This window comes from Coloeus monedula (assembly GCF_965178545.1).
Source record: "Coloeus monedula genome assembly, chromosome: 1".
Taxonomy (NCBI): Eukaryota; Metazoa; Chordata; class Aves; order Passeriformes; family Corvidae; genus Coloeus; species Coloeus monedula.
This window is the reverse complement of record NC_138781.1, coordinates 56,096,824-56,234,006: the sequence shown is the minus strand read 5'-3', so window position 1 is coordinate 56,234,006 and position 137,183 is coordinate 56,096,824.

The window sequence follows — 137,183 nt, the reverse complement described above, 5'->3', positions numbered from 1 at the left end:
CCGCGCTCTCTGGGCGAGAAGCAGACGACTGTTCGTCTCCAGCAAAACGAAAGCGCGACCTGCTACGAAGGGCATAAGAACGAAGGCAGAGCAGCGGCTGGGCTGCTGTGCGAATGGCCCAGGCTGCAAGAGGAAGCGTGCCTGCCACTCGCTTGTTTGCGGATTCACTTGAGCAGTGGGAAGCAGAAAGTTCAACTTGCGGCTACTTGTGCTGCTCCCTATTTCTCTTCCACTGTTCCCTGGAAGCAATTCTGCTAGCTTCATGCTTGGAGATGCAGAGACGCCCGTGGTAGATGCGGTGGAGAAGGGAAAAACCGAGTGCAGAGGACAGTTTCTGGGGCTTGACGTGAGGCAAGGGGAAGGTTCAGCCCAGCAGTGGCTCTTAGCCCTGGAGCCTTTTTCTTTGCTAGCAGCTGCTGCAAGTGGGCAAGGGAGCTGCGAGAGTGCATCGTGTGAGGAGGGCACGTCTCTCGGAGAAAGAAGCTGCCTAGGCGCAGTGTGCTGTGCTCAGCTTCAAGGCTGCTTAGAGAAGGGGGACTTGAAGAACGCCTTCTTTCTGGACGCCTCCTTCTGCGTGCGCTCAAGCCGCGTGGACTCTGCAACAGTGCGGCTGTAAGAAACTGTTTCTGGCCAGCTTGTGTGATGGAGTGCAAGGGCTGCGCCGGACTCTCGGAAGCAGCCGGAGCATTCTCAGCTGACTGTGCTTGTGAAGCAGCTTTGTGCTGAGCTCATGCAATTCGGTGCACTGAGTGCATGAGCCCGGTGCCCGGCTGCTTCGTTCTTCGCCTTCTGTGCTCTGGACACAAGTGAAGCCCAGCCATGGCTCGGAGCTGTCGCGCTCTTCAGAGGGTATAGCGCACGCATGCACAGGGTTCTGTGCAGGGATTTTCCTCAGCTCGAGGTACAATCATTTTTCTTGCTGCTTTACAGTGTCCAAACCGCGTGTGTAGCTCTCACTGAGCCAAATGCTTCAGGAGAGAAGCACCTGCTGCATTAGCCTTTGGCTGGCCAAGACTTTCAACACAGCACCACAATGCGGGCGACGAGGAGCAGAAAGGACGAACATCTTTTCGTCCTGGCACCTTCTTCTGAGCGAGACGTCTATCCGCATCTTTGCTCTCTGCACGGCTGCAAGGTGCGTGCTGGTACTTGGAAGCGAGAAGGCGGCGGCAGAGAGCACGGCGATCTGACGGCGCTGGGCAGGCTGTAAAGGAAGGAAGAGTAGCCCTGGAATGTGCTGCAAATCCAAGTTTCCACGCCTCGGGGGCAAGCTCTGGGGAAGCTCGTTGACCTCAACCTGTGCTCTGTGCCAGACGTAGCCGAGAAGCTTTCCGTTAAGATTCAGGCTACAAGGCAGAGCGAATGTGCCGCTACCTAGCGCCGCCAGAGAAAGTGCATAGGCCAGGCGTGTTTGGGCAGAAGCAGCAGCCTGGAGGCTTTCGCTGCCGGCACCGCGCTCTCTGGGCGAGAAGCAGACGACTGTTCGTCTCCAGCAAAACGAAAGCGCGACCTGCTACGAAGGGCATAAGAACGAAGGCAGAGCAGCGGCTGGGCTGCTGTGCGAATGGCCCAGGCTGCAAGAGGAAGCGTGCCTGCCACTCGCTTGTTTGCGGATTCACTTGAGCAGTGGGAAGCAGAAAGTTCAACTTGCGGCTACTTGTGCTGCTCCCTATTTCTCTTCCCCTGTTCCCTGGAAGCAATTCTGCTAGCTTCATGCTTGGAGATGCAGAGACGCCCGTGGTAGATGCGGTGGAGAAGGGAAAAACCGAGTGCAGAGGACAGTTTCTGGGGCTTGACGTGAGGCAAGGGGAAGGTTCAGCCCAGCAGTGGCTCTTAGCCCTGGAGCCTTTTTCTTTGCTAGCAGCTGCTGCAAGTGGGCAAGGGAGCTGCGAGAGTGCATCGTGTGAGGAGGGCACGTCTCTCGGAGAAAGAAGCTGCCTAGGCGCAGTGTGCTGTGCTCAGCTTCAAGGCTGCTTAGAGAAGGGGGACTTGAAGAACGCCTTCTTTCTGGACGCCTCCTTCTGCGTGCGCTCAAGCCGCGTGGACTCTGCAACAGTGCGGCTGTAAGAAACTGTTTCTGGCCAGCGTGTGTGATGGAGTGCAAGGGCTGCGCCGGACTCTCGGAAGCAGCCGGAGCATTCTCAGCTGACTGTGCTTGTGAAGCAGCTTTGTGCCGAGCTCATGCAATTCGGTGCACTGAGTGCATGAGCCCGGTGCCCGGCTGCTTCGTTCTTCGCCTTCTGTGCTCTGGACAGAAGTGAAGCCCAGCCATGGCTCGGAGCTGTCGCGCTCTTCAGAGGGTATAGCGCACGCATGCACAGGGTTCTGTGCAGGGATTTTCCTCAGCTCGAGGTACAATCATTTTTCTTGCTGCTTTACAGTGTCCAAACCGCGTGTGTAGCTCTCACTGAGCCAAATGCTTCAGGAGAGAAGCACTTGCTGTAAGATTAGCCTTTGGCTGGCCAAGACTTTCAACACAGCACCACAATGCGGGCGACGAGGAGCAGAAAGGACGAACATCTTTTCGTCCTGGCACCTTCTTCTGAGAGAGACGTCTATCCGCATCTTTGCTCTCTGCACGGCTGCAAGGTGCGTGCTGGTACTTGGAAGCGAGAAGGCGGCGGCAGAGAGCACGGCGATCTGACGGCGCTGGGCAGGCTGTAAAGGAAGGAAGAGGAGCCCTGGAATGTGCTGCAAATCCAAGTTTCCACGCCTCGGGGGCAAGCTCTGGGGAAGCTCGTTGACCTCAACCTGTGCTCTGTGCCAGACGTAGCCGAGAAGCTTTCCGTTAAGATTCAGGCTACAAGGCAGAGCGAATGTGCCGCTACCTAGCGCCGCCAGAGAAAGTGCATAGGCCAGGCGTGTTTGGGCAGAAGCAGCAGCCTGGAGGCTTTCGCTGCCGGCACCGCGCTCTCTGGGCGAGAAGCAGACGACTGTTCGTCTCCAGCAAAACGAAAGCGCGACCTGCTACGAAGGGCATAAGAACGAAGGCAGAGCAGCGGCTGGGCTGCTGTGCGAATGGCCCAGGCTGCAAGAGGAAGCGTGCCTGCCACTCGCTTGTTTGCGGATTCACTTGAGCAGTGGGAAGCAGAAAGTTCAACTTGCGGCTACTTGTGCTGCTCCCTATTTCTCTTCCACTGTTCCCTGGAAGCAATTCTGCTAGCTTCATGCTTGGAGATGCAGAGACGCCCGTGGTAGATGCGGTGGAGAAGGGAAAAACCGAGTGCAGAGGACAGTTTCTGGGGCTTGACGTGAGGCAAGGGGGAGGTTGAGCCCAGCAGTGGCTCTTAGCCCTGGAGCCTTTTTCTTTGCTAGCAGCTGCTGCAAGTGGGCAAGGGAGCTGCGAGAGTGCATCGTGTGAGGAGGGCACGTCTCTCGGAGAAAGAAGCTGCCTAGGCGCAGTGTGCTGTGCTCAGCTTCAAGGCTGCTTAGAGAAGGGGGACTTGAAGAACGCCTTCTTTCTGGACGCCTCCTTCTGCGTGCGCTCAAGCCGCGTGGACTCTGCAACAGTGCGGCTGTAAGAAACTGTTTCTGGCCAGCTTGTGTGATGGAGTGCAAGGGCTGCGCCGGACTCTCGGAAGCAGCCGGAGCATTCTCAGCTGACTGTGCTTGTGAAGCAGCTTTGTGCTGAGCTCATGCAATTCGGTGCACTGAGTGCATGAGCCCGGTGCCCGGCTGCTTCGTTCTTCGCCTTCTGTGCTCTGGACACAAGTGAAGCCCAGCCATGGCTCGGAGCTGTCGCGCTCTTCAGAGGGTATAGCGCACGCATGCACAGGGTTCTGTGCAGGGATTTTCCTCAGCTCGAGGTACAATCATTTTTCTTGCTGCTTTACAGTGTCCAAACCGCGTGTGTAGCTCTCACTGAGCCAAATGCTTCAGGAGAGAAGCACCTGCTGCATTAGCCTTTGGCTGGCCAAGACTTTCAACACAGCACCACAATGCGGGCGACGAGGAGCAGAAAGGACGAACATCTTTTCGTCCTGGCACCTTCTTCTGAGCGAGACGTCTATCCGCATCTTTGCTCTCTGCACGGCTGCAAGGTGCGTGCTGGTACTTGGAAGCGAGAAGGCGGCGGCAGAGAGCACGGCGATCTGACGGCGCTGGGCAGGCTGTAAAGGAAGGAAGAGTAGCCCTGGAATGTGCTGCAAATCCAAGTTTCCACGCCTCGGGGGCAAGCTCTGGGGAAGCTCGTTGACCTCAACCTGTGCTCTGTGCCAGACGTAGCCGAGAAGCTTTCCGTTAAGATTCAGGCTACAAGGCAGAGCGAATGTGCCGCTACCTAGCGCCGCCAGAGAAAGTGCATAGGCCAGGCGTGTTTGGGCAGAAGCAGCAGCCTGGAGGCTTTCGCTGCCGGCACCGCGCTCTCTGGGCGAGAAGCAGACGACTGTTCGTCTCCAGCAAAACGAAAGCGCGACCTGCTACGAAGGGCATAAGAACGAAGGCAGAGCAGCGGCTGGGCTGCTGTGCGAATGGCCCAGGCTGCAAGAGGAAGCGTGCCTGCCACTCGCTTGTTTGCGGATTCACTTGAGCAGTGGGAAGCAGAAAGTTCAACTTGCGGCTACTTGTGCTGCTCCCTATTTCTCTTCCACTGTTCCCTGGAAGCAATTCTGCTAGCTTCATGCTTGGAGATGCAGAGACGCCCGTGGTAGATGCGGTGGAGAAGGGAAAAACCGAGTGCAGAGGACAGTTTCTGGGGCTTGACGTGAGGCAAGGGGAAGGTTCAGCCCAGCAGTGGCTCTTAGCCCTGGAGCCTTTTTCTTTGCTAGCAGCTGCTGCAAGTGGGCAAGGGAGCTGCGAGAGTGCATCGTGTGAGGAGGGCACGTCTCTCGGAGAAAGAAGCTGCCTAGGCGCAGTGTGCTGTGCTCAGCTTCAAGGCTGCTTAGAGAAGGGGGACTTGAAGAACGCCTTCTTTCTGGACGCCTCCTTCTGCGTGCGCTCAAGCCGCGTGGACTCTGCAACAGTGCGGCTGTAAGAAACTGTTTCTGGCCAGCGTGTGTGATGGAGTGCAAGGGCTGCGCCGGACTCTCGGAAGCAGCCGGAGCATTCTCAGCTGACTGTGCTTGTGAAGCAGCTTTGTGCCGAGCTCATGCAATTCGGTGCACTGAGTGCATGAGCCCGGTGCCCGGCTGCTTCGTTCTTCGCCTTCTGTGCTCTGGACAGAAGTGAAGCCCAGCCATGGCTCGGAGCTGTCGCGCTCTTCAGAGGGTATAGCGCACGCATGCACAGGGTTCTGTGCAGGGATTTTCCTCAGCTCGAGGTACAATCATTTTTCTTGCTGCTTTACAGTGTCCAAACCGCGTGTGTAGCTCTCACTGAGCCAAATGCTTCAGGAGAGAAGCACTTGCTGTAAGATTAGCCTTTGGCTGGCCAAGACTTTCAACACAGCACCACAATGCGGGCGACGAGGAGCAGAAAGGACGAACATCTTTTCGTCCTGGCACCTTCTTCTGAGCGAGACGTCTATCCGCATCTTTGCACGGCTGCAAGGTGCGTGCTGGTACTTGGAAGCGAGAAGGCGGCGGCAGAGAGCACGGCGATCTGACGGCGCTGGGCAGGCTGTAAAGGAAGGAAGAGGAGCCCTGGAATGTGCTGCAAATCCAAGTTTCCACGCCTCGGGGGCAAGCTCTGGGGAAGCTCGTTGACCTCAACCTGTGCTCTGTGCCAGACGTAGCCGAGAAGCTTTCCGTTAAGATTCAGGCTACAAGGCAGAGCGAATGTGCCGCTACCTAGCGCCGCCAGAGAAAGTGCATAGGCCAGGCGTGTTTGGGCAGAAGCAGCAGCCTGGAGGCTTTCGCTACCGGCACCGCGCTCTCTGGGCGAGAAGCAGACGACTGTTCGTCTCCAGCAAAACGAAAGCGCGACCTGCTACGAAGGGCATAAGAACGAAGGCAGAGCAGCGGCTGGGCTGCTGTGCGAATGGCCCAGGCTGCAAGAGGAAGCGTGCCTGCCACTCGCTTGTTTGCGGATTCACTTGAGCAGTGGGAAGCAGAAAGTTCAACTTGCGGCTACTTGTGCTGCTCCCTATTTCTCTTCCCCTGTTCCCTGGAAGCAATTCTGCTAGCTTCATGCTTGGAGATGCAGAGACGCCCGTGGTAGATGCGGTGGAGAAGGGAAAAACCGAGTGCAGAGGACAGTTTCTGGGGCTTGACGTGAGGCAAGGGGAAGGTTCAGCCCAGCAGTGGCTCTTAGCCCTGGAGCCTTTTTCTTTGCTAGCAGCTGCTGCAAGTGGGCAAGGGAGCTGCGAGAGTGCATCGTGTGAGGAGGGCACGTCTCTCGGAGAAAGAAGCTGCCTAGGCGCAGTGTGCTGTGCTCAGCTTCAAGGCTGCTTAGAGAAGGGGGACTTGAAGAACGCCTTCTTTCTGGACGCCTCCTTCTGCGTGCGCTCAAGCCGCGTGGACTCTGCAACAGTGCGGCTGTAAGAAACTGTTTCTGGCCAGCTTGTGTGATGGCGTGCAAGGGCTGCGCCGGACTCTCGGAAGCAGCCGGAGCATTCTCAGCTGACTGTGCTTGTGAAGCAGCTTTGTGCTGAGCTCATGCAATTCGGTGCACTGAGTGCATGAGCCCGGTGCCCGGCTGCTTCGTTCTTCGCCTTCTGTGCTCTGGACAGAAGTGAAGCCCAGCCATGGCTCGGAGCTGTCGCGCTCTTCAGAGGGTATAGCGCACGCATGCACAGGGTTCTGTGCAGGGATTTTCCTCAGCTCGAGGTACAATCATTTTTCTTGCTGCTTTACAGTGTCCAAACCGCGTGTGTAGCTCTCACTGAGCCAAATGCTTCAGGAGAGAAGCACTTGCTGTAAGATTAGCCTTTGGCTGGCCAAGACTTTCAACACAGCACCACAATGCGGGCGACGAGGAGCAGAAAGGACGAACATCTTTTCGTCCTGGCACCTTCTTCTGAGCGAGACGTCTATCCGCATCTTTGCTCTCTGCACGGCTGCAAGGTGCGTGCTGGTACTTGGAAGCGAGAAGGCGGCGGCAGAGAGCACGGCGATCTGACGGCGCTGGGCAGGCTGTAAAGGAAGGAAGAGTAGCCCTGGAATGTGCTGCAAATCCAAGTTTCCACGCCTCGGGGGCAAGCTCTGGGGAAGCTCGTTGACCTCAACCTGTGCTCTGTGCCAGACGTAGCCGAGAAGCTTTCCGTTAAGATTCAGGCTACAAGGCAGAGCGAATGTGCCGCTACCTAGCGCCGCCAGAGAAAGTGCATAGGCCAGGCGTGTTTGGGCAGAAGCAGCAGCCTGGAGGCTTTCGCTGCCGGCACCGCGCTCTCTGGGCGAGAAGCAGACGACTGTTCGTCTCCAGCAAAACGAAAGCGCGACCTGCTACGAAGGGCATAAGAACGAAGGCAGAGCAGCGGCTGGGCTGCTGTGCGAATGGCCCAGGCTGCAAGAGGAAGCGTGCCTGCCACTCGCTTGTTTGCGGATTCACTTGAGCAGTGGGAAGCAGAAAGTTCAACTTGCGGCTACTTGTGCTGCTCCCTATTTCTCTTCCACTGTTCCCTGGAAGCAATTCTGCTAGCTTCATGCTTGGAGATGCAGAGACGCCCGTGGTAGATGCGGTGGAGAAGGGAAAAACCGAGTGCAGAGGACAGTTTCTGGGGCTTGACGTGAGGCAAGGGGAAGGTTGAGCCCAGCAGTGGCTCTTAGCCCTGGAGCCTTTTTCTTTGCTAGCAGCTGCTGCAAGTGGGCAAGGGAGCTGCGAGAGTGCATCGTGTGAGGAGGGCACGTCTCTCGGAGAAAGAAGCTGCCTAGGCGCAGTGTGCTGTGCTCAGCTTCAAGGCTGCTTAGAGAAGGGGGACTTGAAGAACGCCTTCTTTCTGGACGCCTCCTTCTGCGTGCGCTCAAGCCGCGTGGACTCTGCAACAGTGCGGCTGTAAGAAACTGTTTCTGGCCAGCGTGTGTGATGGAGTGCAAGGGCTGCGCCGGACTCTCGGAAGCAGCCGGAGCATTCTCAGCTGACTGTGCTTGTGAAGCAGCTTTGTGCCGAGCTCATGCAATTCGGTGCACTGAGTGCATGAGCCCGGTGCCCGGCTGCTTCGTTCTTCGCCTTCTGTGCTCTGGACACAAGTGAAGCCCAGCCATGGCTCGGAGCTGTCGCGCTCTTCAGAGGGTATAGCGCACGCATGCACAGGGTTCTGTGCAGGGATTTTCCTCAGCTCGAGGTACAATCATTTTTCTTGCTGCTTTACAGTGTCCAAACCGCGTGTGTAGCTCTCACTGAGCCAAATGCTTCAGGAGAGAAGCACTTGCTGTAAGATTAGCCTTTGGCTGGCCAAGACTTTCAACACAGCACCACAATGCGGGCGACGAGGAGCAGAAAGGACGAACATCTTTTCGTCCTGGCACCTTCTTCTGAGCGAGACGTCTATCCGCATCTTTGCACGGCTGCAAGGTGCGTGCTGGTACTTGGAAGCGAGAAGGCGGCGGCAGAGAGCACGGCGATCTGACGGCGCTGGGCAGGCTGTAAAGGAAGGAAGAGGAGCCCTGGAATGTGCTGCAAATCCAAGTTTCCACGCCTCGGGGGCAAGCTCTGGGGAAGCTCGTTGACCTCAACCTGTGCTCTGTGCCAGACGTAGCCGAGAAGCTTTCCGTTAAGATTCAGGCTACAAGGCAGAGCGAATGTGCCGCTACCTAGCGCCGCCAGAGAAAGTGCATAGGCCAGGCGTGTTTGGGCAGAAGCAGCAGCCTGGAGGCTTTCGCTACCGGCACCGCGCTCTCTGGGCGAGAAGCAGACGACTGTTCGTCTCCAGCAAAACGAAAGCGCGACCTGCTACGAAGGGCATAAGAACGAAGGCAGAGCAGCGGCTGGGCTGCTGTGCGAATGGCCCAGGCTGCAAGAGGAAGCGTGCCTGCCACTCGCTTGTTTGCGGATTCACTTGAGCAGTGGGAAGCAGAAAGTTCAACTTGCGGCTACTTGTGCTGCTCCCTATTTCTCTTCCCCTGTTCCCTGGAAGCAATTCTGCTAGCTTCATGCTTGGAGATGCAGAGACGCCCGTGGTAGATGCGGTGGAGAAGGGAAAAACCGAGTGCAGAGGACAGTTTCTGGGGCTTGACGTGAGGCAAGGGGAAGGTTCAGCCCAGCAGTGGCTCTTAGCCCTGGAGCCTTTTTCTTTGCTAGCAGCTGCTGCAAGTGGGCAAGGGAGCTGCGAGAGTGCATCGTGTGAGGAGGGCACGTCTCTCGGAGAAAGAAGCTGCCTAGGCGCAGTGTGCTGTGCTCAGCTTCAAGGCTGCTTAGAGAAGGGGGACTTGAAGAACGCCTTCTTTCTGGACGCCTCCTTCTGCGTGCGCTCAAGCCGCGTGGACTCTGCAACAGTGCGGCTGTAAGAAACTGTTTCTGGCCAGCGTGTGTGATGGAGTGCAAGGGCTGCGCCGGACTCTCGGAAGCAGCCGGAGCATTCTCAGCTGACTGTGCTTGTGAAGCAGCTTTGTGCCGAGCTCATGCAATTCGGTGCACTGAGTGCATGAGCCCGGTGCCCGGCTGCTTCGTTCTTCGCCTTCTGTGCTCTGGACACAAGTGAAGCCCAGCCATGGCTCGGAGCTGTCGCGCTCTTCAGAGGGTATAGCGCACGCATGCACAGGGTTCTGTGCAGGGATTTTCCTCAGCTCGAGGTACAATCATTTTTCTTGCTGCTTTACAGTGTCCAAACCGCGTGTGTAGCTCTCACTGAGCCAAATGCTTCAGGAGAGAAGCACTTGCTGTAAGATTAGCCTTTGGCTGGCCAAGACTTTCAACACAGCACCACAATGCGGGCGACGAGGAGCAGAAAGGACGAACATCTTTTCGTCCTGGCACCTTCTTCTGAGCGAGACGTCTATCCGCATCTTTGCTCTCTGCACGGCTGCAAGGTGCGTGCTGGTACTTGGAAGCGAGAAGGCGGCGGCAGAGAGCACGGCGATCTGACGGCGCTGGGCAGGCTGTAAAGGAAGGAAGAGTAGCCCTGGAATGTGCTGCAAATCCAAGTTTCCACGCCTCGGGGGCAAGCTCTGGGGAAGCTCGTTGACCTCAACCTGTGCTCTGTGCCAGACTTAGCCGAGAAGCTTTCCGTTAAGATTCAGGCTACAAGGCAGAGCGAATGTGCCGCTACCTAGCGCCGCCAGAGAAAGTGCATAGGCCAGGCGTGTTTGGGCAGAAGCAGCAGCCTGGAGGCTTTCGCTGCCGGCACCGCGCTCTCTGGGCGAGAAGCAGACGACTGTTCGTCTCCAGCAAAACGAAAGCGCGACCTGCTACGAAGGGCATAAGAACGAAGGCAGAGCAGCGGCTGGGCTGCTGTGCGAATGGCCCAGGCTGCAAGAGGAAGCGTGCCTGCCACTCGCTTGTTTGCGGATTCACTTGAGCAGTGGGAAGCAGAAAGTTCAACTTGCGGCTACTTGTGCTGCTCCCTATTTCTCTTCCACTGTTCCCTGGAAGCAATTCTGCTAGCTTCATGCTTGGAGATGCAGAGACGCCCGTGGTAGATGCGGTGGAGAAGGGAAAAACCGAGTGCAGAGGACAGTTTCTGGGGCTTGACGTGAGGCAAGGGGAAGGTTCAGCCCAGCAGTGGCTCTTAGCCCTGGAGCCTTTTTCTTTGCTAGCAGCTGCTGCAAGTGGGCAAGGGAGCTGCGAGAGTGCATCGTGTGAGGAGGGCACGTCTCTCGGAGAAAGAAGCTGCCTAGGCGCAGTGTGCTGTGCTCAGCTTCAAGGCTGCTTAGAGAAGGGGGACTTGAAGAACGCCTTCTTTCTGGACGCCTCCTTCTGCGTGCGCTCAAGCCGCGTGGACTCTGCAACAGTGCGGCTGTAAGAAACTGTTTCTGGCCAGCTTGTGTGATGGCGTGCAAGGGCTGCGCCGGACTCTCGGAAGCAGCCGGAGCATTCTCAGCTGACTGTGCTTGTGAAGCAGCTTTGTGCTGAGCTCATGCAATTCGGTGCACTGAGTGCATGAGCCCGGTGCCCGGCTGCTTCGTTCTTCGCCTTCTGTGCTCTGGACAGAAGTGAAGCCCAGCCATGGCTCGGAGCTGTCGCGCTCTTCAGAGGGTATAGCGCACGCATGCACAGGGTTCTGTGCAGGGATTTTCCTCAGCTCGAGGTACAATCATTTTTCTTGCTGCTTTACAGTGTCCAAACCGCGTGTGTAGCTCTCACTGAGCCAAATGCTTCAGGAGAGAAGCACTTGCTGTAAGATTAGCCTTTGGCTGGCCAAGACTTTCAACACAGCACCACAATGCGGGCGACGAGGAGCAGAAAGGACGAACATCTTTTCGTCCTGGCACCTTCTTCTGAGCGAGACGTCTATCCGCATCTTTGCTCTCTGCACGGCTGCAAGGTGCGTGCTGGTACTTGGAAGCGAGAAGGCGGCGGCAGAGAGCACGGCGATCTGACGGCGCTGGGCAGGCTGTAAAGGAAGGAAGAGGAGCCCTGGAATGTGCTGCAAATCCAAGTTTCCACGCCTCGGGGGCAAGCTCTGGGGAAGCTCGTTGACCTCAACCTGTGCTCTGTGCCAGACGTAGCCGAGAAGCTTTCCGTTAAGATTCAGGCTACAAGGCAGAGCGAATGTGCCGCTACCTAGCGCCGCCAGAGAAAGTGCATAGGCCAGGCGTGTTTGGGCAGAAGCAGCAGCCTGGAGGCTTTCGCTGCCGGCACCGCGCTCTCTGGGCGAGAAGCAGACGACTGTTCGTCTCCAGCAAAACGAAAGCGCGACCTGCTACGAAGGGCATAAGAACGAAGGCAGAGCAGCGGCTGGGCTGCTGTGCGAATGGCCCAGGCTGCAAGAGGAAGCGTGCCTGCCACTCGCTTGTTTGCGGATTCACTTGAGCAGTGGGAAGCAGAAAGTTCAACTTGCGGCTACTTGTGCTGCTCCCTATTTCTCTTCCCCTGTTCCCTGGAAGCAATTCTGCTAGCTTCATGCTTGGAGATGCAGAGACGCCCGTGGTAGATGCGGTGGAGAAGGGAAAAACCGAGTGCAGAGGACAGTTTCTGGGGCTTGACGTGAGGCAAGGGGAAGGTTCAGCCCAGCAGTGGCTCTTAGCCCTGGAGCCTTTTTCTTTGCTAGCAGCTGCTGCAAGTGGGCAAGGGAGCTGCGAGAGTGCATCGTGTGAGGAGGGCACGTCTCTCGGAGAAAGAAGCTGCCTAGGCGCAGTGTGCTGTGCTCAGCTTCAAGGCTGCTTAGAGAAGGGGGACTTGAAGAACGCCTTCTTTCTGGACGCCTCCTTCTGCGTGCGCTCAAGCCGCGTGGACTCTGCAACAGTGCGGCTGTAAGAAACTGTTTCTGGCCAGCTTGTGTGATGGCGTGCAAGGGCTGCGCCGGACTCTCGGAAGCAGCCGGAGCATTCTCAGCTGACTGTGCTTGTGAAGCAGCTTTGTGCTGAGCTCATGCAATTCGGTGCACTGAGTGCATGAGCCCGGTGCCCGGCTGCTTCGTTCTTCGCCTTCTGTGCTCTGGACAGAAGTGAAGCCCAGCCATGGCTCGGAGCTGTCGCGCTCTTCAGAGGGTATAGCGCACGCATGCACAGGGTTCTGTGCAGGGATTTTCCTCAGCTCGAGGTACAATCATTTTTCTTGCTGCTTTACAGTGTCCAAACCGCGTGTGTAGCTCTCACTGAGCCAAATGCTTCAGGAGAGAAGCACTTGCTGTAAGATTAGCCTTTGGCTGGCCAAGACTTTCAACACAGCACCACAATGCGGGCGACGAGGAGCAGAAAGGACGAACATCTTTTCGTCCTGGCACCTTCTTCTGAGCGAGACGTCTATCCGCATCTTTGCTCTCTGCACGGCTGCAAGGTGCGTGCTGGTACTTGGAAGCGAGAAGGCGGCGGCAGAGAGCACGGCGATCTGACGGCGCTGGGCAGGCTGTAAAGGAAGGAAGAGGAGCCCTGGAATGTGCTGCAAATCCAAGTTTCCACGCCTCGGGGGCAAGCTCTGGGGAAGCTCGTTGACCTCAACCTGTGCTCTGTGCCAGACGTAGCCGAGAAGCTTTCCGTTAAGATTCAGGCTACAAGGCAGAGCGAATGTGCCGCTACCTAGCGCCGCCAGAGAAAGTGCATAGGCCAGGCGTGTTTGGGCAGAAGCAGCAGCCTGGAGGCTTTCGCTGCCGGCACCGCGCTCTCTGGGCGAGAAGCAGACGACTGTTCGTCTCCAGCAAAACGAAAGCGCGACCTGCTACGAAGGGCATAAGAACGAAGGCAGAGCAGCGGCTGGGCTGCTGTGCGAATGGCCCAGGCTGCAAGAGGAAGCGTGCCTGCCACTCGCTTGTTTGCGGATTCACTTGAGCAGTGGGAAGCAGAAAGTTCAACTTGCGGCTACTTGTGCTGCTCCCTATTTCTCTTCCACTGTTCCCTGGAAGCAATTCTGCTAGCTTCATGCTTGGAGATGCAGAGACGCCCGTGGTAGATGCGGTGGAGAAGGGAAAAACCGAGTGCAGAGGACAGTTTCTGGGGCTTGACGTGAGGGAAGGGGAAGGTTCAGCCCAGCAGTGGCTCTTAGCCCTGGAGCCTTTTTCTTTGCTAGCAGCTGCTGCAAGTGGGCAAGGGAGCTGCGAGAGTGCATCGTGTGAGGAGGGCACGTCTCTCGGAGAAAGAAGCTGCCTAGGCGCAGTGTGCTGTGCTCAGCTTCAAGGCTGCTTAGAGAAGGGGGACTTGAAGAACGCCTTCTTTCTGGACGCCTCCTTCTGCGTGCGCTCAAGCCGCGTGGACTCTGCAACAGTGCGGCTGTAAGAAACTGTTTCTGGCCAGCTTGTGTGATGGAGTGCAAGGGCTGCGCCGGACTCTCGGAAGCAGCCGGAGCATTCTCAGCTGACTGTGCTTGTGAAGCAGCTTTGTGCTGAGCTCATGCAATTCGGTGCACTGAGTGCATGAGCCCGGTGCCCGGCTGCTTCGTTCTTCGCCTTCTGTGCTCTGGACAGAAGTGAAGCCCAGCCATGGCTCGGAGCTGTCGCGCTCTTCAGAGGGTATAGCGCACGCATGCACAGGGTTCTGTGCAGGGATTTTCCTCAGCTCGAGGTACAATCATTTTTCTTGCTGCTTTACAGTGTCCAAACCGCGTGTGTAGCTCTCACTGAGCCAAATGCTTCAGGAGAGAAGCACCTGCTGCATTAGCCTTTGGCTGGCCAAGACTTTCAACACAGCACCACAATGCGGGCGACGAGGAGCAGAAAGGACGAACATCTTTTCGTCCTGGCACCTTCTTCTGAGCGAGACGTCTATCCGCATCTTTGCTCTCTGCACGGCTGCAAGGTGCGTGCTGGTACTTGGAAGCGAGAAGGCGGCGGCAGAGAGCACGGCGATCTGACGGCGCTGGGCAGGCTGTAAAGGAAGGAAGAGTAGCCCTGGAATGTGCTGCAAATCCAAGTTTCCACGCCTCGGGGGCAAGCTCTGGGGAAGCTCGTTGACCTCAACCTGTGCTCTGTGCCAGACGTAGCCGAGAAGCTTTCCGTTAAGATTCAGGCTACAAGGCAGAGCGAATGTGCCGCTACCTAGCGCCGCCAGAGAAAGTGCATAGGCCAGGCGTGTTTGGGCAGAAGCAGCAGCCTGGAGGCTTTCGCTGCCGGCACCGCGCTCTCTGGGCGAGAAGCAGACGACTGTTCGTCTCCAGCAAAACGAAAGCGCGACCTGCTACGAAGGGCATAAGAACGAAGGCAGAGCAGCGGCTGGGCTGCTGTGCGAATGGCCCAGGCTGCAAGAGGAAGCGTGCCTGCCACTCGCTTGTTTGCGGATTCACTTGAGCAGTGGGAAGCAGAAAGTTCAACTTGCGGCTACTTGTGCTGCTCCCTATTTCTCTTCCCCTGTTCCCTGGAAGCAATTCTGCTAGCTTCATGCTTGGAGATGCAGAGACGCCCGTGGTAGATGCGGTGGAGAAGGGAAAAACCGAGTGCAGAGGACAGTTTCTGGGGCTTGACGTGAGGCAAGGGGAAGGTTCAGCCCAGCAGTGGCTCTTAGCCCTGGAGCCTTTTTCTTTGCTAGCAGCTGCTGCAAGTGGGCAAGGGAGCTGCGAGAGTGCATCGTGTGAGGAGGGCACGTCTCTCGGAGAAAGAAGCTGCCTAGGCGCAGTGTGCTGTGCTCAGCTTCAAGGCTGCTTAGAGAAGGGGGACTTGAAGAACGCCTTCTTTCTGGACGCCTCCTTCTGCGTGCGCTCAAGCCGCGTGGACTCTGCAACAGTGCGGCTGTAAGAAACTGTTTCTGGCCAGCGTGTGTGATGGAGTGCAAGGGCTGCGCCGGACTCTCGGAAGCAGCCGGAGCATTCTCAGCTGACTGTGCTTGTGAAGCAGCTTTGTGCCGAGCTCATGCAATTCGGTGCACTGAGTGCATGAGCCCGGTGCCCGGCTGCTTCGTTCTTCGCCTTCTGTGCTCTGGACAGAAGTGAAGCCCAGCCATGGCTCGGAGCTGTCGCGCTCTTCAGAGGGTATAGCGCACGCATGCACAGGGTTCTGTGCAGGGATTTTCCTCAGCTCGAGGTACAATCATTTTTCTTGCTGCTTTACAGTGTCCAAACCGCGTGTGTAGCTCTCACTGAGCCAAATGCTTCAGGAGAGAAGCACTTGCTGTAAGATTAGCCTTTGGCTGGCCAAGACTTTCAACACAGCACCACAATGCGGGCGACGAGGAGCAGAAAGGACGAACATCTTTTCGTCCTGGCACCTTCTTCTGAGCGAGACGTCTATCCGCATCTTTGCACGGCTGCAAGGTGCGTGCTGGTACTTGGAAGCGAGAAGGCGGCGGCAGAGAGCACGGCGATCTGACGGCGCTGGGCAGGCTGTAAAGGAAGGAAGAGGAGCCCTGGAATGTGCTGCAAATCCAAGTTTCCACGCCTCGGGGGCAAGCTCTGGGGAAGCTCGTTGACCTCAACCTGTGCTCTGTGCCAGACGTAGCCGAGAAGCTTTCCGTTAAGATTCAGGCTACAAGGCAGAGCGAATGTGCCGCTACCTAGCGCCGCCAGAGAAAGTGCATAGGCCAGGCGTGTTTGGGCAGAAGCAGCAGCCTGGAGGCTTTCGCTACCGGCACCGCGCTCTCTGGGCGAGAAGCAGACGACTGTTCGTCTCCAGCAAAACGAAAGCGCGACCTGCTACGAAGGGCATAAGAACGAAGGCAGAGCAGCGGCTGGGCTGCTGTGCGAATGGCCCAGGCTGCAAGAGGAAGCGTGCCTGCCACTCGCTTGTTTGCGGATTCACTTGAGCAGTGGGAAGCAGAAAGTTCAACTTGCGGCTACTTGTGCTGCTCCCTATTTCTCTTCCCCTGTTCCCTGGAAGCAATTCTGCTAGCTTCATGCTTGGAGATGCAGAGACGCCCGTGGTAGATGCGGTGGAGAAGGGAAAAACCGAGTGCAGAGGACAGTTTCTGGGGCTTGACGTGAGGCAAGGGGAAGGTTCAGCCCAGCAGTGGCTCTTAGCCCTGGAGCCTTTTTCTTTGCTAGCAGCTGCTGCAAGTGGGCAAGGGAGCTGCGAGAGTGCATCGTGTGAGGAGGGCACGTCTCTCGGAGAAAGAAGCTGCCTAGGCGCAGTGTGCTGTGCTCAGCTTCAAGGCTGCTTAGAGAAGGGGGACTTGAAGAACGCCTTCTTTCTGGACGCCTCCTTCTGCGTGCGCTCAAGCCGCGTGGACTCTGCAACAGTGCGGCTGTAAGAAACTGTTTCTGGCCAGCTTGTGTGATGGCGTGCAAGGGCTGCGCCGGACTCTCGGAAGCAGCCGGAGCATTCTCAGCTGACTGTGCTTGTGAAGCAGCTTTGTGCTGAGCTCATGCAATTCGGTGCACTGAGTGCATGAGCCCGGTGCCCGGCTGCTTCGTTCTTCGCCTTCTGTGCTCTGGACAGAAGTGAAGCCCAGCCATGGCTCGGAGCTGTCGCGCTCTTCAGAGGGTATAGCGCACGCATGCACAGGGTTCTGTGCAGGGATTTTCCTCAGCTCGAGGTACAATCATTTTTCTTGCTGCTTTACAGTGTCCAAACCGCGTGTGTAGCTCTCACTGAGCCAAATGCTTCAGGAGAGAAGCACTTGCTGTAAGATTAGCCTTTGGCTGGCCAAGACTTTCAACACAGCACCACAATGCGGGCGACGAGGAGCAGAAAGGACGAACATCTTTTCGTCCTGGCACCTTCTTCTGAGCGAGACGTCTATCCGCATCTTTGCACGGCTGCAAGGTGCGTGCTGGTACTTGGAAGCGAGAAGGCGGCGGCAGAGAGCACGGCGATCTGACGGCGCTGGGCAGGCTGTAAAGGAAGGAAGAGTAGCCCTGGAATGTGCTGCAAATCCAAGTTTCCACGCCTCGGGGGCAAGCTCTGGGGAAGCTCGTTGACCTCAACCTGTGCTCTGTGCCAGACTTAGCCGAGAAGCTTTCCGTTAAGATTCAGGCTACAAGGCAGAGCGAATGTGCCGCTACCTAGCGCCGCCAGAGAAAGTGCATAGGCCAGGCGTGTTTGGGCAGAAGCAGCAGCCTGGAGGCTTTCGCTACCGGCACCGCGCTCTCTGGGCGAGAAGCAGACGACTGTTCGTCTCCAGCAAAACGAAAGCGCGACCTGCTACGAAGGGCATAAGAACGAAGGCAGAGCAGCGGCTGGGCTGCTGTGCGAATGGCCCAGGCTGCAAGAGGAAGCGTGCCTGCCACTCGCTTGTTTGCGGATTCACTTGAGCAGTGGGAAGCAGAAAGTTCAACTTGCGGCTACTTGTGCTGCTCCCTATTTCTCTTCCCCTGTTCCCTGGAAGCAATTCTGCTAGCTTCATGCTTGGAGATGCAGAGACGCCCGTGGTAGATGCGGTGGAGAAGGGAAAAACCGAGTGCAGAGGACAGTTTCTGGGGCTTGACGTGAGGCAAGGGGAAGGTTCAGCCCAGCAGTGGCTCTTAGCCCTGGAGCCTTTTTCTTTGCTAGCAGCTGCTGCAAGTGGGCAAGGGAGCTGCGAGAGTGCATCGTGTGAGGAGGGCACGTCTCTCGGAGAAAGAAGCTGCCTAGGCGCAGTGTGCTGTGCTCAGCTTCAAGGCTGCTTAGAGAAGGGGGACTTGAAGAACGCCTTCTTTCTGGACGCCTCCTTCTGCGTGCGCTCAAGCCGCGTGGACTCTGCAACAGTGCGGCTGTAAGAAACTGTTTCTGGCCAGCGTGTGTGATGGAGTGCAAGGGCTGCGCCGGACTCTCGGAAGCAGCCGGAGCATTCTCAGCTGACTGTGCTTGTGAAGCAGCTTTGTGCCGAGCTCATGCAATTCGGTGCACTGAGTGCATGAGCCCGGTGCCCGGCTGCTTCGTTCTTCGCCTTCTGTGCTCTGGACACAAGTGAAGCCCAGCCATGGCTCGGAGCTGTCGCGCTCTTCAGAGGGTATAGCGCACGCATGCACAGGGTTCTGTGCAGGGATTTTCCTCAGCTCGAGGTACAATCATTTTTCTTGCTGCTTTACAGTGTCCAAACCGCGTGTGTAGCTCTCACTGAGCCAAATGCTTCAGGAGAGAAGCACTTGCTGTAAGATTAGCCTTTGGCTGGCCAAGACTTTCAACACAGCACCACAATGCGGGCGACGAGGAGCAGAAAGGACGAACATCTTTTCGTCCTGGCACCTTCTTCTGAGCGAGACGTCTATCCGCATCTTTGCTCTCTGCACGGCTGCAAGGTGCGTGCTGGTACTTGGAAGCGAGAAGGCGGCGGCAGAGAGCACGGCGATCTGACGGCGCTGGGCAGGCTGTAAAGGAAGGAAGAGTAGCCCTGGAATGTGCTGCAAATCCAAGTTTCCACGCCTCGGGGGCAAGCTCTGGGGAAGCTCGTTGACCTCAACCTGTGCTCTGTGCCAGACGTAGCCGAGAAGCTTTCCGTTAAGATTCAGGCTACAAGGCAGAGCGAATGTGCCGCTACCTAGCGCCGCCAGAGAAAGTGCATAGGCCAGGCGTGTTTGGGCAGAAGCAGCAGCCTGGAGGCTTTCGCTGCCGGCACCGCGCTCTCTGGGCGAGAAGCAGACGGCTGTTCGTCTCCAGCAAAACGAAAGCGCGACCTGCTACGAAGGGCATAAGAACGAAGGCAGAGCAGCGGCTGGGCTGCTGTGCGAATGGCCCAGGCTGCAAGAGGAAGCGTGCCTGCCACTCGCTTGTTTGCGGATTCACTTGAGCAGTGGGAAGCAGAAAGTTCAACTTGCGGCTACTTGTGCTGCTCCCTATTTCTCTTCCCCTGTTCCCTGGAAGCAATTCTGCTAGCTTCATGCTTGGAGATGCAGAGACGCCCGTGGTAGATGCGGTGGAGAAGGGAAAAACCGAGTGCAGAGGACAGTTTCTGGGGCTTGACGTGAGGCAAGGGAAAGGTTCAGCCCAGCAGTGGCTCTTAGCCCTGGAGCCTTTTTCTTTGCTAGCAGCTGCTGCAAGTGGGCAAGGGAGCTGCGAGAGTGCATCGTGTGAGGAGGGCACGTCTCTCGGAGAAAGAAGCTGCCTAGGCGCAGTGTGCTGTGCTCAGCTTCAAGGCTGCTTAGAGAAGGGGGACTTGAAGAACGCCTTCTTTCTGGACGCCTCCTTCTGCGTGCGCTCAAGCCGCGTGGACTCTGCAACAGTGCGGCTGTAAGAAACTGTTTCTGGCCAGCTTGTGTGATGGAGTGCAAGGGCTGCGCCGGACTCTCGGAAGCAGCCGGAGCATTCTCAGCTGACTGTGCTTGTGAAGCAGCTTTGTGCTGAGCTCATGCAATTCGGTGCACTGAGTGCATGAGCCCGGTGCCCGGCTGCTTCGTTCTTCGCCTTCTGTGCTCTGGACAGAAGTGAAGCCCAGCCATGGCTCGGAGCTGTCGCGCTCTTCAGAGGGTATAGCGCACGCATGCACAGGGTTCTGTGCAGGGATTTTCCTCAGCTCGAGGTACAATCATTTTTCTTGCTGCTTTACAGTGTCCAAACCGCGTGTGTAGCTCTCACTGAGCCAAATGCTTCAGGAGAGAAGCACCTGCTGCATTAGCCTTTGGCTGGCCAAGACTTTCAACACAGCACCACAATGCGGGCGACGAGGAGCAGAAAGGACGAACATCTTTTCGTCCTGGCACCTTCTTCTGAGCGAGACGTCTATCCGCATCTTTGCACGGCTGCAAGGTGCGTGCTGGTACTTGGAAGCGAGAAGGCGGCGGCAGAGAGCACGGCGATCTGACGGCGCTGGGCAGGCTGTAAAGGAAGGAAGAGGAGCCCTGGAATGTGCTGCAAATCCAAGTTTCCACGCCTCGGGGGCAAGCTCTGGGGAAGCTCGTTGACCTCAACCTGTGCTCTGTGCCAGACGTAGCCGAGAAGCTTTCCGTTAAGATTCAGGCTACAAGGCAGAGCGAATGTGCCGCTACCTAGCGCCGCCAGAGAAAGTGCATAGGCCAGGCGTGTTTGGGCAGAAGCAGCAGCCTGGAGGCTTTCGCTGCCGGCACCGTGCTCTCTGGGCGAGAAGCAGACGACTGTTCGTCTCCAGCAAAACGAAAGCGCGACCTGCTACGAAGGGCATAAGAACGAAGGCAGAGCAGCGGCTGGGCTGCTGTGCGAATGGCCCAGGCTGCAAGAGGAAGCGTGCCTGCCACTCGCTTGTTTGCGGATTCACTTGAGCAGTGGGAAGCAGAAAGTTCAACTTGCGGCTACTTGTGCTGCTCCCTATTTCTCTTCCCCTGTTCCCTGGAAGCAATTCTGCTAGCTTCATGCTTGGAGATGCAGAGACGCCCGTGGTAGATGCGGTGGAGAAGGGAAAAACCGAGTGCAGAGGACAGTTTCTGGGGCTTGACGTGAGGCAAGGGGAAGGTTCAGCCCAGCAGTGGCTCTTAGCCCTGGAGCCTTTTTCTTTGCTAGCAGCTGCTGCAAGTGGGCAAGGGAGCTGCGAGAGTGCATCGTGTGAGGAGGGCACGTCTCTCGGAGAAAGAAGCTGCCTAGGCGCAGTGTGCTGTGCTCAGCTTCAAGGCTGCTTAGAGAAGGGGGACTTGAAGAACGCCTTCTTTCTGGACGCCTCCTTCTGCGTGCGCTCAAGCCGCGTGGACTCTGCAACAGTGCGGCTGTAAGAAACTGTTTCTGGCCAGCTTGTGTGATGGAGTGCAAGGGCTGCGCCGGACTCTCGGAAGCAGCCGGAGCATTCTCAGCTGACTGTGCTTGTGAAGCAGCTTTGTGCTGAGCTCATGCAATTCGGTGCACTGAGTGCATGAGCCCGGTGCCCGGCTGCTTCGTTCTTCGCCTTCTGTGCTCTGGACAGAAGTGAAGCCCAGCCATGGCTCGGAGCTGTCGCGCTCTTCAGAGGGTATAGCGCACGCATGCACAGGGTTCTGTGCAGGGATTTTCCTCAGCTCGAGGTACAATCATTTTTCTTGCTGCTTTACAGTGTCCAAACCGCGTGTGTAGCTCTCACTGAGCCAAATGCTTCAGGAGAGAAGCACTTGCTGTAAGATTAGCCTTTGGCTGGCCAAGACTTTCAACACAGCACCACAATGCGGGCGACGAGGAGCAGAAAGGACGAACATCTTTTCGTCCTGGCACCTTCTTCTGAGCGAGACGTCTATCCGCATCTTTGCTCTCTGCACGGCTGCAAGGTGCGTGCTGGTACTTGGAAGCGAGAAGGCGGCGGCAGAGAGCACGGCGATCTGACGGCGCTGGGCAGGCTGTAAAGGAAGGAAGAGTAGCCCTGGAATGTGCTGCAAATCCAAGTTTCCACGCCTCGGGGGCAAGCTCTGGGGAAGCTCGTTGACCTCAACCTGTGCTCTGTGCCAGACTTAGCCGAGAAGCTTTCCGTTAAGATTCAGGCTACAAGGCAGAGCGAATGTGCCGCTACCTAGCGCCGCCAGAGAAAGTGCATAGGCCAGGCGTGTTTGGGCAGAAGCAGCAGCCTGGAGGCTTTCGCTACCGGCACCGCGCTCTCTGGGCGAGAAGCAGACGACTGTTCGTCTCCAGCAAAACGAAAGCGCGACCTGCTACGAAGGGCATAAGAACGAAGGCAGAGCAGCGGCTGGGCTGCTGTGCGAATGGCCCAGGCTGCAAGAGGAAGCGTGCCTGCCACTCGCTTGTTTGCGGATTCACTTGAGCAGTGGGAAGCAGAAAGTTCAACTTGCGGCTACTTGTGCTGCTCCCTATTTCTCTTCCCCTGTTCCCTGGAAGCAATTCTGCTAGCTTCATGCTTGGAGATGCAGAGACGCCCGTGGTAGATGCGGTGGAGAAGGGAAAAACCGAGTGCAGAGGACAGTTTCTGGGGCTTGACGTGAGGCAAGGGGAAGGTTGAGCCCAGCAGTGGCTCTTAGCCCTGGAGCCTTTTTCTTTGCTAGCAGCTGCTGCAAGTGGGCAAGGGAGCTGCGAGAGTGCATCGTGTGAGGAGGGCACGTCTCTCGGAGAAAGAAGCTGCCTAGGCGCAGTGTGCTGTGCTCAGCTTCAAGGCTGCTTAGAGAAGGGGGACTTGAAGAACGCCTTCTTTCTGGACGCCTCCTTCTGCGTGCGCTCAAGCCGCGTGGACTCTGCAACAGTGCGGCTGTAAGAAACTGTTTCTGGCCAGCTTGTGTGATGGCGTGCAAGGGCTGCGCCGGACTCTCGGAAGCAGCCGGAGCATTCTCAGCTGACTGTGCTTGTGAAGCAGCTTTGTGCTGAGCTCATGCAATTCGGTGCACTGAGTGCATGAGCCCGGTGCCCGGCTGCTTCGTTCTTCGCCTTCTGTGCTCTGGACACAAGTGAAGCCCAGCCATGGCTCGGAGCTGTCGCGCTCTTCAGAGGGTATAGCGCACGCATGCACAGGGTTCTGTGCAGGGATTTTCCTCAGCTCGAGGTACAATCATTTTTCTTGCTGCTTTACAGTGTCCAAACCGCGTGTGTAGCTCTCACTGAGCCAAATGCTTCAGGAGAGAAGCACTTGCTGTAAGATTAGCCTTTGGCTGGCCAAGACTTTCAACACAGCACCACAATGCGGGCGACGAGGAGCAGAAAGGACGAACATCTTTTCGTCCTGGCACCTTCTTCTGAGCGAGACGTCTATCCGCATCTTTGCTCTCTGCACGGCTGCAAGGTGCGTGCTGGTACTTGGAAGCGAGAAGGCGGCGGCAGAGAGCACGGCGATCTGACGGCGCTGGGCAGGCTGTAAAGGAAGGAAGAGGAGCCCTGGAATGTGCTGCAAATCCAAGTTTCCACGCCTCGGGGGCAAGCTCTGGGGAAGCTCGTTGACCTCAACCTGTGCTCTGTGCCAGACGTAGCCGAGAAGCTTTCCGTTAAGATTCAGGCTACAAGGCAGAGCGAATGTGCCGCTACCTAGCGCCGCCAGAGAAAGTGCATAGGCCAGGCGTGTTTGGGCAGAAGCAGCAGCCTGGAGGCTTTCGCTGCCGGCACCGCGCTCTCTGGGCGAGAAGCAGACGACTGTTCGTCTCCAGCAAAACGAAAGCGCGACCTGCTACGAAGGGCATAAGAACGAAGGCAGAGCAGCGGCTGGGCTGCTGTGCGAATGGCCCAGGCTGCAAGAGGAAGCGTGCCTGCCACTCGCTTGTTTGCGGATTCACTTGAGCAGTGGGAAGCAGAAAGTTCAACTTGCGGCTACTTGTGCTGCTCCCTATTTCTCTTCCACTGTTCCCTGGAAGCAATTCTGCTAGCTTCATGCTTGGAGATGCAGAGACGCCCGTGGTAGATGCGGTGGAGAAGGGAAAAACCGAGTGCAGAGGACAGTTTCTGGGGCTTGACGTGAGGCAAGGGGAAGGTTCAGCCCAGCAGTGGCTCTTAGCCCTGGAGCCTTTTTCTTTGCTAGCAGCTGCTGCAAGTGGGCAAGGGAGCTGCGAGAGTGCATCGTGTGAGGAGGGCACGTCTCTCGGAGAAAGAAGCTGCCTAGGCGCAGTGTGCTGTGCTCAGCTTCAAGGCTGCTTAGAGAAGGGGGACTTGAAGAACGCCTTCTTTCTGGACGCCTCCTTCTGCGTGCGCTCAAGCCGCGTGGACTCTGCAACAGTGCGGCTGTAAGAAACTGTTTCTGGCCAGCTTGTGTGATGGCGTGCAAGGGCTGCGCCGGACTCTCGGAAGCAGCCGGAGCATTCTCAGCTGACTGTGCTTGTGAAGCAGCTTTGTGCTGAGCTCATGCAATTCGGTGCACTGAGTGCATGAGCCCGGTGCCCGGCTGCTTCGTTCTTCGCCTTCTGTGCTCTGGACAGAAGTGAAGCCCAGCCATGGCTCGGAGCTGTCGCGCTCTTCAGAGGGTATAGCGCACGCATGCACAGGGTTCTGTGCAGGGATTTTCCTCAGCTCGAGGTACAATCATTTTTCTTGCTGCTTTACAGTGTCCAAACCGCGTGTGTAGCTCTCACTGAGCCAAATGCTTCAGGAGAGAAGCACTTGCTGTAAGATTAGCCTTTGGCTGGCCAAGACTTTCAACACAGCACCACAATGCGGGCGACGAGGAGCAGAAAGGACGAACATCTTTTCGTCCTGGCACCTTCTTCTGAGCGAGACGTCTATCCGCATCTTTGCTCTCTGCACGGCTGCAAGGTGCGTGCTGGTACTTGGAAGCGAGAAGGCGGCGGCAGAGAGCACGGCGATCTGACGGCGCTGGGCAGGCTGTAAAGGAAGGAAGAGTAGCCCTGGAATGTGCTGCAAATCCAAGTTTCCACGCCTCGGGGGCAAGCTCTGGGGAAGCTCGTTGACCTCAACCTGTGCTCTGGGCCAGACGTAGCCGAGAAGCTTTCCGTTAAGATTCAGGCTACAAGGCAGAGCGAATGTGCCGCTACCTAGCGCCGCCAGAGAAAGTGCATAGGCCAGGCGTGTTTGGGCAGAAGCAGCAGCCTGGAGGCTTTCGCTGCCGGCACCGCGCTCTCTGGGCGAGAAGCAGACGACTGTTCGTCTCCAGCAAAACGAAAGCGCGACCTGCTACGAAGGGCATAAGAACGAAGGCAGAGCAGCGGCTGGGCTGCTGTGCGAATGGCCCAGGCTGCAAGAGGAAGCGTGCCTGCCACTCGCTTGTTTGCGGATTCACTTGAGCAGTGGGAAGCAGAAAGTTCAACTTGCGGCTACTTGTGCTGCTCCCTATTTCTCTTCCACTGTTCCCTGGAAGCAATTCTGCTAGCTTCATGCTTGGAGATGCAGAGACGCCCGTGGTAGATGCGGTGGAGAAGGGAAAAACCGAGTGCAGAGGACAGTTTCTGGGGCTTGACGTGAGGCAAGGGGAAGGTTCAGCCCAGCAGTGGCTCTTAGCCCTGGAGCCTTTTTCTTTGCTAGCAGCTGCTGCAAGTGGGCAAGGGAGCTGCGAGAGTGCATCGTGTGAGGAGGGCACGTCTCTCGGAGAAAGAAGCTGCCTAGGCGCAGTGTGCTGTGCTCAGCTTCAAGGCTGCTTAGAGAAGGGGGACTTGAAGAACGCCTTCTTTCTGGACGCCTCCTTCTGCGTGCGCTCAAGCCGCGTGGACTCTGCAACAGTGCGGCTGTAAGAAACTGTTTCTGGCCAGCTTGTGTGATGGCGTGCAAGGGCTGCGCCGGACTCTCGGAAGCAGCCGGAGCATTCTCAGCTGACTGTGCTTGTGAAGCAGCTTTGTGCTGAGCTCATGCAATTCGGTGCACTGAGTGCATGAGCCCGGTGCCCGGCTGCTTCGTTCTTCGCCTTCTGTGCTCTGGACACAAGTGAAGCCCAGCCATGGCTCGGAGCTGTCGCGCTCTTCAGAGGGTATAGCGCACGCATGCACAGGGTTCTGTGCAGGGATTTTCCTCAGCTCGAGGTACAATCATTTTTCTTGCTGCTTTACAGTGTCCAAACCGCGTGTGTAGCTCTCACTGAGCCAAATGCTTCAGGAGAGAAGCACTTGCTGTAAGATTAGCCTTTGGCTGGCCAAGACTTTCAACACAGCACCACAATGCGGGCGACGAGGAGCAGAAAGGACGAACATCTTTTCGTCCTGGCACCTTCTTCTGAGCGAGACGTCTATCCGCATCTTTGCTCTCTGCACGGCTGCAAGGTGCGTGCTGGTACTTGGAAGCGAGAAGGCGGCGGCAGAGAGCACGGCGATCTGACGGCGCTGGGCAGGCTGTAAAGGAAGGAAGAGGAGCCCTGGAATGTGCTGCAAATCCAAGTTTCCACGCCTCGGGGGCAAGCTCTGGGGAAGCTCGTTGACCTCAACCTGTGCTCTGTGCCAGACGTAGCCGAGAAGCTTTCCGTTAAGATTCAGGCTACAAGGCAGAGCGAATGTGCCGCTACCTAGCGCCGCCAGAGAAAGTGCATAGGCCAGGCGTGTTTGGGCAGAAGCAGCAGCCTGGAGGCTTTCGCTACCGGCACCGCGCTCTCTGGGCGAGAAGCAGACGACTGTTCGTCTCCAGCAAAACGAAAGCGCGACCTGCTACGAAGGGCATAAGAACGAAGGCAGAGCAGCGGCTGGGCTGCTGTGCGAATGGCCCAGGCTGCAAGAGGAAGCGTGCCTGCCACTCGCTTGTTTGCGGATTCACTTGAGCAGTGGGAAGCAGAAAGTTCAACTTGCGGCTACTTGTGCTGCTCCCTATTTCTCTTCCACTGTTCCCTGGAAGCAATTCTGCTAGCTTCATGCTTGGAGATGCAGAGACGCCCGTGGTAGATGCGGTGGAGAAGGGAAAAACCGAGTGCAGAGGACAGTTTCTGGGGCTTGACGTGAGGCAAGGGGAAGGTTGAGCCCAGCAGTGGCTCTTAGCCCTGGAGCCTTTTTCTTTGCTAGCAGCTGCTGCAAGTGGGCAAGGGAGCTGCGAGAGTGCATCGTGTGAGGAGGGCACGTCTCTCGGAGAAAGAAGCTGCCTAGGCGCAGTGTGCTGTGCTCAGCTTCAAGGCTGCTTAGAGAAGGGGGACTTGAAGAACGCCTTCTTTCTGGACGCCTCCTTCTGCGTGCGCTCAAGCCGCGTGGACTCTGCAACAGTGCGGCTGTAAGAAACTGTTTCTGGCCAGCTTGTGTGATGGCGTGCAAGGGCTGCGCCGGACTCTCGGAAGCAGCCGGAGCATTCTCAGCTGACTGTGCTTGTGAAGCAGCTTTGTGCTGAGCTCATGCAATTCGGTGCACTGAGTGCATGAGCCCGGTGCCCGGCTGCTTCGTTCTTCGCCTTCTGTGCTCTGGACACAAGTGAAGCCCAGCCATGGCTCGGAGCTGTCGCGCTCTTCAGAGGGTATAGCGCACGCATGCACAGGGTTCTGTGCAGGGATTTTCCTCAGCTCGAGGTACAATCATTTTTCTTGCTGCTTTACAGTGTCCAAACCGCGTGTGTAGCTCTCACTGAGCCAAATGCTTCAGGAGAGAAGCACTTGCTGTAAGATTAGCCTTTGGCTGGCCAAGACTTTCAACACAGCACCACAATGCGGGCGACGAGGAGCAGAAAGGACGAACATCTTTTCGTCCTGGCACCTTCTTCTGAGCGAGACGTCTATCCGCATCTTTGCTCTCTGCACGGCTGCAAGGTGCGTGCTGGTACTTGGAAGCGAGAAGGCGGCGGCAGAGAGCACGGCGATCTGACGGCGCTGGGCAGGCTGTAAAGGAAGGAAGAGGAGCCCTGGAATGTGCTGCAAATCCAAGTTTCCACGCCTCGGGGGCAAGCTCTGGGGAAGCTCGTTGACCTCAACCTGTGCTCTGTGCCAGACGTAGCCGAGAAGCTTTCCGTTAAGATTCAGGCTACAAGGCAGAGCGAATGTGCCGCTACCTAGCGCCGCCAGAGAAAGTGCATAGGCCAGGCGTGTTTGGGCAGAAGCAGCAGCCTGGAGGCTTTCGCTGCCGGCACCGCGCTCTCTGGGCGAGAAGCAGACGACTGTTCGTCTCCAGCAAAACGAAAGCGCGACCTGCTACGAAGGGCATAAGAACGAAGGCAGAGCAGCGGCTGGGCTGCTGTGCGAATGGCCCAGGCTGCAAGAGGAAGCGTGCCTGCCACTCGCTTGTTTGCGGATTCACTTGAGCAGTGGGAAGCAGAAAGTTCAACTTGCGGCTACTTGTGCTGCTCCCTATTTCTCTTCCACTGTTCCCTGGAAGCAATTCTGCTAGCTTCATGCTTGGAGATGCAGAGACGCCCGTGGTAGATGCGGTGGAGAAGGGAAAAACCGAGTGCAGAGGACAGTTTCTGGGGCTTGACGTGAGGCAAGGGGAAGGTTCAGCCCAGCAGTGGCTCTTAGCCCTGGAGCCTTTTTCTTTGCTAGCAGCTGCTGCAAGTGGGCAAGGGAGCTGCGAGAGTGCATCGTGTGAGGAGGGCACGTCTCTCGGAGAAAGAAGCTGCCTAGGCGCAGTGTGCTGTGCTCAGCTTCAAGGCTGCTTAGAGAAGGGGGACTTGAAGAACGCCTTCTTTCTGGACGCCTCCTTCTGCGTGCGCTCAAGCCGCGTGGACTCTGCAACAGTGCGGCTGTAAGAAACTGTTTCTGGCCAGCTTGTGTGATGGCGTTCAAGGGCTGCGCCGGACTCTCGGAAGCAGCCGGAGCATTCTCAGCTGACTGTGCTTGTGAAGCAGCTTTGTGCTGAGCTCATGCAATTCGGTGCACTGAGTGCATGAGCCCGGTGCCCGGCTGCTTCGTTCTTCGCCTTCTGTGCTCTGGACAGAAGTGAAGCCCAGCCATGGCTCGGAGCTGTCGCGCTCTTCAGAGGGTATAGCGCACGCATGCACAGGGTTCTGTGCAGGGATTTTCCTCAGCTCGAGGTACAATCATTTTTCTTGCTGCTTTACAGTGTCCAAACCGCGTGTGTAGCTCTCACTGAGCCAAATGCTTCAGGAGAGAAGCACTTGCTGTAAGATTAGCCTTTGGCTGGCCAAGACTTTCAACACAGCACCACAATGCGGGCGACGAGGAGCAGAAAGGACGAACATCTTTTCGTCCTGGCACCTTCTTCTGAGCGAGACGTCTATCCGCATCTTTGCTCTCTGCACGGCTGCAAGGTGCGTGCTGGTACTTGGAAGCGAGAAGGCGGCGGCAGAGAGCACGGCGATCTGACGGCGCTGGGCAGGCTGTAAAGGAAGGAAGAGGAGCCCTGGAATGTGCTGCAAATCCAAGTTTCCACGCCTCGGGGGCAAGCTCTGGGGAAGCTCGTTGACCTCAACCTGTGCTCTGTGCCAGACGTAGCCGAGAAGCTTTCCGTTAAGATTCAGGCTACAAGGCAGAGCGAATGTGCCGCTACCTAGCGCCGCCAGAGAAAGTGCATAGGCCAGGCGTGTTTGGGCAGAAGCAGCAGCCTGGAGGCTTTCGCTGCCGGCACCGCGCTCTCTGGGCGAGAAGCAGACGACTGTTCGTCTCCAGCAAAACGAAAGCGCGACCTGCTACGAAGGGCATAAGAACGAAGGCAGAGCAGCGGCTGGGCTGCTGTGCGAATGGCCCAGGCTGCAAGAGGAAGCGTGCCTGCCACTCGCTTGTTTGCGGATTCACTTGAGCAGTGGGAAGCAGAAAGTTCAACTTGCGGCTACTTGTGCTGCTCCCTATTTCTCTTCCACAGTTCCCTGGAAGCAATTCTGCTAGCTTCATGCTTGGAGATGCAGAGACGCCCGTGGTAGATGCGGTGGAGAAGGGAAAAACCGAGTGCAGAGGACAGTTTCTGGGGCTTGACGTGAGGCAAGGGGAAGGTTGAGCCCAGCAGTGGCTCTTAGCCCTGGAGCCTTTTTCTTTGCTAGCAGCTGCTGCAAGTGGGCAAGGGAGCTGCGAGAGTGCATCGTGTGAGGAGGGCACGTCTCTCGGAGAAAGAAGCTGCCTAGGCGCAGTGTGCTGTGCTCAGCTTCAAGGCTGCTTAGAGAAGGGGGACTTGAAGAACGCCTTCTTTCTGGACGCCTCCTTCTGCGTGCGCTCAAGCCGCGTGGACTCTGCAACAGTGCGGCTGTAAGAAACTGTTTCTGGCCAGCTTGTGTGATGGCGTGCAAGGGCTGCGCCGGACTCTCGGAAGCAGCCGGAGCATTCTCAGCTGACTGTGCTTGTGAAGCAGCTTTGTGCTGAGCTCATGCAATTCGGTGCACTGAGTGCATGAGCCCGGTGCCCGGCTGCTTCGTTCTTCGCCTTCTGTGCTCTGGACACAAGTGAAGCCCAGCCATGGCTCGGAGCTGTCGCGCTCTTCAGAGGGTATAGCGCACGCATGCACAGGGTTCTGTGCAGGGATTTTCCTCAGCTCGAGGTACAATCATTTTTCTTGCTGCTTTACAGTGTCCAAACCGCGTGTGTAGCTCTCACTGAGCCAAATGCTTCAGGAGAGAAGCACTTGCTGTAAGATTAGCCTTTGGCTGGCCAAGACTTTCAACACAGCACCACAATGCGGGCGACGAGGAGCAGAAAGGACGAACATCTTTTCGTCCTGGCACCTTCTTCTGAGCGAGACGTCTATCCGCATCTTTGCTCTCTGCACGGCTGCAAGGTGCGTGCTGGTACTTGGAAGCGAGAAGGCGGCGGCAGAGAGCACGGCGATCTGACGGCGCTGGGCAGGCTGTAAAGGAAGGAAGAGGAGCCCTGGAATGTGCTGCAAATCCAAGTTTCCACGCCTCGGGGGCAAGCTCTGGGGAAGCTCGTTGACCTCAACCTGTGCTCTGTGCCAGACGTAGCCGAGAAGCTTTCCGTTAAGATTCAGGCTACAAGGCAGAGCGAATGTGCCGCTACCTAGCGCCGCCAGAGAAAGTGCATAGGCCAGGCGTGTTTGGGCAGAAGCAGCAGCCTGGAGGCTTTCGCTGCCGGCACCGCGCTCTCTGGGCGAGAAGCAGACGACTGTTCGTCTCCAGCAAAACGAAAGCGCGACCTGCTACGAAGGGCATAAGAACGAAGGCAGAGCAGCGGCTGGGCTGCTGTGCGAATGGCCCAGGCTGCAAGAGGAAGCGTGCCTGCCACTCGCTTGTTTGCGGATTCACTTGAGCAGTGGGAAGCAGAAAGTTCAACTTGCGGCTACTTGTGCTGCTCCCTATTTCTCTTCCACTGTTCCCTGGAAGCAATTCTGCTAGCTTCATGCTTGGAGATGCAGAGACGCCCGTGGTAGATGCGGTGGAGAAGGGAAAAACCGAGTGCAGAGGACAGTTTCTGGGGCTTGACGTGAGGCAAGGGGAAGGTTCAGCCCAGCAGTGGCTCTTAGCCCTGGAGCCTTTTTCTTTGCTAGCAGCTGCTGCAAGTGGGCAAGGGAGCTGCGAGAGTGCATCGTGTGAGGAGGGCACGTCTCTCGGAGAAAGAAGCTGCCTAGGCGCAGTGTGCTGTGCTCAGCTTCAAGGCTGCTTAGAGAAGGGGGACTTGAAGAACGCCTTCTTTCTGGACGCCTCCTTCTGCGTGCGCTCAAGCCGCGTGGACTCTGCAACAGTGCGGCTGTAAGAAACTGTTTCTGGCCAGCGTGTGTGATGGAGTGCAAGGGCTGCGCCGGACTCTCGGAAGCAGCCGGAGCATTCTCAGCTGACTGTGCTTGTGAAGCAGCTTTGTGCCGAGCTCATGCAATTCGGTGCACTGAGTGCATGAGCCCGGTGCCCGGCTGCTTCGTTCTTCGCCTTCTGTGCTCTGGACAGAAGTGAAGCCCAGCCATGGCTCGGAGCTGTCGCGCTCTTCAGAGGGTATAGCGCACGCATGCACAGGGTTCTGTGCAGGGATTTTCCTCAGCTCGAGGTACAATCATTTTTCTTGCTGCTTTACAGTGTCCAAACCGCGTGTGTAGCTCTCACTGAGCCAAATGCTTCAGGAGAGAAGCACTTGCTGTAAGATTAGCCTTTGGCTGGCCAAGACTTTCAACACAGCACCACAATGCGGGCGACGAGGAGCAGAAAGGACGAACATCTTTTCGTCCTGGCACCTTCTTCTGAGCGAGACGTCTATCCGCATCTTTGCTCTCTGCACGGCTGCAAGGTGCGTGCTGGTACTTGGAAGCGAGAAGGCGGCGGCAGAGAGCACGGCGATCTGACGGCGCTGGGCAGGCTGTAAAGGAAGGAAGAGTAGCCCTGGAATGTGCTGCAAATCCAAGTTTCCACGCCTCGGGGGCAAGCTCTGGGGAAGCTCGTTGACCTCAACCTGTGCTCTGTGCCAGACGTAGCCGAGAAGCTTTCCGTTAAGATTCAGGCTACAAGGCAGAGCGAATGTGCCGCTACCTAGCGCCGCCAGAGAAAGTGCATAGGCCAGGCGTGTTTGGGCAGAAGCAGCAGCCTGGAGGCTTTCGCTGCCGGCACCGCGCTCTCTGGGCGAGAAGCAGACGGCTGTTCGTCTCCAGCAAAACGAAAGCGCGACCTGCTACGAAGGGCATAAGAACGAAGGCAGAGCAGCGGCTGGGCTGCTGTGCGAATGGCCCAGGCTGCAAGAGGAAGCGTGCCTGCCACTCGCTTGTTTGCGGATTCACTTGAGCAGTGGGAAGCAGAAAGTTCAACTTGCGGCTACTTGTGCTGCTCCCTATTTTTCTTCCCCTGTTCCCTGGAAGCAATTCTGCTAGCTTCATGCTTGGAGATGCAGAGACGCCCGTGGTAGATGCGGTGGAGAAGGGAAAAACCGAGTGCAGAGGACAGTTTCTGGGGCTTGACGTGAGGCAAGGGAAAGGTTCAGCCCAGCAGTGGCTCTTAGCCCTGGAGCCTTTTTCTTTGCTAGCAGCTGCTGCAAGTGGGCAAGGGAGCTGCGAGAGTGCATCGTGTGAGGAGGGCACGTCTCTCGGAGAAAGAAGCTGCCTAGGCGCAGTGTGCTGTGCTCAGCTTCAAGGCTGCTTAGAGAAGGGGGACTTGAAGAACGCCTTCTTTCTGGACGCCTCCTTCTGCGTGCGCTCAAGCCGCGTGGACTCTGCAACAGTGCGGCTGTAAGAAACTGTTTCTGGCCAGCTTGTGTGATGGAGTGCAAGGGCTGCGCCGGACTCTCGGAAGCAGCCGGAGCATTCTCAGCTGACTGTGCTTGTGAAGCAGCTTTGTGCTGAGCTCATGCAATTCGGTGCACTGAGTGCATGAGCCCGGTGCCCGGCTGCTTCGTTCTTCGCCTTCTGTGCTCTGGACAGAAGTGAAGCCCAGCCATGGCTCGGAGCTGTCGCGCTCTTCAGAGGGTATAGCGCACGCATGCACAGGGTTCTGTGCAGGGATTTTCCTCAGCTCGAGGTACAATCATTTTTCTTGCTGCTTTACAGTGTCCAAACCGCGTGTGTAGCTCTCACTGAGCCAAATGCTTCAGGAGAGAAGCACCTGCTGCATTAGCCTTTGGCTGGCCAAGACTTTCAACACAGCACCACAATGCGGGCGACGAGGAGCAGAAAGGACGAACATCTTTTCGTCCTGGCACCTTCTTCTGAGCGAGACGTCTATCCGCATCTTTGCACGGCTGCAAGGTGCGTGCTGGTACTTGGAAGCGAGAAGGCGGCGGCAGAGAGCACGGCGATCTGACGGCGCTGGGCAGGCTGTAAAGGAAGGAAGAGGAGCCCTGGAATGTGCTGCAAATCCAAGTTTCCACGCCTCGGGGGCAAGCTCTGGGGAAGCTCGTTGACCTCAACCTGTGCTCTGTGCCAGACGTAGCCGAGAAGCTTTCCGTTAAGATTCAGGCTACAAGGCAGAGCGAATGTGCCGCTACCTAGCGCCGCCAGAGAAAGTGCATAGGCCAGGCGTGTTTGGGCAGAAGCAGCAGCCTGGAGGCTTTCGCTACCGGCACCGCGCTCTCTGGGCGAGAAGCAGACGACTGTTCGTCTCCAGCAAAACGAAAGCGCGACCTGCTACGAAGGGCATAAGAACGAAGGCAGAGCAGCGGCTGGGCTGCTGTGCGAATGGCCCAGGCTGCAAGAGGAAGCGTGCCTGCCACTCGCTTGTTTGCGGATTCACTTGAGCAGTGGGAAGCAGAAAGTTCAACTTGCGGCTACTTGTGCTGCTCCCTATTTTTCTTCCCCTGTTCCCTGGAAGCAATTCTGCTAGCTTCATGCTTGGAGATGCAGAGACGCCCGTGGTAGATGCGGTGGAGAAGGGAAAAACCGAGTGCAGAGGACAGTTTCTGGGGCTTGACGTGAGGCAAGGGAAAGGTTCAGCCCAGCAGTGGCTCTTAGCCCTGGAGCCTTTTTCTTTGCTAGCAGCTGCTGCAAGTGGGCAAGGGAGCTGCGAGAGTGCATCGTGTGAGGAGGGCACGTCTCTCGGAGAAAGAAGCTGCCTAGGCGCAGTGTGCTGTGCTCAGCTTCAAGGCTGCTTAGAGAAGGGGGACTTGAAGAACGCCTTCTTTCTGGACGCCTCCTTCTGCGTGCGCTCAAGCCGCGTGGACTCTGCAACAGTGCGGCTGTAAGAAACTGTTTCTGGCCAGCTTGTGTGATGGCGTGCAAGGGCTGCGCCGGACTCTCGGAAGCAGCCGGAGCATTCTCAGCTGACTGTGCTTGTGAAGCAGCTTTGTGCTGAGCTCATGCAATTCGGTGCACTGAGTGCATGAGCCCGGTGCCCGGCTGCTTCGTTCTTCGCCTTCTGTGCTCTGGACACAAGTGAAGCCCAGCCATGGCTCGGAGCTGTCGCGCTCTTCAGAGGGTATAGCGCACGCATGCACAGGGTTCTGTGCAGGGATTTTCCTCAGCTCGAGGTACAATCATTTTTCTTGCTGCTTTACAGTGTCCAAACCGCGTGTGTAGCTCTCACTGAGCCAAATGCTTCAGGAGAGAAGCACTTGCTGTAAGATTAGCCTTTGGCTGGCCAAGACTTTCAACACAGCACCACAATGCGGGCGACGAGGAGCAGAAAGGACGAACATCTTTTCGTCCTGGCACCTTCTTCTGAGCGAGACGTCTATCCGCATCTTTGCTCTCTGCACGGCTGCAAGGTGCGTGCTGGTACTTGGAAGCGAGAAGGCGGCGGCAGAGAGCACGGCGATCTGACGGCACTGGGCAGGCTGTAAAGGAAGGAAGAGGAGCCCTGGAATGTGCTGCAAATCCAAGTTTCCACGCCTCGGGGGCAAGCTCTGGGGAAGCTCGTTGACCTCAACCTGTGCTCTGTGCCAGACGTAGCCGAGAAGCTTTCCGTTAAGATTCAGGCTACAAGGCAGAGCGAATGTGCCGCTACCTAGCGCCGCCAGAGAAAGTGCATAGGCCAGGCGTGTTTGGGCAGAAGCAGCAGCCTGGAGGCTTTCGCTGCCGGCACCGCGCTCTCTGGGCGAGAAGCAGACGACTGTTCGTCTCCAGCAAAACGAAAGCGCGACCTGCTACGAAGGGCATAAGAACGAAGGCAGAGCAGCGGCTGGGCTGCTGTGCGAATGGCCCAGGCTGCAAGAGGAAGCGTGCCTGCCACTCGCTTGTTTGCGGATTCACTTGAGCAGTGGGAAGCAGAAAGTTCAACTTGCGGCTACTTGTGCTGCTCCCTATTTCTCTTCCACTGTTCCCTGGAAGCAATTCTGCTAGCTTCATGCTTGGAGATGCAGAGACGCCCGTGGTAGATGCGGTGGAGAAGGGAAAAACCGAGTGCAGAGGACAGTTTCTGGGGCTTGACGTGAGGCAAGGGGAAGGTTCAGCCCAGCAGTGGCTCTTAGCCCTGGAGCCTTTTTCTTTGCTAGCAGCTGCTGCAAGTGGGCAAGGGAGCTGCGAGAGTGCATCGTGTGAGGAGGGCACGTCTCTCGGAGAAAGAAGCTGCCTAGGCGCAGTGTGCTGTGCTCAGCTTCAAGGCTGCTTAGAGAAGGGGGACTTGAAGAACGCCTTCTTTCTGGACGCCTCCTTCTGCGTGCGCTCAAGCCGCGTGGACTCTGCAACAGTGCGGCTGTAAGAAACTGTTTCTGGCCAGCTTGTGTGATGGCGTGCAAGGGCTGCGCCGGACTCTCGGAAGCAGCCGGAGCATTCTCAGCTGACTGTGCTTGTGAAGCAGCTTTGTGCTGAGCTCATGCAATTCGGTGCACTGAGTGCATGAGCCCGGTGCCCGGCTGCTTCGTTCTTCGCCTTCTGTGCTCTGGACAGAAGTGAAGCCCAGCCATGGCTCGGAGCTGTCGCGCTCTTCAGAGGGTATAGCGCACGCATGCACAGGGTTCTGTGCAGGGATTTTCCTCAGCTCGAGGTACAATCATTTTTCTTGCTGCTTTACAGTGTCCAAACCGCGTGTGTAGCTCTCACTGAGCCAAATGCTTCAGGAGAGAAGCACTTGCTGTAAGATTAGCCTTTGGCTGGCCAAGACTTTCAACACAGCACCACAATGCGGGCGACGAGGAGCAGAAAGGACGAACATCTTTTCGTCCTGGCACCTTCTTCTGAGCGAGACGTCTATCCGCATCTTTGCTCTCTGCACGGCTGCAAGGTGCGTGCTGGTACTTGGAAGCGAGAAGGCGGCGGCAGAGAGCACGGCGATCTGACGGCGCTGGGCAGGCTGTAAAGGAAGGAAGAGGAGCCCTGGAATGTGCTGCAAATCCAAGTTTCCACGCCTCGGGGGCAAGCTCTGGGGAAGCTCGTTGACCTCAACCTGTGCTCTGTGCCAGACGTAGCCGAGAAGCTTTCCGTTAAGATTCAGGCTACAAGGCAGAGCGAATGTGCCGCTACCTAGCGCCGCCAGAGAAAGTGCATAGGCCAGGCGTGTTTGGGCAGAAGCAGCAGCCTGGAGGCTTTCGCTGCCGGCACCGCGCTCTCTGGGCGAGAAGCAGACGACTGTTCGTCTCCAGCAAAACGAAAGCGCGACCTGCTACGAAGGGCATAAGAACGAAGGCAGAGCAGCGGCTGGGCTGCTGTGCGAATGGCCCAGGCTGCAAGAGGAAGCGTGCCTGCCACTCGCTTGTTTGCGGATTCACTTGAGCAGTGGGAAGCAGAAAGTTCAACTTGCGGCTACTTGTGCTGCTCCCTATTTCTCTTCCCCTGTTCCCTGGAAGCAATTCTGCTAGCTTCATGCTTGGAGATGCAGAGACGCCCGTGGTAGATGCGGTGGAGAAGGGAAAAACCGAGTGCAGAGGACAGTTTCTGGGGCTTGACGTGAGGCAAGCGGAAGGTTCAGCCCAGCAGTGGCTCTTAGCCCTGGAGCCTTTTTCTTTGCTAGCAGCTGCTGCAAGTGGGCAAGGGAGCTGCGAGAGTGCATCGTGTGAGGAGGGCACGTCTCTCGGAGAAAGAAGCTGCCTAGGCGCAGTGTGCTGTGCTCAGCTTCAAGGCTGCTTAGAGAAGGGGGACTTGAAGAACGCCTTCTTTCTGGACGCCTCCTTCTGCGTGCGCTCAAGCCGCGTGGACTCTGCAACAGTGCGGCTGTAAGAAACTGTTTCTGGCCAGCTTGTGTGATGGCGTGCAAGGGCTGCGCCGGACTCTCGGAAGCAGCCGGAGCATTCTCAGCTGACTGTGCTTGTGAAGCAGCTTTGTGCTGAGCTCATGCAATTCGGTGCACTGAGTGCATGAGCCCGGTGCCCGGCTGCTTCGTTCTTCGCCTTCTGTGCTCTGGACACAAGTGAAGCCCAGCCATGGCTCGGAGCTGTCGCGCTCTTCAGAGGGTATAGCGCACGCATGCACAGGGTTCTGTGCAGGGATTTTCCTCAGCTCGAGGTACAATCATTTTTCTTGCTGCTTTACAGTGTCCAAACCGCGTGTGTAGCTCTCACTGAGCCAAATGCTTCAGGAGAGAAGCACTTGCTGTAAGATTAGCCTTTGGCTGGCCAAGACTTTCAACACAGCACCACAATGCGGGCGACGAGGAGCAGAAAGGACGAACATCTTTTCGTCCTGGCACCTTCTTCTGAGCGAGACGTCTATCCGCATCTTTGCTCTCTGCACGGCTGCAAGGTGCGTGCTGGTACTTGGAAGCGAGAAGGCGGCGGCAGAGAGCACGGCGATCTGACGGCGCTGGGCAGGCTGTAAAGGAAGGAAGAGTAGCCCTGGAATGTGCTGCAAATCCAAGTTTCCACGCCTCGGGGGCAAGCTCTGGGGAAGCTCGTTGACCTCAACCTGTGCTCTGTGCCAGACGTAGCCGAGAAGCTTTCCGTTAAGATTCAGGCTACAAGGCAGAGCGAATGTGCCGCTACCTAGCGCCGCCAGAGAAAGTGCATAGGCCAGGCGTGTTTGGGCAGAAGCAGCAGCCTGGAGGCTTTCGCTGCCGGCACCGCGCTCTCTGGGCGAGAAGCAGACGACTGTTCGTCTCCAGCAAAACGAAAGCGCGACCTGCTACGAAGGGCATAAGAACGAAGGCAGAGCAGCGGCTGGGCTGCTGTGCGAATGGCCCAGGCTGCAAGAGGAAGCGTGCCTGCCACTCGCTTGTTTGCGGATTCACTTGAGCAGTGGGAAGCAGAAAGTTCAACTTGCGGCTACTTGTGCTGCTCCCTATTTCTCTTCCCCTGTTCCCTGGAAGCAATTCTGCTAGCTTCATGCTTGGAGATGCAGAGACGCCCGTGGTAGATGCGGTGGAGAAGGGAAAAACCGAGTGCAGAGGACAGTTTCTGGGGCTTGACGTGAGGCAAGGGGAAGGTTCAGCCCAGCAGTGGCTCTTAGCCCTGGAGCCTTTTTCTTTGCTAGCAGCTGCTGCAAGTGGGCAAGGGAGCTGCGAGAGTGCATCGTGTGAGGAGGGCACGTCTCTCGGAGAAAGAAGCTGCCTAGGCGCAGTGTGCTGTGCTCAGCTTCAAGGCTGCTTAGAGAAGGGGGACTTGAAGAACGCCTTCTTTCTGGACGCCTCCTTCTGCGTGCGCTCAAGCCGCGTGGACTCTGCAACAGTGCGGCTGTAAGAAACTGTTTCTGGCCAGCTTGTGTGATGGCGTGCAAGGGCTGCGCCGGACTCTCGGAAGCAGCCGGAGCATTCTCAGCTGACTGTGCTTGTGAAGCAGCTTTGTGCTGAGCTCATGCAATTCGGTGCACTGAGTGCATGAGCCCGGTGCCCGGCTGCTTCGTTCTTCGCCTTCTGTGCTCTGGACACAAGTGAAGCCCAGCCATGGCTCGGAGCTGTCGCGCTCTTCAGAGGGTATAGCGCACGCATGCACAGGGTTCTGTGCAGGGATTTTCCTCAGCTCGAGGTACAATCATTTTTCTTGCTGCTTTACAGTGTCCAAACCGCGTGTGTAGCTCTCACTGAGCCAAATGCTTCAGGAGAGAAGCACTTGCTGTAAGATTAGCCTTTGGCTGGCCAAGACTTTCAACACAGCACCACAATGCGGGCGACGAGGAGCAGAAAGGACGAACATCTTTTCGTCCTGGCACCTTCTTCTGAGCGAGACGTCTATCCGCATCTTTGCTCTCTGCACGGCTGCAAGGTGCGTGCTGGTACTTGGAAGCGAGAAGGCGGCGGCAGAGAGCACGGCGATCTGACGGCGCTGGGCAGGCTGTAAAGGAAGGAAGAGGAGCCCTGGAATGTGCTGCAAATCCAAGTTTCCACGCCTCGGGGGCAAGCTCTGGGGAAGCTCGTTGACCTCAACCTGTGCTCTGTGCCAGACGTAGCCGAGAAGCTTTCCGTTAAGATTCAGGCTACAAGGCAGAGCGAATGTGCCGCTACCTAGCGCCGCCAGAGAAAGTGCATAGGCCAGGCGTGTTTGGGCAGAAGCAGCAGCCTGGAGGCTTTCGCTGCCGGCACCGCGCTCTCTGGGCGAGAAGCAGACGACTGTTCGTCTCCAGCAAAACGAAAGCGCGACCTGCTACGAAGGGCATAAGAACGAAGGCAGAGCAGCGGCTGGGCTGCTGTGCGAATGGCCCAGGCTGCAAGAGGAAGCGTGCCTGCCACTCGCTTGTTTGCGGATTCACTTGAGCAGTGGGAAGCAGAAAGTTCAACTTGCGGCTACTTGTGCTGCTCCCTATTTCTCTTCCACTGTTCCCTGGAAGCAATTCTGCTAGCTTCATGCTTGGAGATGCAGAGACGCCCGTGGTAGATGCGGTGGAGAAGGGAAAAACCGAGTGCAGAGGACAGTTTCTGGGGCTTGACGTGAGGCAAGGGGAAGGTTCAGCCCAGCAGTGGCTCTTAGCCCTGGAGCCTTTTTCTTTGCTAGCAGCTGCTGCAAGTGGGCAAGGGAGCTGCGAGAGTGCATCGTGTGAGGAGGGCACGTCTCTCGGAGAAAGAAGCTGCCTAGGCGCAGTGTGCTGTGCTCAGCTTCAAGGCTGCTTAGAGAAGGGGGACTTGAAGAACGCCTTCTTTCTGGACGCCTCCTTCTGCGTGCGCTCAAGCCGCGTGGACTCTGCAACAGTGCGGCTGTAAGAAACTGTTTCTGGCCAGCTTGTGTGATGGCGTGCAAGGGCTGCGCCGGACTCTCGGAAGCAGCCGGAGCATTCTCAGCTGACTGTGCTTGTGAAGCAGCTTTGTGCTGAGCTCATGCAATTCGGTGCACTGAGTGCATGAGCCCGGTGCCCGGCTGCTTCGTTCTTCGCCTTCTGTGCTCTGGACAGAAGTGAAGCCCAGCCATGGCTCGGAGCTGTCGCGCTCTTCAGAGGGTATAGCGCACGCATGCACAGGGTTCTGTGCAGGGATTTTCCTCAGCTCGAGGTACAATCATTTTTCTTGCTGCTTTACAGTGTCCAAACCGCGTGTGTAGCTCTCACTGAGCCAAATGCTTCAGGAGAGAAGCACTTGCTGTAAGATTAGCCTTTGGCTGGCCAAGACTTTCAACACAGCACCACAATGCGGGCGACGAGGAGCAGAAAGGACGAACATCTTTTCGTCCTGGCACCTTCTTCTGAGCGAGACGTCTATCCGCATCTTTGCTCTCTGCACGGCTGCAAGGTGCGTGCTGGTACTTGGAAGCGAGAAGGCGGCGGCAGAGAGCACGGCGATCTGACGGCGCTGGGCAGGCTGTAAAGGAAGGAAGAGGAGCCCTGGAATGTGCTGCAAATCCAAGTTTCCACGCCTCGGGGGCAAGCTCTGGGGAAGCTCGTTGACCTCAACCTGTGCTCTGTGCCAGACGTAGCCGAGAAGCTTTCCGTTAAGATTCAGGCTACAAGGCAGAGCGAATGTGCCGCTACCTAGCGCCGCCAGAGAAAGTGCATAGGCCAGGCGTGTTTGGGCAGAAGCAGCAGCCTGGAGGCTTTCGCTGCCGGCACCGTGCTCTCTGGGCGAGAAGCAGACGACTGTTCGTCTCCAGCAAAACGAAAGCGCGACCTGCTACGAAGGGCATAAGAACGAAGGCAGAGCAGCGGCTGGGCTGCTGTGCGAATGGCCCAGGCTGCAAGAGGAAGCGTGCCTGCCACTCGCTTGTTTGCGGATTCACTTGAGCAGTGGGAAGCAGAAAGTTCAACTTGCGGCTACTTGTGCTGCTCCCTATTTCTCTTCCACTGTTCCCTGGAAGCAATTCTGCTAGCTTCATGCTTGGAGATGCAGAGACGCCCGTGGTAGATGCGGTGGAGAAGGGAAAAACCGAGTGCAGAGGACAGTTTCTGGGGCTTGACGTGAGGCAAGGGGAAGGTTCAGCCCAGCAGTGGCTCTTAGCCCTGGAGCCTTTTTCTTTGCTAGCAGCTGCTGCAAGTGGGCAAGGGAGCTGCGAGAGTGCATCGTGTGAGGAGGGCACGTCTCTCGGAGAAAGAAGCTGCCTAGGCGCAGTGTGCTGTGCTCAGCTTCAAGGCTGCTTAGAGAAGGGGGACTTGAAGAACGCCTTCTTTCTGGACGCCTCCTTCTGCGTGCGCTCAAGCCGCGTGGACTCTGCAACAGTGCGGCTGTAAGAAACTGTTTCTGGCCAGCTTGTGTGATGGCGTGCAAGGGCTGCGCCGGACTCTCGGAAGCAGCCGGAGCATTCTCAGCTGACTGTGCTTGTGAAGCAGCTTTGTGCTGAGCTCATGCAATTCGGTGCACTGAGTGCATGAGCCCGGTGCCCGGCTGCTTCGTTCTTCGCCTTCTGTGCTCTGGACAGAAGTGAAGCCCAGCCATGGCTCGGAGCTGTCGCGCTCTTCAGAGGGTATAGCGCACGCATGCACAGGGTTCTGTGCAGGGATTTTCCTCAGCTCGAGGTACAATCATTTTTCTTGCTGCTTTACAGTGTCCAAACCGCGTGTGTAGCTCTCACTGAGCCAAATGCTTCAGGAGAGAAGCACTTGCTGTAAGATTAGCCTTTGGCTGGCCAAGACTTTCAACACAGCACCACAATGCGGGCGACGAGGAGCAGAAAGGACGAACATCTTTTCGTCCTGGCACCTTCTTCTGAGCGAGACGTCTATCCGCATCTTTGCTCTCTGCACGGCTGCAAGGTACGTGCTGGTACTTGGAAGCGAGAAGGCGGCGGCAGAGAGCACGGCGATCTGACGGCGCTGGGCAGGCTGTAAAGGAAGGAAGAGGAGCCCTGGAATGTGCTGCAAATCCAAGTTTCCACGCCTCGGGGGCAAGCTCTGGGGAAGCTCGTTGACCTCAACCTGTGCTCTGTGCCAGACGTAGCCGAGAAGCTTTCCGTTAAGATTCAGGCTACAAGGCAGAGCGAATGTGCCGCTACCTAGCGCCGCCAGAGAAAGTGCATAGGCCAGGCGTGTTTGGGCAGAAGCAGCAGCCTGGAGGCTTTCGCTGCCGGCCCCGCGCTCTCTGGGCGAGAAGCAGACGACTGTTCGTCTCCAGCAAAACGAAAGCGCGACCTGCTACGAAGGGCATAAGAACGAAGGCAGAGCAGCGGCTGGGCTGCTGTGCGAATGGCCCAGGCTGCAAGAGGAAGCGTGCCTGCCACTCGCTTGTTTGCGGATTCACTTGAGCAGTGGGAAGCAGAAAGTTCAACTTGCGGCTACTTGTGCTGCTCCCTATTTCTCTTCCACTGTTCCCTGGAAGCAATTCTGCTAGCTTCATGCTTGGAGATGCAGAGACGCCCGTGGTAGATGCGGTGGAGAAGGGAAAAACCGAGTGCAGAGGACAGTTTCTGGGGCTTGACGTGAGGCAAGGGGAAGGTTCAGCCCAGCAGTGGCTCTTAGCCCTGGAGCCTTTTTCTTTGCTAGCAGCTGCTGCAAGTGGGCAAGGGAGCTGCGAGAGTGCATCGTGTGAGGAGGGCACGTCTCTCGGAGAAAGAAGCTGCCTAGGCGCAGTGTGCTGTGCTCAGCTTCAAGGCTGCTTAGAGAAGGGGGACTTGAAGAACGCCTTCTTTCTGGACGCCTCCTTCTGCGTGCGCTCAAGCCGCGTGGACTCTGCAACAGTGCGGCTGTAAGAAACTGTTTCTGGCCAGCGTGTGTGATGGAGTGCAAGGGCTGCGCCGGACTCTCGGAAGCAGCCGGAGCATTCTCAGCTGACTGTGCTTGTGAAGCAGCTTTGTGCCGAGCTCATGCAATTCGGTGCACTGAGTGCATGAGCCCGGTGCCCGGCTGCTTCGTTCTTCGCCTTCTGTGCTCTGGACAGAAGTGAAGCCCAGCCATGGCTCGGAGCTGTCGCGCTCTTCAGAGGGTATAGCGCACGCATGCACAGGGTTCTGTGCAGGGATTTTCCTCAGCTCGAGGTACAATCATTTTTCTTGCTGCTTTACAGTGTCCAAACCGCGTGTGTAGCTCTCACTGAGCCAAATGCTTCAGGAGAGAAGCACTTGCTGTAAGATTAGCCTTTGGCTGGCCAAGACTTTCAACACAGCACCACAATGCGGGCGACGAGGAGCAGAAAGGACGAACATCTTTTCGTCCTGGCACCTTCTTCTGAGCGAGACGTCTATCCGCATCTTTGCTCTCTGCACGGCTGCAAGGTGCGTGCTGGTACTTGGAAGCGAGAAGGCGGCGGCAGAGAGCACGGCGATCTGACGGCGCTGGGCAGGCTGTAAAGGAAGGAAGAGTAGCCCTGGAATGTGCTGCAAATCCAAGTTTCCACGCCTCGGGGGCAAGCTCTGGGGAAGCTCGTTGACCTCAACCTGTGCTCTGTGCCAGACGTAGCCGAGAAGCTTTCCGTTAAGATTCAGGCTACAAGGCAGAGCGAATGTGCCGCTACCTAGCGCCGCCAGAGAAAGTGCATAGGCCAGGCGTGTTTGGGCAGAAGCAGCAGCCTGGAGGCTTTCGCTGCCGGCACCGCGCTCTCTGGGCGAGAAGCAGACGGCTGTTCGTCTCCAGCAAAACGAAAGCGCGACCTGCTACGAAGGGCATAAGAACGAAGGCAGAGCAGCGGCTGGGCTGCTGTGCGAATGGCCCAGGCTGCAAGAGGAAGCGTGCCTGCCACTCGCTTGTTTGCGGATTCACTTGAGCAGTGGGAAGCAGAAAGTTCAACTTGCGGCTACTTGTGCTGCTCCCTATTTTTCTTCCCCTGTTCCCTGGAAGCAATTCTGCTAGCTTCATGCTTGGAGATGCAGAGACGCCCGTGGTAGATGCGGTGGAGAAGGGAAAAACCGAGTGCAGAGGACAGTTTCTGGGGCTTGACGTGAGGCAAGGGAAAGGTTCAGCCCAGCAGTGGCTCTTAGCCCTGGAGCCTTTTTCTTTGCTAGCAGCTGCTGCAAGTGGGCAAGGGAGCTGCGAGAGTGCATCGTGTGAGGAGGGCACGTCTCTCGGAGAAAGAAGCTGCCTAGGCGCAGTGTGCTGTGCTCAGCTTCAAGGCTGCTTAGAGAAGGGGGACTTGAAGAACGCCTTCTTTCTGGACGCCTCCTTCTGCGTGCGCTCAAGCCGCGTGGACTCTGCAACAGTGCGGCTGTAAGAAACTGTTTCTGGCCAGCTTGTGTGATGGAGTGCAAGGGCTGCGCCGGACTCTCGGAAGCAGCCGGAGCATTCTCAGCTGACTGTGCTTGTGAAGCAGCTTTGTGCTGAGCTCATGCAATTCGGTGCACTGAGTGCATGAGCCCGGTGCCCGGCTGCTTCGTTCTTCGCCTTCTGTGCTCTGGACAGAAGTGAAGCCCAGCCATGGCTCGGAGCTGTCGCGCTCTTCAGAGGGTATAGCGCACGCATGCACAGGGTTCTGTGCAGGGATTTTCCTCAGCTCGAGGTACAATCATTTTTCTTGCTGCTTTACAGTGTCCAAACCGCGTGTGTAGCTCTCACTGAGCCAAATGCTTCAGGAGAGAAGCACCTGCTGCATTAGCCTTTGGCTGGCCAAGACTTTCAACACAGCACCACAATGCGGGCGACGAGGAGCAGAAAGGACGAACATCTTTTCGTCCTGGCACCTTCTTCTGAGCGAGACGTCTATCCGCATCTTTGCACGGCTGCAAGGTGCGTGCTGGTACTTGGAAGCGAGAAGGCGGCGGCAGAGAGCACGGCGATCTGACGGCGCTGGGCAGGCTGTAAAGGAAGGAAGAGGAGCCCTGGAATGTGCTGCAAATCCAAGTTTCCACGCCTCGGGGGCAAGCTCTGGGGAAGCTCGTTGACCTCAACCTGTGCTCTGTGCCAGACGTAGCCGAGAAGCTTTCCGTTAAGATTCAGGCTACAAGGCAGAGCGAATGTGCCGCTACCTAGCGCCGCCAGAGAAAGTGCATAGGCCAGGCGTGTTTGGGCAGAAGCAGCAGCCTGGAGGCTTTCGCTACCGGCACCGCGCTCTCTGGGCGAGAAGCAGACGACTGTTCGTCTCCAGCAAAACGAAAGCGCGACCTGCTACGAAGGGCATAAGAACGAAGGCAGAGCAGCGGCTGGGCTGCTGTGCGAATGGCCCAGGCTGCAAGAGGAAGCGTGCCTGCCACTCGCTTGTTTGCGGATTCACTTGAGCAGTGGGAAGCAGAAAGTTCAACTTGCGGCTACTTGTGCTGCTCCCTATTTTTCTTCCCCTGTTCCCTGGAAGCAATTCTGCTAGCTTCATGCTTGGAGATGCAGAGACGCCCGTGGTAGATGCGGTGGAGAAGGGAAAAACCGAGTGCAGAGGACAGTTTCTGGGGCTTGACGTGAGGCAAGGGAAAGGTTCAGCCCAGCAGTGGCTCTTAGCCCTGGAGCCTTTTTCTTTGCTAGCAGCTGCTGCAAGTGGGCAAGGGAGCTGCGAGAGTGCATCGTGTGAGGAGGGCACGTCTCTCGGAGAAAGAAGCTGCCTAGGCGCAGTGTGCTGTGCTCAGCTTCAAGGCTGCTTAGAGAAGGGGGACTTGAAGAACGCCTTCTTTCTGGACGCCTCCTTCTGCGTGCGCTCAAGCCGCGTGGACTCTGCAACAGTGCGGCTGTAAGAAACTGTTTCTGGCCAGCTTGTGTGATGGCGTGCAAGGGCTGCGCCGGACTCTCGGAAGCAGCCGGAGCATTCTCAGCTGACTGTGCTTGTGAAGCAGCTTTGTGCTGAGCTCATGCAATTCGGTGCACTGAGTGCATGAGCCCGGTGCCCGGCTGCTTCGTTCTTCGCCTTCTGTGCTCTGGACACAAGTGAAGCCCAGCCATGGCTCGGAGCTGTCGCGCTCTTCAGAGGGTATAGCGCACGCATGCACAGGGTTCTGTGCAGGGATTTTCCTCAGCTCGAGGTACAATCATTTTTCTTGCTGCTTTACAGTGTCCAAACCGCGTGTGTAGCTCTCACTGAGCCAAATGCTTCAGGAGAGAAGCACTTGCTGTAAGATTAGCCTTTGGCTGGCCAAGACTTTCAACACAGCACCACAATGCGGGCGACGAGGAGCAGAAAGGACGAACATCTTTTCGTCCTGGCACCTTCTTCTGAGCGAGACGTCTATCCGCATCTTTGCTCTCTGCACGGCTGCAAGGTGCGTGCTGGTACTTGGAAGCGAGAAGGCGGCGGCAGAGAGCACGGCGATCTGACGGCGCTGGGCAGGCTGTAAAGGAAGGAAGAGGAGCCCTGGAATGTGCTGCAAATCCAAGTTTCCACGCCTCGGGGGCAAGCTCTGGGGAAGCTCGTTGACCTCAACCTGTGCTCTGTGCCAGACGTAGCCGAGAAGCTTTCCGTTAAGATTCAGGCTACAAGGCAGAGCGAATGTGCCGCTACCTAGCGCCGCCAGAGAAAGTGCATAGGCCAGGCGTGTTTGGGCAGAAGCAGCAGCCTGGAGGCTTTCGCTGCCGGCACCGCGCTCTCTGGGCGAGAAGCAGACGACTGTTCGTCTCCAGCAAAACGAAAGCGCGACCTGCTACGAAGGGCATAAGAACGAAGGCAGAGCAGCGGCTGGGCTGCTGTGCGAATGGCCCAGGCTGCAAGAGGAAGCGTGCCTGCCACTCGCTTGTTTGCGGATTCACTTGAGCAGTGGGAAGCAGAAAGTTCAACTTGCGGCTACTTGTGCTGCTCCCTATTTCTCTTCCACTGTTCCCTGGAAGCAATTCTGCTAGCTTCATGCTTGGAGATGCAGAGACGCCCGTGGTAGATGCGGTGGAGAAGGGAAAAACCGAGTGCAGAGGACAGTTTCTGGGGCTTGACGTGAGGCAAGGGGAAGGTTCAGCCCAGCAGTGGCTCTTAGCCCTGGAGCCTTTTTCTTTGCTAGCAGCTGCTGCAAGTGGGCAAGGGAGCTGCGAGAGTGCATCGTGTGAGGAGGGCACGTCTCTCGGAGAAAGAAGCTGCCTAGGCGCAGTGTGCTGTGCTCAGCTTCAAGGCTGCTTAGAGAAGGGGGACTTGAAGAACGCCTTCTTTCTGGACGCCTCCTTCTGCGTGCGCTCAAGCCGCGTGGACTCTGCAACAGTGCGGCTGTAAGAAACTGTTTCTGGCCAGCTTGTGTGATGGCGTGCAAGGGCTGCGCCGGACTCTCGGAAGCAGCCGGAGCATTCTCAGCTGACTGTGCTTGTGAAGCAGCTTTGTGCTGAGCTCATGCAATTCGGTGCACTGAGTGCATGAGCCCGGTGCCCGGCTGCTTCGTTCTTCGCCTTCTGTGCTCTGGACACAAGTGAAGCCCAGCCATGGCTCGGAGCTGTCGCGCTCTTCAGAGGGTATAGCGCACGCATGCACAGGGTTCTGTGCAGGGATTTTCCTCAGCTCGAGGTACAATCATTTTTCTTGCTGCTTTACAGTGTCCAAACCGCGTGTGTAGCTCTCACTGAGCCAAATGCTTCAGGAGAGAAGCACTTGCTGTAAGATTAGCCTTTGGCTGGCCAAGACTTTCAACACAGCACCACAATGCGGGCGACGAGGAGCAGAAAGGACGAACATCTTTTCGTCCTGGCACCTTCTTCTGAGCGAGACGTCTATCCGCATCTTTGCTCTCTGCACGGCTGCAAGGTGCGTGCTGGTACTTGGAAGCGAGAAGGCGGCGGCAGAGAGCACGGCGATCTGACGGCGCTGGGCAGGCTGTAAAGGAAGGAAGAGGAGCCCTGGAATGTGCTGCAAATCCAAGTTTCCACGCCTCGGGGGCAAGCTCTGGGGAAGCTCGTTGACCTCAACCTGTGCTCTGTGCCAGACGTAGCCGAGAAGCTTTCCGTTAAGATTCAGGCTACAAGGCAGAGCGAATGTGCCGCTACCTAGCGCCGCCAGAGAAAGTGCATAGGCCAGGCGTGTTTGGGCAGAAGCAGCAGCCTGGAGGCTTTCGCTGCCGGCACCGCGCTCTCTGGGCGAGAAGCAGACGACTGTTCGTCTCCAGCAAAACGAAAGCGCGACCTGCTACGAAGGGCATAAGAACGAAGGCAGAGCAGCGGCTGGGCTGCTGTGCGAATGGCCCAGGCTGCAAGAGGAAGCGTGCCTGCCACTCGCTTGTTTGCGGATTCACTTGAGCAGTGGGAAGCAGAAAGTTCAACTTGCGGCTACTTGTGCTGCTCCCTATTTCTCTTCCACTGTTCCCTGGAAGCAATTCTGCTAGCTTCATGCTTGGAGATGCAGAGACGCCCGTGGTAGATGCGGTGGAGAAGGGAAAAACCGAGTGCAGAGGACAGTTTCTGGGGCTTGACGTGAGGCAAGGGGAAGGTTCAGCCCAGCAGTGGCTCTTAGCCCTGGAGCCTTTTTCTTTGCTAGCAGCTGCTGCAAGTGGGCAAGGGAGCTGCGAGAGTGCATCGTGTGAGGAGGGCACGTCTCTCGGAGAAAGAAGCTGCCTAGGCGCAGTGTGCTGTGCTCAGCTTCAAGGCTGCTTAGAGAAGGGGGACTTGAAGAACGCCTTCTTTCTGGACGCCTCCTTCTGCGTGCGCTCAAGCCGCGTGGACTCTGCAACAGTGCGGCTGTAAGAAACTGTTTCTGGCCAGCTTGTGTGATGGAGTGCAAGGGCTGCGCCGGACTCTCGGAAGCAGCCGGAGCATTCTCAGCTGACTGTGCTTGTGAAGCAGCTTTGTGCCGAGCTCATGCAATTCGGTGCACTGAGTGCATGAGCCCGGTGCCCGGCTGCTTCGTTCTTCGCCTTCTGTGCTCTGGACAGAAGTGAAGCCCAGCCATGGCTCGGAGCTGTCGCGCTCTTCAGAGGGTATAGCGCACGCATGCACAGGGTTCTGTGCAGGGATTTTCCTCAGCTCGAGGTACAATCATTTTTCTTGCTGCTTTACAGTGTCCAAACCGCGTGTGTAGCTCTCACTGAGCCAAATGCTTCAGGAGAGAAGCACTTGCTGTAAGATTAGCCTTTGGCTGGCCAAGACTTTCAACACAGCACCACAATGCGGGCGACGAGGAGCAGAAAGGACGAACATCTTTTCGTCCTGGCACCTTCTTCTGAGCGAGACGTCTATCCGCATCTTTGCTCTCTGCACGGCTGCAAGGTGCGTGCTGGTACTTGGAAGCGAGAAGGCGGCGGCAGAGAGCACGGCGATCTGACGGCGCTGGGCAGGCTGTAAAGGAAGGAAGAGGAGCCCTGGAATGTGCTGCAAATCCAAGTTTCCACGCCTCGGGGGCAAGCTCTGGGGAAGCTCGTTGACCTCAACCTGTGCTCTGTGCCAGACGTAGCCGAGAAGCTTTCCGTTAAGATTCAGGCTACAAGGCAGAGCGAATGTGCCGCTACCTAGCGCCGCCAGAGAAAGTGCATAGGCCAGGCGTGTTTGGGCAGAAGCAGCAGCCTGGAGGCTTTCGCTGCCGGCACCGCGCTCTCTGGGCGAGAAGCAGACGACTGTTCGTCTCCAGCAAAACGAAAGCGCGACCTGCTACGAAGGGCATAAGAACGAAGGCAGAGCAGCGGCTGGGCTGCTGTGCGAATGGCCCAGGCTGCAAGAGGAAGCGTGCCTGCCACTCGCTTGTTTGCGGATTCACTTGAGCAGTGGGAAGCAGAAAGTTCAACTTGCGGCTACTTGTGCTGCTCCCTATTTCTCTTCCACTGTTCCCTGGAAGCAATTCTGCTAGCTTCATGCTTGGAGATGCAGAGACGCCCGTGGTAGATGCGGTGGAGAAGGGAAAAACCGAGTGCAGAGGACAGTTTCTGGGGCTTGACGTGAGGCAAGGGGAAGGTTCAGCCCAGCAGTGGCTCTTAGCCCTGGAGCCTTTTTCTTTGCTAGCAGCTGCTGCAAGTGGGCAAGGGAGCTGCGAGAGTGCATCGTGTGAGGAGGGCACGTCTCTCGGAGAAAGAAGCTGCCTAGGCGCAGTGTGCTGTGCTCAGCTTCAAGGCTGCTTAGAGAAGGGGGACTTGAAGAACGCCTTCTTTCTGGACGCCTCCTTCTGCGTGCGCTCAAGCCGCGTGGACTCTGCAACAGTGCGGCTGTAAGAAACTGTTTCTGGCCAGCTTGTGTGATGGCGTGCAAGGGCTGCGCCGGACTCTCGGAAGCAGCCGGAGCATTCTCAGCTGACTGTGCTTGTGAAGCAGCTTTGTGCTGAGCTCATGCAATTCGGTGCACTGAGTGCATGAGCCCGGTGCCCGGCTGCTTCGTTCTTCGCCTTCTGTGCTCTGGACAGAAGTGAAGCCCAGCCATGGCTCGGAGCTGTCGCGCTCTTCAGAGGGTATAGCGCACGCATGCACAGGGTTCTGTGCAGGGATTTTCCTCAGCTCGAGGTACAATCATTTTTCTTGCTGCTTTACAGTGTCCAAACCGCGTGTGTAGCTCTCACTGAGCCAAATGCTTCAGGAGAGAAGCACTTGCTGTAAGATTAGCCTTTGGCTGGCCAAGACTTTCAACACAGCACCACAATGCGGGCGACGAGGAGCAGAAAGGACGAACATCTTTTCGTCCTGGCACCTTCTTCTGAGCGAGACGTCTATCCGCATCTTTGCTCTCTGCACGGCTGCAAGGTGCGTGCTGGTACTTGGAAGCGAGAAGGCGGCGGCAGAGAGCACGGCGATCTGACGGCGCTGGGCAGGCTGTAAAGGAAGGAAGAGGAGCCCTGGAATGTGCTGCAAATCCAAGTTTCCACGCCTCGGGGGCAAGCTCTGGGGAAGCTCGTTGACCTCAACCTGTGCTCTGTGCCAGACGTAGCCGAGAAGCTTTCCGTTAAGATTCAGGCTACAAGGCAGAGCGAATGTGCCGCTACCTAGCGCCGCCAGAGAAAGTGCATAGGCCAGGCGTGTTTGGGCAGAAGCAGCAGCCTGGAGGCTTTCGCTGCCGGCACCGTGCTCTCTGGGCGAGAAGCAGACGACTGTTCGTCTCCAGCAAAACGAAAGCGCGACCTGCTACGAAGGGCATAAGAACGAAGGCAGAGCAGCGGCTGGGCTGCTGTGCGAATGGCCCAGGCTGCAAGAGGAAGCGTGCCTGCCACTCGCTTGTTTGCGGATTCACTTGAGCAGTGGGAAGCAGAAAGTTCAACTTGCGGCTACTTGTGCTGCTCCCTATTTCTCTTCCACTGTTCCCTGGAAGCAATTCTGCTAGCTTCATGCTTGGAGATGCAGAGACGCCCGTGGTAGATGCGGTGGAGAAGGGAAAAACCGAGTGCAGAGGACAGTTTCTGGGGCTTGACGTGAGGCAAGGGGAAGGTTCAGCCCAGCAGTGGCTCTTAGCCCTGGAGCCTTTTTCTTTGCTAGCAGCTGCTGCAAGTGGGCAAGGGAGCTGCGAGAGTGCATCGTGTGAGGAGGGCACGTCTCTCGGAGAAAGAAGCTGCCTAGGCGCAGTGTGCTGTGCTCAGCTTCAAGGCTGCTTAGAGAAGGGGGACTTGAAGAACGCCTTCTTTCTGGACGCCTCCTTCTGCGTGCGCTCAAGCCGCGTGGACTCTGCAACAGTGCGGCTGTAAGAAACTGTTTCTGGCCAGCTTGTGTGATGGCGTGCAAGGGCTGCGCCGGACTCTCGGAAGCAGCCGGAGCATTCTCAGCTGACTGTGCTTGTGAAGCAGCTTTGTGCCGAGCTCATGCAATTCGGTGCACTGAGTGCATGAGCCCGGTGCCCGGCTGCTTCGTTCTTCGCCTTCTGTGCTCTGGACACAAGTGAAGCCCAGCCATGGCTCGGAGCTGTCGCGCTCTTCAGAGGGTATAGCGCACGCATGCACAGGGTTCTGTGCAGGGATTTTCCTCAGCTCGAGGTACAATCATTTTTCTTGCTGCTTTACAGTGTCCAAACCGCGTGTGTAGCTCTCACTGAGCCTAATGCTTCAGGAGAGAAGCACTTGCTGTAAGATTAGCCTTTGGCTGGCCAAGACTTTCAACACAGCACCACAATGCGGGCGACGAGGAGCAGAAAGGACGAACATCTTTTCGTCCTGGCACCTTCTTCTGAGCGAGACGTCTATCCGCATCTTTGCTCTCTGCACGGCTGCAAGGTGCGTGCTGGTACTTGGAAGCGAGAAGGCGGCGGCAGAGAGCACGGCGATCTGACGGCGCTGGGCAGGCTGTAAAGGAAGGAAGAGGAGCCCTGGAATGTGCTGCAAATCCAAGTTTCCACGCCTCGGGGGCAAGCTCTGGGGAAGCTCGTTGACCTCAACCTGTGCTCTGTGCCAGACGTAGCCGAGAAGCTTTCCGTTAAGATTCAGGCTACAAGGCAGAGCGAATGTGCCGCTACCTAGCGCCGCCAGAGAAAGTGCATAGGCCAGGCGTGTTTGGGCAGAAGCAGCAGCCTGGAGGCTTTCGCTGCCGGCACCGCGCTCTCTGGGCGAGAAGCAGACGACTGTTCGTCTCCAGCAAAACGAAAGCGCGACCTGCTACGAAGGGCATAAGAACGAAGGCAGAGCAGCGGCTGGGCTGCTGTGCGAATGGCCCAGGCTGCAAGAGGAAGCGTGCCTGCCACTCGCTTGTTTGCGGATTCACTTGAGCAGTGGGAAGCAGAAAGTTCAACTTGCGGCTACTTGTGCTGCTCCCTATTTTTCTTCCCCTGTTCCCTGGAAGCAATTCTGCTAGCTTCATGCTTGGAGATGCAGAGACGCCCGTGGTAGATGCGGTGGAGAAGGGAAAAACCGAGTGCAGAGGACAGTTTCTGGGGCTTGACGTGAGGCAAGGGAAAGGTTCAGCCCAGCAGTGGCTCTTAGCCCTGGAGCCTTTTTCTTTGCTAGCAGCTGCTGCAAGTGGGCAAGGGAGCTGCGAGAGTGCATCGTGTGAGGAGGGCACGTCTCTCGGAGAAAGAAGCTGCCTAGGCGCAGTGTGCTGTGCTCAGCTTCAAGGCTGCTTAGAGAAGGGGGACTTGAAGAACGCCTTCTTTCTGGACGCCTCCTTCTGCGTGCGCTCAAGCCGCGTGGACTCTGCAACAGTGCGGCTGTAAGAAACTGTTTCTGGCCAGCTTGTGTGATGGAGTGCAAGGGCTGCGCCGGACTCTCGGAAGCAGCCGGAGCATTCTCAGCTGACTGTGCTTGTGAAGCAGCTTTGTGCTGAGCTCATGCAATTCGGTGCACTGAGTGCATGAGCCCGGTGCCCGGCTGCTTCGTTCTTCGCCTTCTGTGCTCTGGACAGAGGTGAAGCCCAGCCATGGCTCGGAGCTGTCGCGCTCTTCAGAGGGTATAGCGCACGCATGCACAGGGTTCTGTGCAGGGATTTTCCTCAGCTCGAGGTACAATCATTTTTCTTGCTGCTTTACAGTGTCCAAACCGCGTGTGTAGCTCTCACTGAGCCAAATGCTTCAGGAGAGAAGCACCTGCTGCATTAGCCTTTGGCTGGCCAAGACTTTCAACACAGCACCACAATGCGGGCGACGAGGAGCAGAAAGGACGAACATCTTTTCGTCCTGGCACCTTCTTCTGAGCGAGACGTCTATCCGCATCTTTGCACGGCTGCAAGGTGCGTGCTGGTACTTGGAAGCGAGAAGGCGGCGGCAGAGAGCACGGCGATCTGACGGCGCTGGGCAGGCTGTAAAGGAAGGAAGAGGAGCCCTGGAATGTGCTGCAAATCCAAGTTTCCACGCCTCGGGGGCAAGCTCTGGGGAAGCTCGTTGACCTCAACCTGTGCTCTGTGCCAGACGTAGCCGAGAAGCTTTCCGTTAAGATTCAGGCTACAAGGCAGAGCGAATGTGCCGCTACCTAGCGCCGCCAGAGAAAGTGCATAGGCCAGGCGTGTTTGGGCAGAAGCAGCAGCCTGGAGGCTTTCGCTACCGGCACCGCGCTCTCTGGGCGAGAAGCAGACGACTGTTCGTCTCCAGCAAAACGAAAGCGCGACCTGCTACGAAGGGCATAAGAACGAAGGCAGAGCAGCGGCTGGGCTGCTGTGCGAATGGCCCAGGCTGCAAGAGGAAGCGTGCCTGCCACTCGCTTGTTTGCGGATTCACTTGAGCAGTGGGAAGCAGAAAGTTCAACTTGCGGCTACTTGTGCTGCTCCCTATTTCTCTTCCCCTGTTCCCTGGAAGCAATTCTGCTAGCTTCATGCTTGGAGATGCAGAGACGCCCGTGGTAGATGCGGTGGAGAAGGGAAAAACCGAGTGCAGAGGACAGTTTCTGGGGCTTGACGTGAGGCAAGGGGAAGGTTGAGCCCAGCAGTGGCTCTTAGCCCTGGAGCCTTTTTCTTTGCTAGCAGCTGCTGCAAGTGGGCAAGGGAGCTGCGAGAGTGCATCGTGTGAGGAGGGCACGTCTCTCGGAGAAAGAAGCTGCCTAGGCGCAGTGTGCTGTGCTCAGCTTCAAGGCTGCTTAGAGAAGGGGGACTTGAAGAACGCCTTCTTTCTGGACGCCTCCTTCTGCGTGCGCTCAAGCCGCGTGGACTCTGCAACAGTGCGGCTGTAAGAAACTGTTTCTGGCCAGCTTGTGTGATGGCGTGCAAGGGCTGCGCCGGACTCTCGGAAGCAGCCGGAGCATTCTCAGCTGACTGTGCTTGTGAAGCAGCTTTGTGCTGAGCTCATGCAATTCGGTGCACTGAGTGCATGAGCCCGGTGCCCGGCTGCTTCGTTCTTCGCCTTCTGTGCTCTGGACAGAAGTGAAGCCCAGCCATGGCTCGGAGCTGTCGCGCTCTTCAGAGGGTATAGCGCACGCATGCACAGGGTTCTGTGCAGGGATTTTCCTCAGCTCGAGGTACAATCATTTTTCTTGCTGCTTTACAGTGTCCAAACCGCGTGTGTAGCTCTCACTGAGCCAAATGCTTCAGGAGAGAAGCACTTGCTGTAAGATTAGCCTTTGGCTGGCCAAGACTTTCAACACAGCACCACAATGCGGGCGACGAGGAGCAGAAAGGACGAACATCTTTTCGTCCTGGCACCTTCTTCTGAGCGAGACGTCTATCCGCATCTTTGCTCTCTGCACGGCTGCAAGGTGCGTGCTGGTACTTGGAAGCGAGAAGGCGGCGGCAGAGAGCACGGCGATCTGACGGCGCTGGGCAGGCTGTAAAGGAAGGAAGAGGAGCCCTGGAATGTGCTGCAAATCCAAGTTTCCACGCCTCGGGGGCAAGCTCTGGGGAAGCTCGTTGACCTCAACCTGTGCTCTGTGCCAGACTTAGCCGAGAAGCTTTCCGTTAAGATTCAGGCTACAAGGCAGAGCGAATGTGCCGCTACCTAGCGCCGCCAGAGAAAGTGCATAGGCCAGGCGTGTTTGGGCAGAAGCAGCAGCCTGGAGGCTTTCGCTGCCGGCACCGCGCTCTCTGGGCGAGAAGCAGACGACTGTTCGTCTCCAGCAAAACGAAAGCGCGACCTGCTACGAAGGGCATAAGAACGAAGGCAGAGCAGCGGCTGGGCTGCTGTGCGAATGGCCCAGGCTGCAAGAGGAAGCGTGCCTGCCACTCGCTTGTTTGCGGATTCACTTGAGCAGTGGGAAGCAGAAAGTTCAACTTGCGGCTACTTGTGCTGCTCCCTATTTCTCTTCCACTGTTCCCTGGAAGCAATTCTGCTAGCTTCATGCTTGGAGATGCAGAGACGCCCGTGGTAGATGCGGTGGAGAAGGGAAAAACCGAGTGCAGAGGACAGTTTCTGGGGCTTGACGTGAGGCAAGGGGAAGGTTCAGCCCAGCAGTGGCTCTTAGCCCTGGAGCCTTTTTCTTTGCTAGCAGCTGCTGCAAGTGGGCAAGGGAGCTGCGAGAGTGCATCGTGTGAGGAGGGCACGTCTCTCGGAGAAAGAAGCTGCCTAGGCGCAGTGTGCTGTGCTCAGCTTCAAGGCTGCTTAGAGAAGGGGGACTTGAAGAACGCCTTCTTTCTGGACGCCTCCTTCTGCGTGCGCTCAAGCCGCGTGGACTCTGCAACAGTGCGGCTGTAAGAAACTGTTTCTGGCCAGCTTGTGTGATGGCGTGCAAGGGCTGCGCCGGACTCTCGGAAGCAGCCGGAGCATTCTCAGCTGACTGTGCTTGTGAAGCAGCTTTGTGCTGAGCTCATGCAATTCGGTGCACTGAGTGCATGAGCCCGGTGCCCGGCTGCTTCGTTCTTCGCCTTCTGTGCTCTGGACAGAAGTGAAGCCCAGCCATGGCTCGGAGCTGTCGCGCTCTTCAGAGGGTATAGCGCACGCATGCACAGGGTTCTGTGCAGGGATTTTCCTCAGCTCGAGGTACAATCATTTTTCTTGCTGCTTTACAGTGTCCAAACCGCGTGTGTAGCTCTCACTGAGCCAAATGCTTCAGGAGAGAAGCACTTGCTGTAAGATTAGCCTTTGGCTGGCCAAGACTTTCAACACAGCACCACAATGCGGGCGACGAGGAGCAGAAAGGACGAACATCTTTTCGTCCTGGCACCTTCTTCTGAGCGAGACGTCTATCCGCATCTTTGCTCTCTGCACGGCTGCAAGGTGCGTGCTGGTACTTGGAAGCGAGAAGGCGGCGGCAGAGAGCACGGCGATCTGACGGCACTGGGCAGGCTGTAAAGGAAGGAAGAGGAGCCCTGGAATGTGCTGCAAATCCAAGTTTCCACGCCTCGGGGGCAAGCTCTGGGGAAGCTCGTTGACCTCAACCTGTGCTCTGTGCCAGACGTAGCCGAGAAGCTTTCCGTTAAGATTCAGGCTACAAGGCAGAGCGAATGTGCCGCTACCTAGCGCCGCCAGAGAAAGTGCATAGGCCAGGCGTGTTTGGGCAGAAGCAGCAGCCTGGAGGCTTTCGCTGCCGGCACCGCGCTCTCTGGGCGAGAAGCAGACGACTGTTCGTCTCCAGCAAAACGAAAGCGCGACCTGCTACGAAGGGCATAAGAACGAAGGCAGAGCAGCGGCTGGGCTGCTGTGCGAATGGCCCAGGCTGCAAGAGGAAGCGTGCCTGCCACTCGCTTGTTTGCGGATTCACTTGAGCAGTGGGAAGCAGAAAGTTCAACTTGCGGCTACTTGTGCTGCTCCCTATTTCTCTTCCACTGTTCCCTGGAAGCAATTCTGCTAGCTTCATGCTTGGAGATGCAGAGACGCCCGTGGTAGATGCGGTGGAGAAGGGAAAAACCGAGTGCAGAGGACAGTTTCTGGGGCTTGACGTGAGGCAAGGGGAAGGTTCAGCCCAGCAGTGGCTCTTAGCCCTGGAGCCTTTTTCTTTGCTAGCAGCTGCTGCAAGTGGGCAAGGGAGCTGCGAGAGTGCATCGTGTGAGGAGGGCACGTCTCTCGGAGAAAGAAGCTGCCTAGGCGCAGTGTGCTGTGCTCAGCTTCAAGGCTGCTTAGAGAAGGGGGACTTGAAGAACGCCTTCTTTCTGGACGCCTCCTTCTGCGTGCGCTCAAGCCGCGTGGACTCTGCAACAGTGCGGCTGTAAGAAACTGTTTCTGGCCAGCTTGTGTGATGGCGTGCAAGGGCTGCGCCGGACTCTCGGAAGCAGCCGGAGCATTCTCAGCTGACTGTGCTTGTGAAGCAGCTTTGTGCTGAGCTCATGCAATTCGGTGCACTGAGTGCATGAGCCCGGTGCCCGGCTGCTTCGTTCTTCGCCTTCTGTGCTCTGGACAGAAGTGAAGCCCAGCCATGGCTCGGAGCTGTCGCGCTCTTCAGAGGGTATAGCGCACGCATGCACAGGGTTCTGTGCAGGGATTTTCCTCAGCTCGAGGTACAATCATTTTTCTTGCTGCTTTACAGTGTCCAAACCGCGTGTGTAGCTCTCACTGAGCCAAATGCTTCAGGAGAGAAGCACTTGCTGTAAGATTAGCCTTTGGCTGGCCAAGACTTTCAACACAGCACCACAATGCGGGCGACGAGGAGCAGAAAGGACGAACATCTTTTCGTCCTGGCACCTTCTTCTGAGCGAGACGTCTATCCGCATCTTTGCTCTCTGCACGGCTGCAAGGTGCGTGCTGGTACTTGGAAGCGAGAAGGCGGCGGCAGAGAGCACGGCGATCTGACGGCGCTGGGCAGGCTGTAAAGGAAGGAAGAGGAGCCCTGGAATGTGCTGCAAATCCAAGTTTCCACGCCTCGGGGGCAAGCTCTGGGGAAGCTCGTTGACCTCAACCTGTGCTCTGTGCCAGACTTAGCCGAGAAGCTTTCCGTTAAGATTCAGGCTACAAGGCAGAGCGAATGTGCCGCTACCTAGCGCCGCCAGAGAAAGTGCATAGGCCAGGCGTGTTTGGGCAGAAGCAGCAGCCTGGAGGCTTTCGCTGCCGGCACCGCGCTCTCTGGGCGAGAAGCAGACGACTGTTCGTCTCCAGCAAAACGAAAGCGCGACCTGCTACGAAGGGCATAAGAACGAAGGCAGAGCAGCGGCTGGGCTGCTGTGCGAATGGCCCAGGCTGCAAGAGGAAGCGTGCCTGCCACTCGCTTGTTTGCGGATTCACTTGAGCAGTGGGAAGCAGAAAGTTCAACTTGCGGCTACTTGTGCTGCTCCCTATTTCTCTTCCCCTGTTCCCTGGAAGCAATTCTGCTAGCTTCATGCTTGGAGATGCAGAGACGCCCGTGGTAGATGCGGTGGAGAAGGGAAAAACCGAGTGCAGAGGACAGTTTCTGGGGCTTGACGTGAGGCAAGCGGAAGGTTCAGCCCAGCAGTGGCTCTTAGCCCTGGAGCCTTTTTCTTTGCTAGCAGCTGCTGCAAGTGGGCAAGGGAGCTGCGAGAGTGCATCGTGTGAGGAGGGCACGTCTCTCGGAGAAAGAAGCTGCCTAGGCGCAGTGTGCTGTGCTCAGCTTCAAGGCTGCTTAGAGAAGGGGGACTTGAAGAACGCCTTCTTTCTGGACGCCTCCTTCTGCGTGCGCTCAAGCCGCGTGGACTCTGCAACAGTGCGGCTGTAAGAAACTGTTTCTGGCCAGCTTGTGTGATGGCGTGCAAGGGCTGCGCCGGACTCTCGGAAGCAGCCGGAGCATTCTCAGCTGACTGTGCTTGTGAAGCAGCTTTGTGCTGAGCTCATGCAATTCGGTGCACTGAGTGCATGAGCCCGGTGCCCGGCTGCTTCGTTCTTCGCCTTCTGTGCTCTGGACAGAAGTGAAGCCCAGCCATGGCTCGGAGCTGTCGCGCTCTTCAGAGGGTATAGCGCACGCATGCACAGGGTTCTGTGCAGGGATTTTCCTCAGCTCGAGGTACAATCATTTTTCTTGCTGCTTTACAGTGTCCAAACCGCGTGTGTAGCTCTCACTGAGCCAAATGCTTCAGGAGAGAAGCACTTGCTGTAAGATTAGCCTTTGGCTGGCCAAGACTTTCAACACAGCACCACAATGCGGGCGACGAGGAGCAGAAAGGACGAACATCTTTTCGTCCTGGCACCTTCTTCTGAGCGAGACGTCTATCCGCATCTTTGCTCTCTGCACGGCTGCAAGGTGCGTGCTGGTACTTGGAAGCGAGAAGGCGGCGGCAGAGAGCACGGCGATCTGACGGCGCTGGGCAGGCTGTAAAGGAAGGAAGAGGAGCCCTGGAATGTGCTGCAAATCCAAGTTTCCACGCCTCGGGGGCAAGCTCTGGGGAAGCTCGTTGACCTCAACCTGTGCTCTGTGCCAGACGTAGCCGAGAAGCTTTCCGTTAAGATTCAGGCTACAAGGCAGAGCGAATGTGCCGCTACCTAGCGCCGCCAGAGAAAGTGCATAGGCCAGGCGTGTTTGGGCAGAAGCAGCAGCCTGGAGGCTTTCGCTGCCGGCACCGCGCTCTCTGGGCGAGAAGCAGACGACTGTTCGTCTCCAGCAAAACGAAAGCGCGACCTGCTACGAAGGGCATAAGAACGAAGGCAGAGCAGCGGCTGGGCTGCTGTGCGAATGGCCCAGGCTGCAAGAGGAAGCGTGCCTGCCACTCGCTTGTTTGCGGATTCACTTGAGCAGTGGGAAGCAGAAAGTTCAACTTGCGGCTACTTGTGCTGCTCCCTATTTCTCTTCCACTGTTCCCTGGAAGCAATTCTGCTAGCTTCATGCTTGGAGATGCAGAGACGCCCGTGGTAGATGCGGTGGAGAAGGGAAAAACCGAGTGCAGAGGACAGTTTCTGGGGCTTGACGTGAGGCAAGGGGAAGGTTCAGCCCAGCAGTGGCTCTTAGCCCTGGAGCCTTTTTCTTTGCTAGCAGCTGCTGCAAGTGGGCAAGGGAGCTGCGAGAGTGCATCGTGTGAGGAGGGCACGTCTCTCGGAGAAAGAAGCTGCCTAGGCGCAGTGTGCTGTGCTCAGCTTCAAGGCTGCTTAGAGAAGGGGGACTTGAAGAACGCCTTCTTTCTGGACGCCTCCTTCTGCGTGCGCTCAAGCCGCGTGGACTCTGCAACAGTGCGGCTGTAAGAAACTGTTTCTGGCCAGCTTGTGTGATGGCGTGCAAGGGCTGCGCCGGACTCTCGGAAGCAGCCGGAGCATTCTCAGCTGACTGTGCTTGTGAAGCAGCTTTGTGCCGAGCTCATGCAATTCGGTGCACTGAGTGCATGAGCCCGGTGCCCGGCTGCTTCGTTCTTCGCCTTCTGTGCTCTGGACACAAGTGAAGCCCAGCCATGGCTCGGAGCTGTCGCGCTCTTCAGAGGGTATAGCGCACGCATGCACAGGGTTCTGTGCAGGGATTTTCCTCAGCTCGAGGTACAATCATTTTTCTTGCTGCTTTACAGTGTCCAAACCGCGTGTGTAGCTCTCACTGAGCCAAATGCTTCAGGAGAGAAGCACTTGCTGTAAGATTAGCCTTTGGCTGGCCAAGACTTTCAACACAGCACCACAATGCGGGCGACGAGGAGCAGAAAGGACGAACATCTTTTCGTCCTGGCACCTTCTTCTGAGCGAGACGTCTATCCGCATCTTTGCTCTCTGCACGGCTGCAAGGTGCGTGCTGGTACTTGGAAGCGAGAAGGCGGCGGCAGAGAGCACGGCGATCTGACGGCGCTGGGCAGGCTGTAAAGGAAGGAAGAGTAGCCCTGGAATGTGCTGCAAATCCAAGTTTCCACGCCTCGGGGGCAAGCTCTGGGGAAGCTCGTTGACCTCAACCTGTGCTCTGTGCCAGACTTAGCCGAGAAGCTTTCCGTTAAGATTCAGGCTACAAGGCAGAGCGAATGTGCCGCTACCTAGCGCCGCCAGAGAAAGTGCATAGGCCAGGCGTGTTTGGGCAGAAGCAGCAGCCTGGAGGCTTTCGCTGCCGGCACCGCGCTCTCTGGGCGAGAAGCAGACGACTGTTCGTCTCCAGCAAAACGAAAGCGCGACCTGCTACGAAGGGCATAAGAACGAAGGCAGAGCAGCGGCTGGGCTGCTGTGCGAATGGCCCAGGCTGCAAGAGGAAGCGTGCCTGCCACTCGCTTGTTTGCGGATTCACTTGAGCAGTGGGAAGCAGAAAGTTCAACTTGCGGCTACTTGTGCTGCTCCCTATTTCTCTTCCCCTGTTCCCTGGAAGCAATTCTGCTAGCTTCATGCTTGGAGATGCAGAGACGCCCGTGGTAGATGCGGTGGAGAAGGGAAAAACCGAGTGCAGAGGACAGTTTCTGGGGCTTGACGTGAGGCAAGCGGAAGGTTCAGCCCAGCAGTGGCTCTTAGCCCTGGAGCCTTTTTCTTTGCTAGCAGCTGCTGCAAGTGGGCAAGGGAGCTGCGAGAGTGCATCGTGTGAGGAGGGCACGTCTCTCGGAGAAAGAAGCTGCCTAGGCGCAGTGTGCTGTGCTCAGCTTCAAGGCTGCTTAGAGAAGGGGGACTTGAAGAACGCCTTCTTTCTGGACGCCTCCTTCTGCGTGCGCTCAAGCCGCGTGGACTCTGCAACAGTGCGGCTGTAAGAAACTGTTTCTGGCCAGCTTGTGTGATGGAGTGCAAGGGCTGCGCCGGACTCTCGGAAGCAGCCGGAGCATTCTCAGCTGACTGTGCTTGTGAAGCAGCTTTGTGCCGAGCTCATGCAATTCGGTGCACTGAGTGCATGAGCCCGGTGCCCGGCTGCTTCGTTCTTCGCCTTCTGTGCTCTGGACAGAAGTGAAGCCCAGCCATGGCTCGGAGCTGTCGCGCTCTTCAGAGGGTATAGCGCACGCATGCACAGGGTTCTGTGCAGGGATTTTCCTCAGCTCGAGGTACAATCATTTTTCTTGCTGCTTTACAGTGTCCAAACCGCGTGTGTAGCTCTCACTGAGCCAAATGCTTCAGGAGAGAAGCACTTGCTGTAAGATTAGCCTTTGGCTGGCCAAGACTTTCAACACAGCACCACAATGCGGGCGACGAGGAGCAGAAAGGACGAACATCTTTTCGTCCTGGCACCTTCTGAGCGAGACGTCTATCCGCATCTTTGCTCTCTGCACGGCTGCAAGGTGCGTGCTGGTACTTGGAAGCGAGAAGGCGGCGGCAGAGAGCACGGCGATCTGACGGCGCTGGGCAGGCTGTAAAGGAAGGAAGAGGAGCCCTGGAATGTGCTGCAAATCCAAGTTTCCACGCCTCGGGGGCAAGCTCTGGGGAAGCTCGTTGACCTCAACCTGTGCTCTGTGCCAGACGTAGCCGAGAAGCTTTCCGTTAAGATTCAGGCTACAAGGCAGAGCGAATGTGCCGCTACCTAGCGCCGCCAGAGAAAGTGCATAGGCCAGGCGTGTTTGGGCAGAAGCAGCAGCCTGGAGGCTTTCGCTACCGGCACCGCGCTCTCTGGGCGAGAAGCAGACGACTGTTCGTCTCCAGCAAAACGAAAGCGCGACCTGCTACGAAGGGCATAAGAACGAAGGCAGAGCAGCGGCTGGGCTGCTGTGCGAATGGCCCAGGCTGCAAGAGGAAGCGTGCCTGCCACTCGCTTGTTTGCGGATTCACTTGAGCAGTGGGAAGCAGAAAGTTCAACTTGCGGCTACTTGTGCTGCTCCCTATTTCTCTTCCACTGTTCCCTGGAAGCAATTCTGCTAGCTTCATGCTTGGAGATGCAGAGACGCCCGTGGTAGATGCGGTGGAGAAGGGAAAAACCGAGTGCAGAGGACAGTTTCTGGGGCTTGACGTGAGGCAAGGGAAAGGTTCAGCCCAGCAGTGGCTCTTAGCCCTGGAGCCTTTTTCTTTGCTAGCAGCTGCTGCAAGTGGGCAAGGGAGCTGCGAGAGTGCATCGTGTGAGGAGGGCACGTCTCTCGGAGAAAGAAGCTGCCTAGGCGCAGTGTGCTGTGCTCAGCTTCAAGGCTGCTTAGAGAAGGGGGACTTGAAGAACGCCTTCTTTCTGGACGCCTCCTTCTGCGTGCGCTCAAGCCGCGTGGACTCTGCAACAGTGCGGCTGTAAGAAACTGTTTCTGGCCAGCTTGTGTGATGGAGTGCAAGGGCTGCGCCGGACTCTCGGAAGCAGCCGGAGCATTCTCAGCTGACTGTGCTTGTGAAGCAGCTTTGTGCCGAGCTCATGCAATTCGGTGCACTGAGTGCATGAGCCCGGTGCCCGGCTGCTTCGTTCTTCGCCTTCTGTGCTCTGGACAGAAGTGAAGCCCAGCCATGGCTCGGAGCTGTCGCGCTCTTCAGAGGGTATAGCGCACGCATGCACAGGGTTCTGTGCAGGGATTTTCCTCAGCTCGAGGTACAATCATTTTTCTTGCTGCTTTACAGTGTCCAAACCGCGTGTGTAGCTCTCACTGAGCCAAATGCTTCAGGAGAGAAGCACTTGCTGTAAGATTAGCCTTTGGCTGGCCAAGACTTTCAACACAGCACCACAATGCGGGCGACGAGGAGCAGAAAGGACGAACATCTTTTCGTCCTGGCACCTTCTGAGCGAGACGTCTATCCGCATCTTTGCTCTCTGCACGGCTGCAAGGTGCGTGCTGGTACTTGGAAGCGAGAAGGCGGCGGCAGAGAGCACGGCGATCTGACGGCGCTGGGCAGGCTGTAAAGGAAGGAAGAGGAGCCCTGGAATGTGCTGCAAATCCAAGTTTCCACGCCTCGGGGGCAAGCTCTGGGGAAGCTCGTTGACCTCAACCTGTGCTCTGTGCCAGACGTAGCCGAGAAGCTTTCCGTTAAGATTCAGGCTACAAGGCAGAGCGAATGTGCCGCTACCTAGCGCCGCCAGAGAAAGTGCATAGGCCAGGCGTGTTTGGGCAGAAGCAGCAGCCTGGAGGCTTTCGCTACCGGCACCGCGCTCTCTGGGCGAGAAGCAGACGACTGTTCGTCTCCAGCAAAACGAAAGCGCGACCTGCTACGAAGGGCATAAGAACGAAGGCAGAGCAGCGGCTGGGCTGCTGTGCGAATGGCCCAGGCTGCAAGAGGAAGCGTGCCTGCCACTCGCTTGTTTGCGGATTCACTTGAGCAGTGGGAAGCAGAAAGTTCAACTTGCGGCTACTTGTGCTGCTCCCTATTTCTCTTCCACTGTTCCCTGGAAGCAATTCTGCTAGCTTCATGCTTGGAGATGCAGAGACGCCCGTGGTAGATGCGGTGGAGAAGGGAAAAACCGAGTGCAGAGGACAGTTTCTGGGGCTTGACGTGAGGCAAGGGGAAGGTTCAGCCCAGCAGTGGCTCTTAGCCCTGGAGCCTTTTTCTTTGCTAGCAGCTGCTGCAAGTGGGCAAGGGAGCTGCGAGAGTGCATCGTGTGAGGAGGGCACGTCTCTCGGAGAAAGAAGCTGCCTAGGCGCAGTGTGCTGTGCTCAGCTTCAAGGCTGCTTAGAGAAGGGGGACTTGAAGAACGCCTTCTTTCTGGACGCCTCCTTCTGCGTGCGCTCAAGCCGCGTGGACTCTGCAACAGTGCGGCTGTAAGAAACTGTTTCTGGCCAGCTTGTGTGATGGCGTGCAAGGGCTGCGCCGGACTCTCGGAAGCAGCCGGAGCATTCTCAGCTGACTGTGCTTGTGAAGCAGCTTTGTGCTGAGCTCATGCAATTCGGTGCACTGAGTGCATGAGCCCGGTGCCCGGCTGCTTCGTTCTTCGCCTTCTGTGCTCTGGACAGAAGTGAAGCCCAGCCATGGCTCGGAGCTGTCGCGCTCTTCAGAGGGTATAGCGCACGCATGCACAGGGTTCTGTGCAGGGATTTTCCTCAGCTCGAGGTACAATCATTTTTCTTGCTGCTTTACAGTGTCCAAACCGCGTGTGTAGCTCTCACTGAGCCAAATGCTTCAGGAGAGAAGCACTTGCTGTAAGATTAGCCTTTGGCTGGCCAAGACTTTCAACACAGCACCACAATGCGGGCGACGAGGAGCAGAAAGGACGAACATCTTTTCGTCCTGGCACCTTCTTCTGAGCGAGACGTCTATCCGCATCTTTGCTCTCTGCACGGCTGCAAGGTGCGTGCTGGTACTTGGAAGCGAGAAGGCGGCGGCAGAGAGCACGGCGATCTGACGGCGCTGGGCAGGCTGTAAAGGAAGGAAGAGGAGCCCTGGAATGTGCTGCAAATCCAAGTTTCCACGCCTCGGGGGCAAGCTCTGGGGAAGCTCGTTGACCTCAACCTGTGCTCTGTGCCAGACGTAGCCGAGAAGCTTTCCGTTAAGATTCAGGCTACAAGGCAGAGCGAATGTGCCGCTACCTAGCGCCGCCAGAGAAAGTGCATAGGCCAGGCGTGTTTGGGCAGAAGCAGCAGCCTGGAGGCTTTCGCTACCGGCACCGCGCTCTCTGGGCGAGAAGCAGACGACTGTTCGTCTCCAGCAAAACGAAAGCGCGACCTGCTACGAAGGGCATAAGAACGAAGGCAGAGCAGCGGCTGGGCTGCTGTGCGAATGGCCCAGGCTGCAAGAGGAAGCGTGCCTGCCACTCGCTTGTTTGCGGATTCACTTGAGCAGTGGGAAGCAGAAAGTTCAACTTGCGGCTACTTGTGCTGCTCCCTATTTCTCTTCCACTGTTCCCTGGAAGCAATTCTGCTAGCTTCATGCTTGGAGATGCAGAGACGCCCGTGGTAGATGCGGTGGAGAAGGGAAAAACCGAGTGCAGAGGACAGTTTCTGGGGCTTGACGTGAGGCAAGGGGAAGGTTCAGCCCAGCAGTGGCTCTTAGCCCTGGAGCCTTTTTCTTTGCTAGCAGCTGCTGCAAGTGGGCAAGGGAGCTGCGAGAGTGCATCGTGTGAGGAGGGCACGTCTCTCGGAGAAAGAAGCTGCCTAGGCGCAGTGTGCTGTGCTCAGCTTCAAGGCTGCTTAGAGAAGGGGGACTTGAAGAACGCCTTCTTTCTGGACGCCTCCTTCTGCGTGCGCTCAAGCCGCGTGGACTCTGCAACAGTGCGGCTGTAAGAAACTGTTTCTGGCCAGCTTGTGTGATGGCGTGCAAGGGCTGCGCCGGACTCTCGGAAGCAGCCGGAGCATTCTCAGCTGACTGTGCTTGTGAAGCAGCTTTGTGCTGAGCTCATGCAATTCGGTGCACTGAGTGCATGAGCCCGGTGCCCGGCTGCTTCGTTCTTCGCCTTCTGTGCTCTGGACACAAGTGAAGCCCAGCCATGGCTCGGAGCTGTCGCGCTCTTCAGAGGGTATAGCGCACGCATGCACAGGGTTCTGTGCAGGGATTTTCCTCAGCTCGAGGTACAATCATTTTTCTTGCTGCTTTACAGTGTCCAAACCGCGTGTGTAGCTCTCACTGAGCCAAATGCTTCAGGAGAGAAGCACTTGCTGTAAGATTAGCCTTTGGCTGGCCAAGACTTTCAACACAGCACCACAATGCGGGCGACGAGGAGCAGAAAGGACGAACATCTTTTCGTCCTGGCACCTTCTTCTGAGCGAGACGTCTATCCGCATCTTTGCTCTCTGCACGGCTGCAAGGTGCGTGCTGGTGCTTGGAAGCGAGAAGGCGGCGGCAGAGAGCACGGCGATCTGACGGCGCTGGGCAGGCTGTAAAGGAAGGAAGAGTAGCCCTGGAATGTGCTGCAAATCCAAGTTTCCACGCCTCGGGGGCAAGCTCTGGGGAAGCTCGTTGACCTCAACCTGTGCTCTGTGCCAGACGTAGCCGAGAAGCTTTCCGTTAAGATTCAGGCTACAAGGCAGAGCGAATGTGCCGCTACCTAGCGCCGCCAGAGAAAGTGCATAGGCCAGGCGTGTTTGGGCAGAAGCAGCAGCCTGGAGGCTTTCGCTGCCGGCACCGTGCTCTCTGGGCGAGAAGCAGACGACTGTTCGTCTCCAGCAAAACGAAAGCGCGACCTGCTACGAAGGGCATAAGAACGAAGGCAGAGCAGCGGCTGGGCTGCTGTGCGAATGGCCCAGGCTGCAAGAGGAAGCGTGCCTGCCACTCGCTTGTTTGCGGATTCACTTGAGCAGTGGGAAGCAGAAAGTTCAACTTGCGGCTACTTGTGCTGCTCCCTATTTCTCTTCCACTGTTCCCTGGAAGCAATTCTGCTAGCTTCATGCTTGGAGATGCAGAGACGCCCGTGGTAGATGCGGTGGAGAAGGGAAAAACCGAGTGCAGAGGACAGTTTCTGGGGCTTGACGTGAGGCAAGGGGAAGGTTCAGCCCAGCAGTGGCTCTTAGCCCTGGAGCCTTTTTCTTTGCTAGCAGCTGCTGCAAGTGGGCAAGGGAGCTGCGAGAGTGCATCGTGTGAGGAGGGCACGTCTCTCGGAGAAAGAAGCTGCCTAGGCGCAGTGTGCTGTGCTCAGCTTCAAGGCTGCTTAGAGAAGGGGGACTTGAAGAACGCCTTCTTTCTGGACGCCTCCTTCTGCGTGCGCTCAAGCCGCGTGGACTCTGCAACAGTGCGGCTGTAAGAAACTGTTTCTGGCCAGCTTGTGTGATGGCGTGCAAGGGCTGCGCCGGACTCTCGGAAGCAGCCGGAGCATTCTCAGCTGACTGTGCTTGTGAAGCAGCTTTGTGCTGAGCTCATGCAATTCGGTGCACTGAGTGCATGAGCCCGGTGCCCGGCTGCTTCGTTCTTCGCCTTCTGTGCTCTGGACACAAGTGAAGCCCAGCCATGGCTCGGAGCTGTCGCGCTCTTCAGAGGGTATAGCGCACGCATGCACAGGGTTCTGTGCAGGGATTTTCCTCAGCTCGAGGTACAATCATTTTTCTTGCTGCTTTACAGTGTCCAAACCGCGTGTGTAGCTCTCACTGAGCCAAATGCTTCAGGAGAGAAGCACTTGCTGTAAGATTAGCCTTTGGCTGGCCAAGACTTTCAACACAGCACCACAATGCGGGCGACGAGGAGCAGAAAGGACGAACATCTTTTCGTCCTGGCACCTTCTTCTGAGCGAGACGTCTATCCGCATCTTTGCTCTCTGCACGGCTGCAAGGTGCGTGCTGGTACTTGGAAGCGAGAAGGCGGCGGCAGAGAGCACGGCGATCTGACGGCGCTGGGCAGGCTGTAAAGGAAGGAAGAGGAGCCCTGGAATGTGCTGCAAATCCAAGTTTCCACGCCTCGGGGGCAAGCTCTGGGGAAGCTCGTTGACCTCAACCTGTGCTCTGTGCCAGACGTAGCCGAGAAGCTTTCCGTTAAGATTCAGGCTACAAGGCAGAGCGAATGTGCCGCTACCTAGCGCCGCCAGAGAAAGTGCATAGGCCAGGCGTGTTTGGGCAGAAGCAGCAGCCTGGAGGCTTTCGCTGCCGGCACCGCGCTCTCTGGGCGAGAAGCAGACGACTGTTCGTCTCCAGCAAAACGAAAGCGCGACCTGCTACGAAGGGCATAAGAACGAAGGCAGAGCAGCGGCTGGGCTGCTGTGCGAATGGCCCAGGCTGCAAGAGGAAGCGTGCCTGCCACTCGCTTGTTTGCGGATTCACTTGAGCAGTGGGAAGCAGAAAGTTCAACTTGCGGCTACTTGTGCTGCTCCCTATTTCTCTTCCACTGTTCCCTGGAAGCAATTCTGCTAGCTTCATGCTTGGAGATGCAGAGACGCCCGTGGTAGATGCGGTGGAGAAGGGAAAAACCGAGTGCAGAGGACAGTTTCTGGGGCTTGACGTGAGGCAAGGGGAAGGTTGAGCCCAGCAGTGGCTCTTAGCCCTGGAGCCTTTTTCTTTGCTAGCAGCTGCTGCAAGTGGGCAAGGGAGCTGCGAGAGTGCATCGTGTGAGGAGGGCACGTCTCTCGGAGAAAGAAGCTGCCTAGGCGCAGTGTGCTGTGCTCAGCTTCAAGGCTGCTTAGAGAAGGGGGACTTGAAGAACGCCTTCTTTCTGGACGCCTCCTTCTGCGTGCGCTCAAGCCGCGTGGACTCTGCAACAGTGCGGCTGTAAGAAACTGTTTCTGGCCAGCTTGTGTGATGGCGTGCAAGGGCTGCGCCGGACTCTCGGAAGCAGCCGGAGCATTCTCAGCTGACTGTGCTTGTGAAGCAGCTTTGTGCTGAGCTCATGCAATTCGGTGCACTGAGTGCATGAGCCCGGTGCCCGGCTGCTTCGTTCTTCGCCTTCTGTGCTCTGGACACAAGTGAAGCCCAGCCATGGCTCGGAGCTGTCGCGCTCTTCAGAGGGTATAGCGCACGCATGCACAGGGTTCTGTGCAGGGATTTTCCTCAGCTCGAGGTACAATCATTTTTCTTGCTGCTTTACAGTGTCCAAACCGCGTGTGTAGCTCTCACTGAGCCAAATGCTTCAGGAGAGAAGCACTTGCTGTAAGATTAGCCTTTGGCTGGCCAAGACTTTCAACACAGCACCACAATGCGGGCGACGAGGAGCAGAAAGGACGAACATCTTTTCGTCCTGGCACCTTCTTCTGAGCGAGACGTCTATCCGCATCTTTGCTCTCTGCACGGCTGCAAGGTGCGTGCTGGTACTTGGAAGCGAGAAGGCGGCGGCAGAGAGCACGGCGATCTGACGGCGCTGGGCAGGCTGTAAAGGAAGGAAGAGGAGCCCTGGAATGTGCTGCAAATCCAAGTTTCCACGCCTCGGGGGCAAGCTCTGGGGAAGCTCGTTGACCTCAACCTGTGCTCTGTGCCAGACGTAGCCGAGAAGCTTTCCGTTAAGATTCAGGCTACAAGGCAGAGCGAATGTGCCGCTACCTAGCGCCGCCAGAGAAAGTGCATAGGCCAGGCGTGTTTGGGCAGAAGCAGCAGCCTGGAGGCTTTCGCTGCCGGCACCGCGCTCTCTGGGCGAGAAGCAGACGACTGTTCGTCTCCAGCAAAACGAAAGCGCGACCTGCTACGAAGGGCATAAGAACGAAGGCAGAGCAGCGGCTGGGCTGCTGTGCGAATGGCCCAGGCTGCAAGAGGAAGCGTGCCTGCCACTCGCTTGTTTGCGGATTCACTTGAGCAGTGGGAAGCAGAAAGTTCAACTTGCGGCTACTTGTGCTGCTCCCTATTTCTCTTCCACTGTTCCCTGGAAGCAATTCTGCTAGCTTCATGCTTGGAGATGCAGAGACGCCCGTGGTAGATGCGGTGGAGAAGGGAAAAACCGAGTGCAGAGGACAGTTTCTGGGGCTTGACGTGAGGCAAGGGGAAGGTTGAGCCCAGCAGTGGCTCTTAGCCCTGGAGCCTTTTTCTTTGCTAGCAGCTGCTGCAAGTGGGCAAGGGAGCTGCGAGAGTGCATCGTGTGAGGAGGGCACGTCTCTCGGAGAAAGAAGCTGCCTAGGCGCAGTGTGCTGTGCTCAGCTTCAAGGCTGCTTAGAGAAGGGGGACTTGAAGAACGCCTTCTTTCTGGACGCCTCCTTCTGCGTGCGCTCAAGCCGCGTGGACTCTGCAACAGTGCGGCTGTAAGAAACTGTTTCTGGCCAGCTTGTGTGATGGCGTGCAAGGGCTGCGCCGGACTCTCGGAAGCAGCCGGAGCATTCTCAGCTGACTGTGCTTGTGAAGCAGCTTTGTGCTGAGCTCATGCAATTCGGTGCACTGAGTGCATGAGCCCGGTGCCCGGCTGCTTCGTTCTTCGCCTTCTGTGCTCTGGACACAAGTGAAGCCCAGCCATGGCTCGGAGCTGTCGCGCTCTTCAGAGGGTATAGCGCACGCATGCACAGGGTTCTGTGCAGGGATTTTCCTCAGCTCGAGGTACAATCATTTTTCTTGCTGCTTTACAGTGTCCAAACCGCGTGTGTAGCTCTCACTGAGCCAAATGCTTCAGGAGAGAAGCACTTGCTGTAAGATTAGCCTTTGGCTGGCCAAGACTTTCAACACAGCACCACAATGCGGGCGACGAGGAGCAGAAAGGACGAACATCTTTTCGTCCTGGCACCTTCTTCTGAGCGAGACGTCTATCCGCATCTTTGCTCTCTGCACGGCTGCAAGGTGCGTGCTGGTGCTTGGAAGCGAGAAGGCGGCGGCAGAGAGCACGGCGATCTGACGGCGCTGGGCAGGCTGTAAAGGAAGGAAGAGGAGCCCTGGAATGTGCTGCAAATCCAAGTTTCCACGCCTCGGGGGCAAGCTCTGGGGAAGCTCGTTGACCTCAACCTGTGCTCTGTGCCAGACGTAGCCGAGAAGCTTTCCGTTAAGATTCAGGCTACAAGGCAGAGCGAATGTGCCGCTACCTAGCGCCGCCAGAGAAAGTGCATAGGCCAGGCGTGTTTGGGCAGAAGCAGCAGCCTGGAGGCTTTCGCTGCCGGCACCGTGCTCTCTGGGGGAGAAGCAGACGACTGTTCGTCTCCAGCAAAACGAAAGCGCGACCTGCTACGAAGGGCATAAGAACGAAGGCAGAGCAGCGGCTGGGCTGCTGTGCGAATGGCCCAGGCTGCAAGAGGAAGCGTGCCTGCCACTCGCTTGTTTGCGGATTCACTTGAGCAGTGGGAAGCAGAAAGTTCAACTTGCGGCTACTTGTGCTGCTCCCTATTTCTCTTCCCCTGTTCCCTGGAAGCAATTCTGCTAGCTTCATGCTTGGAGATGCAGAGACGCCCGTGGTAGATGCGGTGGAGAAGGGAAAAACCGAGTGCAGAGGACAGTTTCTGGGGCTTGACGTGAGGCAAGGGGAAGGTTCAGCCCAGCAGTGGCTCTTAGCCCTGGAGCCTTTTTCTTTGCTAGCAGCTGCTGCAAGTGGGCAAGGGAGCTGCGAGAGTGCATCGTGTGAGGAGGGCACGTCTCTCGGAGAAAGAAGCTGCCTAGGCGCAGTGTGCTGTGCTCAGCTTCAAGGCTGCTTAGAGAAGGGGGACTTGAAGAACGCCTTCTTTCTGGACGCCTCCTTCTGCGTGCGCTCAAGCCGCGTGGACTCTGCAACAGTGCGGCTGTAAGAAACTGTTTCTGGCCAGCTTGTGTGATGGCGTGCAAGGGCTGCGCCGGACTCTCGGAAGCAGCCGGAGCATTCTCAGCTGACTGTGCTTGTGAAGCAGCTTTGTGCCGAGCTCATGCAATTCGGTGCACTGAGTGCATGAGCCCGGTGCCCGGCTGCTTCGTTCTTCGCCTTCTGTGCTCTGGACAGAAGTGAAGCCCAGCCATGGCTCGGAGCTGTCGCGCTCTTCAGAGGGTATAGCGCACGCATGCACAGGGTTCTGTGCAGGGATTTTCCTCAGCTCGAGGTACAATCATTTTTCTTGCTGCTTTACAGTGTCCAAACCGCGTGTGTAGCTCTCACTGAGCCAAATGCTTCAGGAGAGAAGCACTTGCTGTAAGATTAGCCTTTGGCTGGCCAAGACTTTCAACACAGCACCACAATGCGGGCGACGAGGAGCAGAAAGGACGAACATCTTTTCGTCCTGGCACCTTCTTCTGAGCGAGACGTCTATCCGCATCTTTGCTCTCTGCACGGCTGCAAGGTGCGTGCTGGTACTTGGAAGCGAGAAGGCGGCGGCAGAGAGCACGGCGATCTGACGGCGCTGGGCAGGCTGTAAAGGAAGGAAGAGGAGCCCTGGAATGTGCTGCAAATCCAAGTTTCCACGCCTCGGGGGCAAGCTCTGGGGAAGCTCGTTGACCTCAACCTGTGCTCTGTGCCAGACGTAGCCGAGAAGCTTTCCGTTAAGATTCAGGCTACAAGGCAGAGCGAATGTGCCGCTACCTAGCGCCGCCAGAGAAAGTGCATAGGCCAGGCGTGTTTGGGCAGAAGCAGCAGCCTGGAGGCTTTCGCTGCCGGCACCGTGCTCTCTGGGCGAGAAGCAGACGACTGTTCGTCTCCAGCAAAACGAAAGCGCGACCTGCTACGAAGGGCATAAGAACGAAGGCAGAGCAGCGGCTGGGCTGCTGTGCGAATGGCCCAGGCTGCAAGAGGAAGCGTGCCTGCCACTCGCTTGTTTGCGGATTCACTTGAGCAGTGGGAAGCAGAAAGTTCAACTTGCGGCTACTTGTGCTGCTCCCTATTTCTCTTCCACTGTTCCCTGGAAGCAATTCTGCTAGCTTCATGCTTGGAGATGCAGAGACGCCCGTGGTAGATGCGGTGGAGAAGGGAAAAACCGAGTGCAGAGGACAGTTTCTGGGGCTTGACGTGAGGCAAGGGGAAGGTTCAGCCCAGCAGTGGCTCTTAGCCCTGGAGCCTTTTTCTTTGCTAGCAGCTGCTGCAAGTGGGCAAGGGAGCTGCGAGAGTGCATCGTGTGAGGAGGGCACGTCTCTCGGAGAAAGAAGCTGCCTAGGCGCAGTGTGCTGTGCTCAGCTTCAAGGCTGCTTAGAGAAGGGGGACTTGAAGAACGCCTTCTTTCTGGACGCCTCCTTCTGCGTGCGCTCAAGCCGCGTGGACTCTGCAACAGTGCGGCTGTAAGAAACTGTTTCTGGCCAGCTTGTGTGATGGCGTGCAAGGGCTGCGCCGGACTCTCGGAAGCAGCCGGAGCATTCTCAGCTGACTGTGCTTGTGAAGCAGCTTTGTGCTGAGCTCATGCAATTCGGTGCACTGAGTGCATGAGCCCGGTGCCCGGCTGCTTCGTTCTTCGCCTTCTGTGCTCTGGACACAAGTGAAGCCCAGCCATGGCTCGGAGCTGTCGCGCTCTTCAGAGGGTATAGCGCACGCATGCACAGGGTTCTGTGCAGGGATTTTCCTCAGCTCGAGGTACAATCATTTTTCTTGCTGCTTTACAGTGTCCAAACCGCGTGTGTAGCTCTCACTGAGCCAAATGCTTCAGGAGAGAAGCACTTGCTGTAAGATTAGCCTTTGGCTGGCCAAGACTTTCAACACAGCACCACAATGCGGGCGACGAGGAGCAGAAAGGACGAACATCTTTTCGTCCTGGCACCTTCTTCTGAGCGAGACGTCTATCCGCATCTTTGCTCTCTGCACGGCTGCAAGGTGCGTGCTGGTGCTTGGAAGCGAGAAGGCGGCGGCAGAGAGCACGGCGATCTGACGGCGCTGGGCAGGCTGTAAAGGAAGGAAGAGTAGCCCTGGAATGTGCTGCAAATCCAAGTTTCCACGCCTCGGGGGCAAGCTCTGGGGAAGCTCGTTGACCTCAACCTGTGCTCTGTGCCAGACGTAGCCGAGAAGCTTTCCGTTAAGATTCAGGCTACAAGGCAGAGCGAATGTGCCGCTACCTAGCGCCGCCAGAGAAAGTGCATAGGCCAGGCGTGTTTGGGCAGAAGCAGCAGCCTGGAGGCTTTCGCTGCCGGCACCGTGCTCTCTGGGCGAGAAGCAGACGACTGTTCGTCTCCAGCAAAACGAAAGCGCGACCTGCTACGAAGGGCATAAGAACGAAGGCAGAGCAGCGGCTGGGCTGCTGTGCGAATGGCCCAGGCTGCAAGAGGAAGCGTGCCTGCCACTCGCTTGTTTGCGGATTCACTTGAGCAGTGGGAAGCAGAAAGTTCAACTTGCGGCTACTTGTGCTGCTCCCTATTTCTCTTCCACTGTTCCCTGGAAGCAATTCTGCTAGCTTCATGCTTGGAGATGCAGAGACGCCCGTGGTAGATGCGGTGGAGAAGGGAAAAACCGAGTGCAGAGGACAGTTTCTGGGGCTTGACGTGAGGCAAGGGGAAGGTTCAGCCCAGCAGTGGCTCTTAGCCCTGGAGCCTTTTTCTTTGCTAGCAGCTGCTGCAAGTGGGCAAGGGAGCTGCGAGAGTGCATCGTGTGAGGAGGGCACGTCTCTCGGAGAAAGAAGCTGCCTAGGCGCAGTGTGCTGTGCTCAGCTTCAAGGCTGCTTAGAGAAGGGGGACTTGAAGAACGCCTTCTTTCTGGACGCCTCCTTCTGCGTGCGCTCAAGCCGCGTGGACTCTGCAACAGTGCGGCTGTAAGAAACTGTTTCTGGCCAGCTTGTGTGATGGCGTGCAAGGGCTGCGCCGGACTCTCGGAAGCAGCCGGAGCATTCTCAGCTGACTGTGCTTGTGAAGCAGCTTTGTGCTGAGCTCATGCAATTCGGTGCACTGAGTGCATGAGCCCGGTGCCCGGCTGCTTCGTTCTTCGCCTTCTGTGCTCTGGACACAAGTGAAGCCCAGCCATGGCTCGGAGCTGTCGCGCTCTTCAGAGGGTATAGCGCACGCATGCACAGGGTTCTGTGCAGGGATTTTCCTCAGCTCGAGGTACAATCATTTTTCTTGCTGCTTTACAGTGTCCAAACCGCGTGTGTAGCTCTCACTGAGCCAAATGCTTCAGGAGAGAAGCACTTGCTGTAAGATTAGCCTTTGGCTGGCCAAGACTTTCAACACAGCACCACAATGCGGGCGACGAGGAGCAGAAAGGACGAACATCTTTTCGTCCTGGCACCTTCTTCTGAGCGAGACGTCTATCCGCATCTTTGCTCTCTGCACGGCTGCAAGGTGCGTGCTGGTACTTGGAAGCGAGAAGGCGGCGGCAGAGAGCACGGCGATCTGACGGCGCTGGGCAGGCTGTAAAGGAAGGAAGAGTAGCCCTGGAATGTGCTGCAAATCCAAGTTTCCACGCCTCGGGGGCAAGCTCTGGGGAAGCTCGTTGACCTCAACCTGTGCTCTGTGCCAGACTTAGCCGAGAAGCTTTCCGTTAAGATTCAGGCTACAAGGCAGAGCGAATGTGCCGCTACCTAGCGCCGCCAGAGAAAGTGCATAGGCCAGGCGTGTTTGGGCAGAAGCAGCAGCCTGGAGGCTTTCGCTGCCGGCACCGCGCTCTCTGGGCGAGAAGCAGACGACTGTTCGTCTCCAGCAAAACGAAAGCGCGACCTGCTACGAAGGGCATAAGAACGAAGGCAGAGCAGCGGCTGGGCTGCTGTGCGAATGGCCCAGGCTGCAAGAGGAAGCGTGCCTGCCACTCGCTTGTTTGCGGATTCACTTGAGCAGTGGGAAGCAGAAAGTTCAACTTGCGGCTACTTGTGCTGCTCCCTATTTCTCTTCCCCTGTTCCCTGGAAGCAATTCTGCTAGCTTCATGCTTGGAGATGCAGAGACGCCCGTGGTAGATGCGGTGGAGAAGGGAAAAACCGAGTGCAGAGGACAGTTTCTGGGGCTTGACGTGAGGCAAGGGGAAGGTTCAGCCCAGCAGTGGCTCTTAGCCCTGGAGCCTTTTTCTTTGCTAGCAGCTGCTGCAAGTGGGCAAGGGAGCTGCGAGAGTGCATCGTGTGAGGAGGGCACGTCTCTCGGAGAAAGAAGCTGCCTAGGCGCAGTGTGCTGTGCTCAGCTTCAAGGCTGCTTAGAGAAGGGGGACTTGAAGAACGCCTTCTTTCTGGACGCCTCCTTCTGCGTGCGCTCAAGCCGCGTGGACTCTGCAACAGTGCGGCTGTAAGAAACTGTTTCTGGCCAGCTTGTGTGATGGCGTGCAAGGGCTGCGCCGGACTCTCGGAAGCAGCCGGAGCATTCTCAGCTGACTGTGCTTGTGAAGCAGCTTTGTGCTGAGCTCATGCAATTCGGTGCACTGAGTGCATGAGCCCGGTGCCCGGCTGCTTCGTTCTTCGCCTTCTGTGCTCTGGACAGAAGTGAAGCCCAGCCATGGCTCGGAGCTGTCGCGCTCTTCAGAGGGTATAGCGCACGCATGCACAGGGTTCTGTGCAGGGATTTTCCTCAGCTCGAGGTACAATCATTTTTCTTGCTGCTTTACAGTGTCCAAACCGCGTGTGTAGCTCTCACTGAGCCAAATGCTTCAGGAGAGAAGCACTTGCTGTAAGATTAGCCTTTGGCTGGCCAAGACTTTCAACACAGCACCACAATGCGGGCGACGAGGAGCAGAAAGGACGAACATCTTTTCGTCCTGGCACCTTCTTCTGAGCGAGACGTCTATCCGCATCTTTGCTCTCTGCACGGCTGCAAGGTGCGTGCTGGTACTTGGAAGCGAGAAGGCGGCGGCAGAGAGCACGGCGATCTGACGGCGCTGGGCAGGCTGTAAAGGAAGGAAGAGGAGCCCTGGAATGTGCTGCAAATCCAAGTTTCCACGCCTCGGGGGCAAGCTCTGGGGAAGCTCGTTGACCTCAACCTGTGCTCTGTGCCAGACGTAGCCGAGAAGCTTTCCGTTAAGATTCAGGCTACAAGGCAGAGCGAATGTGCCGCTACCTAGCGCCGCCAGAGAAAGTGCATAGGCCAGGCGTGTTTGGGCAGAAGCAGCAGCCTGGAGGCTTTCGCTACCGGCACCGCGCTCTCTGGGCGAGAAGCAGACGACTGTTCGTCTCCAGCAAAACGAAAGCGCGACCTGCTACGAAGGGCATAAGAACGAAGGCAGAGCAGCGGCTGGGCTGCTGTGCGAATGGCCCAGGCTGCAAGAGGAAGCGTGCCTGCCACTCGCTTGTTTGCGGATTCACTTGAGCAGTGGGAAGCAGAAAGTTCAACTTGCGGCTACTTGTGCTGCTCCCTATTTCTCTTCCACTGTTCCCTGGAAGCAATTCTGCTAGCTTCATGCTTGGAGATGCAGAGACGCCCGTGGTAGATGCGGTGGAGAAGGGAAAAACCGAGTGCAGAGGACAGTTTCTGGGGCTTGACGTGAGGCAAGGGGAAGGTTCAGCCCAGCAGTGGCTCTTAGCCCTGGAGCCTTTTTCTTTGCTAGCAGCTGCTGCAAGTGGGCAAGGGAGCTGCGAGAGTGCATCGTGTGAGGAGGGCACGTCTCTCGGAGAAAGAAGCTGCCTAGGCGCAGTGTGCTGTGCTCAGCTTCAAGGCTGCTTAGAGAAGGGGGACTTGAAGAACGCCTTCTTTCTGGACGCCTCCTTCTGCGTGCGCTCAAGCCGCGTGGACTCTGCAACAGTGCGGCTGTAAGAAACTGTTTCTGGCCAGCGTGTGTGATGGAGTGCAAGGGCTGCGCCGGACTCTCGGAAGCAGCCGGAGCATTCTCAGCTGACTGTGCTTGTGAAGCAGCTTTGTGCCGAGCTCATGCAATTCGGTGCACTGAGTGCATGAGCCCGGTGCCCGGCTGCTTCGTTCTTCGCCTTCTGTGCTCTGGACAGAAGTGAAGCCCAGCCATGGCTCGGAGCTGTCGCGCTCTTCAGAGGGTATAGCGCACGCATGCACAGGGTTCTGTGCAGGGATTTTCCTCAGCTCGAGGTACAATCATTTTTCTTGCTGCTTTACAGTGTCCAAACCGCGTGTGTAGCTCTCACTGAGCCAAATGCTTCAGGAGAGAAGCACTTGCTGTAAGATTAGCCTTTGGCTGGCCAAGACTTTCAACACAGCACCACAATGCGGGCGACGAGGAGCAGAAAGGACGAACATCTTTTCGTCCTGGCACCTTCTTCTGAGCGAGACGTCTATCCGCATCTTTGCTCTCTGCACGGCTGCAAGGTGCGTGCTGGTACTTGGAAGCGAGAAGGCGGCGGCAGAGAGCACGGCGATCTGACGGCGCTGGGCAGGCTGTAAAGGAAGGAAGAGGAGCCCTGGAATGTGCTGCAAATCCAAGTTTCCACGCCTCGGGGGCAAGCTCTGGGGAAGCTCGTTGACCTCAACCTGTGCTCTGTGCCAGACGTAGCCGAGAAGCTTTCCGTTAAGATTCAGGCTACAAGGCAGAGCGAATGTGCCGCTACCTAGCGCCGCCAGAGAAAGTGCATAGGCCAGGCGTGTTTGGGCAGAAGCAGCAGCCTGGAGGCTTTCGCTGCCGGCACCGCGCTCTCTGGGCGAGAAGCAGACGACTGTTCGTCTCCAGCAAAACGAAAGCGCGACCTGCTACGAAGGGCATAAGAACGAAGGCAGAGCAGCGGCTGGGCTGCTGTGCGAATGGCCCAGGCTGCAAGAGGAAGCGTGCCTGCCACTCGCTTGTTTGCGGATTCACTTGAGCAGTGGGAAGCAGAAAGTTCAACTTGCGGCTACTTGTGCTGCTCCCTATTTCTCTTCCACTGTTCCCTGGAAGCAATTCTGCTAGCTTCATGCTTGGAGATGCAGAGACGCCCGTGGTAGATGCGGTGGAGAAGGGAAAAACCGAGTGCAGAGGACAGTTTCTGGGGCTTGACGTGAGGCAAGGGGAAGGTTCAGCCCAGCAGTGGCTCTTAGCCCTGGAGCCTTTTTCTTTGCTAGCAGCTGCTGCAAGTGGGCAAGGGAGCTGCGAGAGTGCATCGTGTGAGGAGGGCACGTCTCTCGGAGAAAGAAGCTGCCTAGGCGCAGTGTGCTGTGCTCAGCTTCAAGGCTGCTTAGAGAAGGGGGACTTGAAGAACGCCTTCTTTCTGGACGCCTCCTTCTGCGTGCGCTCAAGCCGCGTGGACTCTGCAACAGTGCGGCTGTAAGAAACTGTTTCTGGCCAGCTTGTGTGATGGCGTGCAAGGGCTGCGCCGGACTCTCGGAAGCAGCCGGAGCATTCTCAGCTGACTGTGCTTGTGAAGCAGCTTTGTGCTGAGCTCATGCAATTCGGTGCACTGAGTGCATGAGCCCGGTGCCCGGCTGCTTCGTTCTTCGCCTTCTGTGCTCTGGACACAAGTGAAGCCCAGCCATGGCTCGGAGCTGTCGCGCTCTTCAGAGGGTATAGCGCACGCATGCACAGGGTTCTGTGCAGGGATTTTCCTCAGCTCGAGGTACAATCATTTTTCTTGCTGCTTTACAGTGTCCAAACCGCGTGTGTAGCTCTCACTGAGCCAAATGCTTCAGGAGAGAAGCACTTGCTGTAAGATTAGCCTTTGGCTGGCCAAGACTTTCAACACAGCACCACAATGCGGGCGACGAGGAGCAGAAAGGACGAACATCTTTTCGTCCTGGCACCTTCTTCTGAGCGAGACGTCTATCCGCATCTTTGCTCTCTGCACGGCTGCAAGGTGCGTGCTGGTGCTTGGAAGCGAGAAGGCGGCGGCAGAGAGCACGGCGATCTGACGGCGCTGGGCAGGCTGTAAAGGAAGGAAGAGTAGCCCTGGAATGTGCTGCAAATCCAAGTTTCCACGCCTCGGGGGCAAGCTCTGGGGAAGCTCGTTGACCTCAACCTGTGCTCTGTGCCAGACGTAGCCGAGAAGCTTTCCGTTAAGATTCAGGCTACAAGGCAGAGCGAATGTGCCGCTACCTAGCGCCGCCAGAGAAAGTGCATAGGCCAGGCGTGTTTGGGCAGAAGCAGCAGCCTGGAGGCTTTCGCTGCCGGCACCGTGCTCTCTGGGCGAGAAGCAGACGACTGTTCGTCTCCAGCAAAACGAAAGCGCGACCTGCTACGAAGGGCATAAGAACGAAGGCAGAGCAGCGGCTGGGCTGCTGTGCGAATGGCCCAGGCTGCAAGAGGAAGCGTGCCTGCCACTCGCTTGTTTGCGGATTCACTTGAGCAGTGGGAAGCAGAAAGTTCAACTTGCGGCTACTTGTGCTGCTCCCTATTTCTCTTCCACTGTTCCCTGGAAGCAATTCTGCTAGCTTCATGCTTGGAGATGCAGAGACGCCCGTGGTAGATGCGGTGGAGAAGGGAAAAACCGAGTGCAGAGGACAGTTTCTGGGGCTTGACGTGAGGCAAGGGGAAGGTTCAGCCCAGCAGTGGCTCTTAGCCCTGGAGCCTTTTTCTTTGCTAGCAGCTGCTGCAAGTGGGCAAGGGAGCTGCGAGAGTGCATCGTGTGAGGAGGGCACGTCTCTCGGAGAAAGAAGCTGCCTAGGCGCAGTGTGCTGTGCTCAGCTTCAAGGCTGCTTAGAGAAGGGGGACTTGAAGAACGCCTTCTTTCTGGACGCCTCCTTCTGCGTGCGCTCAAGCCGCGTGGACTCTGCAACAGTGCGGCTGTAAGAAACTGTTTCTGGCCAGCTTGTGTGATGGCGTGCAAGGGCTGCGCCGGACTCTCGGAAGCAGCCGGAGCATTCTCAGCTGACTGTGCTTGTGAAGCAGCTTTGTGCTGAGCTCATGCAATTCGGTGCACTGAGTGCATGAGCCCGGTGCCCGGCTGCTTCGTTCTTCGCCTTCTGTGCTCTGGACAGAAGTGAAGCCCAGCCATGGCTCGGAGCTGTCGCGCTCTTCAGAGGGTATAGCGCACGCATGCACAGGGTTCTGTGCAGGGATTTTCCTCAGCTCGAGGTACAATCATTTTTCTTGCTGCTTTACAGTGTCCAAACCGCGTGTGTAGCTCTCACTGAGCCAAATGCTTCAGGAGAGAAGCACTTGCTGTAAGATTAGCCTTTGGCTGGCCAAGACTTTCAACACAGCACCACAATGCGGGCGACGAGGAGCAGAAAGGACGAACATCTTTTCGTCCTGGCACCTTCTTCTGAGCGAGACGTCTATCCGCATCTTTGCTCTCTGCACGGCTGCAAGGTGCGTGCTGGTACTTGGAAGCGAGAAGGCGGCGGCAGAGAGCACGGCGATCTGACGGCGCTGGGCAGGCTGTAAAGGAAGGAAGAGGAGCCCTGGAATGTGCTGCAAATCCAAGTTTCCACGCCTCGGGGGCAAGCTCTGGGGAAGCTCGTTGACCTCAACCTGTGCTCTGTGCCAGACGTAGCCGAGAAGCTTTCCGTTAAGATTCAGGCTACAAGGCAGAGCGAATGTGCCGCTACCTAGCGCCGCCAGAGAAAGTGCATAGGCCAGGCGTGTTTGGGCAGAAGCAGCAGCCTGGAGGCTTTCGCTGCCGGCACCGCGCTCTCTGGGCGAGAAGCAGACGACTGTTCGTCTCCAGCAAAACGAAAGCGCGACCTGCTACGAAGGGCATAAGAACGAAGGCAGAGCAGCGGCTGGGCTGCTGTGCGAATGGCCCAGGCTGCAAGAGGAAGCGTGCCTGCCACTCGCTTGTTTGCGGATTCACTTGAGCAGTGGGAAGCAGAAAGTTCAACTTGCGGCTACTTGTGCTGCTCCCTATTTCTCTTCCCCTGTTCCCTGGAAGCAATTCTGCTAGCTTCATGCTTGGAGATGCAGAGACGCCCGTGGTAGATGCGGTGGAGAAGGGAAAAACCGAGTGCAGAGGACAGTTTCTGGGGCTTGACGTGAGGCAAGCGGAAGGTTCAGCCCAGCAGTGGCTCTTAGCCCTGGAGCCTTTTTCTTTGCTAGCAGCTGCTGCAAGTGGGCAAGGGAGCTGCGAGAGTGCATCGTGTGAGGAGGGCACGTCTCTCGGAGAAAGAAGCTGCCTAGGCGCAGTGTGCTGTGCTCAGCTTCAAGGCTGCTTAGAGAAGGGGGACTTGAAGAACGCCTTCTTTCTGGACGCCTCCTTCTGCGTGCGCTCAAGCCGCGTGGACTCTGCAACAGTGCGGCTGTAAGAAACTGTTTCTGGCCAGCTTGTGTGATGGAGTGCAAGGGCTGCGCCGGACTCTCGGAAGCAGCCGGAGCATTCTCAGCTGACTGTGCTTGTGAAGCAGCTTTGTGCCGAGCTCATGCAATTCGGTGCACTGAGTGCATGAGCCCGGTGCCCGGCTGCTTCGTTCTTCGCCTTCTGTGCTCTGGACAGAAGTGAAGCCCAGCCATGGCTCGGAGCTGTCGCGCTCTTCAGAGGGTATAGCGCACGCATGCACAGGGTTCTGTGCAGGGATTTTCCTCAGCTCGAGGTACAATCATTTTTCTTGCTGCTTTACAGTGTCCAAACCGCGTGTGTAGCTCTCACTGAGCCAAATGCTTCAGGAGAGAAGCACTTGCTGTAAGATTAGCCTTTGGCTGGCCAAGACTTTCAACACAGCACCACAATGCGGGCGACGAGGAGCAGAAAGGACGAACATCTTTTCGTCCTGGCACCTTCTTCTGAGAGAGACGTCTATCCGCATCTTTGCTCTCTGCACGGCTGCAAGGTGCGTGCTGGTACTTGGAAGCGAGAAGGCGGCGGCAGAGAGCACGGCGATCTGACGGCGCTGGGCAGGCTGTAAAGGAAGGAAGAGGAGCCCTGGAATGTGCTGCAAATCCAAGTTTCCACGCCTCGGGGGCAAGCTCTGGGGAAGCTCGTTGACCTCAACCTGTGCTCTGTGCCAGACGTAGCCGAGAAGCTTTCCGTTAAGATTCAGGCTACAAGGCAGAGCGAATGTGCCGCTACCTAGCGCCGCCAGAGAAAGTGCATAGGCCAGGCGTGTTTGGGCAGAAGCAGCAGCCTGGAGGCTTTCGCTACCGGCACCGCGCTCTCTGGGCGAGAAGCAGACGACTGTTCGTCTCCAGCAAAACGAAAGCGCGACCTGCTACGAAGGGCATAAGAACGAAGGCAGAGCAGCGGCTGGGCTGCTGTGCGAATGGCCCAGGCTGCAAGAGGAAGCGTGCCTGCCACTCGCTTGTTTGCGGATTCACTTGAGCAGTGGGAAGCAGAAAGTTCAACTTGCGGCTACTTGTGCTGCTCCCTATTTCTCTTCCACTGTTCCCTGGAAGCAATTCTGCTAGCTTCATGCTTGGAGATGCAGAGACGCCCGTGGTAGATGCGGTGGAGAAGGGAAAAACCGAGTGCAGAGGACAGTTTCTGGGGCTTGACGTGAGGCAAGGGGAAGGTTCAGCCCAGCAGTGGCTCTTAGCCCTGGAGCCTTTTTCTTTGCTAGCAGCTGCTGCAAGTGGGCAAGGGAGCTGCGAGAGTGCATCGTGTGAGGAGGGCACGTCTCTCGGAGAAAGAAGCTGCCTAGGCGCAGTGTGCTGTGCTCAGCTTCAAGGCTGCTTAGAGAAGGGGGACTTGAAGAACGCCTTCTTTCTGGACGCCTCCTTCTGCGTGCGCTCAAGCCGCGTGGACTCTGCAACAGTGCGGCTGTAAGAAACTGTTTCTGGCCAGCTTGTGTGATGGCGTGCAAGGGCTGCGCCGGACTCTCGGAAGCAGCCGGAGAATTCTCAGCTGACTGTGCTTGTGAAGCAGCTTTGTGCTGAGCTCATGCAATTCGGTGCACTGAGTGCATGAGCCCGGTGCCCGGCTGCTTCGTTCTTCGCCTTCTGTGCTCTGGACAGAAGTGAAGCCCAGCCATGGCTCGGAGCTGTCGCGCTCTTCAGAGGGTATAGCGCACGCATGCACAGGGTTCTGTGCAGGGATTTTCCTCAGCTCGAGGTACAATCATTTTTCTTGCTGCTTTACAGTGTCCAAACCGCGTGTGTAGCTCTCACTGAGCCAAATGCTTCAGGAGAGAAGCACTTGCTGTAAGATTAGCCTTTGGCTGGCCAAGACTTTCAACACAGCACCACAATGCGGGCGACGAGGAGCAGAAAGGACGAACATCTTTTCGTCCTGGCACCTTCTTCTGAGCGAGACGTCTATCCGCATCTTTGCTCTCTGCACGGCTGCAAGGTGCGTGCTGGTACTTGGAAGCGAGAAGGCGGCGGCAGAGAGCACGGCGATCTGACGGCGCTGGGCAGGCTGTAAAGGAAGGAAGAGTAGCCCTGGAATGTGCTGCAAATCCAAGTTTCCACGCCTCGGGGGCAAGCTCTGGGGAAGCTCGTTGACCTCAACCTGTGCTCTGTGCCAGACGTAGCCGAGAAGCTTTCCGTTAAGATTCAGGCTACAAGGCAGAGCGAATGTGCCGCTACCTAGCGCCGCCAGAGAAAGTGCATAGGCCAGGCGTGTTTGGGCAGAAGCAGCAGCCTGGAGGCTTTCGCTGCCGGCACCGCGCTCTCTGGGCGAGAAGCAGACGACTGTTCGTCTCCAGCAAAACGAAAGCGCGACCTGCTACGAAGGGCATAAGAACGAAGGCAGAGCAGCGGCTGGGCTGCTGTGCGAATGGCCCAGGCTGCAAGAGGAAGCGTGCCTGCCACTCGCTTGTTTGCGGATTCACTTGAGCAGTGGGAAGCAGAAAGTTCAACTTGCGGCTACTTGTGCTGCTCCCTATTTCTCTTCCACTGTTCCCTGGAAGCAATTCTGCTAGCTTCATGCTTGGAGATGCAGAGACGCCCGTGGTAGATGCGGTGGAGAAGGGAAAAACCGAGTGCAGAGGACAGTTTCTGGGGCTTGACGTGAGGCAAGGGGAAGGTTGAGCCCAGCAGTGGCTCTTAGCCCTGGAGCCTTTTTCTTTGCTAGCAGCTGCTGCAAGTGGGCAAGGGAGCTGCGAGAGTGCATCGTGTGAGGAGGGCACGTCTCTCGGAGAAAGAAGCTGCCTAGGCGCAGTGTGCTGTGCTCAGCTTCAAGGCTGCTTAGAGAAGGGGGACTTGAAGAACGCCTTCTTTCTGGACGCCTCCTTCTGCGTGCGCTCAAGCCGCGTGGACTCTGCAACAGTGCGGCTGTAAGAAACTGTTTCTGGCCAGCGTGTGTGATGGAGTGCAAGGGCTGCGCCGGACTCTCGGAAGCAGCCGGAGCATTCTCAGCTGACTGTGCTTGTGAAGCAGCTTTGTGCCGAGCTCATGCAATTCGGTGCACTGAGTGCATGAGCCCGGTGCCCGGCTGCTTCGTTCTTCGCCTTCTGTGCTCTGGACAGAAGTGAAGCCCAGCCATGGCTCGGAGCTGTCGCGCTCTTCAGAGGGTATAGCGCACGCATGCACAGGGTTCTGTGCAGGGATTTTCCTCAGCTCGAGGTACAATCATTTTTCTTGCTGCTTTACAGTGTCCAAACCGCGTGTGTAGCTCTCACTGAGCCAAATGCTTCAGGAGAGAAGCACTTGCTGTAAGATTAGCCTTTGGCTGGCCAAGACTTTCAACACAGCACCACAATGCGGGCGACGAGGAGCAGAAAGGACGAACATCTTTTCGTCCTGGCACCTTCTTCTGAGCGAGACGTCTATCCGCATCTTTGCTCTCTGCACGGCTGCAAGGTGCGTGCTGGTACTTGGAAGCGAGAAGGCGGCGGCAGAGAGCACGGCGATCTGACGGCGCTGGGCAGGCTGTAAAGGAAGGAAGAGGAGCCCTGGAATGTGCTGCAAATCCAAGTTTCCACGCCTCGGGGGCAAGCTCTGGGGAAGCTCGTTGACCTCAACCTGTGCTCTGTGCCAGACGTAGCCGAGAAGCTTTCCGTTAAGATTCAGGCTACAAGGCAGAGCGAATGTGCCGCTACCTAGCGCCGCCAGAGAAAGTGCATAGGCCAGGCGTGTTTGGGCAGAAGCAGCAGCCTGGAGGCTTTCGCTGCCGGCACCGCGCTCTCTGGGCGAGAAGCAGACGACTGTTCGTCTCCAGCAAAACGAAAGCGCGACCTGCTACGAAGGGCATAAGAACGAAGGCAGAGCAGCGGCTGGGCTGCTGTGCGAATGGCCCAGGCTGCAAGAGGAAGCGTGCCTGCCACTCGCTTGTTTGCGGATTCACTTGAGCAGTGGGAAGCAGAAAGTTCAACTTGCGGCTACTTGTGCTGCTCCCTATTTCTCTTCCACTGTTCCCTGGAAGCAATTCTGCTAGCTTCATGCTTGGAGATGCAGAGACGCCCGTGGTAGATGCGGTGGAGAAGGGAAAAACCGAGTGCAGAGGACAGTTTCTGGGGCTTGACGTGAGGCAAGGGGAAGGTTCAGCCCAGCAGTGGCTCTTAGCCCTGGAGCCTTTTTCTTTGCTAGCAGCTGCTGCAAGTGGGCAAGGGAGCTGCGAGAGTGCATCGTGTGAGGAGGGCACGTCTCTCGGAGAAAGAAGCTGCCTAGGCGCAGTGTGCTGTGCTCAGCTTCAAGGCTGCTTAGAGAAGGGGGACTTGAAGAACGCCTTCTTTCTGGACGCCTCCTTCTGCGTGCGCTCAAGCCGCGTGGACTCTGCAACAGTGCGGCTGTAAGAAACTGTTTCTGGCCAGCTTGTGTGATGGCGTGCAAGGGCTGCGCCGGACTCTCGGAAGCAGCCGGAGCATTCTCAGCTGACTGTGCTTGTGAAGCAGCTTTGTGCTGAGCTCATGCAATTCGGTGCACTGAGTGCATGAGCCCGGTGCCCGGCTGCTTCGTTCTTCGCCTTCTGTGCTCTGGACAGAAGTGAAGCCCAGCCATGGCTCGGAGCTGTCGCGCTCTTCAGAGGGTATAGCGCACGCATGCACAGGGTTCTGTGCAGGGATTTTCCTCAGCTCGAGGTACAATCATTTTTCTTGCTGCTTTACAGTGTCCAAACCGCGTGTGTAGCTCTCACTGAGCCAAATGCTTCAGGAGAGAAGCACTTGCTGTAAGATTAGCCTTTGGCTGGCCAAGACTTTCAACACAGCACCACAATGCGGGCGACGAGGAGCAGAAAGGACGAACATCTTTTCGTCCTGGCACCTTCTTCTGAGCGAGACGTCTATCCGCATCTTTGCTCTCTGCACGGCTGCAAGGTGCGTGCTGGTGCTTGGAAGCGAGAAGGCGGCGGCAGAGAGCACGGCGATCTGACGGCGCTGGGCAGGCTGTAAAGGAAGGAAGAGTAGCCCTGGAATGTGCTGCAAATCCAAGTTTCCACGCCTCGGGGGCAAGCTCTGGGGAAGCTCGTTGACCTCAACCTGTGCTCTGTGCCAGACGTAGCCGAGAAGCTTTCCGTTAAGATTCAGGCTACAAGGCAGAGCGAATGTGCCGCTACCTAGCGCCGCCAGAGAAAGTGCATAGGCCAGGCGTGTTTGGGCAGAAGCAGCAGCCTGGAGGCTTTCGCTGCCGGCACCGTGCTCTCTGGGCGAGAAGCAGACGACTGTTCGTCTCCAGCAAAACGAAAGCGCGACCTGCTACGAAGGGCATAAGAACGAAGGCAGAGCAGCGGCTGGGCTGCTGTGCGAATGGCCCAGGCTGCAAGAGGAAGCGTGCCTGCCACTCGCTTGTTTGCGGATTCACTTGAGCAGTGGGAAGCAGAAAGTTCAACTTGCGGCTACTTGTGCTGCTCCCTATTTCTCTTCCACTGTTCCCTGGAAGCAATTCTGCTAGCTTCATGCTTGGAGATGCAGAGACGCCCGTGGTAGATGCGGTGGAGAAGGGAAAAACCGAGTGCAGAGGACAGTTTCTGGGGCTTGACGTGAGGCAAGGGGAAGGTTCAGCCCAGCAGTGGCTCTTAGCCCTGGAGCCTTTTTCTTTGCTAGCAGCTGCTGCAAGTGGGCAAGGGAGCTGCGAGAGTGCATCGTGTGAGGAGGGCACGTCTCTCGGAGAAAGAAGCTGCCTAGGCGCAGTGTGCTGTGCTCAGCTTCAAGGCTGCTTAGAGAAGGGGGACTTGAAGAACGCCTTCTTTCTGGACGCCTCCTTCTGCGTGCGCTCAAGCCGCGTGGACTCTGCAACAGTGCGGCTGTAAGAAACTGTTTCTGGCCAGCTTGTGTGATGGCGTGCAAGGGCTGCGCCGGACTCTCGGAAGCAGCCGGAGCATTCTCAGCTGACTGTGCTTGTGAAGCAGCTTTGTGCTGAGCTCATGCAATTCGGTGCACTGAGTGCATGAGCCCGGTGCCCGGCTGCTTCGTTCTTCGCCTTCTGTGCTCTGGACAGAAGTGAAGCCCAGCCATGGCTCGGAGCTGTCGCGCTCTTCAGAGGGTATAGCGCACGCATGCACAGGGTTCTGTGCAGGGATTTTCCTCAGCTCGAGGTACAATCATTTTTCTTGCTGCTTTACAGTGTCCAAACCGCGTGTGTAGCTCTCACTGAGCCAAATGCTTCAGGAGAGAAGCACTTGCTGTAAGATTAGCCTTTGGCTGGCCAAGACTTTCAACACAGCACCACAATGCGGGCGACGAGGAGCAGAAAGGACGAACATCTTTTCGTCCTGGCACCTTCTTCTGAGCGAGACGTCTATCCGCATCTTTGCTCTCTGCACGGCTGCAAGGTGCGTGCTGGTACTTGGAAGCGAGAAGGCGGCGGCAGAGAGCACGGCGATCTGACGGCGCTGGGCAGGCTGTAAAGGAAGGAAGAGGAGCCCTGGAATGTGCTGCAAATCCAAGTTTCCACGCCTCGGGGGCAAGCTCTGGGGAAGCTCGTTGACCTCAACCTGTGCTCTGTGCCAGACGTAGCCGAGAAGCTTTCCGTTAAGATTCAGGCTACAAGGCAGAGCGAATGTGCCGCTACCTAGCGCCGCCAGAGAAAGTGCATAGGCCAGGCGTGTTTGGGCAGAAGCAGCAGCCTGGAGGCTTTCGCTGCCGGCACCGCGCTCTCTGGGCGAGAAGCAGACGACTGTTCGTCTCCAGCAAAACGAAAGCGCGACCTGCTACGAAGGGCATAAGAACGAAGGCAGAGCAGCGGCTGGGCTGCTGTGCGAATGGCCCAGGCTGCAAGAGGAAGCGTGCCTGCCACTCGCTTGTTTGCGGATTCACTTGAGCAGTGGGAAGCAGAAAGTTCAACTTGCGGCTACTTGTGCTGCTCCCTATTTCTCTTCCCCTGTTCCCTGGAAGCAATTCTGCTAGCTTCATGCTTGGAGATGCAGAGACGCCCGTGGTAGATGCGGTGGAGAAGGGAAAAACCGAGTGCAGAGGACAGTTTCTGGGGCTTGACGTGAGGCAAGCGGAAGGTTCAGCCCAGCAGTGGCTCTTAGCCCTGGAGCCTTTTTCTTTGCTAGCAGCTGCTGCAAGTGGGCAAGGGAGCTGCGAGAGTGCATCGTGTGAGGAGGGCACGTCTCTCGGAGAAAGAAGCTGCCTAGGCGCAGTGTGCTGTGCTCAGCTTCAAGGCTGCTTAGAGAAGGGGGACTTGAAGAACGCCTTCTTTCTGGACGCCTCCTTCTGCGTGCGCTCAAGCCGCGTGGACTCTGCAACAGTGCGGCTGTAAGAAACTGTTTCTGGCCAGCTTGTGTGATGGAGTGCAAGGGCTGCGCCGGACTCTCGGAAGCAGCCGGAGCATTCTCAGCTGACTGTGCTTGTGAAGCAGCTTTGTGCCGAGCTCATGCAATTCGGTGCACTGAGTGCATGAGCCCGGTGCCCGGCTGCTTCGTTCTTCGCCTTCTGTGCTCTGGACAGAAGTGAAGCCCAGCCATGGCTCGGAGCTGTCGCGCTCTTCAGAGGGTATAGCGCACGCATGCACAGGGTTCTGTGCAGGGATTTTCCTCAGCTCGAGGTACAATCATTTTTCTTGCTGCTTTACAGTGTCCAAACCGCGTGTGTAGCTCTCACTGAGCCAAATGCTTCAGGAGAGAAGCACTTGCTGTAAGATTAGCCTTTGGCTGGCCAAGACTTTCAACACAGCACCACAATGCGGGCGACGAGGAGCAGAAAGGACGAACATCTTTTCGTCCTGGCACCTTCTTCTGAGAGAGACGTCTATCCGCATCTTTGCTCTCTGCACGGCTGCAAGGTGCGTGCTGGTACTTGGAAGCGAGAAGGCGGCGGCAGAGAGCACGGCGATCTGACGGCGCTGGGCAGGCTGTAAAGGAAGGAAGAGGAGCCCTGGAATGTGCTGCAAATCCAAGTTTCCACGCCTCGGGGGCAAGCTCTGGGGAAGCTCGTTGACCTCAACCTGTGCTCTGTGCCAGACGTAGCCGAGAAGCTTTCCGTTAAGATTCAGGCTACAAGGCAGAGCGAATGTGCCGCTACCTAGCGCCGCCAGAGAAAGTGCATAGGCCAGGCGTGTTTGGGCAGAAGCAGCAGCCTGGAGGCTTTCGCTACCGGCACCGCGCTCTCTGGGCGAGAAGCAGACGACTGTTCGTCTCCAGCAAAACGAAAGCGCGACCTGCTACGAAGGGCATAAGAACGAAGGCAGAGCAGCGGCTGGGCTGCTGTGCGAATGGCCCAGGCTGCAAGAGGAAGCGTGCCTGCCACTCGCTTGTTTGCGGATTCACTTGAGCAGTGGGAAGCAGAAAGTTCAACTTGCGGCTACTTGTGCTGCTCCCTATTTCTCTTCCACTGTTCCCTGGAAGCAATTCTGCTAGCTTCATGCTTGGAGATGCAGAGACGCCCGTGGTAGATGCGGTGGAGAAGGGAAAAACCGAGTGCAGAGGACAGTTTCTGGGGCTTGACGTGAGGCAAGGGGAAGGTTCAGCCCAGCAGTGGCTCTTAGCCCTGGAGCCTTTTTCTTTGCTAGCAGCTGCTGCAAGTGGGCAAGGGAGCTGCGAGAGTGCATCGTGTGAGGAGGGCACGTCTCTCGGAGAAAGAAGCTGCCTAGGCGCAGTGTGCTGTGCTCAGCTTCAAGGCTGCTTAGAGAAGGGGGACTTGAAGAACGCCTTCTTTCTGGACGCCTCCTTCTGCGTGCGCTCAAGCCGCGTGGACTCTGCAACAGTGCGGCTGTAAGAAACTGTTTCTGGCCAGCTTGTGTGATGGCGTGCAAGGGCTGCGCCGGACTCTCGGAAGCAGCCGGAGAATTCTCAGCTGACTGTGCTTGTGAAGCAGCTTTGTGCTGAGCTCATGCAATTCGGTGCACTGAGTGCATGAGCCCGGTGCCCGGCTGCTTCGTTCTTCGCCTTCTGTGCTCTGGACACAAGTGAAGCCCAGCCATGGCTCGGAGCTGTCGCGCTCTTCAGAGGGTATAGCGCACGCATGCACAGGGTTCTGTGCAGGGATTTTCCTCAGCTCGAGGTACAATCATTTTTCTTGCTGCTTTACAGTGTCCAAACCGCGTGTGTAGCTCTCACTGAGCCAAATGCTTCAGGAGAGAAGCACTTGCTGTAAGATTAGCCTTTGGCTGGCCAAGACTTTCAACACAGCACCACAATGCGGGCGACGAGGAGCAGAAAGGACGAACATCTTTTCGTCCTGGCACCTTCTTCTGAGCGAGACGTCTATCCGCATCTTTGCTCTCTGCACGGCTGCAAGGTGCGTGCTGGTACTTGGAAGCGAGAAGGCGGCGGCAGAGAGCACGGCGATCTGACGGCGCTGGGCAGGCTGTAAAGGAAGGAAGAGGAGCCCTGGAATGTGCTGCAAATCCAAGTTTCCACGCCTCGGGGGCAAGCTCTGGGGAAGCTCGTTGACCTCAACCTGTGCTCTGTGCCAGACGTAGCCGAGAAGCTTTCCGTTAAGATTCAGGCTACAAGGCAGAGCGAATGTGCCGCTACCTAGCGCCGCCAGAGAAAGTGCATAGGCCAGGCGTGTTTGGGCAGAAGCAGCAGCCTGGAGGCTTTCGCTGCCGGCACCGCGCTCTCTGGGCGAGAAGCAGACGACTGTTCGTCTCCAGCAAAACGAAAGCGCGACCTGCTACGAAGGGCATAAGAACGAAGGCAGAGCAGCGGCTGGGCTGCTGTGCGAATGGCCCAGGCTGCAAGAGGAAGCGTGCCTGCCACTCGCTTGTTTGCGGATTCACTTGAGCAGTGGGAAGCAGAAAGTTCAACTTGCGGCTACTTGTGCTGCTCCCTATTTCTCTTCCCCTGTTCCCTGGAAGCAATTCTGCTAGCTTCATGCTTGGAGATGCAGAGACGCCCGTGGTAGATGCGGTGGAGAAGGGAAAAACCGAGTGCAGAGGACAGTTTCTGGGGCTTGACGTGAGGCAAGGGGAAGGTTCAGCCCAGCAGTGGCTCTTAGCCCTGGAGCCTTTTTCTTTGCTAGCAGCTGCTGCAAGTGGGCAAGGGAGCTGCGAGAGTGCATCGTGTGAGGAGGGCACGTCTCTCGGAGAAAGAAGCTGCCTAGGCGCAGTGTGCTGTGCTCAGCTTCAAGGCTGCTTAGAGAAGGGGGACTTGAAGAACGCCTTCTTTCTGGACGCCTCCTTCTGCGTGCGCTCAAGCCGCGTGGACTCTGCAACAGTGCGGCTGTAAGAAACTGTTTCTGGCCAGCTTGTGTGATGGCGTGCAAGGGCTGCGCCGGACTCTCGGAAGCAGCCGGAGCATTCTCAGCTGACTGTGCTTGTGAAGCAGCTTTGTGCTGAGCTCATGCAATTCGGTGCACTGAGTGCATGAGCCCGGTGCCCGGCTGCTTCGTTCTTCGCCTTCTGTGCTCTGGACAGAAGTGAAGCCCAGCCATGGCTCGGAGCTGTCGCGCTCTTCAGAGGGTATAGCGCACGCATGCACAGGGTTCTGTGCAGGGATTTTCCTCAGCTCGAGGTACAATCATTTTTCTTGCTGCTTTACAGTGTCCAAACCGCGTGTGTAGCTCTCACTGAGCCAAATGCTTCAGGAGAGAAGCACTTGCTGTAAGATTAGCCTTTGGCTGGCCAAGACTTTCAACACAGCACCACAATGCGGGCGACGAGGAGCAGAAAGGACGAACATCTTTTCGTCCTGGCACCTTCTTCTGAGCGAGACGTCTATCCGCATCTTTGCTCTCTGCACGGCTGCAAGGTGCGTGCTGGTACTTGGAAGCGAGAAGGCGGCGGCAGAGAGCACGGCGATCTGACGGCGCTGGGCAGGCTGTAAAGGAAGGAAGAGGAGCCCTGGAATGTGCTGCAAATCCAAGTTTCCACGCCTCGGGGGCAAGCTCTGGGGAAGCTCGTTGACCTCAACCTGTGCTCTGTGCCAGACGTAGCCGAGAAGCTTTCCGTTAAGATTCAGGCTACAAGGCAGAGCGAATGTGCCGCTACCTAGCGCCGCCAGAGAAAGTGCATAGGCCAGGCGTGTTTGGGCAGAAGCAGCAGCCTGGAGGCTTTCGCTACCGGCACCGCGCTCTCTGGGCGAGAAGCAGACGACTGTTCGTCTCCAGCAAAACGAAAGCGCGACCTGCTACGAAGGGCATAAGAACGAAGGCAGAGCAGCGGCTGGGCTGCTGTGCGAATGGCCCAGGCTGCAAGAGGAAGCGTGCCTGCCACTCGCTTGTTTGCGGATTCACTTGAGCAGTGGGAAGCAGAAAGTTCAACTTGCGGCTACTTGTGCTGCTCCCTATTTCTCTTCCACTGTTCCCTGGAAGCAATTCTGCTAGCTTCATGCTTGGAGATGCAGAGACGCCCGTGGTAGATGCGGTGGAGAAGGGAAAAACCGAGTGCAGAGGACAGTTTCTGGGGCTTGACGTGAGGCAAGGGGAAGGTTCAGCCCAGCAGTGGCTCTTAGCCCTGGAGCCTTTTTCTTTGCTAGCAGCTGCTGCAAGTGGGCAAGGGAGCTGCGAGAGTGCATCGTGTGAGGAGGGCACGTCTCTCGGAGAAAGAAGCTGCCTAGGCGCAGTGTGCTGTGCTCAGCTTCAAGGCTGCTTAAAGAAGGGGGACTTGAACGCCTTCTTTCTGGACGCCTCCTTCTGCGTGCGCTCAAGCCGCGTGGACTCTGCAACAGTGCGGCTGTAAGAAACTGTTTCTGGCCAGCTTGTGTGATGGCGTGCAAGGGCTGCGCCGGACTCTCGGAAGCAGCCGGAGCATTCTCAGCTGACTGTGCTTGTGAAGCAGCTTTGTGCCGAGCTCATGCAATTCGGTGCACTGAGTGCATGAGCCCGGTGCCCGGCTGCTTCGTTCTTCGCCTTCTGTGCTCTGGACAGAAGTGAAGCCCAGCCATGGCTCGGAGCTGTCGCGCTCTTCAGAGGGTATAGCGCACGCATGCACAGGGTTCTGTGCAGGGATTTTCCTCAGCTCGAGGTACAATCATTTTTCTTGCTGCTTTACAGTGTCCAAACCGCGTGTGTAGCTCTCACTGAGCCAAATGCTTCAGGAGAGAAGCACTTGCTGTAAGATTAGCCTTTGGCTGGCCAAGACTTTCAACACAGCACCACAATGCGGGCGACGAGGAGCAGAAAGGACGAACATCTTTTCGTCCTGGCACCTTCTTCTGAGCGAGACGTCTATCCGCATCTTTGCTCTCTGCACGGCTGCAAGGTGCGTGCTGGTACTTGGAAGCGAGAAGGCGGCGGCAAGAGAGCACGGCGATCTGACGGCGCTGGGCAGGCTGTAAAGGAAGGAAGAGGAGCCCTGGAATGTGCTGCAAATCCAAGTTTCCACGCCTCGGGGGCAAGCTCTGGGGAAGCTCGTTGACCTCAACCTGTGCTCTGTGCCAGACGTAGCCGAGAAGCTTTCCGTTAAGATTCAGGCTACAAGGCAGAGCGAATGTGCCGCTACCTAGCGCCGCCAGAGAAAGTGCATAGGCCAGGCGTGTTTGGGCAGAAGCAGCAGCCTGGAGGCTTTCGCTGCCGGCACCGTGCTCTCTGGGCGAGAAGCAAACGACTGTTCGTCTCCAGCAAAACGAAAGCGCGACCTGCTACGAAGGGCATAAGAACGAAGGCAGAGCAGCGGCTGGGCTGCTGTGCGAATGGCCCAGGCTGCAAGAGGAAGCGTGCCTGCCACTCGCTTGTTTGCGGATTCACTTGAGCAGTGGGAAGCAGAAAGTTCAACTTGCGGCTACTTGTGCTGCTCCCTATTTCTCTTCCCCTGTTCCCTGGAAGCAATTCTGCTAGCTTCATGCTTGGAGATGCAGAGACGCCCGTGGTAGATGCGGTGGAGAAGGGAAAAACCGAGTGCAGAGGACAGTTTCTGGGGCTTGACGTGAGGCAAGGGGAAGGTTGAGCCCAGCAGTGGCTCTTAGCCCTGGAGCCTTTTTCTTTGCTAGCAGCTGCTGCAAGTGGGCAAGGGAGCTGCGAGAGTGCATCGTGTGAGGAGGGCACGTCTCTCGGAGAAAGAAGCTGCCTAGGCGCAGTGTGCTGTGCTCAGCTTCAAGGCTGCTTAGAGAAGGGGGACTTGAAGAACGCCTTCTTTCTGGACGCCTCCTTCTGCGTGCGCTCAAGCCGCGTGGACTCTGCAACAGTGCGGCTGTAAGAAACTGTTTCTGGCCAGCTTGTGTGATGGAGTGCAAGGGCTGCGCCGGACTCTCGGAAGCAGCCGGAGCATTCTCAGCTGACTGTGCTTGTGAAGCAGCTTTGTGCCGAGCTCATGCAATTCGGTGCACTGAGTGCATGAGCCCGGTGCCCGGCTGCTTCGTTCTTCGCCTTCTGTGCTCTGGACAGAAGTGAAGCCCAGCCATGGCTCGGAGCTGTCGCGCTCTTCAGAGGGTATAGCGCACGCATGCACAGGGTTCTGTGCAGGGATTTTCCTCAGCTCGAGGTACAATCATTTTTCTTGCTGCTTTACAGTGTCCAAACCGCGTGTGTAGCTCTCACTGAGCCAAATGCTTCAGGAGAGAAGCACTTGCTGTAAGATTAGCCTTTGGCTGGCCAAGACTTTCAACACAGCACCACAATGCGGGCGACGAGGAGCAGAAAGGACGAACATCTTTTCGTCCTGGCACCTTCTTCTGAGCGAGACGTCTATCCGCATCTTTGCTCTCTGCACGGCTGCAAGGTGCGTGCTGGTACTTGGAAGCGAGAAGGCGGCGGCAGAGAGCACGGCGATCTGACGGCGCTGGGCAGGCTGTAAAGGAAGGAAGAGGAGCCCTGGAATGTGCTGCAAATCCAAGTTTCCACGCCTCGGGGGCAAGCTCTGGGGAAGCTCGTTGACCTCAACCTGTGCTCTGTGCCAGACGTAGCCGAGAAGCTTTCCGTTAAGATTCAGGCTACAAGGCAGAGCGAATGTGCCGCTACCTAGCGCCGCCAGAGAAAGTGCATAGGCCAGGCGTGTTTGGGCAGAAGCAGCAGCCTGGAGGCTTTCGCTGCCGGCACCGCGCTCTCTGGGCGAGAAGCAGACGACTGTTCGTCTCCAGCAAAACGAAAGCGCGACCTGCTACGAAGGGCATAAGAACGAAGGCAGAGCAGCGGCTGGGCTGCTGTGCGAATGGCCCAGGCTGCAAGAGGAAGCGTGCCTGCCACTCGCTTGTTTGCGGATTCACTTGAGCAGTGGGAAGCAGAAAGTTCAACTTGCGGCTACTTGTGCTGCTCCCTATTTCTCTTCCACTGTTCCCTGGAAGCAATTCTGCTAGCTTCATGCTTGGAGATGCAGAGACGCCCGTGGTAGATGCGGTGGAGAAGGGAAAAACCGAGTGCAGAGGACAGTTTCTGGGGCTTGACGTGAGGCAAGGGGAAGGTTCAGCCCAGCAGTGGCTCTTAGCCCTGGAGCCTTTTTCTTTGCTAGCAGCTGCTGCAAGTGGGCAAGGGAGCTGCGAGAGTGCATCGTGTGAGGAGGGCACGTCTCTCGGAGAAAGAAGCTGCCTAGGCGCAGTGTGCTGTGCTCAGCTTCAAGGCTGCTTAGAGAAGGGGGACTTGAAGAACGCCTTCTTTCTGGACGCCTCCTTCTGCGTGCGCTCAAGCCGCGTGGACTCTGCAACAGTGCGGCTGTAAGAAACTGTTTCTGGCCAGCTTGTGTGATGGCGTGCAAGGGCTGCGCCGGACTCTCGGAAGCAGCCGGAGCATTCTCAGCTGACTGTGCTTGTGAAGCAGCTTTGTGCTGAGCTCATGCAATTCGGTGCACTGAGTGCATGAGCCCGGTGCCCGGCTGCTTCGTTCTTCGCCTTCTGTGCTCTGGACAGAAGTGAAGCCCAGCCATGGCTCGGAGCTGTCGCGCTCTTCAGAGGGTATAGCGCACGCATGCACAGGGTTCTGTGCAGGGATTTTCCTCAGCTCGAGGTACAATCATTTTTCTTGCTGCTTTACAGTGTCCAAACCGCGTGTGTAGCTCTCACTGAGCCAAATGCTTCAGGAGAGAAGCACCTGCTGCATTAGCCTTTGGCTGGCCAAGACTTTCAACACAGCACCACAATGCGGGCGACGAGGAGCAGAAAGGACGAACATCTTTTCGTCCTGGCACCTTCTTCTGAGCGAGACGTCTATCCGCATCTTTGCACGGCTGCAAGGTGCGTGCTGGTACTTGGAAGCGAGAAGGCGGCGGCAGAGAGCACGGCGATCTGACGGCGCTGGGCAGGCTGTAAAGGAAGGAAGAGTAGCCCTGGAATGTGCTGCAAATCCAAGTTTCCACGCCTCGGGGGCAAGCTCTGGGGAAGCTCGTTGACCTCAACCTGTGCTCTGTGCCAGACGTAGCCGAGAAGCTTTCCGTTAAGATTCAGGCTACAAGGCAGAGCGAATGTGCCGCTACCTAGCGCCGCCAGAGAAAGTGCATAGGCCAGGCGTGTTTGGGCAGAAGCAGCAGCCTGGAGGCTTTCGCTGCCGGCACCGTGCTCTCTGGGCGAGAAGCAGACGACTGTTCGTCTCCAGCAAAACGAAAGCGCGACCTGCTACGAAGGGCATAAGAACGAAGGCAGAGCAGCGGCTGGGCTGCTGTGCGAATGGCCCAGGCTGCAAGAGGAAGCGTGCCTGCCACTCGCTTGTTTGCGGATTCACTTGAGCAGTGGGAAGCAGAAAGTTCAACTTGCGGCTACTTGTGCTGCTCCCTATTTCTCTTCCACTGTTCCCTGGAAGCAATTCTGCTAGCTTCATGCTTGGAGATGCAGAGACGCCCGTGGTAGATGCGGTGGAGAAGGGAAAAACCGAGTGCAGAGGACAGTTTCTGGGGCTTGACGTGAGGCAAGGGGAAGGTTCAGCCCAGCAGTGGCTCTTAGCCCTGGAGCCTTTTTCTTTGCTAGCAGCTGCTGCAAGTGGGCAAGGGAGCTGCGAGAGTGCATCGTGTGAGGAGGGCACGTCTCTCGGAGAAAGAAGCTGCCTAGGCGCAGTGTGCTGTGCTCAGCTTCAAGGCTGCTTAGAGAAGGGGGACTTGAAGAACGCCTTCTTTCTGGACGCCTCCTTCTGCGTGCGCTCAAGCCGCGTGGACTCTGCAACAGTGCGGCTGTAAGAAACTGTTTCTGGCCAGCTTGTGTGATGGCGTGCAAGGGCTGCGCCGGACTCTCGGAAGCAGCCGGAGCATTCTCAGCTGACTGTGCTTGTGAAGCAGCTTTGTGCTGAGCTCATGCAATTCGGTGCACTGAGTGCATGAGCCCGGTGCCCGGCTGCTTCGTTCTTCGCCTTCTGTGCTCTGGACAGAAGTGAAGCCCAGCCATGGCTCGGAGCTGTCGCGCTCTTCAGAGGGTATAGCGCACGCATGCACAGGGTTCTGTGCAGGGATTTTCCTCAGCTCGAGGTACAATCATTTTTCTTGCTGCTTTACAGTGTCCAAACCGCGTGTGTAGCTCTCACTGAGCCAAATGCTTCAGGAGAGAAGCACTTGCTGTAAGATTAGCCTTTGGCTGGCCAAGACTTTCAACACAGCACCACAATGCGGGCGACGAGGAGCAGAAAGGACGAACATCTTTTCGTCCTGGCACCTTCTTCTGAGCGAGACGTCTATCCGCATCTTTGCTCTCTGCACGGCTGCAAGGTGCGTGCTGGTACTTGGAAGCGAGAAGGCGGCGGCAGAGAGCACGGCGATCTGACGGCGCTGGGCAGGCTGTAAAGGAAGGAAGAGGAGCCCTGGAATGTGCTGCAAATCCAAGTTTCCACGCCTCGGGGGCAAGCTCTGGGGAAGCTCGTTGACCTCAACCTGTGCTCTGTGCCAGACGTAGCCGAGAAGCTTTCCGTTAAGATTCAGGCTACAAGGCAGAGCGAATGTGCCGCTACCTAGCGCCGCCAGAGAAAGTGCATAGGCCAGGCGTGTTTGGGCAGAAGCAGCAGCCTGGAGGCTTTCGCTACCGGCACCGCGCTCTCTGGGCGAGAAGCAGACGACTGTTCGTCTCCAGCAAAACGAAAGCGCGACCTGCTACGAAGGGCATAAGAACGAAGGCAGAGCAGCGGCTGGGCTGCTGTGCGAATGGCCCAGGCTGCAAGAGGAAGCGTGCCTGCCACTCGCTTGTTTGCGGATTCACTTGAGCAGTGGGAAGCAGAAAGTTCAACTTGCGGCTACTTGTGCTGCTCCCTATTTCTCTTCCACTGTTCCCTGGAAGCAATTCTGCTAGCTTCATGCTTGGAGATGCAGAGACGCCCGTGGTAGATGCGGTGGAGAAGGGAAAAACCGAGTGCAGAGGACAGTTTCTGGGGCTTGACGTGAGGCAAGGGGAAGGTTCAGCCCAGCAGTGGCTCTTAGCCCTGGAGCCTTTTTCTTTGCTAGCAGCTGCTGCAAGTGGGCAAGGGAGCTGCGAGAGTGCATCGTGTGAGGAGGGCACGTCTCTCGGAGAAAGAAGCTGCCTAGGCGCAGTGTGCTGTGCTCAGCTTCAAGGCTGCTTAGAGAAGGGGGACTTGAAGAACGCCTTCTTTCTGGACGCCTCCTTCTGCGTGCGCTCAAGCCGCGTGGACTCTGCAACAGTGCGGCTGTAAGAAACTGTTTCTGGCCAGCTTGTGTGATGGCGTGCAAGGGCTGCGCCGGACTCTCGGAAGCAGCCGGAGCATTCTCAGCTGACTGTGCTTGTGAAGCAGCTTTGTGCTGAGCTCATGCAATTCGGTGCACTGAGTGCATGAGCCCGGTGCCCGGCTGCTTCGTTCTTCGCCTTCTGTGCTCTGGACAGAAGTGAAGCCCAGCCATGGCTCGGAGCTGTCGCGCTCTTCAGAGGGTATAGCGCACGCATGCACAGGGTTCTGTGCAGGGATTTTCCTCAGCTCGAGGTACAATCATTTTTCTTGCTGCTTTACAGTGTCCAAACCGCGTGTGTAGCTCTCACTGAGCCAAATGCTTCAGGAGAGAAGCACTTGCTGTAAGATTAGCCTTTGGCTGGCCAAGACTTTCAACACAGCACCACAATGCGGGCGACGAGGAGCAGAAAGGACGAACATCTTTTCGTCCTGGCACCTTCTTCTGAGCGAGACGTCTATCCGCATCTTTGCTCTCTGCACGGCTGCAAGGTGCGTGCTGGTACTTGGAAGCGAGAAGGCGGCGGCAGAGAGCACGGCGATCTGACGGCGCTGGGCAGGCTGTAAAGGAAGGAAGAGGAGCCCTGGAATGTGCTGCAAATCCAAGTTTCCACGCCTCGGGGGCAAGCTCTGGGGAAGCTCGTTGACCTCAACCTGTGCTCTGTGCCAGACGTAGCCGAGAAGCTTTCCGTTAAGATTCAGGCTACAAGGCAGAGCGAATGTGCCGCTACCTAGCGCCGCCAGAGAAAGTGCATAGGCCAGGCGTGTTTGGGCAGAAGCAGCAGCCTGGAGGCTTTCGCTACCGGCACCGCGCTCTCTGGGCGAGAAGCAGACGACTGTTCGTCTCCAGCAAAACGAAAGCGCGACCTGCTACGAAGGGCATAAGAACGAAGGCAGAGCAGCGGCTGGGCTGCTGTGCGAATGGCCCAGGCTGCAAGAGGAAGCGTGCCTGCCACTCGCTTGTTTGCGGATTCACTTGAGCAGTGGGAAGCAGAAAGTTCAACTTGCGGCTACTTGTGCTGCTCCCTATTTCTCTTCCACTGTTCCCTGGAAGCAATTCTGCTAGCTTCATGCTTGGAGATGCAGAGACGCCCGTGGTAGATGCGGTGGAGAAGGGAAAAACCGAGTGCAGAGGACAGTTTCTGGGGCTTGACGTGAGGCAAGGGGAAGGTTCAGCCCAGCAGTGGCTCTTAGCCCTGGAGCCTTTTTCTTTGCTAGCAGCTGCTGCAAGTGGGCAAGGGAGCTGCGAGAGTGCATCGTGTGAGGAGGGCACGTCTCTCGGAGAAAGAAGCTGCCTAGGCGCAGTGTGCTGTGCTCAGCTTCAAGGCTGCTTAGAGAAGGGGGACTTGAAGAACGCCTTCTTTCTGGACGCCTCCTTCTGCGTGCGCTCAAGCCGCGTGGACTCTGCAACAGTGCGGCTGTAAGAAACTGTTTCTGGCCAGCTTGTGTGATGGCGTGCAAGGGCTGCGCCGGACTCTCGGAAGCAGCCGGAGCATTCTCAGCTGACTGTGCTTGTGAAGCAGCTTTGTGCTGAGCTCATGCAATTCGGTGCACTGAGTGCATGAGCCCGGTGCCCGGCTGCTTCGTTCTTCGCCTTCTGTGCTCTGGACAGAAGTGAAGCCCAGCCATGGCTCGGAGCTGTCGCGCTCTTCAGAGGGTATAGCGCACGCATGCACAGGGTTCTGTGCAGGGATTTTCCTCAGCTCGAGGTACAATCATTTTTCTTGCTGCTTTACAGTGTCCAAACCGCGTGTGTAGCTCTCACTGAGCCAAATGCTTCAGGAGAGAAGCACTTGCTGTAAGATTAGCCTTTGGCTGGCCAAGACTTTCAACACAGCACCACAATGCGGGCGACGAGGAGCAGAAAGGACGAACATCTTTTCGTCCTGGCACCTTCTTCTGAGCGAGACGTCTATCCGCATCTTTGCTCTCTGCACGGCTGCAAGGTGCGTGCTGGTACTTGGAAGCGAGAAGGCGGCGGCAGAGAGCACGGCGATCTGACGGCGCTGGGCAGGCTGTAAAGGAAGGAAGAGGAGCCCTGGAATGTGCTGCAAATCCAAGTTTCCACGCCTCGGGGGCAAGCTCTGGGGAAGCTCGTTGACCTCAACCTGTGCTCTGTGCCAGACGTAGCCGAGAAGCTTTCCGTTAAGATTCAGGCTACAAGGCAGAGCGAATGTGCCGCTACCTAGCGCCGCCAGAGAAAGTGCATAGGCCAGGCGTGTTTGGGCAGAAGCAGCAGCCTGGAGGCTTTCGCTGCCGGCACCGCGCTCTCTGGGCGAGAAGCAGACGACTGTTCGTCTCCAGCAAAACGAAAGCGCGACCTGCTACGAAGGGCATAAGAACGAAGGCAGAGCAGCGGCTGGGCTGCTGTGCGAATGGCCCAGGCTGCAAGAGGAAGCGTGCCTGCCACTCGCTTGTTTGCGGATTCACTTGAGCAGTGGGAAGCAGAAAGTTCAACTTGCGGCTACTTGTGCTGCTCCCTATTTCTCTTCCCCTGTTCCCTGGAAGCAATTCTGCTAGCTTCATGCTTGGAGATGCAGAGACGCCCGTGGTAGATGCGGTGGAGAAGGGAAAAACCGAGTGCAGAGGACAGTTTCTGGGGCTTGACGTGAGGCAAGGGGAAGGTTCAGCCCAGCAGTGGCTCTTAGCCCTGGAGCCTTTTTCTTTGCTAGCAGCTGCTGCAAGTGGGCAAGGGAGCTGCGAGAGTGCATCGTGTGAGGAGGGCACGTCTCTCGGAGAAAGAAGCTGCCTAGGCGCAGTGTGCTGTGCTCAGCTTCAAGGCTGCTTAGAGAAGGGGGACTTGAAGAACGCCTTCTTTCTGGACGCCTCCTTCTGCGTGCGCTCAAGCCGCGTGGACTCTGCAACAGTGCGGCTGTAAGAAACTGTTTCTGGCCAGCTTGTGTGATGGCGTGCAAGGGCTGCGCCGGACTCTCGGAAGCAGCCGGAGCATTCTCAGCTGACTGTGCTTGTGAAGCAGCTTTGTGCTGAGCTCATGCAATTCGGTGCACTGAGTGCATGAGCCCGGTGCCCGGCTGCTTCGTTCTTCGCCTTCTGTGCTCTGGACAGAAGTGAAGCCCAGCCATGGCTCGGAGCTGTCGCGCTCTTCAGAGGGTATAGCGCACGCATGCACAGGGTTCTGTGCAGGGATTTTCCTCAGCTCGAGGTACAATCATTTTTCTTGCTGCTTTACAGTGTCCAAACCGCGTGTGTAGCTCTCACTGAGCCAAATGCTTCAGGAGAGAAGCACTTGCTGTAAGATTAGCCTTTGGCTGGCCAAGACTTTCAACACAGCACCACAATGCGGGCGACGAGGAGCAGAAAGGACGAACATCTTTTCGTCCTGGCACCTTCTTCTGAGCGAGACGTCTATCCGCATCTTTGCTCTCTGCACGGCTGCAAGGTGCGTGCTGGTACTTGGAAGCGAGAAGGCGGCGGCAGAGAGCACGGCGATCTGACGGCGCTGGGCAGGCTGTAAAGGAAGGAAGAGGAGCCCTGGAATGTGCTGCAAATCCAAGTTTCCACGCCTCGGGGGCAAGCTCTGGGGAAGCTCGTTGACCTCAACCTGTGCTCTGTGCCAGACGTAGCCGAGAAGCTTTCCGTTAAGATTCAGGCTACAAGGCAGAGCGAATGTGCCGCTACCTAGCGCCGCCAGAGAAAGTGCATAGGCCAGGCGTGTTTGGGCAGAAGCAGCAGCCTGGAGGCTTTCGCTACCGGCACCGCGCTCTCTGGGCGAGAAGCAGACGACTGTTCGTCTCCAGCAAAACGAAAGCGCGACCTGCTACGAAGGGCATAAGAACGAAGGCAGAGCAGCGGCTGGGCTGCTGTGCGAATGGCCCAGGCTGCAAGAGGAAGCGTGCCTGCCACTCGCTTGTTTGCGGATTCACTTGAGCAGTGGGAAGCAGAAAGTTCAACTTGCGGCTACTTGTGCTGCTCCCTATTTCTCTTCCCCTGTTCCCTGGAAGCAATTCTGCTAGCTTCATGCTTGGAGATGCAGAGACGCCCGTGGTAGATGCGGTGGAGAAGGGAAAAACCGAGTGCAGAGGACAGTTTCTGGGGCTTGACGTGAGGCAAGGGGAAGGTTCAGCCCAGCAGTGGCTCTTAGCCCTGGAGCCTTTTTCTTTGCTAGCAGCTGCTGCAAGTGGGCAAGGGAGCTGCGAGAGTGCATCGTGTGAGGAGGGCACGTCTCTCGGAGAAAGAAGCTGCCTAGGCGCAGTGTGCTGTGCTCAGCTTCAAGGCTGCTTAGAGAAGGGGGACTTGAAGAACGCCTTCTTTCTGGACGCCTCCTTCTGCGTGCGCTCAAGCCGCGTGGACTCTGCAACAGTGCGGCTGTAAGAAACTGTTTCTGGCCAGCTTGTGTGATGGCGTGCAAGGGCTGCGCCGGACTCTCGGAAGCAGCCGGAGCATTCTCAGCTGACTGTGCTTGTGAAGCAGCTTTGTGCTGAGCTCATGCAATTCGGTGCACTGAGTGCATGAGCCCGGTGCCCGGCTGCTTCGTTCTTCGCCTTCTGTGCTCTGGACACAAGTGAAGCCCAGCCATGGCTCGGAGCTGTCGCGCTCTTCAGAGGGTATAGCGCACGCATGCACAGGGTTCTGTGCAGGGATTTTCCTCAGCTCGAGGTACAATCATTTTTCTTGCTGCTTTACAGTGTCCAAACCGCGTGTGTAGCTCTCACTGAGCCAAATGCTTCAGGAGAGAAGCACTTGCTGTAAGATTAGCCTTTGGCTGGCCAAGACTTTCAACACAGCACCACAATGCGGGCGACGAGGAGCAGAAAGGACGAACATCTTTTCGTCCTGGCACCTTCTTCTGAGCGAGACGTCTATCCGCATCTTTGCTCTCTGCACGGCTGCAAGGTGCGTGCTGGTACTTGGAAGCGAGAAGGCGGCGGCAGAGAGCACGGCGATCTGACGGCGCTGGGCAGGCTGTAAAGGAAGGAAGAGGAGCCCTGGAATGTGCTGCAAATCCAAGTTTCCACGCCTCGGGGGCAAGCTCTGGGGAAGCTCGTTGACCTCAACCTGTGCTCTGTGCCAGACGTAGCCGAGAAGCTTTCCGTTAAGATTCAGGCTACAAGGCAGAGCGAATGTGCCGCTACCTAGCGCCGCCAGAGAAAGTGCATAGGCCAGGCGTGTTTGGGCAGAAGCAGCAGCCTGGAGGCTTTCGCTGCCGGCACCGCGCTCTCTGGGCGAGAAGCAGACGACTGTTCGTCTCCAGCAAAACGAAAGCGCGACCTGCTACGAAGGGCATAAGAACGAAGGCAGAGCAGCGGCTGGGCTGCTGTGCGAATGGCCCAGGCTGCAAGAGGAAGCGTGCCTGCCACTCGCTTGTTTGCGGATTCACTTGAGCAGTGGGAAGCAGAAAGTTCAACTTGCGGCTACTTGTGCTGCACCCTATTTCTCTTCCCCTGTTCCCTGGAAGCAATTCTGCTAGCTTCATGCTTGGAGATGCAGAGACGCCCGTGGTAGATGCGGTGGAGAAGGGAAAAACCGAGTGCAGAGGACAGTTTCTGGGGCTTGACGTGAGGCAAGGGGAAGGTTCAGCCCAGCAGTGGCTCTTAGCCCTGGAGCCTTTTTCTTTGCTAGCAGCTGCTGCAAGTGGGCAAGGGAGCTGCGAGAGTGCATCGTGTGAGGAGGGCACGTCTCTCGGAGAAAGAAGCTGCCTAGGCGCAGTGTGCTGTGCTCAGCTTCAAGGCTGCTTAGAGAAGGGGGACTTGAAGAACGCCTTCTTTCTGGACGCCTCCTTCTGCGTGCGCTCAAGCCGCGTGGACTCTGCAACAGTGCGGCTGTAAGAAACTGTTTCTGGCCAGCTTGTGTGATGGCGTGCAAGGGCTGCGCCGGACTCTCGGAAGCAGCCGGAGCATTCTCAGCTGACTGTGCTTGTGAAGCAGCTTTGTGCTGAGCTCATGCAATTCGGTGCACTGAGTGCATGAGCCCGGTGCCCGGCTGCTTCGTTCTTCGCCTTCTGTGCTCTGGACAGAAGTGAAGCCCAGCCATGGCTCGGAGCTGTCGCGCTCTTCAGAGGGTATAGCGCACGCATGCACAGGGTTCTGTGCAGGGATTTTCCTCAGCTCGAGGTACAATCATTTTTCTTGCTGCTTTACAGTGTCCAAACCGCGTGTGTAGCTCTCACTGAGCCAAATGCTTCAGGAGAGAAGCACTTGCTGTAAGATTAGCCTTTGGCTGGCCAAGACTTTCAACACAGCACCACAATGCGGGCGACGAGGAGCAGAAAGGACGAACATCTTTTCGTCCTGGCACCTTCTTCTGAGCGAGACGTCTATCCGCATCTTTGCTCTCTGCACGGCTGCAAGGTGCGTGCTGGTACTTGGAAGCGAGAAGGCGGCGGCAGAGAGCACGGCGATCTGACGGCGCTGGGCAGGCTGTAAAGGAAGGAAGAGGAGCCCTGGAATGTGCTGCAAATCCAAGTTTCCACGCCTCGGGGGCAAGCTCTGGGGAAGCTCGTTGACCTCAACCTGTGCTCTGTGCCAGACGTAGCCGAGAAGCTTTCCGTTAAGATTCAGGCTACAAGGCAGAGCGAATGTGCCGCTACCTAGCGCCGCCAGAGAAAGTGCATAGGCCAGGCGTGTTTGGGCAGAAGCAGCAGCCTGGAGGCTTTCGCTACCGGCACCGCGCTCTCTGGGCGAGAAGCAGACGACTGTTCGTCTCCAGCAAAACGAAAGCGCGACCTGCTACGAAGGGCATAAGAACGAAGGCAGAGCAGCGGCTGGGCTGCTGTGCGAATGGCCCAGGCTGCAAGAGGAAGCGTGCCTGCCACTCGCTTGTTTGCGGATTCACTTGAGCAGTGGGAAGCAGAAAGTTCAACTTGCGGCTACTTGTGCTGCTCCCTATTTCTCTTCCCCTGTTCCCTGGAAGCAATTCTGCTAGCTTCATGCTTGGAGATGCAGAGACGCCCGTGGTAGATGCGGTGGAGAAGGGAAAAACCGAGTGCAGAGGACAGTTTCTGGGGCTTGACGTGAGGCAAGGGGAAGGTTCAGCCCAGCAGTGGCTCTTAGCCCTGGAGCCTTTTTCTTTGCTAGCAGCTGCTGCAAGTGGGCAAGGGAGCTGCGAGAGTGCATCGTGTGAGGAGGGCACGTCTCTCGGAGAAAGAAGCTGCCTAGGCGCAGTGTGCTGTGCTCAGCTTCAAGGCTGCTTAGAGAAGGGGGACTTGAACGCCTTCTTTCTGGACGCCTCCTTCTGCGTGCGCTCAAGCCGCGTGGACTCTGCAACAGTGCGGCTGTAAGAAACTGTTTCTGGCCAGCTTGTGTGATGGCGTGCAAGGGCTGCGCCGGACTCTCGGAAGCAGCCGGAGCATTCTCAGCTGACTGTGCTTGTGAAGCAGCTTTGTGCCGAGCTCATGCAATTCGGTGCACTGAGTGCATGAGCCCGGTGCCCGGCTGCTTCGTTCTTCGCCTTCTGTGCTCTGGACAGAAGTGAAGCCCAGCCATGGCTCGGAGCTGTCGCGCTCTTCAGAGGGTATAGCGCACGCATGCACAGGGTTCTGTGCAGGGATTTTCCTCAGCTCGAGGTACAATCATTTTTCTTGCTGCTTTACAGTGTCCAAACCGCGTGTGTAGCTCTCACTGAGCCAAATGCTTCAGGAGAGAAGCACTTGCTGTAAGATTAGCCTTTGGCTGGCCAAGACTTTCAACACAGCACCACAATGCGGGCGACGAGGAGCAGAAAGGACGAACATCTTTTCGTCCTGGCACCTTCTTCTGAGCGAGACGTCTATCCGCATCTTTGCTCTCTGCACGGCTGCAAGGTGCGTGCTGGTACTTGGAAGCGAGAAGGCGGCGGCAGAGAGCACGGCGATCTGACGGCGCTGGGCAGGCTGTAAAGGAAGGAAGAGGAGCCCTGGAATGTGCTGCAAATCCAAGTTTCCACGCCTCGGGGGCAAGCTCTGGGGAAGCTCGTTGACCTCAACCTGTGCTCTGTGCCAGACGTAGCCGAGAAGCTTTCCGTTAAGATTCAGGCTACAAGGCAGAGCGAATGTGCCGCTACCTAGCGCCGCCAGAGAAAGTGCATAGGCCAGGCGTGTTTGGGCAGAAGCAGCAGCCTGGAGGCTTTCGCTGCCGGCACCGTGCTCTCTGGGCGAGAAGCAGACGACTGTTCGTCTCCAGCAAAACGAAAGCGCGACCTGCTACGAAGGGCATAAGAACGAAGGCAGAGCAGCGGCTGGGCTGCTGTGCGAATGGCCCAGGCTGCAAGAGGAAGCGTGCCTGCCACTCGCTTGTTTGCGGATTCACTTGAGCAGTGGGAAGCAGAAAGTTCAACTTGCGGCTACTTGTGCTGCTCCCTATTTCTCTTCCACTGTTCCCTGGAAGCAATTCTGCTAGCTTCATGCTTGGAGATGCAGAGACGCCCGTGGTAGATGCGGTGGAGAAGGGAAAAACCGAGTGCAGAGGACAGTTTCTGGGGCTTGACGTGAGGCAAGGGGAAGGTTGAGCCCAGCAGTGGCTCTTAGCCCTGGAGCCTTTTTCTTTGCTAGCAGCTGCTGCAAGTGGGCAAGGGAGCTGCGAGAGTGCATCGTGTGAGGAGGGCACGTCTCTCGGAGAAAGAAGCTGCCTAGGCGCAGTGTGCTGTGCTCAGCTTCAAGGCTGCTTAGAGAAGGGGGACTTGAAGAACGCCTTCTTTCTGGACGCCTCCTTCTGCGTGCGCTCAAGCCGCGTGGACTCTGCAACAGTGCGGCTGTAAGAAACTGTTTCTGGCCAGCTTGTGTGATGGAGTGCAAGGGCTGCGCCGGACTCTCGGAAGCAGCCGGAGCATTCTCAGCTGACTGTGCTTGTGAAGCAGCTTTGTGCCGAGCTCATGCAATTCGGTGCACTGAGTGCATGAGCCCGGTGCCCGGCTGCTTCGTTCTTCGCCTTCTGTGCTCTGGACAGAAGTGAAGCCCAGCCATGGCTCGGAGCTGTCCCGCTCTTCAGAGGGTATAGCGCACGCATGCACAGGGTTCTGTGCAGGGATTTTCCTCAGCTCGAGGTACAATCATTTTTCTTGCTGCTTTACAGTGTCCAAACCGCGTGTGTAGCTCTCACTGAGCCAAATGCTTCAGGAGAGAAGCACTTGCTGTAAGATTAGCCTTTGGCTGGCCAAGACTTTCAACACAGCACCACAATGCGGGCGACGAGGAGCAGAAAGGACGAACATCTTTTCGTCCTGGCACCTTCTTCTGAGCGAGACGTCTATCCGCATCTTTGCTCTCTGCACGGCTGCAAGGTGCGTGCTGGTACTTGGAAGCGAGAAGGCGGCGGCAGAGAGCACGGCGATCTGACGGCGCTGGGCAGGCTGTAAAGGAAGGAAGAGGAGCCCTGGAATGTGCTGCAAATCCAAGTTTCCACGCCTCGGGGGCAAGCTCTGGGGAAGCTCGTTGACCTCAACCTGTGCTCTGTGCCAGACGTAGCCGAGAAGCTTTCCGTTAAGATTCAGGCTACAAGGCAGAGCGAATGTGCCGCTACCTAGCGCCGCCAGAGAAAGTGCATAGGCCAGGCGTGTTTGGGCAGAAGCAGCAGCCTGGAGGCTTTCGCTGCCGGCACCGCGCTCTCTGGGCGAGAAGCAGACGACTGTTCGTCTCCAGCAAAACGAAAGCGCGACCTGCTACGAAGGGCATAAGAACGAAGGCAGAGCAGCGGCTGGGCTGCTGTGCGAATGGCCCAGGCTGCAAGAGGAAGCGTGCCTGCCACTCGCTTGTTTGCGGATTCACTTGAGCAGTGGGAAGCAGAAAGTTCAACTTGCGGCTACTTGTGCTGCTCCCTATTTCTCTTCCACTGTTCCCTGGAAGCAATTCTGCTAGCTTCATGCTTGGAGATGCAGAGACGCCCGTGGTAGATGCGGTGGAGAAGGGAAAAACCGAGTGCAGAGGACAGTTTCTGGGGCTTGACGTGAGGCAAGGGGAAGGTTCAGCCCAGCAGTGGCTCTTAGCCCTGGAGCCTTTTTCTTTGCTAGCAGCTGCTGCAAGTGGGCAAGGGAGCTGCGAGAGTGCATCGTGTGAGGAGGGCACGTCTCTCGGAGAAAGAAGCTGCCTAGGCGCAGTGTGCTGTGCTCAGCTTCAAGGCTGCTTAGAGAAGGGGGACTTGAAGAACGCCTTCTTTCTGGACGCCTCCTTCTGCGTGCGCTCAAGCCGCGTGGACTCTGCAACAGTGCGGCTGTAAGAAACTGTTTCTGGCCAGCTTGTGTGATGGCGTGCAAGGGCTGCGCCGGACTCTCGGAAGCAGCCGGAGCATTCTCAGCTGACTGTGCTTGTGAAGCAGCTTTGTGCTGAGCTCATGCAATTCGGTGCACTGAGTGCATGAGCCCGGTGCCCGGCTGCTTCGTTCTTCGCCTTCTGTGCTCTGGACAGAAGTGAAGCCCAGCCATGGCTCGGAGCTGTCGCGCTCTTCAGAGGGTATAGCGCACGCATGCACAGGGTTCTGTGCAGGGATTTTCCTCAGCTCGAGGTACAATCATTTTTCTTGCTGCTTTACAGTGTCCAAACCGCGTGTGTAGCTCTCACTGAGCCAAATGCTTCAGGAGAGAAGCACCTGCTGCATTAGCCTTTGGCTGGCCAAGACTTTCAACACAGCACCACAATGCGGGCGACGAGGAGCAGAAAGGACGAACATCTTTTCGTCCTGGCACCTTCTTCTGAGCGAGACGTCTATCCGCATCTTTGCACGGCTGCAAGGTGCGTGCTGGTACTTGGAAGCGAGAAGGCGGCGGCAGAGAGCACGGCGATCTGACGGCGCTGGGCAGGCTGTAAAGGAAGGAAGAGTAGCCCTGGAATGTGCTGCAAATCCAAGTTTCCACGCCTCGGGGGCAAGCTCTGGGGAAGCTCGTTGACCTCAACCTGTGCTCTGTGCCAGACGTAGCCGAGAAGCTTTCCGTTAAGATTCAGGCTACAAGGCAGAGCGAATGTGCCGCTACCTAGCGCCGCCAGAGAAAGTGCATAGGCCAGGCGTGTTTGGGCAGAAGCAGCAGCCTGGAGGCTTTCGCTGCCGGCACCGTGCTCTCTGGGCGAGAAGCAGACGACTGTTCGTCTCCAGCAAAACGAAAGCGCGACCTGCTACGAAGGGCATAAGAACGAAGGCAGAGCAGCGGCTGGGCTGCTGTGCGAATGGCCCAGGCTGCAAGAGGAAGCGTGCCTGCCACTCGCTTGTTTGCGGATTCACTTGAGCAGTGGGAAGCAGAAAGTTCAACTTGCGGCTACTTGTGCTGCTCCCTATTTCTCTTCCCCTGTTCCCTGGAAGCAATTCTGCTAGCTTCATGCTTGGAGATGCAGAGACGCCCGTGGTAGATGCGGTGGAGAAGGGAAAAACCGAGTGCAGAGGACAGTTTCTGGGGCTTGACGTGAGGCAAGGGGAAGGTTCAGCCCAGCAGTGGCTCTTAGCCCTGGAGCCTTTTTCTTTGCTAGCAGCTGCTGCAAGTGGGCAAGGGAGCTGCGAGAGTGCATCGTGTGAGGAGGGCACGTCTCTCGGAGAAAGAAGCTGCCTAGGCGCAGTGTGCTGTGCTCAGCTTCAAGGCTGCTTAGAGAAGGGGGACTTGAAGAACGCCTTCTTTCTGGACGCCTCCTTCTGCGTGCGCTCAAGCCGCGTGGACTCTGCAACAGTGCGGCTGTAAGAAACTGTTTCTGGCCAGCTTGTGTGATGGAGTGCAAGGGCTGCGCCGGACTCTCGGAAGCAGCCGGAGCATTCTCAGCTGACTGTGCTTGTGAAGCAGCTTTGTGCCGAGCTCATGCAATTCGGTGCACTGAGTGCATGAGCCCGGTGCCCGGCTGCTTCGTTCTTCGCCTTCTGTGCTCTGGACAGAAGTGAAGCCCAGCCATGGCTCGGAGCTGTCGCGCTCTTCAGAGGGTATAGCGCACGCATGCACAGGGTTCTGTGCAGGGATTTTCCTCAGCTCGAGGTACAATCATTTTTCTTGCTGCTTTACAGTGTCCAAACCGCGTGTGTAGCTCTCACTGAGCCAAATGCTTCAGGAGAGAAGCACCTGCTGCATTAGCCTTTGGCTGGCCAAGACTTTCAACACAGCACCACAATGCGGGCGACGAGGAGCAGAAAGGACGAACATCTTTTCGTCCTGGCACCTTCTTCTGAGCGAGACGTCTATCCGCATCTTTGCACGGCTGCAAGGTGCGTGCTGGTACTTGGAAGCGAGAAGGCGGCGGCAGAGAGCACGGCGATCTGACGGCGCTGGGCAGGCTGTAAAGGAAGGAAGAGTAGCCCTGGAATGTGCTGCAAATCCAAGTTTCCACGCCTCGGGGGCAAGCTCTGGGGAAGCTCGTTGACCTCAACCTGTGCTCTGTGCCAGACGTAGCCGAGAAGCTTTCCGTTAAGATTCAGGCTACAAGGCAGAGCGAATGTGCCGCTACCTAGCGCCGCCAGAGAAAGTGCATAGGCCAGGCGTGTTTGGGCAGAAGCAGCAGCCTGGAGGCTTTCGCTGCCGGCACCGTGCTCTCTGGGCGAGAAGCAGACGACTGTTCGTCTCCAGCAAAACGAAAGCGCGACCTGCTACGAAGGGCATAAGAACGAAGGCAGAGCAGCGGCTGGGCTGCTGTGCGAATGGCCCAGGCTGCAAGAGGAAGCGTGCCTGCCACTCGCTTGTTTGCGGATTCACTTGAGCAGTGGGAAGCAGAAAGTTCAACTTGCGGCTACTTGTGCTGCTCCCTATTTCTCTTCCACTGTTCCCTGGAAGCAATTCTGCTAGCTTCATGCTTGGAGATGCAGAGACGCCCGTGGTAGATGCGGTGGAGAAGGGAAAAACCGAGTGCAGAGGACAGTTTCTGGGGCTTGACGTGAGGCAAGGGGAAGGTTCAGCCCAGCAGTGGCTCTTAGCCCTGGAGCCTTTTTCTTTGCTAGCAGCTGCTGCAAGTGGGCAAGGGAGCTGCGAGAGTGCATCGTGTGAGGAGGGCACGTCTCTCGGAGAAAGAAGCTGCCTAGGCGCAGTGTGCTGTGCTCAGCTTCAAGGCTGCTTAGAGAAGGGGGACTTGAAGAACGCCTTCTTTCTGGACGCCTCCTTCTGCGTGCGCTCAAGCCGCGTGGACTCTGCAACAGTGCGGCTGTAAGAAACTGTTTCTGGCCAGCTTGTGTGATGGCGTGCAAGGGCTGCGCCGGACTCTCGGAAGCAGCCGGAGCATTCTCAGCTGACTGTGCTTGTGAAGCAGCTTTGTGCTGAGCTCATGCAATTCGGTGCACTGAGTGCATGAGCCCGGTGCCCGGCTGCTTCGTTCTTCGCCTTCTGTGCTCTGGACACAAGTGAAGCCCAGCCATGGCTCGGAGCTGTCGCGCTCTTCAGAGGGTATAGCGCACGCATGCACAGGGTTCTGTGCAGGGATTTTCCTCAGCTCGAGGTACAATCATTTTTCTTGCTGCTTTACAGTGTCCAAACCGCGTGTGTAGCTCTCACTGAGCCAAATGCTTCAGGAGAGAAGCACTTGCTGTAAGATTAGCCTTTGGCTGGCCAAGACTTTCAACACAGCACCACAATGCGGGCGACGAGGAGCAGAAAGGACGAACATCTTTTCGTCCTGGCACCTTCTTCTGAGCGAGACGTCTATCCGCATCTTTGCTCTCTGCACGGCTGCAAGGTGCGTGCTGGTACTTGGAAGCGAGAAGGCGGCGGCAGAGAGCACGGCGATCTGACGGCGCTGGGCAGGCTGTAAAGGAAGGAAGAGGAGCCCTGGAATGTGCTGCAAATCCAAGTTTCCACGCCTCGGGGGCAAGCTCTGGGGAAGCTCGTTGACCTCAACCTGTGCTCTGTGCCAGACGTAGCCGAGAAGCTTTCCGTTAAGATTCAGGCTACAAGGCAGAGCGAATGTGCCGCTACCTAGCGCCGCCAGAGAAAGTGCATAGGCCAGGCGTGTTTGGGCAGAAGCAGCAGCCTGGAGGCTTTCGCTACCGGCCCCGCGCTCTCTGGGCGAGAAGCAGACGACTGTTCGTCTCCAGCAAAACGAAAGCGCGACCTGCTACGAAGGGCATAAGAACGAAGGCAGAGCAGCGGCTGGGCTGCTGTGCGAATGGCCCAGGCTGCAAGAGGAAGCGTGCCTGCCACTCGCTTGTTTGCGGATTCACTTGAGCAGTGGGAAGCAGAAAGTTCAACTTGCGGCTACTTGTGCTGCTCCCTATTTCTCTTCCCCTGTTCCCTGGAAGCAATTCTGCTAGCTTCATGCTTGGAGATGCAGAGACGCCCGTGGTAGATGCGGTGGAGAAGGGAAAAACCGAGTGCAGAGGACAGTTTCTGGGGCTTGACGTGAGGCAAGGGGAAGGTTCAGCCCAGCAGTGGCTCTTAGCCCTGGAGCCTTTTTCTTTGCTAGCAGCTGCTGCAAGTGGGCAAGGGAGCTGCGAGAGTGCATCGTGTGAGGAGGGCACGTCTCTCGGAGAAAGAAGCTGCCTAGGCGCAGTGTGCTGTGCTCAGCTTCAAGGCTGCTTAGAGAAGGGGGACTTGAAGAACGCCTTCTTTCTGGACGCCTCCTTCTGCGTGCGCTCAAGCCGCGTGGACTCTGCAACAGTGCGGCTGTAAGAAACTGTTTCTGGCCAGCTTGTGTGATGGCGTGCAAGGGCTGCGCCGGACTCTCGGAAGCAGCCGGAGCATTCTCAGCTGACTGTGCTTGTGAAGCAGCTTTGTGCTGAGCTCATGCAATTCGGTGCACTGAGTGCATGAGCCCGGTGCCCGGCTGCTTCGTTCTTCGCCTTCTGTGCTCTGGACAGAAGTGAAGCCCAGCCATGGCTCGGAGCTGTCGCGCTCTTCAGAGGGTATAGCGCACGCATGCACAGGGTTCTGTGCAGGGATTTTCCTCAGCTCGAGGTACAATCATTTTTCTTGCTGCTTTACAGTGTCCAAACCGCGTGTGTAGCTCTCACTGAGCCAAATGCTTCAGGAGAGAAGCACCTGCTGCATTAGCCTTTGGCTGGCCAAGACTTTCAACACAGCACCACAATGCGGGCGACGAGGAGCAGAAAGGACGAACATCTTTTCGTCCTGGCACCTTCTTCTGAGCGAGACGTCTATCCGCATCTTTGCACGGCTGCAAGGTGCGTGCTGGTACTTGGAAGCGAGAAGGCGGCGGCAGAGAGCACGGCGATCTGACGGCGCTGGGCAGGCTGTAAAGGAAGGAAGAGTAGCCCTGGAATGTGCTGCAAATCCAAGTTTCCACGCCTCGGGGGCAAGCTCTGGGGAAGCTCGTTGACCTCAACCTGTGCTCTGTGCCAGACGTAGCCGAGAAGCTTTCCGTTAAGATTCAGGCTACAAGGCAGAGCGAATGTGCCGCTACCTAGCGCCGCCAGAGAAAGTGCATAGGCCAGGCGTGTTTGGGCAGAAGCAGCAGCCTGGAGGCTTTCGCTGCCGGCACCGTGCTCTCTGGGCGAGAAGCAGACGACTGTTCGTCTCCAGCAAAACGAAAGCGCGACCTGCTACGAAGGGCATAAGAACGAAGGCAGAGCAGCGGCTGGGCTGCTGTGCGAATGGCCCAGGCTGCAAGAGGAAGCGTGCCTGCCACTCGCTTGTTTGCGGATTCACTTGAGCAGTGGGAAGCAGAAAGTTCAACTTGCGGCTACTTGTGCTGCTCCCTATTTCTCTTCCACTGTTCCCTGGAAGCAATTCTGCTAGCTTCATGCTTGGAGATGCAGAGACGCCCGTGGTAGATGCGGTGGAGAAGGGAAAAACCGAGTGCAGAGGACAGTTTCTGGGGCTTGACGTGAGGCAAGGGGAAGGTTCAGCCCAGCAGTGGCTCTTAGCCCTGGAGCCTTTTTCTTTGCTAGCAGCTGCTGCAAGTGGGCAAGGGAGCTGCGAGAGTGCATCGTGTGAGGAGGGCACGTCTCTCGGAGAAAGAAGCTGCCTAGGCGCAGTGTGCTGTGCTCAGCTTCAAGGCTGCTTAGAGAAGGGGGACTTGAAGAACGCCTTCTTTCTGGACGCCTCCTTCTGCGTGCGCTCAAGCCGCGTGGACTCTGCAACAGTGCGGCTGTAAGAAACTGTTTCTGGCCAGCTTGTGTGATGGCGTGCAAGGGCTGCGCCGGACTCTCGGAAGCAGCCGGAGCATTCTCAGCTGACTGTGCTTGTGAAGCAGCTTTGTGCTGAGCTCATGCAATTCGGTGCACTGAGTGCATGAGCCCGGTGCCCGGCTGCTTCGTTCTTCGCCTTCTGTGCTCTGGACACAAGTGAAGCCCAGCCATGGCTCGGAGCTGTCGCGCTCTTCAGAGGGTATAGCGCACGCATGCACAGGGTTCTGTGCAGGGATTTTCCTCAGCTCGAGGTACAATCATTTTTCTTGCTGCTTTACAGTGTCCAAACCGCGTGTGTAGCTCTCACTGAGCCAAATGCTTCAGGAGAGAAGCACTTGCTGTAAGATTAGCCTTTGGCTGGCCAAGACTTTCAACACAGCACCACAATGCGGGCGACGAGGAGCAGAAAGGACGAACATCTTTTCGTCCTGGCACCTTCTTCTGAGCGAGACGTCTATCCGCATCTTTGCTCTCTGCACGGCTGCAAGGTGCGTGCTGGTACTTGGAAGCGAGAAGGCGGCGGCAGAGAGCACGGCGATCTGACGGCGCTGGGCAGGCTGTAAAGGAAGGAAGAGGAGCCCTGGAATGTGCTGCAAATCCAAGTTTCCACGCCTCGGGGGCAAGCTCTGGGGAAGCTCGTTGACCTCAACCTGTGCTCTGTGCCAGACGTAGCCGAGAAGCTTTCCGTTAAGATTCAGGCTACAAGGCAGAGCGAATGTGCCGCTACCTAGCGCCGCCAGAGAAAGTGCATAGGCCAGGCGTGTTTGGGCAGAAGCAGCAGCCTGGAGGCTTTCGCTACCGGCACCGCGCTCTCTGGGCGAGAAGCAGACGACTGTTCGTCTCCAGCAAAACGAAAGCGCGACCTGCTACGAAGGGCATAAGAACGAAGGCAGAGCAGCGGCTGGGCTGCTGTGCGAATGGCCCAGGCTGCAAGAGGAAGCGTGCCTGCCACTCGCTTGTTTGCGGATTCACTTGAGCAGTGGGAAGCAGAAAGTTCAACTTGCGGCTACTTGTGCTGCTCCCTATTTCTCTTCCCCTGTTCCCTGGAAGCAATTCTGCTAGCTTCATGCTTGGAGATGCAGAGACGCCCGTGGTAGATGCGGTGGAGAAGGGAAAAACCGAGTGCAGAGGACAGTTTCTGGGGCTTGACGTGAGGCAAGGGGAAGGTTCAGCCCAGCAGTGGCTCTTAGCCCTGGAGCCTTTTTCTTTGCTAGCAGCTGCTGCAAGTGGGCAAGGGAGCTGCGAGAGTGCATCGTGTGAGGAGGGCACGTCTCTCGGAGAAAGAAGCTGCCTAGGCGCAGTGTGCTGTGCTCAGCTTCAAGGCTGCTTAGAGAAGGGGGACTTGAAGAACGCCTTCTTTCTGGACGCCTCCTTCTGCGTGCGCTCAAGCCGCGTGGACTCTGCAACAGTGCGGCTGTAAGAAACTGTTTCTGGCCAGCTTGTGTGATGGCGTGCAAGGGCTGCGCCGGACTCTCGGAAGCAGCCGGAGCATTCTCAGCTGACTGTGCTTGTGAAGCAGCTTTGTGCTGAGCTCATGCAATTCGGTGCACTGAGTGCATGAGCCCGGTGCCCGGCTGCTTCGTTCTTCGCCTTCTGTGCTCTGGACAGAAGTGAAGCCCAGCCATGGCTCGGAGCTGTCGCGCTCTTCAGAGGGTATAGCGCACGCATGCACAGGGTTCTGTGCAGGGATTTTCCTCAGCTCGAGGTACAATCATTTTTCTTGCTGCTTTACAGTGTCCAAACCGCGTGTGTAGCTCTCACTGAGCCAAATGCTTCAGGAGAGAAGCACTTGCTGTAAGATTAGCCTTTGGCTGGCCAAGACTTTCAACACAGCACCACAATGCGGGCGACGAGGAGCAGAAAGGACGAACATCTTTTCGTCCTGGCACCTTCTTCTGAGCGAGACGTCTATCCGCATCTTTGCTCTCTGCACGGCTGCAAGGTGCGTGCTGGTACTTGGAAGCGAGAAGGCGGCGGCAGAGAGCACGGCGATCTGACGGCGCTGGGCAGGCTGTAAAGGAAGGAAGAGGAGCCCTGGAATGTGCTGCAAATCCAAGTTTCCACGCCTCGGGGGCAAGCTCTGGGGAAGCTCGTTGACCTCAACCTGTGCTCTGTGCCAGACGTAGCCGAGAAGCTTTCCGTTAAGATTCAGGCTACAAGGCAGAGCGAATGTGCCGCTACCTAGCGCCGCCAGAGAAAGTGCATAGGCCAGGCGTGTTTGGGCAGAAGCAGCAGCCTGGAGGCTTTCGCTACCGGCACCGCGCTCTCTGGGCGAGAAGCAGACGACTGTTCGTCTCCAGCAAAACGAAAGCGCGACCTGCTACGAAGGGCATAAGAACGAAGGCAGAGCAGCGGCTGGGCTGCTGTGCGAATGGCCCAGGCTGCAAGAGGAAGCGTGCCTGCCACTCGCTTGTTTGCGGATTCACTTGAGCAGTGGGAAGCAGAAAGTTCAACTTGCGGCTACTTGTGCTGCTCCCTATTTCTCTTCCCCTGTTCCCTGGAAGCAATTCTGCTAGCTTCATGCTTGGAGATGCAGAGACGCCCGTGGTAGATGCGGTGGAGAAGGGAAAAACCGAGTGCAGAGGACAGTTTCTGGGGCTTGACGTGAGGCAAGGGGAAGGTTCAGCCCAGCAGTGGCTCTTAGCCCTGGAGCCTTTTTCTTTGCTAGCAGCTGCTGCAAGTGGGCAAGGGAGCTGCGAGAGTGCATCGTGTGAGGAGGGCACGTCTCTCGGAGAAAGAAGCTGCCTAGGCGCAGTGTGCTGTGCTCAGCTTCAAGGCTGCTTAGAGAAGGGGGACTTGAACGCCTTCTTTCTGGACGCCTCCTTCTGCGTGCGCTCAAGCCGCGTGGACTCTGCAACAGTGCGGCTGTAAGAAACTGTTTCTGGCCAGCTTGTGTGATGGCGTGCAAGGGCTGCGCCGGACTCTCGGAAGCAGCCGGAGCATTCTCAGCTGACTGTGCTTGTGAAGCAGCTTTGTGCCGAGCTCATGCAATTCGGTGCACTGAGTGCATGAGCCCGGTGCCCGGCTGCTTCGTTCTTCGCCTTCTGTGCTCTGGACAGAAGTGAAGCCCAGCCATGGCTCGGAGCCGTCGCGCTCTTCAGAGGGTATAGCGCACGCATGCACAGGGTTCTGTGCAGGGATTTTCCTCAGCTCGAGGTACAATCATTTTTCTTGCTGCTTTACAGTGTCCAAACCGCGTGTGTAGCTCTCACTGAGCCAAATGCTTCAGGAGAGAAGCACTTGCTGTAAGATTAGCCTTTGGCTGGCCAAGACTTTCAACACAGCACCACAATGCGGGCGACGAGGAGCAGAAAGGACGAACATCTTTTCGTCCTGGCACCTTCTTCTGAGCGAGACGTCTATCCGCATCTTTGCTCTCTGCACGGCTGCAAGGTGCGTGCTGGTACTTGGAAGCGAGAAGGCGGCGGCAGAGAGCACGGCGATCTGACGGCGCTGGGCAGGCTGTAAAGGAAGGAAGAGGAGCCCTGGAATGTGCTGCAAATCCAAGTTTCCACGCCTCGGGGGCAAGCTCTGGGGAAGCTCGTTGACCTCAACCTGTGCTCTGTGCCAGACGTAGCCGAGAAGCTTTCCGTTAAGATTCAGGCTACAAGGCAGAGCGAATGTGCCGCTACCTAGCGCCGCCAGAGAAAGTGCATAGGCCAGGCGTGTTTGGGCAGAAGCAGCAGCCTGGAGGCTTTCGCTGCCGGCACCGTGCTCTCTGGGCGAGAAGCAGACGACTGTTCGTCTCCAGCAAAACGAAAGCGCGACCTGCTACGAAGGGCATAAGAACGAAGGCAGAGCAGCGGCTGGGCTGCTGTGCGAATGGCCCAGGCTGCAAGAGGAAGCGTGCCTGCCACTCGCTTGTTTGCGGATTCACTTGAGCAGTGGGAAGCAGAAAGTTCAACTTGCGGCTACTTGTGCTGCTCCCTATTTCTCTTCCACTGTTCCCTGGAAGCAATTCTGCTAGCTTCATGCTTGGAGATGCAGAGACGCCCGTGGTAGATGCGGTGGAGAAGGGAAAAACCGAGTGCAGAGGACAGTTTCTGGGGCTTGACGTGAGGCAAGGGGAAGGTTCAGCCCAGCAGTGGCTCTTAGCCCTGGAGCCTTTTTCTTTGCTAGCAGCTGCTGCAAGTGGGCAAGGGAGCTGCGAGAGTGCATCGTGTGAGGAGGGCACGTCTCTCGGAGAAAGAAGCTGCCTAGGCGCAGTGTGCTGTGCTCAGCTTCAAGGCTGCTTAGAGAAGGGGGACTTGAAGAACGCCTTCTTTCTGGACGCCTCCTTCTGCGTGCGCTCAAGCCGCGTGGACTCTGCAACAGTGCGGCTGTAAGAAACTGTTTCTGGCCAGCTTGTGTGATGGAGTGCAAGGGCTGCGCCGGACTCTCGGAAGCAGCCGGAGCATTCTCAGCTGACTGTGCTTGTGAAGCAGCTTTGTGCCGAGCTCATGCAATTCGGTGCACTGAGTGCATGAGCCCGGTGCCCGGCTGCTTCGTTCTTCGCCTTCTGTGCTCTGGACAGAAGTGAAGCCCAGCCATGGCTCGGAGCTGTCCCGCTCTTCAGAGGGTATAGCGCACGCATGCACAGGGTTCTGTGCAGGGATTTTCCTCAGCTCGAGGTACAATCATTTTTCTTGCTGCTTTACAGTGTCCAAACCGCGTGTGTAGCTCTCACTGAGCCAAATGCTTCAGGAGAGAAGCACTTGCTGTAAGATTAGCCTTTGGCTGGCCAAGACTTTCAACACAGCACCACAATGCGGGCGACGAGGAGCAGAAAGGACGAACATCTTTTCGTCCTGGCACCTTCTTCTGAGCGAGACGTCTATCCGCATCTTTGCTCTCTGCACGGCTGCAAGGTGCGTGCTGGTACTTGGAAGCGAGAAGGCGGCGGCAGAGAGCACGGCGATCTGACGGCGCTGGGCAGGCTGTAAAGGAAGGAAGAGGAGCCCTGGAATGTGCTGCAAATCCAAGTTTCCACGCCTCGGGGGCAAGCTCTGGGGAAGCTCGTTGACCTCAACCTGTGCTCTGTGCCAGACGTAGCCGAGAAGCTTTCCGTTAAGATTCAGGCTACAAGGCAGAGCGAATGTGCCGCTACCTAGCGCCGCCAGAGAAAGTGCATAGGCCAGGCGTGTTTGGGCAGAAGCAGCAGCCTGGAGGCTTTCGCTGCCGGCACCGTGCTCTCTGGGCGAGAAGCAAACGACTGTTCGTCTCCAGCAAAACGAAAGCGCGACCTGCTACGAAGGGCATAAGAACGAAGGCAGAGCAGCGGCTGGGCTGCTGTGCGAATGGCCCAGGCTGCAAGAGGAAGCGTGCCTGCCACTCGCTTGTTTGCGGATTCACTTGAGCAGTGGGAAGCAGAAAGTTCAACTTGCGGCTACTTGTGCTGCTCCCTATTTCTCTTCCACTGTTCCCTGGAAGCAATTCTGCTAGCTTCATGCTTGGAGATGCAGAGACGCCCGTGGTAGATGCGGTGGAGAAGGGAAAAACCGAGTGCAGAGGACAGTTTCTGGGGCTTGACGTGAGGCAAGGGGAAGGTTCAGCCCAGCAGTGGCTCTTAGCCCTGGAGCCTTTTTCTTTGCTAGCAGCTGCTGCAAGTGGGCAAGGGAGCTGCGAGAGTGCATCGTGTGAGGAGGGCACGTCTCTCGGAGAAAGAAGCTGCCTAGGCGCAGTGTGCTGTGCTCAGCTTCAAGGCTGCTTAGAGAAGGGGGACTTGAAGAACGCCTTCTTTCTGGACGCCTCCTTCTGCGTGCGCTCAAGCCGCGTGGACTCTGCAACAGTGCGGCTGTAAGAAACTGTTTCTGGCCAGCTTGTGTGATGGAGTGCAAGGGCTGCGCCGGACTCTCGGAAGCAGCCGGAGCATTCTCAGCTGACTGTGCTTGTGAAGCAGCTTTGTGCCGAGCTCATGCAATTCGGTGCACTGAGTGCATGAGCCCGGTGCCCGGCTGCTTCGTTCTTCGCCTTCTGTGCTCTGGACAGAAGTGAAGCCCAGCCATGGCTCGGAGCTGTCGCGCTCTTCAGAGGGTATAGCGCACGCATGCACAGGGTTCTGTGCAGGGATTTTCCTCAGCTCGAGGTACAATCATTTTTCTTGCTGCTTTACAGTGTCCAAACCGCGTGTGTAGCTCTCACTGAGCCAAATGCTTCAGGAGAGAAGCACTTGCTGTAAGATTAGCCTTTGGCTGGCCAAGACTTTCAACACAGCACCACAATGCGGGCGACGAGGAGCAGAAAGGACGAACATCTTTTCGTCCTGGCACCTTCTTCTGAGCGAGACGTCTATCCGCATCTTTGCTCTCTGCACGGCTGCAAGGTGCGTGCTGGTACTTGGAAGCGAGAAGGCGGCGGCAGAGAGCACGGCGATCTGACGGCGCTGGGCAGGCTGTAAAGGAAGGAAGAGGAGCCCTGGAATGTGCTGCAAATCCAAGTTTCCACGCCTCGGGGGCAAGCTCTGGGGAAGCTCGTTGACCTCAACCTGTGCTCTGTGCCAGACGTAGCCGAGAAGCTTTCCGTTAAGATTCAGGCTACAAGGCAGAGCGAATGTGCCGCTACCTAGCGCCGCCAGAGAAAGTGCATAGGCCAGGCGTGTTTGGGCAGAAGCAGCAGCCTGGAGGCTTTCGCTGCCGGCACCGCGCTCTCTGGGCGAGAAGCAGACGACTGTTCGTCTCCAGCAAAACGAAAGCGCGACCTGCTACGAAGGGCATAAGAACGAAGGCAGAGCAGCGGCTGGGCTGCTGTGCGAATGGCCCAGGCTGCAAGAGGAAGCGTGCCTGCCACTCGCTTGTTTGCGGATTCACTTGAGCAGTGGGAAGCAGAAAGTTCAACTTGCGGCTACTTGTGCTGCTCCCTATTTCTCTTCCACTGTTCCCTGGAAGCAATTCTGCTAGCTTCATGCTTGGAGATGCAGAGACGCCCGTGGTAGATGCGGTGGAGAAGGGAAAAACCGAGTGCAGAGGACAGTTTCTGGGGCTTGACGTGAGGCAAGGGGAAGGTTCAGCCCAGCAGTGGCTCTTAGCCCTGGAGCCTTTTTCTTTGCTAGCAGCTGCTGCAAGTGGGCAAGGGAGCTGCGAGAGTGCATCGTGTGAGGAGGGCACGTCTCTCGGAGAAAGAAGCTGCCTAGGCGCAGTGTGCTGTGCTCAGCTTCAAGGCTGCTTAGAGAAGGGGGACTTGAAGAACGCCTTCTTTCTGGACGCCTCCTTCTGCGTGCGCTCAAGCCGCGTGGACTCTGCAACAGTGCGGCTGTAAGAAACTGTTTCTGGCCAGCTTGTGTGATGGCGTGCAAGGGCTGCGCCGGACTCTCGGAAGCAGCCGGAGCATTCTCAGCTGACTGTGCTTGTGAAGCAGCTTTGTGCTGAGCTCATGCAATTCGGTGCACTGAGTGCATGAGCCCGGTGCCCGGCTGCTTCGTTCTTCGCCTTCTGTGCTCTGGACACAAGTGAAGCCCAGCCATGGCTCGGAGCTGTCGCGCTCTTCAGAGGGTATAGCGCACGCATGCACAGGGTTCTGTGCAGGGATTTTCCTCAGCTCGAGGTACAATCATTTTTCTTGCTGCTTTACAGTGTCCAAACCGCGTGTGTAGCTCTCACTGAGCCAAATGCTTCAGGAGAGAAGCACCTGCTGCATTAGCCTTTGGCTGGCCAAGACTTTCAACACAGCACCACAATGCGGGCGACGAGGAGCAGAAAGGACGAACATCTTTTCGTCCTGGCACCTTCTTCTGAGCGAGACGTCTATCCGCATCTTTGCACGGCTGCAAGGTGCGTGCTGGTACTTGGAAGCGAGAAGGCGGCGGCAGAGAGCACGGCGATCTGACGGCGCTGGGCAGGCTGTAAAGGAAGGAAGAGTAGCCCTGGAATGTGCTGCAAATCCAAGTTTCCACGCCTCGGGGGCAAGCTCTGGGGAAGCTCGTTGACCTCAACCTGTGCTCTGTGCCAGACGTAGCCGAGAAGCTTTCCGTTAAGATTCAGGCTACAAGGCAGAGCGAATGTGCCGCTACCTAGCGCCGCCAGAGAAAGTGCATAGGCCAGGCGTGTTTGGGCAGAAGCAGCAGCCTGGAGGCTTTCGCTGCCGGCACCGTGCTCTCTGGGCGAGAAGCAGACGACTGTTCGTCTCCAGCAAAACGAAAGCGCGACCTGCTACGAAGGGCATAAGAACGAAGGCAGAGCAGCGGCTGGGCTGCTGTGCGAATGGCCCAGGCTGCAAGAGGAAGCGTGCCTGCCACTCGCTTGTTTGCGGATTCACTTGAGCAGTGGGAAGCAGAAAGTTCAACTTGCGGCTACTTGTGCTGCTCCCTATTTCTCTTCCCCTGTTCCCTGGAAGCAATTCTGCTAGCTTCATGCTTGGAGATGCAGAGACGCCCGTGGTAGATGCGGTGGAGAAGGGAAAAACCGAGTGCAGAGGACAGTTTCTGGGGCTTGACGTGAGGCAAGGGGAAGGTTCAGCCCAGCAGTGGCTCTTAGCCCTGGAGCCTTTTTCTTTGCTAGCAGCTGCTGCAAGTGGGCAAGGGAGCTGCGAGAGTGCATCGTGTGAGGAGGGCACGTCTCTCGGAGAAAGAAGCTGCCTAGGCGCAGTGTGCTGTGCTCAGCTTCAAGGCTGCTTAGAGAAGGGGGACTTGAAGAACGCCTTCTTTCTGGACGCCTCCTTCTGCGTGCGCTCAAGCCGCGTGGACTCTGCAACAGTGCGGCTGTAAGAAACTGTTTCTGGCCAGCTTGTGTGATGGCGTGCAAGGGCTGCGCCGGACTCTCGGAAGCAGCCGGAGCATTCTCAGCTGACTGTGCTTGTGAAGCAGCTTTGTGCTGAGCTCATGCAATTCGGTGCACTGAGTGCATGAGCCCGGTGCCCGGCTGCTTCGTTCTTCGCCTTCTGTGCTCTGGACAGAAGTGAAGCCCAGCCATGGCTCGGAGCTGTCGCGCTCTTCAGAGGGTATAGCGCACGCATGCACAGGGTTCTGTGCAGGGATTTTCCTCAGCTCGAGGTACAATCATTTTTCTTGCTGCTTTACAGTGTCCAAACCGCGTGTGTAGCTCTCACTGAGCCAAATGCTTCAGGAGAGAAGCACTTGCTGTAAGATTAGCCTTTGGCTGGCCAAGACTTTCAACACAGCACCACAATGCGGGCGACGAGGAGCAGAAAGGACGAACATCTTTTCGTCCTGGCACCTTCTTCTGAGCGAGACGTCTATCCGCATCTTTGCTCTCTGCACGGCTGCAAGGTGCGTGCTGGTACTTGGAAGCGAGAAGGCGGCGGCAGAGAGCACGGCGATCTGACGGCGCTGGGCAGGCTGTAAAGGAAGGAAGAGGAGCCCTGGAATGTGCTGCAAATCCAAGTTTCCACGCCTCGGGGGCAAGCTCTGGGGAAGCTCGTTGACCTCAACCTGTGCTCTGTGCCAGACGTAGCCGAGAAGCTTTCCGTTAAGATTCAGGCTACAAGGCAGAGCGAATGTGCCGCTACCTAGCGCCGCCAGAGAAAGTGCATAGGCCAGGCGTGTTTGGGCAGAAGCAGCAGCCTGGAGGCTTTCGCTACCGGCACCGCGCTCTCTGGGCGAGAAGCAGACGACTGTTCGTCTCCAGCAAAACGAAAGCGCGACCTGCTACGAAGGGCATAAGAACGAAGGCAGAGCAGCGGCTGGGCTGCTGTGCGAATGGCCCAGGCTGCAAGAGGAAGCGTGCCTGCCACTCGCTTGTTTGCGGATTCACTTGAGCAGTGGGAAGCAGAAAGTTCAACTTGCGGCTACTTGTGCTGCTCCCTATTTCTCTTCCCCTGTTCCCTGGAAGCAATTCTGCTAGCTTCATGCTTGGAGATGCAGAGACGCCCGTGGTAGATGCGGTGGAGAAGGGAAAAACCGAGTGCAGAGGACAGTTTCTGGGGCTTGACGTGAGGCAAGGGGAAGGTTCAGCCCAGCAGTGGCTCTTAGCCCTGGAGCCTTTTTCTTTGCTAGCAGCTGCTGCAAGTGGGCAAGGGAGCTGCGAGAGTGCATCGTGTGAGGAGGGCACGTCTCTCGGAGAAAGAAGCTGCCTAGGCGCAGTGTGCTGTGCTCAGCTTCAAGGCTGCTTAGAGAAGGGGGACTTGAACGCCTTCTTTCTGGACGCCTCCTTCTGCGTGCGCTCAAGCCGCGTGGACTCTGCAACAGTGCGGCTGTAAGAAACTGTTTCTGGCCAGCTTGTGTGATGGCGTGCAAGGGCTGCGCCGGACTCTCGGAAGCAGCCGGAGCATTCTCAGCTGACTGTGCTTGTGAAGCAGCTTTGTGCCGAGCTCATGCAATTCGGTGCACTGAGTGCATGAGCCCGGTGCCCGGCTGCTTCGTTCTTCGCCTTCTGTGCTCTGGACAGAAGTGAAGCCCAGCCATGGCTCGGAGCCGTCGCGCTCTTCAGAGGGTATAGCGCACGCATGCACAGGGTTCTGTGCAGGGATTTTCCTCAGCTCGAGGTACAATCATTTTTCTTGCTGCTTTACAGTGTCCAAACCGCGTGTGTAGCTCTCACTGAGCCAAATGCTTCAGGAGAGAAGCACTTGCTGTAAGATTAGCCTTTGGCTGGCCAAGACTTTCAACACAGCACCACAATGCGGGCGACGAGGAGCAGAAAGGACGAACATCTTTTCGTCCTGGCACCTTCTTCTGAGCGAGACGTCTATCCGCATCTTTGCTCTCTGCACGGCTGCAAGGTGCGTGCTGGTACTTGGAAGCGAGAAGGCGGCGGCAGAGAGCACGGCGATCTGACGGCGCTGGGCAGGCTGTAAAGGAAGGAAGAGGAGCCCTGGAATGTGCTGCAAATCCAAGTTTCCACGCCTCGGGGGCAAGCTCTGGGGAAGCTCGTTGACCTCAACCTGTGCTCTGTGCCAGACGTAGCCGAGAAGCTTTCCGTTAAGATTCAGGCTACAAGGCAGAGCGAATGTGCCGCTACCTAGCGCCGCCAGAGAAAGTGCATAGGCCAGGCGTGTTTGGGCAGAAGCAGCAGCCTGGAGGCTTTCGCTGCCGGCACCGTGCTCTCTGGGCGAGAAGCAGACGACTGTTCGTCTCCAGCAAAACGAAAGCGCGACCTGCTACGAAGGGCATAAGAACGAAGGCAGAGCAGCGGCTGGGCTGCTGTGCGAATGGCCCAGGCTGCAAGAGGAAGCGTGCCTGCCACTCGCTTGTTTGCGGATTCACTTGAGCAGTGGGAAGCAGAAAGTTCAACTTGCGGCTACTTGTGCTGCTCCCTATTTCTCTTCCACTGTTCCCTGGAAGCAATTCTGCTAGCTTCATGCTTGGAGATGCAGAGACGCCCGTGGTAGATGCGGTGGAGAAGGGAAAAACCGAGTGCAGAGGACAGTTTCTGGGGCTTGACGTGAGGCAAGGGGAAGGTTCAGCCCAGCAGTGGCTCTTAGCCCTGGAGCCTTTTTCTTTGCTAGCAGCTGCTGCAAGTGGGCAAGGGAGCTGCGAGAGTGCATCGTGTGAGGAGGGCACGTCTCTCGGAGAAAGAAGCTGCCTAGGCGCAGTGTGCTGTGCTCAGCTTCAAGGCTGCTTAGAGAAGGGGGACTTGAAGAACGCCTTCTTTCTGGACGCCTCCTTCTGCGTGCGCTCAAGCCGCGTGGACTCTGCAACAGTGCGGCTGTAAGAAACTGTTTCTGGCCAGCTTGTGTGATGGAGTGCAAGGGCTGCGCCGGACTCTCGGAAGCAGCCGGAGCATTCTCAGCTGACTGTGCTTGTGAAGCAGCTTTGTGCCGAGCTCATGCAATTCGGTGCACTGAGTGCATGAGCCCGGTGCCCGGCTGCTTCGTTCTTCGCCTTCTGTGCTCTGGACAGAAGTGAAGCCCAGCCATGGCTCGGAGCTGTCCCGCTCTTCAGAGGGTATAGCGCACGCATGCACAGGGTTCTGTGCAGGGATTTTCCTCAGCTCGAGGTACAATCATTTTTCTTGCTGCTTTACAGTGTCCAAACCGCGTGTGTAGCTCTCACTGAGCCAAATGCTTCAGGAGAGAAGCACTTGCTGTAAGATTAGCCTTTGGCTGGCCAAGACTTTCAACACAGCACCACAATGCGGGCGACGAGGAGCAGAAAGGACGAACATCTTTTCGTCCTGGCACCTTCTTCTGAGCGAGACGTCTATCCGCATCTTTGCTCTCTGCACGGCTGCAAGGTGCGTGCTGGTACTTGGAAGCGAGAAGGCGGCGGCAGAGAGCACGGCGATCTGACGGCGCTGGGCAGGCTGTAAAGGAAGGAAGAGGAGCCCTGGAATGTGCTGCAAATCCAAGTTTCCACGCCTCGGGGGCAAGCTCTGGGGAAGCTCGTTGACCTCAACCTGTGCTCTGTGCCAGACGTAGCCGAGAAGCTTTCCGTTAAGATTCAGGCTACAAGGCAGAGCGAATGTGCCGCTACCTAGCGCCGCCAGAGAAAGTGCATAGGCCAGGCGTGTTTGGGCAGAAGCAGCAGCCTGGAGGCTTTCGCTGCCGGCACCGTGCTCTCTGGGCGAGAAGCAAACGACTGTTCGTCTCCAGCAAAACGAAAGCGCGACCTGCTACGAAGGGCATAAGAACGAAGGCAGAGCAGCGGCTGGGCTGCTGTGCGAATGGCCCAGGCTGCAAGAGGAAGCGTGCCTGCCACTCGCTTGTTTGCGGATTCACTTGAGCAGTGGGAAGCAGAAAGTTCAACTTGCGGCTACTTGTGCTGCTCCCTATTTCTCTTCCACTGTTCCCTGGAAGCAATTCTGCTAGCTTCATGCTTGGAGATGCAGAGACGCCCGTGGTAGATGCGGTGGAGAAGGGAAAAACCGAGTGCAGAGGACAGTTTCTGGGGCTTGACGTGAGGCAAGGGGAAGGTTCAGCCCAGCAGTGGCTCTTAGCCCTGGAGCCTTTTTCTTTGCTAGCAGCTGCTGCAAGTGGGCAAGGGAGCTGCGAGAGTGCATCGTGTGAGGAGGGCACGTCTCTCGGAGAAAGAAGCTGCCTAGGCGCAGTGTGCTGTGCTCAGCTTCAAGGCTGCTTAGAGAAGGGGGACTTGAAGAACGCCTTCTTTCTGGACGCCTCCTTCTGCGTGCGCTCAAGCCGCGTGGACTCTGCAACAGTGCGGCTGTAAGAAACTGTTTCTGGCCAGCTTGTGTGATGGAGTGCAAGGGCTGCGCCGGACTCTCGGAAGCAGCCGGAGCATTCTCAGCTGACTGTGCTTGTGAAGCAGCTTTGTGCCGAGCTCATGCAATTCGGTGCACTGAGTGCATGAGCCCGGTGCCCGGCTGCTTCGTTCTTCGCCTTCTGTGCTCTGGACAGAAGTGAAGCCCAGCCATGGCTCGGAGCTGTCGCGCTCTTCAGAGGGTATAGCGCACGCATGCACAGGGTTCTGTGCAGGGATTTTCCTCAGCTCGAGGTACAATCATTTTTCTTGCTGCTTTACAGTGTCCAAACCGCGTGTGTAGCTCTCACTGAGCCAAATGCTTCAGGAGAGAAGCACTTGCTGTAAGATTAGCCTTTGGCTGGCCAAGACTTTCAACACAGCACCACAATGCGGGCGACGAGGAGCAGAAAGGACGAACATCTTTTCGTCCTGGCACCTTCTTCTGAGCGAGACGTCTATCCGCATCTTTGCTCTCTGCACGGCTGCAAGGTGCGTGCTGGTACTTGGAAGCGAGAAGGCGGCGGCAGAGAGCACGGCGATCTGACGGCGCTGGGCAGGCTGTAAAGGAAGGAAGAGGAGCCCTGGAATGTGCTGCAAATCCAAGTTTCCACGCCTCGGGGGCAAGCTCTGGGGAAGCTCGTTGACCTCAACCTGTGCTCTGTGCCAGACGTAGCCGAGAAGCTTTCCGTTAAGATTCAGGCTACAAGGCAGAGCGAATGTGCCGCTACCTAGCGCCGCCAGAGAAAGTGCATAGGCCAGGCGTGTTTGGGCAGAAGCAGCAGCCTGGAGGCTTTCGCTGCCGGCACCGCGCTCTCTGGGCGAGAAGCAGACGACTGTTCGTCTCCAGCAAAACGAAAGCGCGACCTGCTACGAAGGGCATAAGAACGAAGGCAGAGCAGCGGCTGGGCTGCTGTGCGAATGGCCCAGGCTGCAAGAGGAAGCGTGCCTGCCACTCGCTTGTTTGCGGATTCACTTGAGCAGTGGGAAGCAGAAAGTTCAACTTGCGGCTACTTGTGCTGCTCCCTATTTCTCTTCCACTGTTCCCTGGAAGCAATTCTGCTAGCTTCATGCTTGGAGATGCAGAGACGCCCGTGGTAGATGCGGTGGAGAAGGGAAAAACCGAGTGCAGAGGACAGTTTCTGGGGCTTGACGTGAGGCAAGGGGAAGGTTCAGCCCAGCAGTGGCTCTTAGCCCTGGAGCCTTTTTCTTTGCTAGCAGCTGCTGCAAGTGGGCAAGGGAGCTGCGAGAGTGCATCGTGTGAGGAGGGCACGTCTCTCGGAGAAAGAAGCTGCCTAGGCGCAGTGTGCTGTGCTCAGCTTCAAGGCTGCTTAGAGAAGGGGGACTTGAAGAACGCCTTCTTTCTGGACGCCTCCTTCTGCGTGCGCTCAAGCCGCGTGGACTCTGCAACAGTGCGGCTGTAAGAAACTGTTTCTGGCCAGCTTGTGTGATGGCGTGCAAGGGCTGCGCCGGACTCTCGGAAGCAGCCGGAGCATTCTCAGCTGACTGTGCTTGTGAAGCAGCTTTGTGCTGAGCTCATGCAATTCGGTGCACTGAGTGCATGAGCCCGGTGCCCGGCTGCTTCGTTCTTCGCCTTCTGTGCTCTGGACACAAGTGAAGCCCAGCCATGGCTCGGAGCTGTCGCGCTCTTCAGAGGGTATAGCGCACGCATGCACAGGGTTCTGTGCAGGGATTTTCCTCAGCTCGAGGTACAATCATTTTTCTTGCTGCTTTACAGTGTCCAAACCGCGTGTGTAGCTCTCACTGAGCCAAATGCTTCAGGAGAGAAGCACCTGCTGCATTAGCCTTTGGCTGGCCAAGACTTTCAACACAGCACCACAATGCGGGCGACGAGGAGCAGAAAGGACGAACATCTTTTCGTCCTGGCACCTTCTTCTGAGCGAGACGTCTATCCGCATCTTTGCACGGCTGCAAGGTGCGTGCTGGTACTTGGAAGCGAGAAGGCGGCGGCAGAGAGCACGGCGATCTGACGGCGCTGGGCAGGCTGTAAAGGAAGGAAGAGTAGCCCTGGAATGTGCTGCAAATCCAAGTTTCCACGCCTCGGGGGCAAGCTCTGGGGAAGCTCGTTGACCTCAACCTGTGCTCTGTGCCAGACGTAGCCGAGAAGCTTTCCGTTAAGATTCAGGCTACAAGGCAGAGCGAATGTGCCGCTACCTAGCGCCGCCAGAGAAAGTGCATAGGCCAGGCGTGTTTGGGCAGAAGCAGCAGCCTGGAGGCTTTCGCTGCCGGCACCGTGCTCTCTGGGCGAGAAGCAGACGACTGTTCGTCTCCAGCAAAACGAAAGCGCGACCTGCTACGAAGGGCATAAGAACGAAGGCAGAGCAGCGGCTGGGCTGCTGTGCGAATGGCCCAGGCTGCAAGAGGAAGCGTGCCTGCCACTCGCTTGTTTGCGGATTCACTTGAGCAGTGGGAAGCAGAAAGTTCAACTTGCGGCTACTTGTGCTGCTCCCTATTTCTCTTCCCCTGTTCCCTGGAAGCAATTCTGCTAGCTTCATGCTTGGAGATGCAGAGACGCCCGTGGTAGATGCGGTGGAGAAGGGAAAAACCGAGTGCAGAGGACAGTTTCTGGGGCTTGACGTGAGGCAAGGGGAAGGTTCAGCCCAGCAGTGGCTCTTAGCCCTGGAGCCTTTTTCTTTGCTAGCAGCTGCTGCAAGTGGGCAAGGGAGCTGCGAGAGTGCATCGTGTGAGGAGGGCACGTCTCTCGGAGAAAGAAGCTGCCTAGGCGCAGTGTGCTGTGCTCAGCTTCAAGGCTGCTTAGAGAAGGGGGACTTGAAGAACGCCTTCTTTCTGGACGCCTCCTTCTGCGTGCGCTCAAGCCGCGTGGACTCTGCAACAGTGCGGCTGTAAGAAACTGTTTCTGGCCAGCTTGTGTGATGGAGTGCAAGGGCTGCGCCGGACTCTCGGAAGCAGCCGGAGCATTCTCAGCTGACTGTGCTTGTGAAGCAGCTTTGTGCCGAGCTCATGCAATTCGGTGCACTGAGTGCATGAGCCCGGTGCCCGGCTGCTTCGTTCTTCGCCTTCTGTGCTCTGGACAGAAGTGAAGCCCAGCCATGGCTCGGAGCTGTCGCGCTCTTCAGAGGGTATAGCGCACGCATGCACAGGGTTCTGTGCAGGGATTTTCCTCAGCTCGAGGTACAATCATTTTTCTTGCTGCTTTACAGTGTCCAAACCGCGTGTGTAGCTCTCACTGAGCCAAATGCTTCAGGAGAGAAGCACCTGCTGCATTAGCCTTTGGCTGGCCAAGACTTTCAACACAGCACCACAATGCGGGCGACGAGGAGCAGAAAGGACGAACATCTTTTCGTCCTGGCACCTTCTTCTGAGCGAGACGTCTATCCGCATCTTTGCACGGCTGCAAGGTGCGTGCTGGTACTTGGAAGCGAGAAGGCGGCGGCAGAGAGCACGGCGATCTGACGGCGCTGGGCAGGCTGTAAAGGAAGGAAGAGTAGCCCTGGAATGTGCTGCAAATCCAAGTTTCCACGCCTCGGGGGCAAGCTCTGGGGAAGCTCGTTGACCTCAACCTGTGCTCTGTGCCAGACGTAGCCGAGAAGCTTTCCGTTAAGATTCAGGCTACAAGGCAGAGCGAATGTGCCGCTACCTAGCGCCGCCAGAGAAAGTGCATAGGCCAGGCGTGTTTGGGCAGAAGCAGCAGCCTGGAGGCTTTCGCTGCCGGCACCGTGCTCTCTGGGCGAGAAGCAGACGACTGTTCGTCTCCAGCAAAACGAAAGCGCGACCTGCTACGAAGGGCATAAGAACGAAGGCAGAGCAGCGGCTGGGCTGCTGTGCGAATGGCCCAGGCTGCAAGAGGAAGCGTGCCTGCCACTCGCTTGTTTGCGGATTCACTTGAGCAGTGGGAAGCAGAAAGTTCAACTTGCGGCTACTTGTGCTGCTCCCTATTTCTCTTCCCCTGTTCCCTGGAAGCAATTCTGCTAGCTTCATGCTTGGAGATGCAGAGACGCCCGTGGTAGATGCGGTGGAGAAGGGAAAAACCGAGTGCAGAGGACAGTTTCTGGGGCTTGACGTGAGGCAAGGGGAAGGTTCAGCCCAGCAGTGGCTCTTAGCCCTGGAGCCTTTTTCTTTGCTAGCAGCTGCTGCAAGTGGGCAAGGGAGCTGCGAGAGTGCATCGTGTGAGGAGGGCACGTCTCTCGGAGAAAGAAGCTGCCTAGGCGCAGTGTGCTGTGCTCAGCTTCAAGGCTGCTTAGAGAAGGGGGACTTGAAGAACGCCTTCTTTCTGGACGCCTCCTTCTGCGTGCGCTCAAGCCGCGTGGACTCTGCAACAGTGCGGCTGTAAGAAACTGTTTCTGGCCAGCTTGTGTGATGGAGTGCAAGGGCTGCGCCGGACTCTCGGAAGCAGCCGGAGCATTCTCAGCTGACTGTGCTTGTGAAGCAGCTTTGTGCCGAGCTCATGCAATTCGGTGCACTGAGTGCATGAGCCCGGTGCCCGGCTGCTTCGTTCTTCGCCTTCTGTGCTCTGGACAGAAGTGAAGCCCAGCCATGGCTCGGAGCTGTCCCGCTCTTCAGAGGGTATAGCGCACGCATGCACAGGGTTCTGTGCAGGGATTTTCCTCAGCTCGAGGTACAATCATTTTTCTTGCTGCTTTACAGTGTCCAAACCGCGTGTGTAGCTCTCACTGAGCCAAATGCTTCAGGAGAGAAGCACCTGCTGCATTAGCCTTTGGCTGGCCAAGACTTTCAACACAGCACCACAATGCGGGCGACGAGGAGCAGAAAGGACGAACATCTTTTCGTCCTGGCACCTTCTTCTGAGCGAGACGTCTATCCGCATCTTTGCTCTCTGCACGGCTGCAAGGTGCGTGCTGGTACTTGGAAGCGAGAAGGCGGCGGCAGAGAGCACGGCGATCTGACGGCGCTGGGCAGGCTGTAAAGGAAGGAAGAGTAGCCCTGGAATGTGCTGCAAATCCAAGTTTCCACGCCTCGGGGGCAAGCTCTGGGGAAGCTCGTTGACCTCAACCTGTGCTCTGTGCCAGACGTAGCCGAGAAGCTTTCCGTTAAGATTCAGGCTACAAGGCAGAGCGAATGTGCCGCTACCTAGCGCCGCCAGAGAAAGTGCATAGGCCAGGCGTGTTTGGGCAGAAGCAGCAGCCTGGAGGCTTTCGCTGCCGGCACCGTGCTCTCTGGGCGAGAAGCAGACGACTGTTCGTCTCCAGCAAAACGAAAGCGCGACCTGCTACGAAGGGCATAAGAACGAAGGCAGAGCAGCGGCTGGGCTGCTGTGCGAATGGCCCAGGCTGCAAGAGGAAGCGTGCCTGCCACTCGCTTGTTTGCGGATTCACTTGAGCAGTGGGAAGCAGAAAGTTCAACTTGCGGCTACTTGTGCTGCTCCCTATTTCTCTTCCCCTGTTCCCTGGAAGCAATTCTGCTAGCTTCATGCTTGGAGATGCAGAGACGCCCGTGGTAGATGCGGTGGAGAAGGGAAAAACCGAGTGCAGAGGACAGTTTCTGGGGCTTGACGTGAGGCAAGGGGAAGGTTCAGCCCAGCAGTGGCTCTTAGCCCTGGAGCCTTTTTCTTTGCTAGCAGCTGCTGCAAGTGGGCAAGGGAGCTGCGAGAGTGCATCGTGTGAGGAGGGCACGTCTCTCGGAGAAAGAAGCTGCCTAGGCGCAGTGTGCTGTGCTCAGCTTCAAGGCTGCTTAGAGAAGGGGGACTTGAAGAACGCCTTCTTTCTGGACGCCTCCTTCTGCGTGCGCTCAAGCCGCGTGGACTCTGCAACAGTGCGGCTGTAAGAAACTGTTTCTGGCCAGCTTGTGTGATGGAGTGCAAGGGCTGCGCCGGACTCTCGGAAGCAGCCGGAGCATTCTCAGCTGACTGTGCTTGTGAAGCAGCTTTGTGCTGAGCTCATGCAATTCGGTGCACTGAGTGCATGAGCCCGGTGCCCGGCTGCTTCGTTCTTCGCCTTCTGTGCTCTGGACAGAAGTGAAGCCCAGCCATGGCTCGGAGCTGTCGCGCTCTTCAGAGGGTATAGCGCACGCATGCACAGGGTTCTGTGCAGGGATTTTCCTCAGCTCGAGGTACAATCATTTTTCTTGCTGCTTTACAGTGTCCAAACCGCGTGTGTAGCTCTCACTGAGCCAAATGCTTCAGGAGAGAAGCACCTGCTGCATTAGCCTTTGGCTGGCCAAGACTTTCAACACAGCACCACAATGCGGGCGACGAGGAGCAGAAAGGACGAACATCTTTTCGTCCTGGCACCTTCTTCTGAGCGAGACGTCTATCCGCATCTTTGCTCTCTGCACGGCTGCAAGGTGCGTGCTGGTACTTGGAAGCGAGAAGGCGGCGGCAGAGAGCACGGCGATCTGACGGCGCTGGGCAGGCTGTAAAGGAAGGAAGAGTAGCCCTGGAATGTGCTGCAAATCCAAGTTTCCACGCCTCGGGGGCAAGCTCTGGGGAAGCTCGTTGACCTCAACCTGTGCTCTGTGCCAGACGTAGCCGAGAAGCTTTCCGTTAAGATTCAGGCTACAAGGCAGAGCGAATGTGCCGCTACCTAGCGCCGCCAGAGAAAGTGCATAGGCCAGGCGTGTTTGGGCAGAAGCAGCAGCCTGGAGGCTTTCGCTGCCGGCACCGTGCTCTCTGGGCGAGAAGCAGACGACTGTTCGTCTCCAGCAAAACGAAAGCGCGACCTGCTACGAAGGGCATAAGAACGAAGGCAGAGCAGCGGCTGGGCTGCTGTGCGAATGGCCCAGGCTGCAAGAGGAAGCGTGCCTGCCACTCGCTTGTTTGCGGATTCACTTGAGCAGTGGGAAGCAGAAAGTTCAACTTGCGGCTACTTGTGCTGCTCCCTATTTCTCTTCCACTGTTCCCTGGAAGCAATTCTGCTAGCTTCATGCTTGGAGATGCAGAGACGCCCGTGGTAGATGCGGTGGAGAAGGGAAAAACCGAGTGCAGAGGACAGTTTCTGGGGCTTGACGTGAGGCAAGGGGAAGGTTCAGCCCAGCAGTGGCTCTTAGCCCTGGAGCCTTTTTCTTTGCTAGCAGCTGCTGCAAGTGGGCAAGGGAGCTGCGAGAGTGCATCGTGTGAGGAGGGCACGTCTCTCGGAGAAAGAAGCTGCCTAGGCGCAGTGTGCTGTGCTCAGCTTCAAGGCTGCTTAGAGAAGGGGGACTTGAAGAACGCCTTCTTTCTGGACGCCTCCTTCTGCGTGCGCTCAAGCCGCGTGGACTCTGCAACAGTGCGGCTGTAAGAAACTGTTTCTGGCCAGCTTGTGTGATGGCGTGCAAGGGCTGCGCCGGACTCTCGGAAGCAGCCGGAGCATTCTCAGCTGACTGTGCTTGTGAAGCAGCTTTGTGCCGAGCTCATGCAATTCGGTGCACTGAGTGCATGAGCCCGGTGCCCGGCTGCTTCGTTCTTCGCCTTCTGTGCTCTGGACAGAAGTGAAGCCCAGCCATGGCTCGGAGCTGTCGCGCTCTTCAGAGGGTATAGCGCACGCATGCACAGGGTTCTGTGCAGGGATTTTCCTCAGCTCGAGGTACAATCATTTTTCTTGCTGCTTTACAGTGTCCAAACCGCGTGTGTAGCTCTCACTGAGCCAAATGCTTCAGGAGAGAAGCACTTGCTGTAAGATTAGCCTTTGGCTGGCCAAGACTTTCAACACAGCACCACAATGCGGGCGACGAGGAGCAGAAAGGACGAACATCTTTTCGTCCTGGCACCTTCTTCTGAGCGAGACGTCTATCCGCATCTTTGCTCTCTGCACGGCTGCAAGGTGCGTGCTGGTACTTGGAAGCGAGAAGGCGGCGGCAGAGAGCACGGCGATCTGACGGCGCTGGGCAGGCTGTAAAGGAAGGAAGAGTAGCCCTGGAATGTGCTGCAAATCCAAGTTTCCACGCCTCGGGGGCAAGCTCTGGGGAAGCTCGTTGACCTCAACCTGTGCTCTGTGCCAGACGTAGCCGAGAAGCTTTCCGTTAAGATTCAGGCTACAAGGCAGAGCGAATGTGCCGCTACCTAGCGCCGCCAGAGAAAGTGCATAGGCCAGGCGTGTTTGGGCAGAAGCAGCAGCCTGGAGGCTTTCGCTGCCGGCACCGTGCTCTCTGGGCGAGAAGCAGACGACTGTTCGTCTCCAGCAAAACGAAAGCGCGACCTGCTACGAAGGGCATAAGAACGAAGGCAGAGCAGCGGCTGGGCTGCTGTGCGAATGGCCCAGGCTGCAAGAGGAAGCGTGCCTGCCACTCGCTTGTTTGCGGATTCACTTGAGCAGTGGGAAGCAGAAAGTTCAACTTGCGGCTACTTGTGCTGCTCCCTATTTCTCTTCCACTGTTCCCTGGAAGCAATTCTGCTAGCTTCATGCTTGGAGATGCAGAGACGCCCGTGGTAGATGCGGTGGAGAAGGGAAAAACCGAGTGCAGAGGACAGTTTCTGGGGCTTGACGTGAGGCAAGGGGAAGGTTCAGCCCAGCAGTGGCTCTTAGCCCTGGAGCCTTTTTCTTTGCTAGCAGCTGCTGCAAGTGGGCAAGGGAGCTGCGAGAGTGCATCGTGTGAGGAGGGCACGTCTCTCGGAGAAAGAAGCTGCCTAGGCGCAGTGTGCTGTGCTCAGCTTCAAGGCTGCTTAGAGAAGGGGGACTTGAAGAACGCCTTCTTTCTGGACGCCTCCTTCTGCGTGCGCTCAAGCCGCGTGGACTCTGCAACAGTGCGGCTGTAAGAAACTGTTTCTGGCCAGCTTGTGTGATGGAGTGCAAGGGCTGCGCCGGACTCTCGGAAGC